This window comes from Pelodiscus sinensis, chromosome 2 (assembly GCF_049634645.1).
Source record: "Pelodiscus sinensis isolate JC-2024 chromosome 2, ASM4963464v1, whole genome shotgun sequence".
In the NCBI taxonomy this organism is placed as follows: domain Eukaryota; kingdom Metazoa; phylum Chordata; order Testudines; family Trionychidae; genus Pelodiscus; species Pelodiscus sinensis.
In genome coordinates, this window is record NC_134712.1 from 35,113,220 (window position 1) to 35,242,692 (window position 129,473).

Sequence of the window (129,473 nt, forward strand, 5' to 3'; positions counted from 1 at the left end):
GCAGCCAGGTGGGGCCCTGCCCATGCTCCATCCCCCTCAGACCCATGTCTGCCTACTTCAGTTCCCTTCCCACTCTTCTGGGGCTGATGTGCAAAAGGCCTGGGGCTGTGGGGATCCTGAGGCTGGGGGTGCTCTGGCCACCTGCCTGCCCAGTGCTGCACAGTGGGGCTGGTGGCCATGGGGAGGGCTGGACTCTGGTAGAGGGAGGAGGATGGGAGGAGTGGGGTCTCAGGCAGCAAGAGAGGGCATAAGGGTTAGCCTCACCCAGTGGTGTGTTCACTTGCTGCTCTTAGTGCTTATAACAAATTAGCCAAGTAATAATGGTATGGCTGAATAGAAATTGTGGGGCAATTTATATAATAAATGCAAATGTCAAAACAAGGACAATCATCACCTTTTCCCTTTCATTGTATGTTGTGTTTCTCATCGCTACCCTTTTCTGCAATTGGTCACAAACTAAACCTTCATAGGGGTTTTGTACAATGCAATGCCTGGTATGCGGGGAGAACTACTGGAATATAAATTAATGTTAAATATACACAACTTACTCTCTGGTTGAAGAGAGCAAGGTTTTCTTTTTACAAATTTTGTTTTATTCCTGATGTTTCTTAAAATACCAGTTATGTCAATGGTTTCCGTTCTTACAGAAAGACTAACAGATATATTTGGGCATAAGCATATGCCCAAATACATCTGTTAGTCTAGAAGGTGCCGCAGGACTTCTCATTGTTTTTGTAGATACAGTCTAACACAGCTACCCCTCTGAGAGCTCATCTAGACTACAGGGAACGGTTGAAAAGATATGCAAATTCCCACGGAATTTGTATATCTTCTGATTGCATTTTCAAAAGCAGAGCTTTCGAAAGTGAAAGTAGTTAAGATGCGGCTTTTTCGGTGAACTCCCTCTTTGTCGAAAAGCCACATAAGCCTCCTCTTTTGAGGAGGAGCGGCTTTTTGACGAAAGGGGGGTTCCTCCAAAAAGCCGTGTCTTAACTACTTTCACTTTCGAAAGTGCAATTGGAAGAAGATACAGGAATTTGCATATCTTCTTGTGACCATTCTCTGTAATCTAGATGAGTCCTGAGATGACACATGTATGTGTGTATGTAACATGTGTGTGGTATAATAGTCACTTGATGTTTTTGAATTAAAACTTTGAAAAACAACATGTTTTACTTTCAGGTATTTAAGTATGAAAAATAGGGTATCAGTTTTTCCAACCCCTCTCCCCCCAAAAAGTTAACTATTTGTCTACAGCAAAAAGTTTTAAAATGTTGACTAATATTTTGTTGGCTTGTAGAGTTCAGTATGCAGTTATGATTAATTACTATCTGTACTGTGGTAACACTTTGGAGACAAAGATGCCATTGTGTTCAATGTTGTAACTTGGATCAGATGTCTGGGAATGGGTGTGCAGTGTAAGAACCTGAATAGAATAACTTCCTTATGAATGGAAGTGCATACAGGATGGCAAATCTCCTCAGTAGAGGAGGAGGATTATATATTAAACTAAGAATGGTTTTAATTTGGTGAATTCCTTATTTAGGAGTTATGTTTAGCTTATTTAACTTTTATAGTATTACAAATAGTGCATATGGTTTCTTTTGTAACTGGATTCTGCTGTACTTGTACTGGCCATTGTAAGTTGGCTATGAAGAGGGTTTTTTGAAGAGAACTAAATTTTTTTCCTATGACATGCCTGCATTGAATACCATAATGGTTTTCATGTAAAATACATTTGATACAAAGGTGAGCTATATACTGCTAATGTAAATCCCTGTAAGGCCATGTGAAAAACTGAAATCAGAGCTTTGCAATTTTGTCTTGAAGAAACCCTTTAACTTCAGATAGTGTGTCCTACTGTGGCTAGTGCTGTGTGTTTACATTTCCTACCAAGTCAGAGTTCGATTCTGTACCACTGAAATCAATGAGAGTTTTGTCATTGACTTTAGTAGGCACAAATTAGTCAGACATACTAATACTGTACGTTATTCTCCAAACTTTGTCTTGAGGAGAGAGTAACTTTTTGAACCACACATTAAGCAATTAACATCACCTTAATGTGTTTGTCAAATGCTGAATCAAATAAATAGATATCTTGTACATGCAGAAAGGTAGTAGTTCTAATACCCTTGTAAAATCTCCATCGCACCTCCCCCAGCTACTTTTTCAGGCTTCTACAAGTTAGATGTAATGTTCTCTGTATTACAATTTACAAGCAAGTTCCTTACTCCAAAGATGACAAACTGTCATGTGGATGGTACATAAGAGAGAAATAGTTTACTAATCAGTTCCTAGATTAGTATTTACACAGTGTGAGAGAAACGTTTCTTGGGAAGCTGATCTGAGGATATGCATCTACATAAAAAGATCACAGCTGGCATATTTCACAAGCCATAACTCAAAATGTTAAAATAAAAGCTTAGACCGTTCCTAAATTTGATTAACTTAATATTCTCTCATGGACTCTACATGATTTCAAAGGACCCAAGAATTGTGTGTCCTGAATACTGTACAGATGTGGTCACCTCATCTCAAAAAAGATATATTGGCATTGGAAAAGGTTCAGAAAAGGGCAACAAAAATTATTAGGGGTTTGAAACCAGTCCCATATGAAGAGAGATGAAAAAGACTTGGACTTTTCAGCTTAGAAAAGAGACTAAAGGGGATATGATAGAGGTCTATAAAATCATGACTGGTATGGAAAAAGTGAATAAGGAAAAGTAATTTCTTATTCCCACAATAAAAGAACTAGCTGTCACCAAATTAAATTAATAGGCAGCAGGTTTAAAATAAACAAAAGGCAGTTTTTCTTTGCTCAGCGCACAGGCCACCTTGTGGAACTCCTTGCGAGAGGATGTGGTGAAGGGTAAAACTTTAACAGGGTTCAAAAAAGAGCTAGATAGATTCATGGAGGTTAGGTCCATCAATAGCTATTAGCCAGGATGAGTAGGAATGGTGTCCTTAGCCTCTGTTTCTCTGGAGGGGGATGATGGGAGGGATTACGTGAGGATTACCAGTTGTGATCCCTCCCTCTGGTATTGGTCACTGTTGGCAGATAGGATACTGGGCTAGATGGACCTTTGTTCTGATCCAGTATGGCCATTCTTATGTCCTTCCACAACCCAGTGGGATCCCAGTTGAAACTATGGGCTCCGGAAGAGGGGAGAGCTGGGGAGGGGAGACACTGAAATTGTGAAATAAATGCAAAAAAGTTAATTATTAAAATGATTTGGTTAAAATTTGTATATTGAGTTAGCTTAATGTTTAGTGAATTGAAAGAGAGATACACAGTCACATTTAAACGTACTAACGGATTATATTTTATTGTTGATGTATTTGTTATGAAATGAAAATAGAACTAGAATGAAGGAATTCCTTTGGACTTTGCTCCTAGTGTGTTGTTTTGTTTGTTTAAAAGTGTCCTGCACCGATCTTCCTTTAACACCTGCTTCCTAGTCAACACTAATAAAAAATACATTTAAAAATCTTGGTCATAGATTTGTGACCAAAGTGATTAGCGATTTTGGACATTCCAGTTATTTAATACCCAACTAGAACTATTTCAGAAGGTGGGCATTCTTTTGAAATTGTAGCTCCTTTAACATGTCTCAAGCTGGTTACCTAGAATTGTTGATCACTTTTGATAATCTTGATTGTGTATGTTCGTCATAAACAAACCTACAGATGTCCCATTTAGCTTCTGTTCTGCTCTCCAATGCTTTGTGTTTGCTTATGTTGTATTATGAAAGAAAATATTTACTTTCTTTTTGTAGGGTGGCTGATGGCGAAACCCTGATTCCTGACAGGAACCTCTATGCACTGATGATGAGTGATCGCTCATTGCCGAGTATGATCATCTTCCATGGAAGTTGTGGACGCTCAGGTGGCTGATAAGGCCGATCCTTGGACCACAAGTTCTGTTAGTGAGGACAGATGTTTCCAGGTTTAGCAGGAAGCTGCTGACCATGCCTGGAAATCAGTCTCCTCTTCCTTCTGTGCCTCTTCTCCTCCTCAGCTTGTCAGCAGACTGTGACGTATTGGGGGGTACCTTGCTGGTTGCTATGCGGGGCAGTGGGCTGTGGGTGACCCCCACTGGCTGCTGTCTGTAGCACGGCCCAGCAGGGCAGGGGATGAGTCATTATGCAAAGGGGGCTCCAAACCTGTCTGACCAGCTATCTCCCAGGGTGTGGAGCAATGGGAAGAAGGCGGAGTGGAGCCCTGGCTGGGGGCAGGGCTGGAAGTGAGTGAGTTAGTTTCTGTCTGGGAGCATGGAGGAGACAGCCTAGGGAAAGGGGCTGGAATTTAGGGGCCCAGTCTCCCCCATCTCAAGGGGGGGCTGAGGCATCCTAGGCCTGCCCTGTAACCAGATTACATCTGTGCTGTGCTGTATCCTGGAGAAGCAATAAACTCCCTCTATTCTACTAGCTGGTGGAGTCTGTATGTGCCATTACGGGGTTGCAGGAGACGGGAAAACCCCAACACGCCGTCACACAGACAATTTCAAAATGCAGGGAGCCATTGCGTAAGACTTCTCCATTTTGAGTGATCCTGGATGAATGTCTCCCAAGTGTCAACATCAATGTTGCACTTCTTTAAGTTATCCTTTAGCAAGTCCTTATAACACTTCCGTTGTCCTCCCATGTTACAGTATTCTTTCAGCTGAGAAAACAGGGCCTGTTTTGGGAGGCAATGGTCTGACACCTGAACAACGTGACGAGTCCAGTGAAGTTGCTGACGGATGATCATTGCCTTGATACTGGTGGGTCTTTACCTCTTCCAGAGCACTAATGTTAGTGAACCTGCCTTCCCATTTGATCTTCAAGATCTTGCAGAGGCAGTATTGGTGATATCTCTCAAGGACTTTCAAGTGATATCTCTAGGTTGTGTAGGTTTCAGACCCAAACCCTGTGCCATAAACGGGAAAGGGCTGCACTGGCACAGCTCAGACAATGCTGGATTTCTATATCAGTATCTGCCTTGGATGAAAGACAACTTCCAAGGCAAAGAAAATGATCGACATTCTCCAGTGCCTCTGTTGATTTTAATAGATGGGGCATATGGTACCTCATTGGAGAGGGCTGATGGAGCACTTTGGTATTCTTGATGTTGAAGGTGAGACCAAGACATGCATAAGCATCAGCAAACACATTCAAGATAATTTGAAGGTCTCTCAGAATGGGCAAAAACCGCATTGTCATCAGCGTACTTAAGTTCCAATATAAATCTTACTCTTAGCTTTCAGCCTGCTGAGCCTAAACCGCTTTCCATCCATTCTGTAGATGATTTCAACACCAGCTGGGAGCTTCCCAGCAATTAAGTAAAAAATGACGGCAATAAAGACTGCGAACGTGGTTGTGGCAATGATACAGCCCTGTTTGACTCCTGTTTGTATTTGAAAGGTTCACTTTGGGAGCCAGTGCTGCACAGAATAGTCGCTTTCATGTTGTCATGAAGCAACTTTAGGACATTGGATGTCCTGATAAATACATCAGTCTTCGAAAATACAGTCAAAAGGGCACAGCAATTCATTGAGTAAAAGGTTTTAGTTAGATCAACAAAAGCCATATACAGTGGTCAGTTTTGTTCCTGACACTTTTCTTGCAGCTGCTGTGCAATGAAGATCATATCCGCAGTTCCACAACATGGTCAGTAGCCACTCTGTGACCCTGGTAAAACTACTTCTGACAGGGGCAGAAGATGTGTTGCAAAGACCTGTGCCAGAACTTTGCCTGCAGCAGCAAGGAGAGAGAGAGAGAATAGTTTCCACAGTCTGCTTTATCCCCTTTCTTAAAGAGGGTAACAACCAAGGCATCCCTCATTCCATGGGTATCTCCTCCTTTATCCAAATTTTAAGGATAAGCAGGCTAAACTGCCAAATTAACTCTGGTCCACCATCTTTAAAGATTTAAAGCCCATCTGGTCCTTCTGCCTTGCTGTTCTTTTCTGTTTGATGGCATTGTATGCCTCATGCAAATTGGGAGGGCTTTGAGCTTATCCCTAGAAGGTCATTGGGGTGCATCTACACTGCACCTTTAGCTCGAAATAAGCTAAGCAATTTGAGCTACACAAATTGCATAGCTTATTGAATTAATTTTGAAATCACTTATTTTGAAATTTGGTACTCTCTACACAGTGCGAAATTTCAAAATAGAGCACTATTCTAAAACATCCCTTAATCCTTGTGGCAAGCAATTTCGAAATGACAGGCATTCTGTCAAGATGTGAAAAACGCTATTTCAGAATACCGAAAGTATCCCGGATTGGCACCACTGTCTAGGTGCACCTTAAGGGATTTGCTTTAGAACTTCATCTGCAACCATGGAGTTACAATTAAGATTTTCAAACTGTTCTTTCCAGCGAAAATTAATGCCTTTTTGTCCTTCAAAAGTGTAGTTCAATCCTTAGCATGAAGGGGGTTCATCCTATGATAAGCTTGCCCATAAACAGCCTTTATAGCATTAACGAAGCCACATGTATTATGGGTGTCCATGAAATATTGGAGTTCTTTCACATTTCAGTCCACCATTTGGTCTTGAGTTCTCTGGTTTTATGGTGGACTTCCACCCTGGCCTTAGCTTCTCTCTTTGTATTGAAATGTATATCGTTCTGCCAAGCACAAAATGCCATTCTCTTCTCATTGAGGAGTTGTTCAATTTCAACATCATTCTCATCAAACCAATCCTGATGCTTTCTGATGTGGTAGCCTATAGTTTCCTCAAAGCTATTGATGATTACTGCTTTCAGCTGGCTCCATTGCTCCTTAACTTCTTCCAGAAATTCTGATGGAAGCTTTTATTCTAAGACTGCTTGGAAGTGGTCATGCTTAATGGGGTCCTTCAGATCTTGAACCTTCAGCTTGCGCCTGATCTGCTTCTTTTGTAGCCTCCTTTGGGGGCAATCTTAATTTTCATTGTGGATTGAATGAGGCAATGATCAGTCCAGCAGTTATCAGCACTGTGATCTCAAGCATGAACTACAATATAGTTGAGAAGATGCCAGTGCTTTGCACGTGGGTGTGTCCAAAATGTTTTGAACTTGTTCTTTTGTCAAAAAACGGTGTTTGTGATGATAAATTCATGTTCAGCACATTTGGTCAGGAGCAGGATTCCATTTGAGTTGCTTTTGACAACTCCTTCTTTCCTGATTGTTCCTTTCCACAGTTCTGAGTCTCATCCAACACGTGCATTGAAATCCCTCTGAAGAATATTATCTTCTTAAAGGGTCTCCGATAAAATAGTTTGCAGCAGAGAGTAAGTAATCTTCCTTTACATCCTCCTCAGCATCCATTGTTGGTGTATAGGTGCTCACAATAGTTACCTGTTGGTTTTTGGTGAGCCTTAATCAGAGCATCATAAACTGCTCATTGATGCCAACTGGCAGCTCACCTTATGAGCTTGAGACACCTTATGAGCTTGTTCTTTATATTAAAGCCTATTCCATACAATCCAGGTTCATCTAAAGATTTTTCCTCCCAAAAATAGGTGTATGCTCCTTTTTCCTCTCACCTGTCCTTTATCAGCTCTTCTAGTTTTGGACAAGGCAGCAATATCAATGTTAAACTGATTCAGTTCATTAAATGATAGCTATATGTCACTCTGGTTGGTCACTGCCTGAGTTATCCATCAGGGTACATACATTCCAGGTTCCAAAGTTGAAAAGTTTCTACATTTTCGGCTACTGGGGTGGTGATCCTGCTGGTGGATGCAGCTATCCAGCCAAGAGAAAAAGAGGCAAGACTATTTTTAGGGCACTTTTCCTAGCCTTCTCCCCATATAGGATGACCAGAGTGGGTCCTAAAGAGGCCTGCTCAACGATGGGTGCAGCTGCCAAGATGCTTGACCTGCCTCAGTCCTTGAGCAAGATGATTGAATCACACACCCACCACCTATGTGTCTGTCTATCTGACTAGGAATTTCCAGATCTCATTGTCCTCTTCTTGTCACCACTCGCCGATTGCCACCAGACTTTTGACTTGTGCAGGTGTTTCCCCAAAAACTGGAAGATACCTGTGCAGGATTTCTTTTAAAGTGGGGATACTGGTACACAACAGTCACAACACTCTCCTTGACATATAGAGGGCTTGAAACCAATGGCATGGACATGATGATTGGGGATCCTCTAACTGCTGCAGACTTCATCTACCTTCACAGTTGTTGTAACATTACACAACAGTTTCACCTCCATTGTGCAGTTATCCTCTATCTGCTCTGCCATTGAGGACTTCTTGGATCACACTTTGTCTGGAACCTCAGCCTTGACCATTCTGCCATGCATGACCCTAAGGGAGTACGTGACTCCAGGCAGTGTTGTTCTCGGGGGTCACTGGAACACACAAGCTCCTCTACCACTATGAGATGATCCATGGAGAGGTAACTCTCTTAACACTACTGCAATATAAATAGGTATGTGTATTTCCTTACATTAAATGTTTCCTTTTAAGCTCTTTTAAGAACTCAGGATTGAACATGAATAATGGCCACAATCTATTCAAGAGGCAGAGTAAATGTCTCTTCAAGAGTTTCTGTGTTTCGTGACATCCACAAAAGACATTTTCTCAAGGACAGACATAACAAACAGTACCTGAAATTTATTTTTAATGGATGCAATCAGATTTGTCAAAGAAAGAAAACAATAAAACTGCTATTACCTGGCTATCATAAAACAAAGTAATAAATATTTGTGCTTGCCCTCTTGCTCTCTCTCTCTCTCTCTCTCTCTCCCTACCTTCTTCTCCCCCTCTTACTTTGCCTTTCCAAAGACAAGCTTCTTTTTAAAAAAAAAAATTGCAATCACAGTTCTCTTCTTTGGGTGCAAATCTTAAAAAAAAAAAAACAAATTAAATGGTGTGCACCAAGCAAATATAACCAAATATTATAAGTGATTAATTATTTTCTTTATTTGATAAATAAGATTTTTTTTTCATATAGAGTAACTGAGTCATTAAGTAACATGCTTTTGTAACTTACTTACCAAACTTAGGGCTTTTCTATCCTGGTGGAATGAGCTCAAATTATAACACAAATATTGCCCCTAAGTTGAGTCCTAGCTACACACAAAGCCCAATAAATAGAGCATGATAGTGGTAGTTTTAACCCACATTGATTGTTCCACTAGTTCAGAGATGGGCAACCAGGAAAGGTGGGTGGGCCATGTGAGTGGCCCTCCTTCACCTCTGTGGGTTGCAGCAGCCCAGGCCCACTGGAGCTTTACCTGTGGCCCATGGACCAGCTGGCTGCCCCTCCCCCACGCATCTCGCACCCCGGGGTACCAGAGCCCAGCACTTTCTACTCCTTCCACCTCCCAGCACTTTTGGTGCATGCAAATAACTTGATTCATGCTCTGTCCCTGCTCCTCACACTTCCTCCCAGAGTTGGAATGCTATGAACAGCTGATTTGCAGGGTTCCAGCTCTGGGAGGAAGAGAGAGCCGGAGGAGCAGGGATGGAGTGTGTATCAGGCTGTTTGCAGTTCCTCCAAAAGTGCTGGGAGGGAGAGGAGAAGTGAGAAGTGTAGGCCTCTGGTACTTTGGTGCACGAGAGATGTGTGGGAGAGAGGGGCAGCCAGGGAGTATGTCAGCTGCAGGTGGAGTCCTATTGGGCTGCATGTGGCCCTCAGGCCACAGGTTGCGCACTACTGCACTAGTTGGTATAGGGTAGTGCTCAAGTGTTGTTTCACAGTGTGGCCACTCTCTCATGATCTAAATTAACACAATAAAAGAGATTACTTGAGTGCAGATCAATCACTTTAACACTGCAGAGCAGCCATGCCCTTAGAGCAGTGGTTCTCAAATTTCTTGGCCTCTGGCCCATCCCACTCAATACAGACCTTTCCATGGACCACTAGCCAACCACCCGTGATGACAAAATGGATACAGGAGGGGGGTAGGGGCTTGGCCGGAAAGTTGGGTGCAGGAGTGGGCTGAGAGTTGGGGGTCTGGATTAGGGATATAAAATCCCATCTAACAAAAATGTACTCTCTAAGGTGCTGTGAGACCATTTGTTGTTTTTTTTTTAAAGGTTTTTTTTTTTTGTTAAACAATGTTTAATTGGTTAACCAATTCAAGAGGGTGCCAGGCCCACTGCAGACAGGGGCTGCTCCAGCCAGGCTGGAGCAACCTCTGCCCATGGCGGGTCCTGTAGGACAGAAGTAGCCCCCTGCCCACGGCAAGCAGGGAGCTGCTCCAGCTCCCACCAGTTAACTGGCTAATCATTCACATTCTTAGTCTGGGTGGGAAGTAGGATGCAGGTGCGGGCTGGGGCTGGGGGGTGGGGTCCTGGCTGGGAGGTAGGGTGTGTAGCTAGGACTCAACTTAGGGGCAATACTTGTGTTATAATTTGAGCTCATTCTACCAGGGTAGAAAAGCCGTAAGTTTGTTACTATGTATATGTTGTTTATTTCTAAGTCAGCAAAAATAAGACAGTAAATTAAAAAAAAGAACAAAATTAAAAAGTTTCTTCTGTAAGCTTCTACGTCCGTTGTCAATTTTGTGTCCTGTTGCTTCTGGTGTTGAATGCGTTTCAGTCCAGTGTTTCATCTGGCCTGCTCCAGACATCATCACGGTACTGATATACTATGATCTACTAACTGATCTACTAATATCCATGGATACTGGGATCAGTTAGTAGATCGTAGTACAACGCTTGCCGTATAACCTCAATGCTTTCAGTATAACATACCTATAATCCTATTTACTGTTTGAAGATTTTGCTGAAACCTTTTCACAATTGATTGTTGGAATATATACAAAATAGGAAACAATCATAAAAAAGTTAACTTTTTGGCAGCTAAATTGGCGCCCTCCTAGCGTGGCACCTGGGAGCAACTGCCCCCCCTCCACGCCACTGTTAATTGCAGAAAATCAGTAATGCAAAATTCCACCTTCTAGCCAACCAATATTTGTTTCTCCACCCTCACGTTACTTCATCTAATTTATTCTCCACTTAACGCTTTCTTTCAGAAGGAGACAAGTATTGTACGTGAAAGGAACTAGCGATACGGCCAAGAATGACCTTGGGTGGGTCACAGCATATTATGTAATGCTGGGAAGAAGGATCAAGGAATTTGAAGTGCAAGTGGTGCTCTTGTCCATCCTTTTGGTTGAAGGAAAAGGTCTGGGTAGGGATTGTCAAATTGAGGAAGTAAATGCGTGGTTGCGCAGATGGTTTCAGAGAGAGGGCTTTGGTTTCTTCGACCATGGGACTGTGTTCCAGGTACAAGGATTGTTAGGAAGAGATGTGATCCACCTAACCAAAAGAGGAAAGAGCATCTTTGCGGGCAGGCTTGCAAACCTAGTGAGGAGGGCTTTAAACTAGGTTCATTGGAGGATTGTGACCAAAGCCCTGAGGTAAGTGAGGAAGTTGGACACTGGGAAGAATCACAAGGAGGAACGAGCAACAAAGGATGACCCCTGATTCAGATGGAGAAGGTAAAGCGATCAACTGGTTATCTAAGGTGTTTGTACACCAATGCAAGAAGCCTGGGAAACAAACAGGAAGAATTAGAAGCCCTGGCCCAGTCAAAGAACTATGATTTGATTGGAATAACGGAGACTTGGTGGGATGACTCGCATGACTGGAGCACTGTCATGGAAGGGTGTAAACTGTTCAGGAAGAACAGCCGGGGGAGAAAAGGAGGAGGAGTTGCATTGTATGTAAGAGAGCGGTATGATTGCTCAGAGCTCCAGTATTTAGAGGGAGAAAAGACTATTGAGAGTCTATGGGTTAAGTTTAGAGGTGGAAGCTACAGGGGTGATGTTGTGGTTAGTGTCTGCTATAGACCACCAGATCAGGTGGATGAGGTAGACAAGGCTTTCTTTGGACAACTGAGAGAAGCTTCCAGATCACAGGCCCTGGGTCTCATGGGGGAATTTAATCACCCTGACATCTGTTAGGAGACCAATACAGCAGTACACAGACAATCCAGAACGTTTTTGGAGAATGTTGGGGATAAGTTCTTGGTACAAGTGCTGAAGGAACCAAGCAGAGGTCATGTGCAGCTTGACCTGTTGCTCACAAACAGGGAGGAACTAGTAAGGGAAGTAGAAGTGGGTGACAACCTGGGAAGCAATGATAATGAGATGGTAGCTTTCAAGATCCTGACCAAAGGAAGAAAGGAGAGTAGCAAAATACACACCCTGACTCCCTCAGGGCATGTCTACACTTGCACCCTAGTTCGAACTAGGCATTCGAAATAGTCAGTGAAGCAGGGATTTAATATCCCGCGCTTCATTAGTATGATCTCACCAGCATGTTACTCTGATCAACAGCTGTTTCGAAAGTGAAGGTGCGCACCAGGACGCGTTAGTTCGAACCAAACCCCTTGGTTCAAACTAACGTTACTCCTCAAAAAAAATTATCTTTGGAAACTCGTGGAGATTGGGAGAGAACCCAGATGACTGGAAAAAGGCAAATGTAGTGCTCTTCCAAACTCCTTTGGTTCAAACTAACATTACTCCTCAAAAAATGAGGAGTAACATTAGTTTGAACCAAGGGGTTTGGTTTGAACTAACGTGTCCCGGTGCGCACCTTCACTTTCGAAACAGCTGTTGATCGGAGTAACACGCCGGCGAGATCATGCTAATGAAGCGCGGGATATTTAAATCCCCGCTTCATTGACTATTTCAAATGCCTACATTTGTATCCCTAGTTCGAACTAGAGTGCAAGTGTAGACATATCCTCAGAGAACTGATGGGCACGATTCCCTGGGATGCTTACATGAAGGGGAAAGAGTCAAGGAGAGCTGGCAGTATTTTAAAGAAGCCTTATTAAAGGCACAGGAAGAAACCATTCCAATGCGCAGCAAGAAAAGCAAATATGGTAGGCGACCAGATTGGTTTTCCGGAGACATCCTTGGTAAGCTTAAACACAAAAAGGAAGCTTACAAGAAGTGAAAACTTGGACAGATGACTAGGGAGGAGTATAAATATATTGCTCGAGAATGCAGGGGAGTTATCAGGAAGGCAAAAGCACAATTGGAATTGCAGCTAGCAAGGGATGTGAAGGATAACGAGAGGTTTCTATAGGCATGTTAGCAATAAGAGGATGATCAGAGAGAGTGTGGGGCCCTTCCTGGATGAGGGAGGTAACCAAGTAACAGATGATGTGGGAAAAGCTGAAGTACTCAATGCTTTCTTTGCCGCTGTCTTCACGGACAAGGTCAGCTCCCAGACAAATGCACTAGGCAGTGTAGTACGGGAAGGGGGTGGACAGCCCTTGGTGGGGAAAGAAGAAGTTAGGAACTATTTAGAAAATCTAAACATACACAAATCCATGGGCCCGGATTTAATGCATCTGAAGGTACTGTGGGAGTCGGCAAATGTCATTGCAGAGACTTTGGCCATTATCTTTGGTGATCGAGAGAGAACCCAGATGATTGGAAAAAGGCAAATGTAGTGCCCATCTTTAAAAAAGGGAAGAAGGACAATCCAGGGAACTATAGACCAGTCAGCCTTACCTCAGTCCCTGGAAAAATCATGAAGGTGATTCTCAAGGAATCCATTTTGAAACATTTGGAAGAGGGGAAAGTGATCAGGAATAGTCAACATGGATTCATGAAGGGCAAGTCGTGCCTGACCAATCTGATTAGCTTCTATGATGAGGTAACTGGCTGTGTGGGTATGGGAAAGTCAGTGGATGTGATATACCTTGACTTGAGCAAAGCTTTTGATACGGTCTCTCACAATATTCTTGAAAGCAAGTTAAGGGAATATGGATTGGATTCATGGACTGTAAGATGGATAGAAAGCTGGCTAGACTGTCAGGCCCAATGGGTAGTGATCAAAGGCTCGATGTCAGGTTGGCAGTCGGTTTCTAGCGGAGTGCCCTAAGGATCTGTTCTTGGACCGGTTTTGTTCGACATCTTTATTAATGACCTGGATGAGGACATGGATTGCACCCTCAGCAAGTATGCAGATGACATTAAGCTAGGGGGAGAGGTAGATACGCAGGAGGGCAGGGATAGGGTCCAGAGTGACCTGGACAGATTTAGAGGATTGGGCCAAAAGAAATCTGATGAGGTTCAACAAGGACAAGTGTAGAGTCCTGCACTTGGGACGGAAGAATCCCAAGAATTGTTACAGGCTGGGGACTGAATGGCTAAGTAGCAGTTCTACAGAAAAGAATCTGGGGAATTCAGTGGATGAGAAGCTTGATATGAGTCAACAGTGTGGCCTTGTAGCCAAGAAGGCTAATGGCATATTAGGGTGCATTAGGAGGAGCATTACCAGCAGATCCAAAGAAGTGATTATTCCCCTTTATTAAGCTCTGGTGTGGCCACATCTGGAATAATTGTGTCCAGTTTTGGGCCCCCCACTATAGAAAGAATGTGGATGCATTCGAGAGGGTCCAGCAGAGGGTGACCAAAATGATTAGGGGGCTGGAGTACATGACCTCTGAGGAGAGACTGAGGGATTTGGGTTTGTTTAGTCTGCAGAAGAGAAGAGTGTGGGGGGATTTTATAGAAGCCTTCAACTTCCTGAAGGGAGGTTCCAAAGAGGATGGAAAAAGGCTGTTCACAGTAGTGATGGATGGAAGAACAAGGAGCAATGGTCTCAAGTTACAGTGGGGGAGGTCTAGGTTGGATATTAGGAAAAATTATTTCACTAGGAGGGTGGTGAAGTACTGGAATGGGTTATCTAGGGGGGTGGTGGAATCTCCATCCCTAGAGGATTTTAAGTATCGGCTTGACAAAGCCCTGGCTGGGTTGATTTCGTTGGGATTGGTCCTGCCTTGGGCAGGGGGCTGGACTTGATGACCTCCTGAGGTCTCTTCCAGCTCTATAATTCTATGATTCTGAAGGAAATGAATATGAAAAACACACAGAGGCATGAAGCAAAACAAGAACTGGCAATGCACAGTCTGTAAGAGTGAACCAAATTATTCAGTGGGAACATTAAGGGCTTGAACCTTTACACATGAGACTAATTATATGAGTAAAGGTTGTAGGATTTGACCCTTAGTTTTTATTCACTTTGGCAGTAAGCTGTGCTCTTTATTGCAGCCATTGAATTTATTTTAAAATAACATTTTCTACCCCACTGTCAGAACCATCTACTGAACATTAGTTTTCCAAAACCTGAGAAACAGCTATAAATGTCAGAAGAAATTCTAAACTGATCTTCAAATCACTTTTCTTGCTATACTATTTATTTTCTATAGTGTGGCTACTTTTTAGCCACTAAGAATCTAATCCTGCAGACCCTCAATTAAGTGGGAGAATTACCAAAATTATAATTATTGTATATCTTTGTATGGCGCCCAAAAGTTGTCAAAAATATGTACTAGATGCCTAGTTAACTGTAATGGGAGCAGGACTGCGTTCAACATTCCAAACTGCATGTACAGATGGCTACTTCTGCTGTATGTTTGGTCTCCCACTGAGTGTATTACAGGCCTTATTTGATAGAATGATACATTAAATATTGTTTTATCTTCATTTTCAGAAAGAGCTATGGGGAAATACACCCATTAGCAATAATCCAAATATGATCCCCTCCTGGCTTTTTTAAACTAACAAGCTGATAATCTAAATAATTATCATACCTACAAATAATTAGAACAACGAAGCTTCCAATACTTTAAAAATGTAAATCTGAGTTGAACTGACTTATAAGAGAATTACGTAATTAAATCTCAGGGCCAAAACCTGCTCCCTGGTCTCATCTAAGCAGTGCTTTTTATTGAAATGGGACCAATAAGGACAGAAGTTGGTTCTGTATTAAGAGTCCACCTTTGGACTAAAATGGAACAGGCTGACTGCAAATGAAGGCACCCTGGGGTAACAGGGAAAGAGCCTAAGCTTGATGCTAGCAACAGCACAGGCATAAAAGTACATTTTGTTCCACTATTAAACAAGGGGATGTGGGATCTAATAGTGTTTCCTTCTGTAGCCCTTCCGTTTTCTATTCAGGATCAAACTGTCCATAGCTATAATTGTTCTGTCCAGCCCTCACAAGCCAGGGACACTTAATCAAGATCCGCAAAATCTACTCTTAGTTTCAAAGAAACATTCTTTTGTAGTCTACATATCTATTGACCTTTGAGTCAAAGCACACAAAAGCTTCTTGTCCCAGCTATTGTGGAAGCAGTTTTTCAGAAGTTGACAATATAATGAATGGTGCATGTCACTACAGAAATCCAGAGCCCTCTTATTTTCACCTTTTTTGAATTTTTTAAATTAATGCATCTGAGAATGGAAATACTGGCTCGTGAACAGAAAAGTTGAAACAATTATGTTTAAATTGCCTTGACACGAATGAATAATGGTTTACTAGACTATGGTCCTGGCTGGATAGGGCCATATTGTGTAGTACCGTCAGCTCAGGAGTACAATGCTTAGCTACACCAATATGGTCGTACATGGAAACCCATTGCCAATGTGTGACTGTCAAATCTTTTAGAACACACATGGATAGCAGCTCCCACTAATGCACACTGGGACCTCATCACCAAAATATCCTGAAAAAGTTGACAAATCTCATCTACAGCATTTGTGACTTTCTAATTTAAACTTGATTTGGATTTGTTTTTCACATGTCATCAGGTGTATTTGCATGGGCTGATAAGCAAAATCCACGCCATTTACTTATTTAAAAAAAATAAAAATAGGAAATCTTAACAATAAATTCTTCAATTTTTTAATGATATAGTACTTAGCACTTATACTACATTTTCATCCATACATTTGAAATAATCTTATTTGCACCGTAAAGTTATTACGTCCTTTGTCTAGCTTGTTCCTCGCCACTTCCTCCCGATTTTTGTGTTTGTCTAACTGTGAATTTCTTTGTCGACTAGTGTCCCCCTGGGTGCTCCACTACAAGTGTCGGGGTCGTCCTGGCACTGCAGCTTGGAGAGTTTTCCTAGCTGTAGTCCCCGCCAGACCGCGCAAGCGCAGATGCCGACTCGTGCCGTTCACGTCTTTTCTGTGGAGCGCAGTCCGGCCTGCCAGTTCCTTCTAACTGTCCACGGCTGCAGATGGAATCCGGACGAGCTCTTCCTCCATTCTGAAGAGAGAGAGAGAAAAATTTTAAGTAGAAAGTTCTGTTTTTTTCGTCTCAGTTTAGCCCCTTCCCAGTAGTTCTAGTTCCAGTTTGTTCTCCCCCCCCCAAAAAAAAAGTTTTCTTCTGTGTATAGTTATACACAATTCACCGCTTTTTGACAACAACAACAACAAAAAAGGAGAGAGGAAGAAGGACTTAGGTTTGGTAGTGGTGCCATCATGCCCGGTTCCCCTGCGTTTAAAAAGTGCATGTCATACCGGGACACCATGCCAGCGTCAGACGGCCACTCCCACTGCATTAAGTGCCTTGGGGAGGGTCATATTCCCCAAAAGTGCACGCAATGCTCTAAATTAACTGCCTGCGCGAGGTGGGACAGGGAGATGCAGCTAAAGATGCTTCTCTTCAACAAGGCATTGCAGCCGCCCACCACAGAGCACTCGATGGACGAGGCGCCTGTGGCGCATAGGTCCCATGACAAGCGGACCCCTGTCCCTGCCAGGCGTGTCAGTGCGGGAGATGCACTGAACACGTCGGGATTGCTGCCTAAGCATGCCACGGCTTAGGCACCCAAAGGCCACAGTACATCCGCGCCTAGCCCTGCGATTCCATCCGACCTGGCACCGCGACCCAAATCGGCACCGGTGACAGCACCAAGAGAGCCTCATGCCGTTCCGAGAGCAACCCCCTCGGCACTGACAGTCTCGGTGCTGAAGCGAGCGGCATCACCACATCATTCGCGCCCGGCGCCGATGTTCTCAGCACCAATCCCAGCGTCTTTGGCAGGGCCGACATCATCCGTGCCGGCACCACTAATGCCACCTTGGCACCGAGAGAGGTCGGAACCGAGATCCCTCACCTCAGCTCCGACTAGCCCTGTGCGTTCAGCTCCACCTCCTGCGCATGCCTCTACAATGCCTACTAAGGTGCAGCGCAAGTCTAGGCACATATGCATACCAACACCAAGTCCTGAGGTGGTTGTTTTTTCTCCTAAGCCTTCTCCACCTTCCTACTGCTCAAAGTGTTCATGTCTGTGACTTCATGTTTCACCTCCATGACGTTATCAGAGATCCCCCGTGTCGATCATGCTCACCTCATCGTTACTACCGATCCCACTGCCCTCATTCACCTTCACACTACACAGTGCGGTCAAGATCACCGAGGTCACCAACGTCACGATATTCTTGCCACTACAGGAGTGCACTCCTCTCCAAGGCACTGCCCTCAAACATATAACCATCACAGCCGGCACTACACTTACTACTATCGTGAACGTCCACGCTCACGTAGTGCGATATATTCTGCATCTGGATCACTGAGACCCAGGCAATCCCAGTCTCCACAGCACCTGACCCATGACATCCCACCTCCTAGACAGGCTCCTCCGACACCCACAGGTGATGCACCCTCTACTTCGAGCCAGGAAGTAGGAAAGGGAAAGGGAAAGGGATGATAATCTTCCCTCCCACCGTGAGCAACAGCATATGGTCTACCCCACTGATCAGTCGTCGTCCTCACCGGACGATGCAGTATTCCAGGGTCACTCCTTCCTGCAGATGATTACAAACAGTTACAAGAGCTGTTCAAAAAGGTAGCCCAATCCCAGGAACTGCACACCACGGACATGCCACAGAAACAGTACCGTCTGTTAAAAAGTCTACAACCATCCCAGAAATCCAAGCTAGCGCCCCCCCTTCAACGAGGCCATCTTGGAAATTGCCAATGACATCTTGCAAACTCCATCCTCTGTGCCACCGACAAACAGACATACTGATAAGAAATACTGTGTAGCTCCTAGGGACACTGAATTCTTATTCACGCACCCTCAGCCCAACTCCGTCGTTATGGATGCTGCTCAACAAAGATCAAAGACAGCACAGGGTAGAGCAGCAACAACTGATAAGGAGGCAAAGTGCTTGGATTTGTTGAACAGAAAAGTCTATTCCTCTGCCACGGAAACCCTCAGGATGGCAAACTACATGGCTCTCCTCACCAATCATGATTTTGATAATTATACTAAACTGGATGCTCTCCTGGAATTTCTACCTGAGACTAAAAGGCAAATTTTGAAGGCAGTAGTGCAAGAGGGCTACACAGCAGCCCATACAGCACTGCAAATTGCCCTAGATATTGCCAACACTGCCTCTCGACCCACAGCGACATTGGTGGTCATGCGGCGCGCTTCCTGGCTCCACCTGGCATCAGTACCGAAGGACCTCCAACTAAAAGTAGAGGACCTACGTTTCGACCGTCAATCGCTGTTCGCTCAGAACACCAATCAGGTCTTCCATTCCGGCAAAGACTCACACTGAGGACGCTTGGAATGTATACGCCACCATACAGGCACAAGGGATTTGGTCTTACAATAAGCAGAGACCTTTCTCATATGCTGCACCCTGCTTCAGACCATATGATCAGCCGAGGCAGAGACAGTGTACACAGAGACGCTGCCAACAACCAGGCAAAGTGTCTAACCAACAGCACCCTCGGCAGCAGGTTTGACGTGTCGATCGAGGGACTGCGTGCTATTCCCCTTACAGAGGCTCCACACAACACAACCACGTTATTCCATCACCAGTTGAGACCGTACCACCTCCGTTGGTTCGAGGTAACCACAGAGCGTTGGGTCAGATAAATCGTCACATCCGGTTTCACCATTCCATTCTCTACCCAGCCCCCTCCTTTCCTTCCTACCCCGTCCCTCTTCAGGGACCCAGCTCATGAACCTCTTTTGTACCAAGAGGTCACACGTCTCCTTACCATCAGGGCATTGGAGACAGTGCTGAAGCAGTTCAGAGGGAAAGGCTTCTATTCCCGGTACTTCCTCACCCAAAAGAAGTCTGGTGGGTGGAGGCCTATCCTGGATTTCCGCAGACTCAACCGCTACCTTTGAAAACAAAAATTCAAGATGGTCACGTTAGCCCCTATCATTCCAGCTCTGAATGAATGGGATTGGTTCGCGTCCCTTGATCTGCAGGATGCTTATTTCCACATAACTGTGCACTCAGCTCACAGGAGGTTCCTCTGTTTCACATTGGGTGAAGACTATTACCAGTACAAAGTGCTACCTTTTGGCCTCTCGGCAGCACCGAGAGCATTTTCCAAAACCCTAGCAGTCATAGCCACCTACCTCCGACGCCTCGGCGTCACCATCTTTCCTTATTTGGACGACTGCCTGCTGAAGGTCCTTTCTGCAGACAAAGCTAAGGCAGCAGTCAACACGTCCAGGGTCATGTTCAAAGCCCTAGGGCTCATTATCAGTCTCCTGAAGTCTTCTATGGCGCCTTCCCAGTCTCGAGTTCATCAGGGTGAGGCTGGATTCCATAGCCGCTACAGCGAATCTGTCCCTGGACAGGTTCCATACCATCTAAGACCTCGGGAACACTTTACTTGCTGCTCCCAAAACACCCATACTTACCTGCCTGAAACTGCTGGGTCACATGGCGGCCACCACTTATGTGGTGCCCCACGTGAGACTCCATCTGAGGTGCCTTCAACATTGGTTACTCACCATATACACACCGGGCAACCAGAACACACGCAATTCTGTGGTTGTCCCAAAGCACATGAAAGACTCCTTACTGTGGCAGCTCAACCTGAAGAATATCCTATCGGGCATCCCCTTTCACACCCTGAAACCAGCTGCACAAATCACCACAGATGCATCCCTAATTGGTTGGGGAGCTCATATGCATTACTATCCTGCTCAGGGGCTTTGGACACATCAGGAGTCCCTATTGCACATAAACGTTCTGGAGCTGCAAGCTGTGTCCAACGCCTGCAAACACTTCCTGCATGTAATACGAGGCATCAAAGTGCAAATTCTCACCGACAACATTTGCACTGTCTACTCCATCAATCGGCAGGGTGATGCCAGATCCCAATCCCTCTGTGCCGAATCCATCCACTTATGGAATTGGGCTGTCCAGCATGGAATCACACTCACTGCTGCTTACCTCCCTGGCAGGAACAATACTATTGCCGATGCATTCAGCAGGGCCTTTCCCCTGCAGCACAAGTGGGAATTGCTCGACGAAGTAGTCTGCAACCTCTTCAAGCATTGTGGGTATCCCACCATAGAACTTTTCACCATTCGGGTCAACAGGAAGTGCCGCCGCTATTGTTCAAGAGCAGGAATAGACACAGCTTCCCTGGGGGATGCCTTCCTTATCGACTGTGGACCTCATGACTTACTCTACACCTTTCTCCCCATCCCACTCATTCGATGGGAGCTGGAGAAAATAGTTACAGATGGGGCAACAGTGATAATGATAGCCAGATCTGTCGGGGCCAGAATACTATCTCAGCTAACAGAGATGTCAGCTTCTGCGGTTACACAACTTACTGTCGCAACGGCACGGGTAGCTCCTTCATCCTCACATTGACCATTTGGATGTCACGGTTTGGCTCCTAGCTGGCTCCAGGGCCCAGAAACGACTTGCTCTCAGGCAGTGAAAGACGTCCTCATACATAGTAGATACCAGACCACCCAAAAGACCTACCTTCACAAATGGTGTCGATTTCAGTCCTGATGTGAGGTAAGGGCTGTCGATCCTCTAGCAATATCGGTACAGCAGATACTGGACTGTGTTCTACAATTGAAGACCGGAGGACTAGCGAGCTCCTCGCTTAAGGTCCACCTGGCAGTGATTTCTGCCTTTCGTCCGCCCATTGATGGTTGGTCAATCTTCGCTAACCCACTGACCAAAAGATTCCTAAAGGGTATCGCAAACTTGTATCCCCCTCACAAACCTCCCCTGGAACAGTGGGACCTAGGTCTAGTCCTGGACACTCTGACTCGTCCTCCCTTCAAACCATTTGCGACATGTTATCTACACACACTCACGATGAAAGTGACGTTCTTGCTTGCCATCATCTCCGCACGGTGCGTGAATGAACTGGCAGCACTCTCTGCTGATCCCCCATATATGTTATTCACCAAGCGGGGGGTAATACTGCGCATTCACTCTGCCTTCCTGCCAAAGGTCAACTCTCCGCTTCACATAAACTAACCTATAACCTTACCTACCTTTTACCCTAAACCGCTCTCCAACATGGAGGAGATGCGCTTACATACGCTAGACATCAGAAGAGCGCTTGCTTTTTATCTGGAAAGAATGCACCCCTTTTGAAAGTCGCAGCGTCTTCTATTATCCATAGTGGACCGTTCTAAGGGCCAGCAACTTTCTGCACAGTGCATTTCCACTCTTATTGTATCCTGCATCACTTGCTATTATTCCTTGCGTAATAAAACGTTACCTCATAAACCAAGGGCACATTCTACTAAAGGGATTGCAACCTTCACGGCTTTCCTGAAAGGTGTACCACTGCAAGACATATGCCGTGCGGCTACCTGGTCCTCCACCTTGACCTTCGCCAGGCATTATGCCCCCGCAAGCATGCTAACAACCGATGCTGCGATGGCCCAGGCAGTCCTATCACAATGCAGAGACCTTGATTCCAAAGCACATCATTTACATCGGACCACTGCTTTGTATTCACCTGTAGTGGAGTACCCACGGGGACACTACTCGACGAAGAAGGAAGGGTTACTCACCTGTACAGTAACGTCTGTTCTTCGAGATGTGTGTCCCCGTGGGTGCTCCACAACCCGCCCTCCTCTCTGCTTCGGAACTGTTCTCTTTGTCTTTCAGATGGTTCCGGCTAGGAGGAACTGGTGGGCCGGACCGCACTCCACAGAAAGGGCGCGAGGCGGCATCTGCGCATGCACAGTCCGGCGGGGGCTACTGCTAAGGAAAACTCTCCAACCTGCGGCACCGGGATGAGCCCAACACCTGTCGTGGAGCACCCACGGGGACACACATCTCGAAGAACAGACATTACTGCACAGGTGAGTAACTCTTCCTTTTCTAGTTTTGTTTCATGAACCTTCATTTCTATCTCTCTGGTTTTTTCAGTTAGCGGAGTCACTAGTTAGGGTTGCCAACCCTCCAGAATTATTCTGGAATCTCCAGGAATTCAAAAATAATCTTTAATTAAAGATTGTCTCATGCAGGGTTGGATTAACTCTCCTGTGTGCTATTAGATCTTGTGGGGCCTCTGCATACAAGTCTTTTTTCCTAATTTAAAACAAAATGATCACAATTATGACATTAAACACTAAACTTGCCTTGGGTGCAGGAGGGGATTCTGACCTGGGGCAGAGGGTTGGGGAGCAGGAGGGAGTGCCAGGTGCAGGCTCTGGCTGGGAGGTGCTTACCATAGATGGCTTCTGGCTGGCAGTGCAGCAGGGCTCTGTCAGGTTGCCTGCATGCTGTGGCTCCATGTTGCTCCCAGAAGTGGCAGCTACTGGCACGGCTCTCAGACAGCATGTTTTCCTGTGCTGCCCATGCCAGCAAGTTCTACTGCCAGCCAATAGGAGCTGCAGGGACAGTGCTGAGGATGGGGACAGTGTGCAGAGCCACCTCCATCCTGTCCACAGCCGCAGAGCCTTGCCAACAACTGGCCGCTTCCAGGAGTGGCCTGGGGCTGGTGCATGCAGACAGACTGCCTGAGCCCTGCTGGATTTTAGCAACCCAGAAATCACAATAAACTGGCAGAGGCTCCAGGGTCAACTAGTCGATTGCAGTCACCATGAACACTCACCTTGCTCTCTGGGACTATGTCTAGACTACGGAGTTTGGTATCCCGCAAAAACCCCACCGTGTCCAAGTAACGCGTTTGCTCTTCTGCTTTTTTTCGTGGAGCCCCTGTATACCTTGTTTCATGAGGCATAAGGGCTCTGCCAAAAGAGGAGGCTTTTCCACTATTTGGCCCTGTCTAGATGGGGAAAAGCCTCTTCCGGGGGGGTGGAGGGGAAGCGGAGCGCATTTTGCGTAGCTTTTTCCACAAAAACGCCTCAGTCTAGACCTAGCCTGGGGCTCCTCACCACCCTATCCTGCTGGGCCAGATCTCCTGGTCTCCCTCAGACAAGTCACAGATCTGAGATCACCCCCCTATCCCCAAGAGCAATGCAGGCACTGAATCACTTAGCTCTGAGGGGAATGGTGTTCAAAAGCTCTGCATTCTGGAAAGCCCCAAATGGGTTCCAAACCCCAAATAGATCTGTCTTTCACTGTGTGAGTTTCACACGTTGAAAGCTCATTCAGGTAAACCCCCTTTTATAATAAGAGGAGGATGTACACACTGATTGCTCCCCCAGGTAGCAATTATTTGGTTGATAGTAAATAAAAGTAATTTTATTAAGTATAAACAGTAGGACTTAAGTGGTTGCAAGTGAACACTGACAGAGCAAAGTAAATTACAAATTTAAAATAAAATGCATAGCTAGTTCTAATACACTAAAGCTTATTGCAAACTTACTCTAAAACTGTTCTTATTCTGGGCAAGCCTTCAAGCCAAGGAAGATCTTTTACTCTTACCTGAGTTGTTGGCTCCCTTCTTGGGTATGTCACACCAGCCAAAGACAAATGGACAGATAGCTTCACATTGTTTTATAGATTCCACTTTGGGTAGGAACCTGTTGTTCTCTCTCTCACCTTCCATGGAAAATTACCTGGTCAAACTGGTATCCCCCTACCAGCTGGGGTGGTCACGTCTTCCTGAGACCAACCCCTGCTTAGACTTAAAGGACAAACGAGGCTGTTCTCAAGTCGTTAAGTTGCTCACCCAGTCATTAAGGTGTCCATGCATTGGAAACAACCATGATGGCTTTCATTTGCACATTTAAAACCATAAAGCTTTCCATACTCCATATTCCTAACTTTACATACACAAGTGATACACCAAAACAAGATCTACAGATACAGCAGATTGTGGTATTAAAATTGATAGGATACATGATGTATTTTGTCCAAAGCATCTCTGAGTTATGCATATTTGTTTATATAAGACAATTTCATATAGCATGGCAGGAGACCATCACAAGTGGGTTGGCTAGCTCCCAGTGTCTGATGGGAGAATAAGGACCCTGAGACTTAGTCCCCAGGAACAACAGAGATACGCCAATGCTCCAGCTCAACTTGACTAACTGGGCAGGCTGGCTCAGGAAACCAGGGATCTTGTGCTCTGTGAGAGCTGGAATTGCCTGGGTCAGGCAGAGTAGGTCCAAACTGAGCTGGAAAGCAGCAATGTGCCTGCCAGAGACAAAAGCCAGAGAAGCAACCCAGAGAGCAGGCCTGTTCTGAGAGGAGAATTATAGCAACCAGAACCAGAAGAGCCAGAAAGAGCAGCCATTGGGCCGAGGTAGAACTGCGCTGGAGCAGTCCACAGTGGATGCAGAGAACAGCTGTGGAGAGTGAGAGTGGGCAGCAGGTCCAGCACAGGGAGACAACACCAACCAGAAGGCTTTGCTGTTCAGACTTGGAGGGGAATCATAACCCTGATAAGAGAGGGAGAGGGAGGAGCTGATTCCTGTCACCTACAACCTGAAGGCATGTGGCCATCACCAGAGCAAGTGTCTGACCCCAAGCATCCCTGCCGCACAGCCAGGGTGTAAGGAGATGGCCTGGAATATGTGAGGAACAGATTATAAACTGCCCTTACGCTCCAGAGACAGCTGTTTGTCATGGCCCCATGCCAAAGAGCAGGGCAAGGTGTTTTCCTTTACCCATTCCCATTTTCAAAGACTAGCTATAGACACAGAAAGTGATAAAGCTTCTTTCAAAAGGTTGCACAAACTTTTAAAATGGCAAGTGTTAGGCAATCTTTACATCGATGAGTATGGGGGAGCTGACAGCCACATGCTCTATAATAGAATATCTGATATAAGCTACTTACAATATAGGGATTCTTATGGATTGACATTAAATTGTGACAGTATATATGTGTATTCCTTTTTTATAAGTGAATGTAGGGCTCCACGGAAACAAGCAGAGACTTGGTCTTTGGAAAAAAGAACTTACAACCCTGAGCTTGCAGAGAGTATGTGGGTGGACTATCGCAGCTGTGCGGCATTTCACTGATTGCAACAATCCACCTGTGTGCTGTCAGTTGTGCTGTCAAAAGGCTCCAATCTTGCAAACAGCCTCCAAGTCAATCGGGCTGCTCACATTTTCCCATGAATATTTCCAGAATTGGGCAGGTCCCAGATTCCGCCATGACAGAACAAGTGAGGAATGTAAGAGAGAGGTGGGAAGGAAGGAAGGAAGGACCAGAATTCCAGAAGTAAGATCACATGGTTATTCAGTGAGCCACATGCGAAATTTGGTGGTTCTGTTAAATTAGATTGTGTAAAAACTCAGATGTGACATGACAGAAAAGGGCTGTTAGAGAGGATTTGTGTGATCTCTATCTCAAAAGGCTCTGGCTGCGTAAAACTGTGTGACCACTCCATATTATATAATGGGTTCTAAAATAGTTATTAATGAACATGCACACTAGTCTCTTTCCTGCAATAAATAACTGGGCTGTTTGGGGAGTAAGAGGCTGTTCATTACATAAAATAATGGACTGAACCATAAATATTTAAAAATAAAGCTTGTTCCATGTCTCTCTTATTTGACATTTTCTAAATTAAGTTTTTAATGCGGATGAGGAAACCTCAAAATGTCATGGATTGGGGTTTAGTTCAGACTTCAAGTGTGTAGCTGAAGATTCTCCAAAGCATTCAAATCTCTTGTGCTTGTAGCATGTGCCTTTTTTATTTAAAAAAAAAAAGATCTAGAATAGTTCAGAAGTATAGTATGGAATACTAAGGGTCGCATTCTTTTTTTAGTTATATGACATGTGACTCTGTTGTAATTCCACTGAAAACATTCATGTAACAATGAATAGAATTTGACTATATCTTCCAGTGGTGGTAGTGCAATGTTTTGGCAGGATGCTGTAGAATAGGGTAGCAATTTTTTCAATCAGTCGCCTAATTACAGATGGGTTTGGTAGCCTGTTAATAAAACTTCCCAACATCCTGTTTTCAGTCGCTTATTACATTGCCAAATTTCAACAACTTGGACTAACATTTTCCATTCTTGGTGTCTACCTCAGGCTGATTTTTTTTATTTATTTTAATTCAGCCCAAATGGTTCAGCTGTTTCCTAGAACAAGGCTAAGGGAGAATATATTATTTTGCTCATGTTACATTCAGGTGACCTTTTCTTTGAGAGGCTATGGTGCCAACATGCTTTGGAGCATAGACATGAAAGTTAGCAGAGATGATTTCTTTGTCATGAATATGACACAAAGAGCCCTTGATGACAACTGGCACAGGGCATAAGGAGTGCTCAGGGGCTGATGTCTGCATAATATTTAGCCAAAAAGTTAGCATGCAAGATCTCTGCTGAGAGACCATAGCCTGCTGGTTGGTCATCATAAACCATTGCAAAATCTATGTCAGGGTATTATTTTTAAAGTTATGTATCTGTACTGAAAATTGTGCTTTTAAGGTATGTAAGACAAGACACCAGAAGGTAATAACTGTTTAAGTGTTGGTAGGAAATACTATCTCCCTGGCGGACCATTGTGTATCTGTAACAGGGCAGCTGCCCTGTACTGGCCCTTTAAGAGCCAAACCCCAGCCTGGAGCAGGCCCTGGGAGTTCAGCCCAGCTGGGTGGTGTTGGCCAATTAAGGCCCAGCTGGGAGCCATAAAAGGGAAGGGCTGCTTCAGAGAAGGCAGTGTGAGCCTGGCTGCCGAGGGAGCAGGATGCTCCCTGGAGCTAGGGCAGGGCTAGAGAGTCAGGCTGGGCCAGGGCGCTCGGACAGCCAACCGGCCAGCCTGCTAGGCCTGCGGCAAGGCCTGCTGGAGAGACACCAACCCCCGGAAGGGGGGGCTCAGAGCGAGTGACTTGGGCACTGCCGGAGGGCAGTGTGGCGAAGAGAACGACGTGACCGGAGGAGTCCAGAGGGGAAACACCACGTGAGCGGAGGCCCGGGCGGGCGGAATGGACTGATTCCGGGGACAGACGACGGACCCCCGCTACGCTGGTGAGTGGCCCCCTCACAGTATCTTACAATTTAAATCTATTTGCAGATGGCGCCATCCGCTAACTAAGATTATGTAGTCTACAAGAGTTCATGAAATATACAGGAAGGAACTCACAACAGTCCTATTTATGAAGATCAAAAATTATTTTGCTATATCAGGAGAATGCAAGGAAACACACAATATCCTTCACTAGGGGACCGGGATGGATTAACTTTTTGTGGGTCTGGCTCCACACACATGCATGGGCCCCTCTGGGGCAATGGAATAGGCATGGGGAGGTCAGTTCTTGGTGCAAGTCAGGGGAAAAGGGAAATGGCACGGCATGTCTGTACCCAGTACAAGGGCCCTGTTTACAAACCAGCAGTGCCCAGGTGCACTCTAGTCCAGCCAGCCCTGAACTGCCAGCATACTCCTCCCTTGTAGAGATGGATCTATGGCTACGTGTAGACTGCAGGCTTCTTTCAGAAGAAGCTTTCCCAGAAGAGATCTTCCGAAACAATTTCTTTCGAAAGAGATTGTCCACACAGCCAAAGTGCGTCGAGGATCTTCTTTTTTGAAAGAGAGCATCAACACTGAATCGACGCTCTCTCACATGTAAGCTGTGATTACTGTGGACGGAGTGGCCACCAGGGCACCTGTGCATTTTCCTCTTTCCTTTTCTTGCAAAATAACTCCCTCTTCCCCATCCACACACTTTTTTCCGAAAGAGCTCTCTCAGAAAAAGGCTTCTTCCTTGTAGAAAGAGGTTTACCAATGTCAGAGAAACCCCTCTGTTCTTTTGATTTTTTTTTTTCCCTCTCAAAAGAACGCCATTGCAGTGTGGACTAAATGAAGGTTTTTTTTTGAAAAACAGCTGTTTTTCTGAAAAAACTCTGTAGTGTAGACATAGCCTATGTCACACCACACAGCTGCCCCAGTCAGCCTCCCCCCTTCTACACAAATGCAGTGTCCTGAGCACCACTACCACCCCTGCCCAGCACCACCCCCCACCCTTAGTCCCACCACAGCTGGCCAGTACTACACAAAGACCCTCCTACTGCCCAGCATCCCAACATGCACAAATCTCCCCCACCCCCATTGTTATGCCCCTTTCCCCATAGCTCCACCACCACAACTACAGCTAGGGTTAACAGACGACTTCAAAAAAACAGCAGACACACTTGATCTCAGATGGGGCAGGGGGGAGCAGGGCTGGCCGGGAGGAGATCGGTGGGAGTGGGGCTGGCTGGGGAAATGGCTGGTGGGAAGCAGGGCTGGCCAGGAGAGAGTTGGGGGAGTTGGGCTGGCCAGGGGAGATCGGGGGCAGGAACCAGCCAGTGGGAAGCAGGGCTGGCCGGGAGGAGGTCGGGGGGAGTAGGGCTGGCTGGGGGAGATCGGGGGTGGGGGGGGGAACCTGGCCAGCAGGAAGCAGGGCTGGCCAGGAGATGGTCTGGGGGAGCTGGGCTGGCCAGGGGGAAACCATCCGGCAGGGAGTGGGGCTGGCCGGGAGGGAACCAGCTGGGGGGGGAGGGGGGGAACGGGGTTGGCCTGGGCACACGCAGATCCCAGGGTGCTTCCCATCCTGTGCATGGTCCAGGCAGGGAGCATGGGCAACTCCGGCCCTGGGGATTCCATCCAGCCCCGCCCCCACCCCTCTCCTCTCTACTGCATAGTTGCATACTGCCTTGCTGGTAGACACGATCACACAGTGTGAGCATGTCTACTAGCCAGGCAGTACGCATCTACATACTGATACTCATAATAATAAAACTTACTTAATTAGAAATTACCGGACATATATTTTTTCAATTTGTTTCATGGACAGAAAGCTCAAATACCGGACTGTCCAGTTCAAAACCGGACACCTGGCAACCCTAACTACAGCACCTCACACCAGAGACAAAAATAAGCCAGTGTGCCTTGGCATACTGCTCCAGCAAGAACAAGCCAGCTGGCTGGAGCACTTGGCTGGGCTCCTGGGGCTTTCCTGCAGGCTGCCGCACTAAGCAGCAGGCAGCCAGGCAGGTTAAAGAGGCTGGCTGGAAGCTCCCCCCACCCCACTGGTTCAGGACAGCCTCAACCCCGAGCTCCCCATGGGCAACAGGAAGGGCATGGGGGGGTGATGAAGTCCCCTATCTACTAACATTCATTCTGGGATGCTGCTTGTTGTTGTTCCCCTCCCAGTCACTCCCAGGAAGAAAGCTCACAACTCGCCCCATTCTTCTCCCTCCTGTCTGGTGAGGGCAGAGTGAGCGACCCAAGCTGTGCACTTTCCTCTTGCTCCCTGGCAGTGGCGGAGAGGGGAACAGCAAGCTGTGTCCTGGCAGGAATCTTAGGCTGTGTCTAGACTGGCAAGTTTTGCTGCAAAAGCAGTTGCTTTTGCGGAAAAACTTCCCAGCTGTCTACACTGGCCACTTGAATTTCCGCAAGAACACTGACTTCCTACTGTCTGAAATCAGTGCTTCTTGCGGAAATACTATGCTGCTCCCGTTCAGGCAAAAGTCCCTTTTGCGCAAAGCTTTTGTGCAAAAGGGCCAGTGTAGACAGCTCGGATTTGTTTTCTGCAAAAAAAGCCCCGATTGCGAAAATGGCCATGGGGTTTTTTTTGCGCAAAAGCGCGTCTAGATTGGCACGGACGCTTTTCCGCAAAAAGTGCTTTTGCGGAAAAAGCGTCCGTGCCAATCTAGATGCTCTTTTCCGCAAATGCTTTTAACAGAAAACTTTTCCGTTAAAAGCATTTGCGGAAAATCATGCCAGTCTAGACGTAGCCTTGGAGATCAGGGGGTGGCTTCTGCCACCCCTGCCCTCCCTAAATCGTGTCCTTGCTCCCCCACACTCCCTCTACACACACATACCCCAACCTCTGCCCTGGGCCCCTCCTCACTCTCTCAACCCTGAGTCCTGCATCCCCCCTCACACATGCCCTGCCCTTAGCCCCCATGTCCCAAACTCCTTCCCTGACTCCTGCATCCACCCACTCCCCATCTTATGCTTTGAGTCCCCCACATTTCACCCCACACTTGCATTTCCTATAGATCAGGGGTGGGCAATAATTTTTGATGGGGGTGATCACTTCAAGAATTTGGAAAGTGGGCATGGGCTGCACTCCTCCATGATATTAATGGAGGAAGTGCGGGGTCTGGGAGGAAGATTGGGTGCAGAAGGAGACTTGGGGTAAGGGAGGGAGTTTGGCTGAAGGAGGCACTTGTGACCTGGGGCACTGGACTGGGATGCAGGGGGTTGAATTGTGACCCAGGGCAGGGAATTGGGGTACAGGAGGGGTGCAGGGATTTGGGTTGTGAGCTAGCGGAGTGGGGGGCTGTGATCTGGGGCAGGGGATTGGGAGATGGAAGGGCACAGAGCAGAGTGGAATTGGAGTCCCCAGCAACCGAGTTACCAGGGTGTGGCACCTCCTCACCAGGCACAGGATTGAGGCAGGCAGGGGCAAAGAACCCCTTTATGCCGCCAGGCTCACGCGCTGTGGTGGGCTTGGCACTTGCTGCGTCAGTATCAGGTGATATCGTTGCTCTGTCAGGCTCTCCAAGCTGCGGTGGCAATAACCACCCTCCTGCAGGAGAGGGCACCCGGGAGAGACCTGAGCCCAATTGCTCAGCACCAGGCATTGCCTCCGTGGGCTCGGCAGCCTGAAGCTCAATGTCACCTGCAGCTGGGCCACTGGAAAGGGCTGGGGGTGCCCAGTGAGGATAAGGTCCTGGGCAGTAGTCTGAGGAAGGGGAGGAGGAGCTGGGAGCATTGCAATGGACTCAGCAGCCAGAGCAAGAACCACTGGCAAGGAGTCAGGAGTCAGAGCCAGGCCTTCAGTCTCCTTGAAGATGACCTGAAAGCCCCCACCTGCCAAGAGGGGAGCCTCCTCATTCACCATCAAGGTGAGGTCCCCCTTGGTACCAGTGGAGGGAAGAGATGACAAAAGGCAGCAGGGGGTTCCTTCCAAGGGCTCTTCCATAAGAGACTTCAGGAAGGGGCAGAGCATTGCCCCTCTCTGCCACTAGAACCACCTCAGCCAGGTTGACTTGCTGGACTGTCCCAGCAGCAGCCCCACTAAATGCCTTACAGGAGGCCTCCTCCCCCTCCTTGAGAAGAAGGAGCTGGGCCTGTGACTTACGTTTGCCATGCTTACCCCCTGTTACCAGTACCAGCCCTGCGTAGGGTCACCAGTTTTGGTTGGAGGCATTCCTGGAGATTTCATCACATGACAATCTCAATAAAAGATTAATTTTTAATTCCTCGAGACTCTGGGCCAAACCTGGAAGGTTGGCAACCCTGGCCCTAAGTGGTGGTGTTAGTGCCGGCCAAGGGGGACAAGAATGAGGGGATTGGAGAAGCAGAGATGGGGCAACAGAGAAAGTGTTCTCTCTCCCTCCTACGATGGGCCCACTCCTGTGTTTCCAGAAGTTACGATAACCCCCTCCTCTCTCAACCTCACCTATCGGCAGCAGGATCTGTCCACTTGTCTGGGTGTGATGGTGGGACCACCATCCTGGCACCAAAGTGGGACTGTTGGTTGGCACAGGAGGAAAGAGGAGGAGAAGGAATGAGATAGGAAGAGTTGCTAGCAGTAGCAAGGCCAATGCCCACCCATGACTCAGGGGCACGTGGCATCCCCCCTTGCCAGGCCAAAGAGCAGTCCCTTTGGCAGTGACCTGAAACCTGGCAAAAGAATCATGGAGCCTTCCCTGACCTGGGTGGGAGATAGGGCTCCATAAGGAACCCCTTCAACTTCCTCCCACTACTCACTGCTGCTGGCAGCTGAATGGTGCCTTGCCAGTAGAATGAGAGACTGTAACAGGGAATGCTTCCTTGCAACCCAGTGAGTGAGGGCTGAGGTTGGAGACCAGTTTCCCAAGGTAGAGAAGAGAAGCAGAATGGCAACACTGGGGAGGATCAGGGTGGGTGGGGACTGCTAAGGACTCGGATTCTCAGATTCGCATATGCTCAGATCTTCTAGAGGACAAAGAGCCCTCCCCTCACCCCAAAATGCCTTTGCCCACTAACTCCTGCACAGCAGCCTCTGATGCCAGAAAGAAGACAACCTTCTGGAACATCTTGCTGGCTGCAGTGATGGCCAAGGGCCATGTCATCTGGATGTGGAGTATGACATGTGGCAAGGCAGCCCCCAGGAGGCAATGCCAGGCCTTCTGGTCATGGTGGGGAAGGAGCCCCAGCCACATGGATGTTAAAAGGGGATGTGGTGGCAGATGGCAACGAGAAGGGCCACAGCCATTTGGATGTATGCCTTGGGGGCTGAAGAGCGAGTGCTTGCAGAGTGCGGGGAGAGGTGCCAGGGCTGATGGTGTGGTCATGGCAGTAGCAGCTACTTCTACCCAGCAAGGTCATTTTTGCTCATTGAAGAGACTCGGTGGTAGTAGGAGTTTTGGCAGCAAAGTCCCCACCTGTGCCTGTGTGGGCAGTAATGTAACACCGACAGTGTAACACCAACAGATGGATCCAAACCGGGGGCCTCTGGAGCAAAGTGCCCGAGCCTCTATGCAGTTTTAGCTATAAAAGCCAGATGGGCTTTCAGCTAAGGCTGAGGAGGAAACTCATTCTCTCTCTCTTTGTACGTGGCCTCAGTGCCACTACATGGGACAGTGAACCACACCTAGCAGGTGTGTGGGTTGCAGCGGCTGTGGAATTGGTAGCTGTAATGGCAGATGGGAGGAAAAGCCAAGAGAGGGCAACAGTGGTGGTCAGAATTCCTTTCCCTCAGTCTCTTCCCATCTCCCCACGGATGAAGCCACTGGAGCGGAAGCCTCACACGTGGCTGGGTCAGGATCCATCACTGAGGGTAAGTGACCAGAACAACCACCAGCGCTGAGAGACACAGTAAAGGGCTGGAATAGGAAGAACAGAAGCTTCTTGCTCCTCCCTACTGTGTGTCGGGGGGGGGGGGGGATAGTGTTGTTAGAAACGGGTGGGGGGATTACAGAAATGAATGAAGGTGCAAGTCAGAACAGTCTGGCGCCAACTGGCTTCTCCAGCCGCATCGGCAGTGAGGTGCAGTAAGAATGATGGGAACTGCGAATGGGGAAATCAAACAAAATGGAGAGGAATCACAAGTGCAGCGAGTAACAAAGGGCATGAGGCAGATGGTGCTGGGCAGAGCAGGGAGCAAGGAGCAAAGGGTGGGGCCCAGGCACAGCAGGGGATGTAGTACCAAATAGCAGTCAGGCCCCGGCAGGGCAGGAGAGACACACTAGCCATGCAATCAAAACTAATTTGATTAATTTCCTCACATAACCAAGTTTTCTTCCTAAAAATACTGCTTTTGGGGTGCAAGCCTGTACGACACAAATGAGGTGTGTTATAGACACACTGACATAGCCTTACACAGAGGAGTGCTGCCTGGCAATGTCATATTACGCAGCCTCTGAGCTTGATGTGGCAAATTCCCATTACCATAATGTTGTTGCACTGTGGACAAAATAAAGTAGACACACCCTGTTTGAGAGTATAATTAAGGTTTGAATTGAAATTGCTCAGAGATGTTGTTTTGGGTGATAAAATGTCAGTCTCTTTTAAGAGATTAATATAATGGCAATGCATTTCCCACACAAGGAGCCTAATTCTGATCTCCTTTACACCGGAGTAATACAGAAGAAAGTCCACTGAGTTACACTGGTGCAAATGAGAGGAGAATCAGATTGCAGATCCCTCACATGGATTAACATTTGTATTGGTCAGAACTGTAATGTAAGGATTTGCAGTCCTTTGTCAGTCTTATTCCACTGATGCTTTCAAACCAAAGCAAGTGCCTGTGGACTTTTCCTTCCTTTCAGCTCTTACCATTCTATAATCTCTTATCCTTGGGAAAAAGTTGGACTAATCCATAGGGTTACAGGAAAGTGTCCCAAGGAGGATATGCAGGCTTCAGGTCTCTCTGTAGTTGGAGGGTAAGACAAAGAGCTGGCTCATTCTAGCTTGTGAGGGGAGAGGCTGCCACTTGCTAAAACCAGCCTTAGCTGTCAGGTAGCAGCAATACCAGCCATCTCCAGCTCTTCTTCCTCCTCCTCCCCTGCTGTTCCCCTCTAGCTACACAGTGAGGAGGAGGTAGAAAGAGGGAAGCAAAGAGAAGTGGTGGGAGGAGCAGGCAGAGAAATGCTGTGGAGGTGGGACTGCAAAATGTGCAGGGTAGGTAGAAAAAGAGAGAGATGAGGAAATGGGAATAGGAGTCAAAAAGAAGAGCTTCAGTGGGAGAAAGGACAGATCCAAAAAGAACTTGGAGGAAGGGGGCAGAGAATAAAACTCACTCAGAGAAGAGGCAGAGAAAGGAGAAGTTAATAAACAGGGATTAGTACAGCCATTTTCACTCTTTCAGTGCAGTGCCTAGAAAGAGAAATGAGGTGAAGAAAGATAATGGAGTAAATGCCCGTTGCCTGTAAGAGCTTCGTTGACAGGACCCAGGCAGTTCTGAATATCCTGCCCTCTCTTGTACATGAGAAGAAAGCCATGTACAGCAGGGAAACAAGGACAGAAAGTCGAGGGCTCAACCACCCTTGGGAGTCCCCTTTTCTACTTTCATGGGAATCCCAGTCAAACACTTTTAGAACTTGAGTATTGAGTCCTTTGCGAAGAGATCAAGGAAGTTCTTTGAGGCTCTTCACTAGAATGTGCCATGCTCCAAATAGACACAATTATGGCCTGGTCCTATATTCTGTCCATACTTCTGAGGTTCCTCTTGTCTGTGACTTCAAATTGCCCTTAACAATTGGCAGAATGTTTGATTGTAATCTTACCGTCTTCCTCCCCCAGGTTTCTGCAAAGGGAGCAAATACAACACCTCTGCTGAAAATTTCTGAAACAAATTCTTAAAATTTATATCCTCTCATTTGTAAGTCAGCTCAGCCGTAGGGCTAGGTTTATGGAAGGACACTTGGACCAGTTGATATCTTGCTGTACTTGGTGGTTATTATTTCATCCAGGGAGATCTCAAACTTGCAGACATTAATAGCAACTCTACCCTATATTTTCAAAGGAGAAGATGGTACACAAGCCTTATCCTAGATTTCTAACAAAGATTATGGGTCTGCTTCTGGTCACATGTACACTCATATAAATCAGGAGTAATTCCACTGAATTACTCTGTCTTAAAAGCAGTTGTGAAATCAGATCAAATCAATAAAATTTGCCTGTATTTTTTAAAACCCTATTGTCCTCCAAAGGAAGTCCTATTTTACATTCTTGCTGTTAAGGAAGCTCAGCTACCTTTCTTGCTAGTCCATCATGGCTGCTGCCACACTGTGCCTGAGAAGTGTATCTGTCTTTGATAACATACAAAGGCAAACGCTTTGCATTAAGAGTTAGGTTGACACAAGGCAGCTTGTGCTGACCTCATTATGCAAGTGTCTACATTAAAATTTTACTCCTACTGATGTAACTGACCTGCTACACTTACTTAATAACTCCACCTTCACAAGAAGCATAGAGCAAATTTCAAAGTAGTTAGGTTGATGTATGTTAGTGTAGACACTGTGTTGGTTACGTCCACTGTCATTGGCTTCAGCAGCCATTCCACAATGCCCCACGCTGACGGTGCAGTCAGTACAAGTTCTCCTGGTGAAGTCATGCACTGAGACATGCAAAAGCAATTTCATTACTGCTGTATCTGAATGTTGACATGACTTAGACACACATTATTTTGTACTGTAGTCATGCCCTTCTCAGCAATACTGATCCACCCTCTCCCTTATATTTCAGAATTCAAGCTCTAAAAGACTTCAGGAAGCAGAGAGGATTTTAGGGGTGGTTAGAACTGAACTTAGGGCCTCACTCCATTGGGCATAAGAAAAGTATACTGCTCTCTATTTACATGGGCCAGCACTTTGTTCCTAACATGTTGTTAATGCATTTGGAGAACAAGTGTCACTCTAGAAGGTTGCCTCATTTTCTCGATATTCCAGTTGGTTTTCCTCTATTAATTTGAGTAATTCTTCTTCGGTATACTTTTGCTGCCAAGAACCATGTCCGTGGTCGTTTGAAGAGTTTCACAAAACATTTGCCTTTAGCCATTTTTAAAGAAGATGCTGCTCAGCATCATACATGACAATTCCACCCTCAGATCTAGATGGCAGATCTCAACTTTGAAATTCTCCTCTTAGTACATATGTAGAACTAATTCCCCATTGACTTCATTGAGCATTCTGTGCATGGACGGGGCATGAAATCTGCCATCCAACTCTGAAAAATGATTTTTCCTTTGCTATACTATTGCCAAATAGCATGTTTGGAGTTTTTATACTGACATTTTCCATTACAAGGCTGGTAGTTGCTATCTGTCTCTTCCCCTGCACCACACTGTGGCCACCTCTTCTGTTCTAGCAAGAAAGGTTTTGAGAGACTTTGATGTAGTGTGATGTATTTAATGATTTATCCTCTTCTACAAACTCTGCATCAAAAGGCTACAGTCAGAGTCTCCAGGGTTGTACTTCACCTTGAAATGTACCAACATCTAGAATTCTAAAACCTGTATATAGATCTTATGTCGTCTTGCTGTGGCACTCTGGAACATGATCCAATATTAATTCTGATAAATTAAGATTTCCCCAAGTTCTAATGCAGCCCCTTCAAGCATCAGAGCAGTGGCCCTTTCACCCTTCACACTTCCATATTAAATATTCCTTTCTTGGATGGGCCTCTGGAAATCAGAGGCTTCCTAAGGTTGTGCTGTTACAAAAGAACTAGGCTTGACATAACCTGGACATAACCAAGAGTCCTTCTATAACCATACTCATCCATCATTAGTGGAAAATGCAAATTCACCCAGGATGCCATTTTCCCTAAGGCCAGCCCTTGAGCGAGGCGGGGAGGGCTGTTTCTAGGTTACTATAAGTTATGACTATGTGTTTTGCTTTGAGTAATTTATAAAAGATTAGTTGCGAGTGTGCATTGTTAGAAGTAAGTTGGCCTTTGTCTGCGTAAAGCAGACAAATAGCTGCACAGCAGCAGCAGCTTTGTACAGATTCATTAAAATAAAAGAGTGTGGATAACTGACCCTGGGTCTGTGTCTTACTGTTGTGACTAAGAGTTGCTTTGCTGGTAAGTAAAATTATGAGGGGAAGCAGGGCCAGCCTTTGGGGTGGACTGTGAGGCCCCCTGCTTGGGGCAACCCTTCAAAGGAGGTATTGTGAGCTGGATTTGGGTTCCCACCTGACCTGCAAGAGCAGCTGGGCTGACAGAGGCATCAGGCAGGCAGGTGAGCAGCAGTGGTGTAGGTGGGGAGACCTGAGCTGCAGGGGGCAACTGGACGATCAGCCAGGTGACCCCTTCAGAGCAGCGGTGCCCCTCCTCCCCCTGCTCCAGATGTGCAGCCACTGTTGTTCCTGTCCCACTCTCCTTTTTTCTGGTGCAGTGGGGTGGAAGCTGATGTCAGGGTGACCCCTTCCCAACCCTTCTGAAGTGGGGAGATGGGATGTGGGGGATCTGTGTGTGCTGCTGCATCTCTGGGGCTAGAGCTGCTTTGAGTTGCTTGAGTCTGCAGGCTCCTGACTTTGAGTGCTCTCTTAAAGAGACAGCACACTCATATAGTCAGGCGCTCATGCACTCTCTCTCCCCCGCTCTCCCCACAACACCAGAGCTCCCTGCAGTCAGGTCACTTCCCCACCTGGGCTCTTCCCCTTTCCTTGTGCACTCCTGGACCGGGGCTGCTTGGGGCAGCAGTGCAGTGCAGGAGAGAGCAGCAATGCCAGCTGCTTTGTGCATGCAGGTGGGTCAGTTTCCTCATGTGGGTGCTTGAGGGAGGTGCAGAGGGTAGGAGTGAAGGGGGCACGGTGCAGGGTTTAGGGGCATGGGAGGGAGGTGCAAGGATTAGGGGCAGAGGGGGTACAGAGTTGTATCCCCCAGTGATTTAATACCTGACATTACCTGGAAGACAGAGATTAGTTGCTACTAGAGGGTTGGTTTCAGATAACCTTGGGTAACAGAACATGCACAGGACTTGATCCTATGCTCATTGACGTTAATGGCAAATCTCCCATTTACTTTAATGGTACACAATCAGGGCCTTAGAACAACCACCTCCTTAATGCATTGAGCAAATTTCCATTTTGGCTCATTTTAATTACAGGGGAGGAGTTCCATGAAAACATCGATCAGCTTAGCTCTCAGGTTTAAAGATCAGCTCGGGCTATTTGAGCATGAGCAGAAAATGGCAAATCCTCATTTTATAACTGTGTGGATAACGGATCAGAGCAATGCTCATGGGATGATATGTGTAAGGCAAAACATTTTTCCAGCAAAATGATTTTGTTGCTTTGTAATAGGTTATTTGCATGTTGTTGTTTAAAATAGGAGTAATCGACTGGTATGCATACTCTGTATGGTTTTTGTCAAATCACAAACTTCTGTAGTTGCTTTCAGATACTGGGACTTGATGAATTTTATAATCTTAAATGCATTTGAAATTCAGCAGTTGTTTTACAGTTCCCACATTGACTAGCCTGTTCTCTGTGACTTCCATGGCTTATATGCTCTATTTAATAATGAATGATAGAAAACAGCTGTATCTCCCACCCAGCTTTTTGTGACCCAGGTTGCTGGAGCTCCTTCAGTCACAGCAGCAAGACAAAAATGTTCAAACCTGGGTGCCTAAAGCCCGGCTTCTACATACATGTGTAGGCACCTGAATAAAAGTGGCCCCATTGTCAGATGTACTGAGCGCCTGTCTTCAGTGGGATTTCCCTGGTACTCAGCACCTCTGCTAACAAGACTTCTTTTATTTGGGTGCCTAAAAATGTATGTGGGAGCCAGACTTTAGGTACCCAGGCTTGAACATTTTAGCATTTACCTTTATAGCAAGATACCCATGCTTGACCCACAAAGCCATTGGTCATGTAACTCTCCTCAGTACTGACTGGGCTTCTAGAGCCAGAGTCTCAGCTGGTAAGTGAACATCGCTCCACCAATGGTGTAGCCCCGCTGAAGTCAATGAAACGGTGTCAATTCACATCCTCTGCACACCTAGATTCTTAAAGATTTTTAGGCATCTATCAATCATTTAGGCACCAGGGACATTTCCAAACCCATTGCCAAGCTGCCACCTAACCCTGCAGTCCCCATGGCACCTACATTTCACTGTCAGCATTTGTAAAGCAGTCAAAGCACTGATTCTGCCCCACAGTATGTGAGCTACTCAGAGCCCTAGCTCAAGCTCAGCTCCAAAACAGGATCCTCAAATGAGGCAGAGGAATGCCTCTCTCATCAATGGGGGTTTGATCCTTTAGGCATGCTCTGAGTGCTCCTAATGCTTGATACCCAATTGAGCCTGCAGCAAGAGGGCTGAAGCAGGTTACAAAGGGGTGGTGATGGTGGGGCAGCATAGTATCTTCAAAAAAGATAGCTGAGGGCATAGGGAAACGAGTAAGGATGAGAGAGTTATCGAAACAAAATACAGGACTATGTAGCACTTTACAGACTAACAAGATGGTTTATTAGATGATGGTCTGTATCTGTGCAAGTTTCTTCATATGGTTGATGGATTTCCATTCCAAACGGCTAAATGTTAGTCTTGTTAGTCTTTAAAGTGCTACATAGTCCTGTATTTTGTTTCAAGTACACCAGACTAACACGGCTACATTTCTATCAGAGTTATCGAGTGTGAGTAGGAAAAAGAAAGATCATTTCAGCGGTTAGTGCATGAGCTAGCTAGATAGCTGGCCTTCTTTAAGTGTCTAATTCCAGGAGAAGATTTGCAGCTAAGGATTTGAAGTGGAGGGAAGTGTCTTTCTCTGACCAGTCATCCCAGTGCACCAAGTCAACTGCTTAGGCGCCTAAGCCCCACCCCACTTCCTGCCCCACTCCTCAGCATTTCACTCCTAGCTTGCTTAGGTGGCTACCCACTCTGCTGGCTGAAAATCCCTTTCTTAGGTGCCAGCTCTCCCTACACATTGTGAAGGGTGCCTAACTCAAGGATGAAAATTCACTGGGTGGCAATTGATATTTTTAGGGCAAATTCAGCAGTAATGTACATTCCCATTTAACAGTGGAGCTAAACAGATAAAAAAGTCAGCATAGAATTCTGGACTATTTTGACAGATCACAAAAACTCAAAAAAATGGGATTTCATGCACCTTTGCAAATGAAGCCATGACTATTTACCCTCTTGAGAACATGGGACCTCTCCAGGGAAAAGTTTCATAATCTGAGGCACTTCACATCCCCCTGACATCAAGGCACTGTACAAGCAAATGTTGCATGGCCAATTCAGTAAAGGAGAGACAGATATTCTGGCAAGTCACAGTGAGCAATTGATTCACCCATTCTGAATGGGACAAGTTCTTCAGACCCTTGCACATGCATGCCTGCAACTGCATCACCGGTGCTATAGATTCCTTAGGCTCCTAAGAAGTGGGACGTTTGCCACACAGAGCTGCGAGGTTCCTCCATATCTGATGTTTCCTTATATAATAGTTTCCTACCTTCCACCAGCATGAAGGGGAACATCCAGCCCTCTATTCTTCTCCTTACTATGTAGCTTTATCTTCACAAATACATATAGGTTGAACCTTTCTAATTCAGCACCCTCGGGACCTGACTGGTGCCAAATCAGAGAATTTGCTGAACCACGGGAGGTCAATATTGTCTAGCAGTGTTACCAACACTTACCCTGCTTACTGGGCTTTGAGAAGACATTTGGGGTAAATTAGAGCTAAATAACAGCACTGGACACTGAGGCTTCATCTATGCTACAGCCTTCTTCCACAAAAGCGTATGCAAATGAAGCGTGGAGTAGAATATCACTGCTTCATTTGCATAATTAATTAGCAACCATTTTTGCACAAAAGCCTCTTGTGCAAAAACGGCTGCTAATTAATTATGCAGATGAAGTGCATCGCTCTCCTACTCCGCATTTCATTTGCATAAGCTTTTGCGGAAGAAGGTTGCAGTATAGACGTAGCCTGAGAGCCAGGACTGGTGGCTGTAAACAAGCTTTATAGGAACGCAGGAAACTTGGCCACACCCATCATAAGTGGACATCCGGCTAGCTTAAATCATGCCAGACCACGAATGTTGCCAGACCGGAGAATGCCAAACTAGAAAGATTCAACCTGTACACATTTTCTCCCAATTCCCCCTCTCCGCCCTGAAAAAGAAGCAAATTTCAAGCTCATCACAGAATCAGCCTTTCCTTTTTCCTCTCCAGAAAAGGAATTTGTGACATTGCACCCCATATTCTTTATGGAAATATGTTCATGAATATTAATACCTAACTAAAAAATGCTTTATTTAAAATATTGCATGTAACAGATCTTTGGAAAGCTTATAGTCCACTGAATGTGTACATTTTGTTTGCATGCATGTACCATTTCTGTATCTGAATTAGGAATATTGACTGTAGATTTATTATCAATGTGTTCATAGTGGGAAAAGCCTATTTCTAGCCCAGGAACAACAATTAAGAAGCCAGACACAGAGCTAATAGCTCATTAGCAAGAGACAATTAAGTAGGGGAGAACTGTCTCCCTGCAGATGTGCTACAAAGACATGTGTCCATGTCACCGGATGCTGGAATCCATCTTGAATTTTGTACTTTGACACAGAGGTATTAGGGAATCGAACAAAGGCTTCCCACCTTACAAATGTTGCAAAGCCAAGGGATGTTAACAATGAGGGTCTTCAACTGGTGTTACAGACTGCCTCCCCACTCTGAGGCTATGTCTAGACTGCAAGCCTCTTTCGAAAGAGAGCGTGTAGACTGCACGCGGAACTTTCGAAAAAGCAAGCCACTTTTTCGAAAGAAAGCACCCAGTGAGTCTGGATGCTCTCTTTCTAAAAAGCCTGTTTGCTTTCAAGAATGCCTTTTTTCGAAAGAGCACTTTCAAAAGAAGGCGTTCTTCCTCGTGGAATTAGGTTTACCGCCGTCGAAAGAAAAGCCGCATTCTTTCGATTTAATTTCGAAAGAACGCGGCTGCAGTCTAGACGCAGGTGAAGTTTTTTCGAAAAAAGGCTACTTTTTTCGAAAAAACCCCTGAGTCTGGACACAGCCTGAGAGAATACAGGAAATAGCAGGAAACAAAAGGACTGTACTGACTGAGGTGGAGAACTGCTGGCCCAAGGTCAGAAAAGACAGCTCTGGCCTGAGGAGGACTTTACCAGTAATAAGAATGGGGATGAAAAATTATGATTTGTAACAAGTTCTCATAAAGCATAAGGCTTAGCTGGCACGATTTGTTTATTTTGCTTAGTAACTTACTTTGATCTGTCTGTTATTAGTTGCAAACACTTAAACCCTCCTTTTTATACTTAACAAAATCACTTTTGTTTATTAATAAATCCATTGTAAGTAATTGTTACCTGGGGATGGGGGACATCAGCTGTGCATTTCTATCTTTCACTTAAAAAGAGGGTGAACAAGTTATGAGCTTGCTCTGTATAAACTTTAGATAGAGTAAGATGGATTTATCTGGGGTTCTGGTCCCATTGGGGCTCTGGACCTGGGTGCTGTGTCAATTCCTTTTGAATGAGCCTTCCCATAGCTGAGCTGCTCTGTGTCTGTTGCTGTGTGATGGGCTATGACCCTAATTCTGTGCCATCACTGGAGGAGACCAGAGCTTGTGGCTCAGCAGACCAGGGTGGTGGGACGTCCCTGAGTACAGGTAGGTGAGCTCGATATTTTCAGCACATCAAATGACAGTCTCTAAGGGATCACTGTGACTGAGCCTGCCACAGGAATTTTTGTTGTAACTCAAGCACTCTAACTGAGTTTAGGGCATGGATGAGGGTGAGCTGGCTGAAGAGTTGGCAATTCTCAGGCTAATTAAGGATGTATCAGATTGGTTTAGCTTTGGGAGAGGTTGAAAGTCCTTTCTGACATGACTGTGACATCTGCTCCTGAGCCAGTTTAAAGTCAGTAGTCTTTCCATTAATATTCAGTTTTATTCTCCAAGCAGGCTCGGTCTCATTACATTTGACAGATCCCAGAACCAAGGGCTCATGGTTGTTTACAAGTATGAGTCAACTTTACAAACTGCAAAAAGTCCATATTTTGCACATTAGTTACACCTTGTATCTTTGGCTGAACGTATATCCCTTCGGTCAAGCTCGTGGTGTTTCACCAACTGAGATTGCTTAGTTCTTTGAACAGCTGTGAAAAGGATAAAGTCTATTTTTAATTGTAGTAGCTGCAAAAGATTTTTATCTGCAAGCTGGATATATTCATGTTTTGCATTTCCAAAACTCAGTTTTTTGATAATGCAAGCAAAGCTCTGATAAAATGTTCTCCATTTTCTCTTGGTTCCTAAATTCTTTGGTGAAAACATGGTCTTTCATAAACCATGTTTCTCTGAGATATAAAATATGTATCTAACATAGCCAGAATGCTTTCAGAGTAATTTTTATTATTGTCTTCAGTAAAGCCAGAGGATTTAAAGGTATGCTCTGCCTGCATTCCCATAGCACAAATTAAAGAGCTTACCCGAATGTCTCCAGTTTCCTTGTGGAGTGTGTTTACAATTTGAAATGTTGCAAAATTTTGTCTCCAGTTTGTCGTCCTGCAGGTCTATAAAAACTGTAGCTCTATGGGCCATTGAGAAGTGGCATATTGATGAGATCCTGCAGCCTTTGTTGCCCCTCTCTCTTCCAAATTTTGTTGCTACTTTCTGTTTCTGTTCTTCTCTGGGGCTGCGTCTAGACTGGCAAGTTTTTACGCAAAAGCAACTGCTTTTGCGAAAAACTTGCCAGCTGTCTACACTGGCCACTTGATTTTCGCAAAAGCACTGACATTCTACTGTCCGAAATCAGTGCTTCTTGCGCAAATGCTTTGCCGTTCCCATTGGGGCAAAAGCCCTTTTCCGGAAATGTTTTTGCGCAATCGGGCCAGCGTAGACAGCTAAAAACTGTTTTGCGCAAAAAAGCCCGATGGCGAAAATGGCGATCGGCACTTTCTTGTGCAAAACCACGTCTAGATTGGCACGGACGCTTTTCCTCAAAGTGCTTTTGCAGGAAAGCGTCCGTGCCAATCTAGACGCTCTTTTCTGCGAATGCTTTTAACGGAAAAACTTTTCCGTTAAAAGCATTTGCGGAAAATCATGCCAGTCTAGACGTAGCCTGGCAGTTTGGTTGTCTTACTTCTGATGCCATGTGATATATCCCTTGCAAAGGAGCGGCTGGGCTTCTGCTAGCAGGTCAGACTCTTGTACCAGATATGAATGGGCAACAGCACTTCCTTTTCAGAGAGAGATACAAGAATTGTGCCTTCCATAAGATCCTTTAATGTACTGTCCAACTCTAGCTATTACATACAGTGCCGCCTAGTGGCTTAACATTTACATTCCACTACTAGAGGTAACAGTGTTCTGGCCGGAGAGCCACAGCACACTTCAGTCATAACCCTTCCAGTGTGTTGAGGGCCTAAAGAAATCAAACAAACAATTCAAAACAGAGCCATCCAACAAACCATCAGAGGGACACCACTCTTCTAGTCAGGATTCATCTCCAAACAGTCTAGGCTTCTACCAATCCCCCAGAGTCCAGTCATCCCTTCTACCAAGGGTTTATCCAGGCTAAAAGCTATTTCAGCCTCAGGGCTTATCTGACATCAAGAGAAGCAGAACTTGGCTCTCCTTCGTGGTCCACCCTGCACTGTGCTAGGTCTCCTCCTTTTAATTCCCCTCTCCACACCTGACATTGATCACAGGTGTAAGGGGGTGGGGTTGAATGGGTCCAAAGGCTCTGTCACCCTCACCTTGTCAGCGTGGAGAGTATCTGTTCCTGCATACTAGGCTGTCTTTACTTTCTACACTGCAGAAATGGGATTTCTTCAGTATTGTTCAAAATACTGTTATGAACTGTTATGCACAAGTAACAAGGAGAAGCAGGTTCGACCTTTGGGTCTCATTTTATAAGACTCTTTATGCACGTTATCCTTGCTCTGAGGAGCCAAAAAGATGGATACTTTATGTTGGACCCACCCTCTGACTCCTTAAGGCTAGCAATATTGAAAATCCTAGAGTGGGACATAACTCTGCAATTGCAACGGGCAACCCTGGAGTGATAGGCCCAGACATTCCACTACACAGGCCCTTCTGTAATCATTTACCGTAAGGCACAGTAGGTGTCAGCTGCTCCCATTTGATCTGGTAGCGTTTTTCACTAACGTTGCACTGTGTAAATGACTACACATAGTGCAGGGCAGTAACAAACTTAGCCTTTGTTGCCTTGGCTAGGTCTCCAGTACTGCTTTCCTCTAGAAATCAGGGAGCTCTTTTTACACAATGTACATCATTTCACTAGTAGGAAGACTTGAATGTATTTTGTCTTTCCATCAACAAAGAACGAACATCCATTTAGTCTAAACATTACTTAGTTTAAATAAAACAAATATATGTAAAGGCCCTATGAGCTAGCACAGTGTATGTGAGAGACTCACTGTAGCAGCAGCCATGTTGAACTAACTCCCTGGGAACATCTGTGCAGACAGGCTGGGGCACCATTCTACTCTTAGAGCACAGCATGGCTAAAGCCGAAATAAGCTACGCAACCTGAGCTACGTCAATTGCATAGTTTATGTCAAAATAGCTTATTTTGGCTTTTGGCGCTGTCTACACAGCAGGAAGTCCAAGAAGGACCAGTTGCCTTTGTGGTAACACCTTGTGAAAACTGCCTAGGATGCTGATTAAACACTCAGAGGAAGTAAAGAAATTAGGTAACCTTGGAGAAGTTGGGAACCCTATTTCCTCTGACAACAGACCCCTCACCTCCAGGGGTGGCTTCAACCTGGCAAAGGTTCAGGCACATCTTCAGCAGGGAAATCAGTATAGAGAAGCTCTGTCACTTATATCCCGTGGGGACAGGGGCGAGGAGTGAAGGCTAGAGGGGATGGGGGAGAGGAGAACATTTCTTTCTAGTGCTTTCAATCTAGAACAAGCACTAAATTCACTTTAAATAATGCCTGTTTGTTTTAAAACAAGAGAATTTAGCACAGGAGATGTCAGCGTAATTGAATAACAATGCACAAGGCAAGCCCTGCCAGCACGAACTGAACGGGTTAATTTATTCTTTGTATTTCTGTCACTAACCAGCCTGTCTAAGATACTCGTCCTTCCCATATTGAGGCGCTTGCAGGCTGCTTTAGAAACAGCTGAGCCAATGGCACCTGGTGGGTCACAGTGAATCCAGATGAAAGGGAAACACCTGGCGGACATGCCTTTACAAGTTCCCCATCCCTTTTATAGAAGGTGAACACATTTCTTTACAGATATGTCTCTGCGGGGGCACTTTAGAGGGGCTTTTGACCAGTTTAAAATGTGTCAGAAGGAGAAAATCTCCAGCCATTATTTCCTTTCACTGTATTCCAAGGTGGAAGATGGTACAGCTCTGATCATGAGTTAGCAGTTTCTGGGTTTTGCTGTTAATCTGTGTAACACAGACTACTCCTATGTGGCTGTATACGGCACTAAAACCCCACAACTTATTAATATCAGCAGCATCCTGCTTGTTTTCTCCAGGGGCCATTTCCAACAGTGCTAAGGAAAGAAATGCAGAATTCCCTTTACCCCTTTTAAACAGAGCACAGTGCACAAAACGCATTAATATCCTTTCCTTAACAAGAGTCTTTTTTCCCTTTGAGGGAAACATGAATTCCAAAATAAGGCAGGAATCATCAGACATAATCTGTTTCCAGCACATAAAGAAACGACTTACAGCCATTTCCAATTTGAAAACAAACAAATAAATGTGGAAGGGCAAATCAATCCTGTGGTGGAACACCATGCTGAAACCACTGGAGTAAAATGTGTCTGTCTTGTCCCCTATGCGTCATTTGGAAGTTCTATTGTACAAAACTAGCAACGCTGCCAGTGGAAAGGTCTAGCAGGATGGTCGCTATGTGGGATTTTACTTCAACACTGTTCACTAAGCAAGGTTTGTTGCCATGGTAACAAGCAAATCACATGACATCCATGCTGCACAGTCTGAAATGTAAGAAAACTTGAAGATGCAGCAAGGTTCAGCGTAGAATGTGTTAAAGCTCATTTGAGCCATTCAAAAGCCAATAGATTTCTGGTATTTATTAGCTTTTATTTGCTAGGCCTAATTTTTCCACTGAGATTCTGCTCTCATTTTTTATCTTCTTCTCTCTGGTATGAAACATCCAGAATGCAGGAGGCCCAGTTTAGCAACAGTTTGGGCTATGTTATAAAGCTTCACCGTCAATCCAGGGTGAGAGAATATAACATTTTTGTCAAGCAATTGAACAATCTCTGATAGAGACAGGCATGAACTAGGAAATCTTATTGCAATGATATGACTTTGATCCTTCATATGCTTGCACATTGCAGTAGCAGCGGAGGATGGCAGGTGTGTGGGAGAAGGGAACACTGATGTAACTCTCTCCCATTCTCACAAGAAAGCTGTGAGCAATCTTAAATTACTTAACCGCTGGGTTGATGAGTTTCAAACTGCTGTTAAATTATAAGTAATAGTTCCCCTCCCCTCCCCGAAATTACATTCTGAAGACATGTTTCCAAAAATATGTGAATTGTGCGTTCTGTGTGATGAGGTCCCGCCTGCAGCCAATAATTGTCTAACTGGTCTCTGACCACTCCAGGATCCAAACTGGTGCTAGGACAGTGGTGCTTTATCAGGTTTTTTAAATATGTGAATGCTTCTTAACTAGAGCTCATTGAAAATGTCATGAAATTCACAATTGCAATGAAATTCTGTCACTGAAATTTGAAATTTAGATGAAATAGACACAATTTTTGCACAAGTTACATCACATTTTTCAACCAGCTCTATCAAAACCCAGCAATGAAGGGAAGGGGCAACTTGTCGGGGGAGACCAGCAATGAAGGGGTTCTCTCTGCATTCTTCATAATCTGGGTGTTTTCTCCAGAAATGGTGTTATTTGGATGCTCATGTGCAAAGTTCACATGTGTCTATCTATATATATGGTATATCTATTGGGGGTGTTCTTTAATTGTAATCAGATTGTTTCTCTGATTGGGCTCTGTCATGATTATGAGGGTTAGCCAGCAGCCTGGGGATTAAGGGGTTAACTACACCTAGCCAGGTGGAGTGACCAGTAGGAATGTAGGAGGGAATTTCAACCTGGGACAAAGAAATTGGGGTTTTTCCTTTGTCCTTTTGTCTCTCTGAGTGAGTTCTCTGCAGCTACAGAGAGGGACAAGCATGTCTCTCTCTCTCCAAGACACCATTCTTCATTTTCTGTAAGTAGGATAAAGTTTAGGCAGTTTCGTTAGGTTTTATTGTTTTAAGGATGGGGTATGGGATCTGAGATCTGGCACTGTTTAAAAGATGTTTTGGCTTTTCTTTGTAACTAAGTTCTAGGCCCATGGAGTTTCTCCATGAGTATATTTTGTTACCTTCCTATCTAGTCATTATACCTGCAACAGGAATATTGTGCAATAATCAAATTTCTTTCCTTTCTTTTTGTTAACCTGGCATTGGTTAATAGTGTGCCCTGATTTTTATTTTAGGGGTAAGATTTCCCAAATGATCTTTCCCCTGGTTTCTTTAGCAACATTTGGGTGGTGGCAGCGGAAGTTTTATTCCCAAGATCTAGGTTTTTAAGATTTTGGGGGAAGCTTTATACCAAAGCCTGGTAGATAAGGCTTTGGGGTACACTTGCTGGCCCCCACTTCTGCATTTATCATGCCAGAGTGGGGAAGGAGCCATGACAGGCTCCATAGAGAGTCTTTTGGTTTTTTAAGTCACCACTTTAGAGCTGAAATGCGTAGACCTGCTCTGGGCAGTGTTTTTGTGCAAAATACAGCCCAGCCTGCACTAGCAGTGAGGTTCCTTCATTGAGAGCTGAAATCTCAGAGAGCTGGAACCTCAAGAGACCAACATGCAGAGATCACAGTGGCAGGTGGCAGCAAAAGGTGATTTATGAGTTTTAAGATATGTTCTCTTATCTATCACTTTTCTAATGGTTCTTAAGAGCCCATTCGCTTTTTTGACTGCCCCTTCACATTGTGTGGTTGTTTTCAGAAAACTCTCCACAATATTTCCAAGATCTCGTTCTTAAGTCGTAAAAGCTAATTTAAACCCCATCATTTATATGTAGAGTTGAGACTGATCAATGCAAATGAGTGCACCTTGGAAAGCATACGGCCCACCTTCACTCTCACTGTCTCACCCTCATTGGCCCTGATGCCCCTCCTGTAAATATGAACATCCTCCCTCCTACCCCCGCCCCATCCTTAATTTCAGTTCCTGAGGAAAACACTGCCAGTAAAAACAAGCAGTGTGGCCAACAGCCTTGCCGGGCCCTTGGGCAAAGTAGGGGAAGGCCCTGTCCTGTGTCCTCATGTGGAAGGGGCGGGGCTGGGGCTAGGCAGCCCTCCCCATGGCAGCCCTCAGTGCTGTCCATAGTGCTGCACAGCGCTCCGGCACTGATTTAAAGGACCTGGGGTTCCAACTGCTGCCGCAGTAGCAGTGGTGGTGGCCGGGAGCTCCAGGTCCTTTTGTATTGCCAGACCCAGGGGCGATTGTCCCCTTTGCTCTCCCCACCTCATCGGTAGGCTTCAGAACAGAGTATGTCTGATGTGGGTGGGGCCAGCAGTACAACATGTAGAGAGCCTGCCAGGATCGATCATAACATTGGAGAGGAGGAGGATTGTTGTGGCAGAGGTTTGGATGGACTGGAGGTGGGTGTTAGAACAGGGAGGAGGTGGCTGTGGTAGTAAAGACATGAAATAAATGCCTGGCTCTAGACAAATATCTTGATGTTGGGAAGAAATAGGAAGGTAGATTTTTGAAATGATCTATAGAGAGAACTAGCAGGATTTATTGATTATAAAGGAGGAAAAAGGGAGTGAAATGTGATATCTAGGATGCAAACCTAGTTGAGAGCATGGCAGAATTGTTGATCATAATGAGAAAAGGAGGGGAGGGAGGAAAAAGTGAATTTAACTTCTGCTGTGTTGAGTTTGAACTGGTGGCAGGACTGAGGAGATGTCAGAAGAGGCAGGTGTAGGCAGATTTGTGTTCTTTCTGCTAAGGTTCAGAATTGGTGTTTTTATTTATTTGAAACCTTTTAGGTCGGGGTGGGCAATAAAATGGGAGTGATTCATCAGGGTTAGCCCCCAGTGGGCCGCTGCCACTATAGTTACCTACACCTCTACAGGTGGGCAATTCCATCTCCCATTGGCTGGGAACAGTGACTAACAGGGCCAACGGGAGCTGTGATTCCCCTGTACCTGTGGAGGCACAGGTAAATATGGCAGGGTGGGGGCCCAGTAAGGGCTAACCCTGGCACTCTAGATCTGGCACAATGGCCAGTATATACCCATCCCCATTTTAGATATTCCTTCATTGTCACTACTTATGGCTGAGACTTCAAAATGCTGAGCACTCACAATACCTGGCTGATGTTTACTGGCAGCCCTTGGTTTAATTTCACCACTTTTTATATTGCTTTTGTGGAAGATTTTCAAGAAGTCCAGGCCAAAAATATTGGAACAGATAGACTTCTATATTTTTTGTCTTGTCTCCATAATTATAATGCTCATTTTTATTAAACTGAGTTAATTTAACATTATAAATTCCATGTATAACTTCAGACACACTCGGGGATGCATCAGTCCAAGTTCTTTCTGCCAAACAATCCAACTGCAAAGAATACTAATAAAGCTTATTGAAATGTGGATGAGGTACGAACATGCAATCACTCTGGTGCAGAATTTGTATGCTCAGAATTCCAAAAAAGCATTTAGAAGGGAAGTGTTTATTATACCATATCCATGGCTGAATCCATGTGGATGCTACAGTCTCAGCTAAACATCATTACTTAAACTGTAAGCTTTTTGAGACAGGGACCATCTTTTCTGGGGGGCAAGGAAGAGTGTCTAGTATTTCGGAGCTCTGATCCCTTGTTGAAGCTGCTAGGCTCTGCAGCATTACAACGCATAACACTGTCCTTGCAGTTTGGGGAACAAACCTTGGGTTGTTCAGCTGAGAAAACAAAGCACTACAGCACTTCAGCTAAATTGCCAATTGTTACCACTAGAATTATGTGATTTCCCATTCATATGCTAGCCATAAACATGTATTTATGTAAATGTATGCATTGTGCATAAATAAACCTTATGACCTTAACATATTCTACTATATATTTGACAAAGTGATTGTCTGTGAGCTAACAAGACTATCCATTTGTTCAAGAACTCCTCTTAAACAGTAAGAGCTAGGACCACCAAATTTGGTAGGCAGCTTCCTCTTCTCCTAACTTAAAGCAAGGTCAAGATTTAGTTTTATGGGGAGAGGGAGTTAAGCCTCTCCTACCCCGATGCATACGGGGATGTATAAAACCATACAGAAAAGAGACAGAATCACCAGGCTGGTGAAAGGGGCTGGTTGGAGGCATGCCTCCCACACCTGGACTGCTCCTGGACTCTCCCACCCCGCAGGAGTCCTTTAGGGAAGGCAGGTGGGGGAGTTACAGCTCCCCTCCCCATTCGTACAGGAACATTGCTGACTGTTCCCCTTTGTGAGGGAATGAGGGGGAAAGTGAAGTTTGCTCCATTCCTTCATTTGTCTGGGGAATGCAAGGGGCAAATTAACCTGGACCTGGACCTGCCCCAGCCAAGGGACATGCACCTCTCCCCAGCTGTGCCTACTGGACTGGCCATGGAGAGGCGCTTCTCACCTAGCCCCAAGCTGCTGTGGTCAGAGAGGGCTAAGGTAGTCCTCTCTTCTCAGGGCAGCCTACATACTGACCCCCTCATCCGCAGCCCACCCCAAAGCAATGAGTTAAATGAGGGGGAAAAACTGAGTTAATGCTGTGTAAATCTTTAGTATTACATAAAAGCAAAATGAGCTGTCTGGCCACAGCACACCCAGAGATCTTAGTGAAGAAGAAAACAGTTCTGAGCTCCAACCAGCTCTCCATCATCTCATCTATCTCCATGCTCCAAGGGAAAGCCTTGAATTTGCATGATGCAATGCACTCCCCCATTTGGATAAAAACATGTGTCTTTGCACTGTATTTTGCAAAATCTTTTGGAATTTAACAGAAAATTACCGCCTCTCTGTGGGCTTTTGAACTATCCCATAGAAATGAGTGAAGCATGATATCCCTGCCACAGAATTCTTCTGTGGGTTAGTTTTAAAAACCTATAGCAAGGACATTATTCTCTATTCAATTCTGCAGGATTTTAGAGTAATTTTATATCCCCTTATTACATCTCTGTAGTATCCTATTGGTTTAATTGCTATTGCTCTACACAAACTTTCCATACAAGTAAAAAATCGTATAGCATTTTTCGCAGGAGTAGGTAGTAGGTATGATATCCTAACCAAATTCCAGCTGGAATTATTTTTCAAAATTTATTTTTTCTGCTTAAACTCTCTTTACTGTTTCAGTTGAATATAGCCTTTTGCAGTGCTTCTTGTCCAGTGTTGCTGTATGCTAGTTGAAGGTTGCTGCCTTCCTTTTTAGAAGTGGCCGCATGTCACTGATAGGTGCAGGGATCTGAATATGTGGTGTGAAAAGTACGTTAAGTGATTTCATCCAAAGATGACAAAGTATCCATCAGCTCTGTCTTTAAACACTGGAGTGGTCAAATAGTATTTGGATTCTTTGGCAGACCATCAAGCAAAACACCTCTCCCTATCCTCTCTCGCTACTGAGATCTGGCATTTCAACTGAGGGAGACACCCTGTCAGGACAGGCTAAGTGCAGTCCTGCTGTCCCTTACTCAAATAATAAGGATAACAACAATTCGTTACCCCAGCATTCAAGTGATCTGTAACCCCCACATCAGCCAAAACTGATCACTTGGGCAACACAGTGATGTAACTAGTTGACAGTTGGGTGGGTGCTGGGGAAATTCGGAGGAGAGGTGTAAGAAATCGCTGCTTACTGGCAAGCTTCTCTGTAGTGTATTCTCTCTTACTTCTTCATTCCATTTGCCCTGTTCACATGCCAATCTCCATCCGTTCCTTTATGCTGTCCATTATACCTGGCAAACGTCCCTTTACTCAGCCATGACCCTTGTCTCTTCAGTAAAAATAAACAAAAAAAAACTCCACAGAATTGTAATTCTCCTTAAATATATATCTAAAATCATAGACTGATAGAAAAATGCTAAACATTATCATAAGAAATTATCCCTCTGAGCACAGCTCTCCTAAGGGACTGCAAGTTCTTGCTGTCTTCTTGTTTTTATATCCTGCCCTGCGTTATTGTCTCCTCTGGCTGTTCTAATCTTACTTAGACCCTGATCTTGCAGTCATGGATGGATCTATGTGGTGTGTCATTGGAATTCCAAATGGCCATAACACTTTGCCCTCATGCATTTCATTGCAGGATCCGGATTCCATATTGTACACTCTTCAATATACACCCAGGGCTAGTCTGAGAGGTGCCCCACAGAAAGTGAACCAAAGGGAATGAGGGCAAAAATGACTGTGTGCCATCTAGATTGTGAGCTGCTATGGAGGGTAGCTGCATGCACTACCAAAGAGCAGCATCCCCACCAGGGGCAGATGACCGTTTTGCGGGGCCCAGGGCAGCATAATCTTGCGGGGCCGCCCCTTTGCCACGGCGCATGCGTGGTGACGCAACGCGCATGCGCGGTGGCGCCACGGCGCATGCGCGGGGCTTTTTGAAGCGCGGGGCCCGGGGCAGCCACCCCACTCGCCCTGCCGTATATCCGCCCCTGATCCCCACAGCTACCTGTGATCTTCTCTGCCACGTGAATCCGTTGCAATGCATGATCTGACCCCTCCTGTCCCGAGAACATTCTTACACTGGGGCTGGGACAGGGAGCAGGAGGAGGGCAGCATAAGTCTCTTAGGGTGTGTCTAGACTACAGGGTTTTGTCAACAAAAGTGGAATAAACCACTTTTTAGTCCAAAAGTGGACTAAACCAAGTTGATAAAACTATACCTGCATCTATACTACCGCCGAGTTCTGTCAACATAATGTCGACAGAACTCGGCAGTTTTGTCGACGGCAGTAAACCTCATTCTACGAGGAATAACGTGTTCTGTCGACAGGAGGCGTTATTGCATGTACTGTCCTTTGTGTCTACACTCTCATGTCGACAAAGCGGCTTGCTTTGTCAATAGAAATGGATGTAGCCTAGATGCTCTTTGTCAACAGAAGCTTTGTCGACAGTATCTGTCGACAAAAGCCTGTAATCTAGACGTACCCTTATTGTCAAGGGAGGATTTGACCACTGGTTTCACTCAGTAAAGGCTACTGAGAGGAAGGGGCAGGTGAGGTTAAACTTGCCAGGCCCTGTAATTGAAAGTAACTGCTTAAATGAAAGCTTGTGCCAGTATTAAATTCCTCTTTCCCCTTTTTGGCCACAGTGCTGGGAGTGATGCTGACACTACCTGGGCACTGCCAGAACCCAGAGATGAGAGCTTCACAGCATCTGTAGAGCACCAGTAATGGATTTGGCAGCATGAACTGTGCTCCCTCTATCATGGAAGGACTGAAGGGGAAAGGGGAGTTCACTATTGGATTATCCCTTATTGAGAGGGCAAGGAAAGAGGACATACAGGGGAATGGAAAGACATGGATCTATGAAACAAAGGGACCCTGGATTTTCTAATGTTTCCTGTACCTAGAACTTCGCTTGGCAGCTTCTGAACCTCAGACATGATATATGGGCTTTGATATCACTTACACCCAAAGAAAAGAGTGTAAGTCCACTGACTTCGTTGAGTTAGTCCTAATTTGATAACGATGTAATTAGAGGAGACTCAGGCACTACTCGCATCATTCTTGTCTGCAGTTGGCCATTTAGTCTTCCTCATTTCTCAGCCTGCTCAGTGAAGCTGTGTAAAGTATTTTTAAAAAAATATTTACAAGCATGGATGCGTGCACAGCTATCCTGAACGGCTATGACACTATTGATGGAGCTCAGCAGGAGATGGAGGTCCATTTTTCCATGAGTCACTTTAATATTGACAGATTTTTATATACACAGTATTGAAAGTACATTCATTTGTGGACACTAATGAGATTCTTGTATATAGCAGCAGTGTCTTCTGTGGCAGATGGCATTGGGTTAGATTTGGATTTGTTCTTGTGTTGCTGGTTTGTATTTAAAATGTGCTAACTCATGTACAGCATGATTATGTTTATGGAAGGTACAGTCAAAGACCTTTGGAAGTAAATAGCATCAACATTTATTAAGCAGTGCTTTTGCTTCATCTACAAGCCAAAGCCACACATTCTAAGAAGCTTGAAAAAACTATTCTCCCCAACTCCTCCTCCTTGACAAATTTCACACTAAAATAACAAGAAAAAAAAACTTGAGAAAACATTGATTTTCTTTCCTGATTAAAATAAACCGGCTCTTGCTATAGTTTGCAACTTCCTTCTCTGAAAATCGGTATCACAGATGATGGCAGCACTAGGAATGTAAGTAACTAGTCAAGTCAGTATTTGACTACTTGCTTCTCCCCTGCCTTGCTCCCTCTGTATCAGAGGCAGCAAGGGGGTGGGGGAAGCAGGAGCCAGTACTGGGGGGAGCTGGCTTAAAAGCCAGTTCTCCCCAGCACGGTCTCCACAGTGTGGGGAAGGGAGGGTCAGGGGAGGCAGAGGCGCAGCGGTCTGGGACCTGACGGGAGTTGGGACTGCTCAATCCCAGCTCATAGCGGGTCCTGGACCTAACCCCTTTGTGGCTCCTTATTTAAGATGCAGAAGCACAGTGGTCCAAGATCCAGCTTGCACTGGGACTGCTCAGTCCTGGCACATGCCTGGTTTGGGACCTACCCCTGCCGTGGCTCTGCAGTTTAAATGTAGTAGGAGCCAAGCTGCCTGCATGCCCGGCTCCTACTACATTTAAATTGCAGAGCTGCAGCAGGGCCCCTTATCGACTAATCATGTAGTCGGGACAAACTGTATTGACTACACGATTAGTCAGTTACCTATTTCTTATCATCCTTAGGTAGCACTGCTGTGGGATGAGGAATAATTGGTTAACTTGTGCTCACTCTGTTGGTCTCATTGCATTGGCAGCCAAAGCATAAGAAATCCAAGAGTGCAGGACCTACATAAAGCTGAGCTTTTAAATGTCATACATGGAGTGATAATTTGTGATTTTTAAAGAAGGTTCCACAGTTCTACAGAAGCCCATTTAAAAGTACTGTGTGAAATGGGCATGCACACAATGTTGCTTTGATCCCATAAAAGGAAATCTTCAGCTAATGCACACCAAAGCAGGCTAGTCCACTATGTGGTAGGGATGTTAAGTAACGGTTAATTAGCTAATTGAGTAGTCGATGGAATTTCCATGGACTAGTCGATTAGTTGAAGGGGGGGGGTACTTGCTACTGCTGCTGCAGCTCTGCGTTTTAAATGTAGTAACAGCTGCTGGGCTCTTACTACAATTAAAGTGCAGAGCCACAGCAGGGTTAGTTCCCGGGGCTGGCTTGAGCTGGGACTGTTCAGTCCCGGCTCATGCCAGTTCTGGGCCCACTGCGGCTGTTCCTCCTCTGCCCTCCAGCCCCTGCACTGTGGGGATGGTGCTGGGGGGAAATGGCTCTTAAGCCAGCTCCCTCCAGCACCGGCTCCTGCTTCCCCCTTTGCTGCCTCTAATATAGAGGCGGGGGGGGGGGGGAATGGGGGATGGGGAGAGGAGAGGAGAGAAGCGAATAGTCACTCAACTAGTTGCTTACACCCCTACTATGTGGCACACAGAAGTGCTCCTTACTAGTACTTACTGGTACTCAGTTCAGACTTCAATAAAGTAGCAGAAAAGAAGTGTGGTTAACGGCTCAAAATCTGAATGGATCTCCTTATGAGAAATTATTGGAAATCCCTATCCGAGCCTATGGTGATAAGTGGCAGAATTAAGCTGTCATTCAATACGCATACTGTGGTAATGCTAAGAGTATATCCAGGTTGTGCTAGACACTGTCCTGATATATAGTAAGTGACGGTGACTGCCCAAAATAGCTTCCAGTAGCATGGACAATATGACTCAATAAGGACATCTGGTCCCATTTGACAGATACATTCCAAAGTATTAAGAAGAGATTTGTTACCTGCCGTTAAGAGCAAACAGCTGGGAATTATACATGAATTAAGAAGGGGAGTGAAATGGAGGTTCTAATTACATTCTACACTGAGACTCTCAGCTGCTGGATAGTATTCAGAACAACTTGATCCTTCTCCCACTGAAACCAGTAGCAAAATTTCCATTCACTTACATGATACAGGGCTATGTCTATAACTAATTAGCTTGAGATAGATCATTCCCTCTGCTTCTGTCAGCAGAGGGTACCCAGATGCCAGAGTGTCTCCTCAGACAACATGGAAGAAGGGCAGCTGTGACTCTGTGGCACTGTCATAAGCTTGCATACAAAAGACCATATGTTAGGTGTGTTGTGCCAACAAGCTTTCTGTGCACAGAGATGGCAGGAGCAGTCAAGGGATGACTGTGCTCTCCAGATTTCCCACACCCAACCACGTAGGCCACCCCCAAACCAAGTTCTACAGACCACATTACTGCATTATTAGTGTGTTTACCATTGAAGTCTGACAATGGATTCAATGCACAGTGAATCTCACTACCCCACCCTGATAAAAGTTGAAGGTAGTAGCTAATAAAGGAGCCCCCTATGGCTCCATGGGAAGAGATTCCCATCATTGGCCATAGCTCTATACAGATCTTGGAAAACTGGAGAGTTCAGAAAAATCACATCTCAGACCCATTCCCAAGGGAGAAAACTCTCACGACGGGATACTGAGCTTCCTGTCTTCTCTGAGCTGCTATTCTCCCCTATGGTTCACAGGTGCAGTATCTGTCTAGGCAACGTTCGGTTTGTGATTGATTGATTGATTGTGCTGTGTCATTCTTCCCTTATTTGCATTCCTGCAAAGGAAGCTAACAATTTTGGGGTAAGTATGTGACTTGTTTTCTTCTGTAGCTGTCTTTACAGGTACATTCATAAAAGGGTCTCAGCTTTTATGACAGCTTCTATTTAGCTGCTTGAAACAGCGTTTGCACCATCTGAGATGCTTATGACACGCCTACCTGAATAGAAGCTTTCAACAACACATCACCATAAATGTACTGAAAGAACAACCCCAGTTAAAACTGGGCTTGTGTTTTGTAAGTGGGGGAATGGTCCTGCTATTGAGGGGAACTTTCCTGGCTTCTACGCTACCCTGGTGAAATGGGCCAGTGAAAGGATCTGAGGCCCTTCTCCCACTTCCTTTACTGACAGGCCTCCCTGACCTCAGGGGCTCCCCTTCCACTCCCCTGTGTGGCAGAGTAAGCCAACAAGGCTGGGCCCAGCATTCCTGGGTGCTCAACCTCTAACCTTGTTGTGGTCACCTAGGGCAGGGGCTAGGGTGTCCCCACTCCGGGGTGCTCTGGTGTCACTGGATGTTTCCCTGACCTACAGCTCAAAGCAAATATAATTTATTAAACAGCAATCCATTTTTTTTTAAACAAAAGACTAAGGAAAAATGGAAACCACACCACTCCGCTCTGGCATGGAGACCCCACACACAGTGTCTCTGGAACATAAACACAGTTCCCAGTCTGTTCCTTGTAGCTCCCAGGCATCCTTCTCAGGCCCTGGCTCAGCTGCAGGGATGCTGTAGGTTGGACATTTACTCTGGGTGGCAGAACTCTTCTGCCCAGTGTCAACCCCTCCCCAGTCTGGCCTGCAAGGCCTCTTGGCTGGTGGAGCCCTGCCCCTCCCCTCTCCCCCAGCCTCTACCCTGGGTCCCCCTACTCTCCACTCCTGCTCACCACACCAGCTCCAGCATGCTCCAGCTCTAGCCCCAGCTCCACTCTGCTATGCTGCCTCCAGCTCCTGGGTTGCTTCTGTGGCTGCAGCCCAGCTCCCAGCATGGATCAGCTGCTGGGCTGGGCCTCTGGCTGGCATGGCTCTCCTCCCAGCTCCGCTCAGGCACCTGCTATCTCCTTAGCTCATCACCACTCCATCCTAGCCAAGCAAATCCAGCTCACGTGGAGGATGGGACACGCTCCAGCCTCCTTACTCCCTCATTTGCCTGCCCACGCTGTCAATCAGGCTGACCTAGAGCTCTGCTCTCTTCCCATTGTTTCTGGGAGCCGTCAGGTTCAGGATCCTGATTTCTCATAGACCCTTCCTCTCCCTTTTAATACTGGGAGCTAACCAACCAAAAACCCTCACTGAGTTTTAGTAAGGGGCCAATAGTTCCATTAATTATTAATGACGCTTGTAACAGGCAAGCTCTTGGTCCCATATCATAGAGGCTGCAGATTAAGAAACACTGCATCTCTCAGTGGCTATTCTAATTTCAACAAAGGTGACCCCTTTAATTGCATCGCCTCCACAGCAGGCTCTGAATTCACATCTAAAGATTGCTCTGTCTCTATTACAAAGCTAGATTGCAGCCCTGCTGCCCTGAAATAGTCAAGAAGAGAGAAAGGCATTATTCGCATCACATACTCTTCATCTGAATTAATGTGTAATTTTGCAGAGTAAAGGGGAAGCAATAAATATAACCTACACAACCTGTTATGCTGAACTGCTCATTACATATTGCATGCCAGTAGATGCCAGGTATCCCCTCTCTTTTCCAGTGCAATGATCTATGCGCTGCACATTAAATGCTTATTTCTCTACTGGGAAAACAGGCTGGTTGACTGATTCATCATAGGTCAGATTCCTTATTTTCTTCTGATGTTTTTATTATTGATTTGAAGATGAGATCTCTGAAACCTGATCTAGCACTATGATGCCAGAGCAACTGTATGCAGTTATTAATTCATATTTGTATTTCAGTAGTATTCACTAGTGCCAGTGAGGATCAGGGCCCTTGTGCCAGGTGATGTACAAACCCATAGGACAATATATTTACACTCTAACAAAATATTAAGGCATTTCTAATGCAAACTCCAGTTTTACATCTTCCTGTTAAAGATTGTTCAAAACTCCAAGATTTATGAGATATTTTGAAAGGATCCTTCCCTACCGGAACTATTCATAGTGGAAGCATATTCTTTTCAGACAAAGCTGTTCTGCTTCAGGACACTCACAGAGCCCAAGGGAGAGAAGATGCTGTTTTGTTTTGTGTTTTGCATTAATTTTTAATGTTTAAAGTGAGGTTAGTGCTGGGATGAGAACCAGTGCTGAAACTGTTCGGAGTAGTATTAGCATAGGGAACATTGTTATAAAATGTGCTTTTTAACTTCACTTTACTTCATCAGATAGAGTGAAGAAGCCCCGTCTGCTGAAACAGACAGACTCTGCAGCTTGGCAAAGGAGCTTTCAAAGATGACTTCTCTTTTGTAAAATGATCTAGAATTTATTCCGCCAGAGAAATTAGGTGGATTTTACTGGGTAAATCGCAGTTGCTTGTTTAAAACTCCAGTCTTTATAAAACAACCTTCCTCCAAATTCTTAATTACTACTATATACCAGTAATGGACAAACTTGGCTAGGAGTGGGTCGCAAGGGTGGCCATCCCCAACTCAGTGGTCTGCAAAATTGCTGTAACCAAGGCAGTCTCCCTGGATAGGATAGCATTGCTAACTGCACTTGCGTACCCAGAATTTGCAGGGTATACAGACTGAACTGTAGCAGCACTTTGATTGGACACTCTCACAGTCAATGTTGTGTGCAATCAGCATACACCTCATCATTTCACATGCCCTTGCTTTACATGTCACTTTAGTAATATTGGTTGGGAAAAAAAACCTAAGTGGACGGAAACCAGCACAATCTAGAAACCCTGCACATGGGCAACAGTGAATAAAATGTCTTGAGGGCCACATATAGAATGTCAATGGGCTGCAGGTTGCCCATCACTGTTGTACACAGTGCAGTTGTTCCTATAGTATCCTGGGACAAACATAGCTACAAGGTGGGTGAAATAATACCTTTAGTGGACCAACTTCTGTTGGTGAGACGTCTTGGTTTTCGTGGAAGGACTGAGAGGAAAAGGTCAATTTATTATTGGATTATCACTTATTGAGAGGGACAGGAAAGAGGACATACAGGGAAAGGGAAAAAATATGGGTCTATGAAGCAAAGAGACCCTAGAATTTCTAATGCTTCCTCTGCTTAGAGCTTCTCTTGGCAACTCTAAATCTCAGATAGGATATATGGGTTTCAATGGGTCACTTTTCCAGATAGGATATATGGGATTTGATGGGTCACTTTTCCATGTGTATAGGTCCATTGACTTCTCTGAATTAGTCCTGATTTGAAAACGGTGAAATTAGAGAAGACTCAAGCCATAAAGAGCTCTTTTTCAAATCTTGGAAAGTTACTTCCCATTGTCACAGCAAAATGTAATATGGAACAAATTGTTCAGCATAAGTAATTTGTACATATTGTAAGAGACCATTCAAATTAGAGTGACCAATTAACTTGCACTCATGATGGGCTTTACCCTGATTACTGGGGCATTTAGTGCACCAGATGCAGTGCACCACGTTACGACCTCCCTCCCTCCCCACGACACATCTTTCAAGACCCATGGAACCCTTCTACATGCCTATCAAGTATGGTGTGCCGACTCCACCCAATAACTATGTGGGTGAAGCCAGACAATCACTATGCTTGCAAATGAACTCACCCAGGAAACTGATAAGACAAAAACACCCCACCATCTATGGGTAAACACTTTTTGCACAACTACCTCTCTATATCCCAGCTGTCAGTCTTCATTCTCCAAGAAAACCTACACAGCACTGTCAACTGACAAGCCTGGGAGCTTACATTCATTTCTTGATTATTACAGTTCAGGCCATGATTTTTCATGTCTAAACAATAAATTCAGTGTTTCAATCTGTAGCCCACTAGCCCCTCTTTTTTGTGTGCTACTACTGCAGAGGTGTTAAGGGGCCACTCTACTCTGAATGGTCCCTTATGACATGTGCTCGATACTTACGGTAAACAATCTGTTCCACCTTGCATTTTGCTATATCTTTCCCAGACCTGAGGAAAGGCTCTGTGTGGCTCAAAAGTTCGCTTCTCTCTGCACCGAAGTTGGGCCAATGAAGATATTACCTCACCCACCTTATCTCTGTAAAAAACTCCTAACTTTCATTTTCATACAGATAGCAAATAAAGGGGCTGCAGCTGGGATAAAAATGCATGATTCATATTCCCAGGGACCTTATAGCACCTTATGTCCAATATATTAATTTTACAGTTTTTTCATCAGACTGTTTGGTGCTTCCTTGGTAGTAAAGCAAGATTAAGGAAAAGCCTGGTTGTGGTAGAAGATAGCACATGCAGAACAGCACAGAGTCTCCTGAGGAACTATGCAGCTGCTCAGCAAAATCTTTGCACTCTACTTTCTCTGCAAGAATAACCACCCACTGCCCAGATAGTTCCTTTAGCTGCAGATTCAACAGAATTCAAGTAAACCCTGTATCAGATCAACAAACTGCACTTTCTGTATAATATGCTTGTGTAGATTCTTAACGAGCAAAGCCCAAGTGTGAAATGTATATTGTAAAAACAGCCTTTGGCCTTTGAATCTGCCATGTGGAACCCAATCTAAACAAAATCTGAGTCAGACTGTTTACTTATCCAGGTCATAACTGATAGAATATAATCAGAATGTCAATATATCGAGTTACATTGCCAAGGGCCTGAGTCCTCACTCTTACAAAATCAGGCTGACATGAATTCAAGTAAATGAGTTTGTGACAGGGCACTATTAATTAGTAGCACCCTGATCTAGGTGCCGACTCCATAGGTGCTCCAGGGCTGGAGCATCCACAAGGAAAAATTAGAGAGGGGAGCACACACTGGCGCCACGCTCCCCCTTCTCCCATGGCATCTTTCACGTGCCTGAGGCCTGGCGCTTACCTACTCCTCCCCATCCCTTGTAGGGCTTCTGCAGTGCTGTGAACAGAACATTCTAGTTCTGGGAGCAAGAGTGGGGGAGGGCTGGAGAAGGTAGGGAAAAGATGGAGCGGGGCTGTAGTAGGGATAGGGCCTAGAACGGAGAGGGGGTGTTGAGCACCCCCCAGCAAGAAGAAAAGTCAGTGCCTGTGCTCTGATCACTGATGTTGCTGCAGCTTGAAGAAGGCTGCAGGCTCAGCTCTGAGCCAGTAGACACTTTCTGTTGGGTGATTGTGAGTCCCTGGGTAGTAATCAGCATGTTCCCTCTAATTTTTTTCCCATCTGTGTGTGGAATAAATGTTATGTGCACCAAGGCACATGCAGATGTGCACCACCAGTAGAAATACATGCTGCCAGCAGTGGACACTCTGTTAATCAGCTGGGCGGGAACTGATACTCATCTGGGTGGCTGCCCAGGAACACAGCTTACAGGGAACACTGGTAACCAGTGGGCTAATGGTATAATTGGGAAGATATAAGTGGAAGGAACAGGAAGTAATGGGGGAAATTCAGAGGGTGAGCCTGGGCTGAGGAGTCACAGCTGTGGGGAAGCCTGCATTATATTGTGATGTTTTTTAAGGAAAGAATAAATACACTCAGGCTGTGTCTACACTTGCGCGAAAGCGGCCGCTCTTGCGCAAAAACTTGCTGCCTGTCTACACTGGCCGCGTGTTCTTGCGCAAGTAAACTGATGTTCTAATGTATGAAATCAGGGCTTCTTGCGCCAGAGCTCTGATGCTCCTGCTCAGGAATAAGCCCTTTTGTGCAACTGTTCTTGCGCAAGAGGCCAGTGTAGACAGGTAACATGAATTTCTTGCGCAAGAAAGCCCTATGGTTAAAATGGCCACCAGAGCTTTCTTGCTCAAGAGAGCATCTACACTGGCATGAATGCTCTTGCGCAAAAGCACATGCCAGTGTAGACGCTCTCTTCTGGAAGAGTTTTTGCAGAAGAACTCTTCTGCAAAAGAGTTTTTGCGTGAGAACGCACCAGTGTAGATGTAGTCTCATAGTCACTGCTATGGAAAAAAATGAGTAGGTGCTTAGGCATCTACTGGCAGCTAACCTCCTCACCCCAGCAACTCTTACCTGCAAGTGGCCCCATTGGTCAACTCCTCCCTCTCACTCCCAGCACCTCTAAACACAAAGGCTACGTCTACACTGGCCCCTTTTCCGGAAGGGGCATGTAAATTTCACTAGTCGTCGTAGGGAAATCCGCGGGGGATTTAAACATCCCCCGCGGCATTTAAATAAAAATGTCCGCCGCTTTTTTCCGGCTTTTAAAAAAGCCGGAAAAGAGCGTCTAGACTGGCCCCGATCCTCTGGAAAAAGTGCCCTTTTCCGGAGGCTCTTATTCCTACTTATTCCTTCAAAGTAGGAATAAGACCCTCCGGAAAAGGGCACTTTTTCTGGAGGATCGGGGCCAGTCTAGACGCTCTTTTCCGGCTTTTTTAAAAGCCGGAAAAAAGCGGCGGACATTTTTATTTAAATGCCGCGGGGGATGTTTAAATCCCCCGCGGATTTCCCTACGACGACTAGTGAAATTTACATGCCCCTTCCGGAAAAGGGGCCAGTGTAGACGTAGCCAAATTGAAATGTAATGAAACTCTCCTTAAAATTCAAAACAGATAACTGACTTGATTAGATTCAGAATCTCCTATGCCTAGTGGCACATATGGGAATCTGTTTTCCCTACTGCTATCTGGCCAGAGCAAGATGTTCAACTCCATCCTAAGTGGTCTCTGTGATAGCAGTATCTTCCTTGATCAACCAGTGCCTATGGGTGTATTTATTCCTGACCTACCTGTGATAGGTTCTCCATGCCTTCTTTTCCCTGAAGGCTAAATCCAGTTGAAGACATCCCTTGTGTTTCTGCCATGGGGTAGCCTAATGATATGGCCAAACTACTGCAGCTGTCTCCATCTAATTACGGAGTCTGCAGCTTGCTGACCCATGTGTCGCAACACTTTTGCATTGGTCACATGATCGCTCCTAAATTTCCAAGATTCTTTTTAGACCATGCGGGTGGAATGCACCCGCCTGTGTGCTTCCACGAGTTCTGGCAGTAACAGCTGATGTGGATGATGGAGGAAGCAGCAGGCATGGTGGTGGCTGAGCTGGGCTGGCAGTCATGAGATCTGGCAGTAACAGCAGATGTAAATGATGGCGGAAGCAGCGGGCAGGGTGATGACAGAGCTGAGCAGTTGGCAGTATCAGAGGGATAACAGAGGCCTCAGGTGCTGTGAGCAGCATCCCAGGTGCCTGTTCGTCACTAGTAGGGCTGGTGGAGAAGGCTCATAGGGAGCTGAGTTTCAGGGCTGCACTGAGGAGAGATGTGGATGGGGACTTGGAGCAGAGGAAAGAGAGGGTTGGGTGAACCAGAGTGGATATAGAAACAGAGGATGAAGGAGTGGGATTGGAGAAGGTGGATCAACTGGATAAACATAGGACAATTTCTCTGATTGGGGAACAAGAGTCTCCCAAGCAAATGGGGATGATTACTTTAAAAAAAAGACTCAGGAAGACAGGGCTAACACAGACAGTTCTACTGCCCAGGACAGTTGCGAAGGTCTGTGTGGTATGGACACAGCAACAGAGGAAGGAATTGCCTGAATCTTCAGAGGATTTGAGGCCCCTTGGGCAAAACAGGACAATAACAACGTAGGGGTTGTAATGAGATGCTGTGTTTGCCACTACTAAGTGGAATGTTGTGGGGTTGGTGGTGTTTTAGAGAGAGGCCCTGAAGCAATTGAGAGAAAAGGGTGGTGGTCAACAAGTCAGGAGGCTGAATTTGGGAGGTGGGATGGGACAGAAAGGTTGGAAAGAGAAGTAGGAGTAAATGAACAACTAATTGGAGATGGGCAGTGTAGCAGGGCAGCTGCCCTGTACTGGCCCTTTAAGAGCCAAACCCCAGCCTGGAGCAGGCCCGGGGAGTTCAGGCCCGGGGAGTTCAGCCCAGCTGGGCGGCGTTGGCCTATTAAGGCCCAGCTGGGAGCTATAAAAGGGAAGGGCTGCTTCAGCAAAGGTAGTGTGAGCCTGGCTGCCGAGGGAACAGGATGCTCCCTGGAGCTAGGGCAGGGCTAGAGAGCCAGGCTGGGCCAGGGTGCTCGGACAGCCAACCGACCAGCCTTCTAGGCCTGCAGGAGAGACACCACCCCCCAGAAGGGGGGCTCGGAGCGAGTGACTTGGGCACTGCCGGAGGGCAGTGTGGCGAAGAGAGCAACGCGACTGGAAGATTCCAGAGGGGAAACGCCACGTGAGCGGAGGCCTGTGCGGGCGGAATGGACTGATTCCGAGGGGACAGACGACGGACCCCTGCTACGGTGGTGAGTGACCCCCTCACAGGCAGGGAGGTACATGGTCCATTTGCAATACATTTCCTTAACATCAGAGAGAGTTCTTAGTAGCAGATCTAATATGGAAAGGCATGGGGAGCTTGTACCTATGGGACTCCTAGCAGCAGGGTCAAGAGAAGTCAACCTCTACTCTCATAACAACTCTTGGCTGGAGTTTATGAAGCACTATGGGACAGTTTGAGGTAAAGGGGGGTTGGCAACATGTGGAGGCTGTTTCTTTAACTGCTCTAGACATAAAGAAAGTAAAAGTTCTTTTTAGAAACAGCACATCCATTGATGAAGATATTGAATAGCACCAGACCCAACACTGATCCCTGTGGAAACCACTCATTGTGCCCTTCCAGTGAACCATTGATAAATGTTGTGATAACTACGTGGGTAGTCCTACATCAGTGGGTTATAGATGTGGGTCTGAGGAATACTTTGCAGACAGTTGCTCTGAGATGTAGTGTTTCAAATGTTGGGAATATGGCTACAGGGCAGCTGTGTGCCACAGAAGGGACAGATGTTCCCACTGCAGAGTTGGGGAGCATAGAAGGGCGTATTTGGAGAGTCCTACTAGGATGGGATCCTGTTTCAGAAGCAGGACCATCTGGGGCTCAGTGTCTAGAGTTGGCTGCCTCAGTTGTACTTGGGGGGGGGGGGGATTTGAGGTGTAGCGCTCCAGACTGCTGGGGAAGATAATGAGGGCTGCAGGAACATGGGGAGGGAAGATTGTGGCTTGGCAAAGGAGATCAGTTTGGAGCAGGGATAATGAAAGTCCCATGGGAGCAGGGAGGTGTAGGAGGAGCAAAACTCCAGTGTGTCCTTAAAAGTGGAGAGGGAAAAAAGGCAGAAGGAAGTATCTGTAGGGAGAGGTGGGGAGGAGTAGGAGAGTTCAGTGATGGATCAGCCGCAAAAGGAGTGGAGCCTGATGGGTACCAGGGGGAATGTTTTTCCGGCAGAGCCCCAGCAGCAGCACCAGATGGCTTATGGGTAGGAAGGGGCTTCTTCTCCTTGGCTGCCCTCTGGGCTGTCTCTCTGCACCTTTCCCTGTCTTACTCCCCTCACAGTGTTGTCTCTGTCTCGCCAGCATCAGGCAATGCCATCTGACTGGCTGCACTGGCAGAGGTGGAACTCTTCGGTACAGCGGAAGCAGGAAGGCTGGAGGAGGAGACAATAGGTGGAGTTAAAAGAAGTGCTTATATCAGCAAGACAGGCTGCAGTGTCTCAGAGCAGTCATGCTTTATTATGGGAAAGATCACCTCAGTCCTAGCCTTGACCACACCCTCTCCTCAGTCAGGGACTCAGGAGGTAATAGGGGAGGGGCAGAAGCATCTGACTCAGAAGTCAGTGGTAAAAGGGGAAGAGACCATCAGGAGCCTTAGTGCTGTAGTTAAAAACAACAGTGAAGGGGAAACAGTTGTTGCTAGAGTAAGAGTGTACAAAAGCTGGCACCAGATTTTTCTCCCATAAAAATGAAAAGGAAGGCTAGGGACATGTTGGGGCTTAGACATACAGAAGGGAGATGTATCACAGACCCTGGGGAAATGCTGGATGTGATCCAGGTTTATTATGCCAAATTACTTGGGCCCAGGGAGAAGAGCAAAAACAGCAGACATCTGTACACAGGGATAAGGAGAGTGCGGGTAACTTTCTTGAATTCTGTGGCAGTCTCTACCGCAAGTTCCAGTAGAAGAAGCAGAAGGTTTGTGCACCCCTGTGCAGTGTCAGGAAGGTTTTTGAAGCAATTCAAGCTTTAAAGAAAAGCGTATCCCCAAGTAGAGATGGGCAACAAGTGAATTGTACCAACCATGGCCAGTGGTTTTTTAGCCAGGTGTGTAATCTGGCGCTAGGTAGGAGGGAGTTGAAGAGATGGCTTAAGGAGGGCTTCTTGATCCTGCTGAGGAAAGGTGGGGGTAGTAGGTTGCAGAGGGAGAATAGGTTGTGATTAGAAAACTGGAGACCTTGCCCTGCTGAATTCAGGTTATAAGATTTTAGTAAAGGTGTTCCTGATGCACCATGGTAAGGTGGCTCTAACACTGATCCATCTGGCTCAGGCCAGTGCAATCTAGCATAGGCTGCTAGCAGATCCATGGTGCAACCTTGAGGGGTGTTTGAGACAGGGCAGCAGGACACTGGTCAGGTTTTGTGCATTCCCTGGATCAACATCAGGCCTTTGATAGAATACTACATCAGCTTCTGTAGGATGTGCTACAGAACTATGGGATCCTGAGTTGTCTTCACCTCTTGGCTGCCGATGCTGTACATGGGGTACTAAGCTACCCTTTGGTTAATGGCTGGCTAGAGCAGAAAGCATGTCATGGAGATCTGGGGTCAGGCAGGGCTGTCCTGTGAGCCATCCAGCATGTTCTGATCTGTTTGTCTCTGCTCAAGGGGAAGTGACTGATATTTTTAAGCCATGAGTAAGTACTGCTGGTGAACAACTCTGTCAGAAGTGATCAAAGAGCTGAGCGTAGGTTCCTGACAAATCAGGATGAGGTACATAAGGAAACCATTTATATTATGTGTGTCTCCATGCTGTGTTGTGCTGTCTTGTTCCATTTATTTATTTATCAGGAGAAAACACTACAAAAGCTTAAAGTACAGACAGCTGTGCTAATTAGCTAGGAGAATCCATCCTTTGCTTCCTGCTAGAGCTTGTAGTGATGGAAGTTCCGAGCTCAAATATACCAACTGGGTAAATGACAGCTTCAGCAAGCAGCATTAAGCAATTACATCAACACTCCTGCTATGGTGGAGAAAGCATATACTATAGGGGACTTCTTATTGTGTTACATTAGCTCTAGAAAGCTGAAAGCTGTGGAGATGTCTGATATTTGGAAATACACCATTCATTGGTGGCAGGCTTCAGATACCATCCACATTATTCCCTCCCATAACGGACATCAAACTTACTGGGACAAGTTCTCCCCCTTTCAGGTAGGGCTACAAGTTACCCCAGTCCTAGGGCCTCACTGAAGTTGCAGTGAAGCAGGGAATCAAACTGATGGGCCCAGATCCACAAAGGGACTTGGACATTGGACACCTACATTTTAGGTACCTAGAATAGCACTAGAATAACAGGGGGTCTCGCAAAGCTTGATTTAGGCTCCCTATACAATGCAAGGGGAGAGTGCCTAAAAATGGGATCCACAAAGCCATTGTACTAGGCTAGTCTCCACCTAGGCTAACCAATGGGACATGCCAATGAAAAGGGTGTATCCTAAGCCCCATTTCTGTCTCAAAATAGATGCCTAAGCCTGAGCTGCAGGAAGGCACCTGTCTCTGCTTATGATCCATAATCAGCAATGGCTCTCCTGGAGTCAGGCAGTTTAGGTGCCCAAGGTGTTTCTTGCAAGAGATGCTGGAGAAGGCAATGGTGGCACTATCTACTGTCTTGTGACCTTTCACCCAGTGATTAGGGTGGTGCTCTAGGATGTGGGAGGTACAGGTTCAACTCCCCACTCTGCCTGATGGTGAGAGAGAATTTGAACAGGAGTGGCCATCTCTAATCACTGCACTATGGGATGCTTTAATGTAAGCTCTGTCAACCTCTCCTGTTGAAGCTGGTACGCTTTGGCTAATACTAAGTCATTGCCCCAGAGAAGAAGTAAGAGGGAGTCTAGAGTCCAGTGGTTGGAGCTTCCATCTCGGGGGTTAGATTTTAACAGGAGTCTCCCACCTCACAGGCACAGATTAAAATTGAGCCTGGCTGCCTCCCTCCCAGGTGAATGCTCTAACTGGACTAAAAGTTGTAAAGGAAGTGACACCACCTCCTCCTCTGTCCAGATTTTGAATGGGACCAGATCCAGTAGGCTTGTTCAGTGCACACCTCCTGGACGGGGTCCCACAGACAATATAGACCAGGGAATGCCTGTCTGTCTCTGCTTTGTGGATTACATTGGAGCTTAGGTGAGAGACAGGCCTAGAGTGAGATGGTATACTGCTGATGGAGGCAGAAACACAGATCTTTAGGGAGCTTTTATCTTGAAAATTTAGGAACCAAGTGAATTCAGGCACTTAGGCTATGTCTAGACCATGGAGTTTTTCTGGGATACAGGAGATATCCCAGACAATCTCCACCACGTCCAGGGAACGCATCTGCTCTTCCAACAGTTTTTGCAGAAGAACAGACACGCTCTTTCAGAAGCCCTGTCTTCCTCATGCCACGAAGAAGAAGGGGTCTTCTGAAAGAGAAGGTTTTTCCAAAACTTGGCCCAATGTAGACAGGCCAAATTTCAGAAAAGCCTCTTCTGACAAAACTATTGGAAAAAGGCATGCAAATTGTGGAGTGCAATTTGTGTAGCTTTTTCCGATAAAAAGCGGCAGTGTAGACATAGCCTTTGAGGGTTAGGCAGCAGCCAAGCAGGGGTTTTATGGGTCATAGTAGCAATTACATCTGAGGAGCCTAAATCTCTTTGTGGATCTGAGTCAAGATGCTTGCTTACTTCTGATCTGTAACAAAAGGGAAGACTCCTAGCTTCCTGGGTGGCAGCTCTCCTCCTGAGGCTGGCTTTGGCATCTATTTTCCTCAGCTGAGCCAATGAGGGAAGCAACAGCATCACCTCCACATATGATAAATGGGTTGGATGAAGTGGGATGCCAGCCCTGAAACAGAGGAGGAGATGCGTGGCTGTATGAATTGCACCCACTTGCCTTAGCGTGAAGTGGGTCCCCTAACAGTATGGGAGTGCTTGTTTCTGGCACTTTCCAGTCCTTGTTAGAAACATACATGTGATTGCAGTTGGAGTACCAGCATTGCAACCCTGACCAGACTTTTCGTTAATTGCTCTGGGGCTTACGTGGGAGATAGGCATCTGGACAAGAGCAAGGCTGTACTGGGTCTGCCCAGAGGCACCAAGGGAACTTCCTGCAAAAATTTGGATGCTGAGAAAGTTTAGGCTCTTACTGTCACAGTGGGAGGTTGTAGACTGCAGTGAAGCCTAAAATTAGGACTTAGATGCCTATCTTTGTGAATCTGGGCCTCAGCCACTTCCAAAGGCAGGTTATTGTACACTTAGTCTTGCCCACACCATCTGCTGTCGTTCACTATTTTTGCAGCTAGTTTTACTAACTGAGAATCAAAGATTCCCACCTTGCAATGCTATTCTTCTTACGGGAGGCCGTTTACCAAGCAGCAGGCTGAAAGCTAGCTAGCTGACATGTTTCATCACTGTTGCTTTTCCTCCATCTTTGCTGCAGGCAGATTTCTGACTGGCAACTCACTTGTTCTTTCACACTTGCTGTCCCCACCCATTAATCTTTGCAGCAAGCAGCTATGAGCTAAGTTCCTTTCCGTGGCCCTGGCTTTCATAGCAACTTCAAGAAACTATTTAGGTCAGTTGCAAAATGCTTGTTTCTGGCACTTTCCAGTCCTTGTGAGACGCATAAAAGTGTGATTGCAGTTGGAGTACCAGACACCAGCCCGCAGCCCTGCTTCCAATATCTAGCCATGTGACCTTTTTCACTAAAATCTTTCTTCCAAGTGCAAGTGGAAGTTCACTAGAATGCTAGAACTCCTTTGTGATAAAGCAGCTTGGAAAGGTGCTCGTGGACATCCCAGCTTATTTCTCAGTGGTATGTGTGGTGGGTTTCCTCCAGGATGCCACTTGGAACTGGGGTTCCACCGAGCTCTGACTCACCAGTCTGGGCTCCCTCACACGGTGCTGCTGTGAAATACTGCAGACTCGCTCCCAGTACTATGCTTCTACCAGCATTCACACAGATAGGGACACACCCAGCTGCAGTTGCATGCAAGCTTTGGCCCGCCACAGCATGAACCATCAATAGACAGGCTACAGCCAGAATAACCACCAGTTTCCCAGACTAGGACCTCAGAGTAGTACTATCCTGCCCTGGTCAAAACTCCGACTAGTATGAATTTACTATCCAGTTTGCCTCACCCTCACTGTAGAGAAGAAATGCAATAGCCTTTGCTCCTTGAGCTAAGATCTCTGAGCACTTCATTCAAACTCACTGGTATAGCTAAAGTAAGAATAAGTTAGGTTAAGTGATTATAAGCGATAACAAACAGATCAAACCAGATTGTTTAGTAAAGAAAGAAAAATGCAAACTAAGCTTAACATACTAGAAGGATAGGATTCGAATTAACGCTCTCACCTTGACTGATGACACAAGCAGGTTTACAGATACTCAAGCTACAACTTGCAGCTGCTTTGGAAGCCTGGGTATTCCAGGCTGCATACACAGGCTAGAAATCTCTTCCAGCCCTTCCTCAAGCTCATTCTTATGTTCCTTGGGTGTTTCCAGGTGTTTCCTTGTGTGGGGAGTGAAGAACAACCAATGATGTCAATCCCTGCCTTAAATAGTTTTAGCATATGGTGGGAACCTTTTGCTTCAAACAAGGTTCCAGACTAGTTTGTAGAAAAATACATCCCAAAATGGAGTCCAAAGTCATGTGGTCTGGTCACATGCCCTTGTATGCCTTGCTGAGTCATCGCCATTACTTACAGGCTCTCTGGAAGGCTTACCAGGTGGGGAATAAGTTTCTTCTAAGCCTCTCGCAGATGGCTATTTAGATTGGAAAACTTTGCCTAGGGGGTTTTACCCAGGTGTAACTACATTTAAACTATTGATACATAGTTGTGATGGGGCACATGCCATGTCCCTCCAGATTTGGCCCCTTGAATCTTAGCTGAATCAGGGACACTTCAGTCTGATACTATCCCCATATTCTTTATTCATGACTAGTTTCCCCCCACCAGTTTCAGCTATACACAGGCTTTACAAATGGTTGGCTTGTCACAGACCTGGCTAGCATAAGACGAGGAAGCATCTTCCTACTGCCCCTGCCTCCCTTTTTTTCTCACTTCCTTCCAACCTTACAGCTCCTGCTAATGAGACTGGCATGTGCTAGAACTTACCAGGAAAACGTAGTGCTGTTCACCAAGCCCCAATCCATTCTCACAGACTGGGGCTGGAGTGGCAGGAGCTGACTATTGTGGCAGGGAATAATCCTTAGTCAATATTCATAACTTCAAATACAAGTATGATACATACATACAAATAAGATAATCCTATTCAGCAAATCATTGTTCCAATGACACTTTACATGACCAGTCTTGTACAAAATGCAGCATAATTACGCTATAATCATATAACAATATCACTATGAAGAATATGAGTGCAGTGTTACAGTATGTACCTATGTTCATAACAGAAAATGGCCTAGATACAACCCAAGTTTACCATGGCATAAAGCAAGGTGCAAGAACCCCAGCAAAGGGAAAGTCTGTCAGGGGAGGAAGTTGCGCTTATACAGTGTCACAGCTACCCTCTGCTTGGGAGAGTGTTGGGATTCAGTCCATCTCAGGAGATAGGCATCCCAGTCTATAGGGGACATGGCTGCATATTTGTTAGCAGCCTCTACCAACAGAGTTCCCGTGAAATCCCAGCCATAGCCAGCTTAATTTCCATCTCTACCAGCAATCACAAGAGAGGGGCAGCAGCAGTGCTACCAGCTGACCATTGGGATGACTCCTTCTTGTGGCACAGAATTGAACTGGCACAAGAGGTGTAAATGACCCAGCTTAATGAGTCTGGTATAATATATACCAATCAGACAGCCAAAAAAGGGAGGGACGGGTTCCCACACATTTCAGACAAAGCTGCTGGGGGCATAGGAGTCAAATAAGAAAAATACTCTAGGATCTGATTCCACTTTATAACCATCAAAATGAGCAGAGTTAGTGTTATCCTGGGGTCCTGACCCCAATCATTTATTTCAGTGATGTACTATAGTGAAGCACTATAAGCCTTCATTCAAAACGTTTCCCACCATAACTTTTGCAGTGGCACTTGGCCTCAGCCATCGTCCTTAGTTATTAACTCTTGTTCAGTTGGTTATTTTTATAACTGTTTGCCTGGATCCAATACAGGCATTAGTTACTATAGGTACTTGGAACAATGAGGTGGAACATCACACAAATTATGGGTGTCTTAGTTTTTTATTCAGTGCTGTACATAAACACCATGAAAGATACTAAGAGTTACAAAATCTCATAGGCAGCTTGTGTCTGTGGAGTGGGGAAAGGGTGCAGGGAGGGCCATCTAGAGGGAGGGGGTCCCTCCCTCTAGGAGCACTCCATTTAGCAATTGAAACTTTGGTGGGGGTGCTGGGGAGCACTACTACGAGTCACCTATGCTCACAGCTAGGACACTGTGATTATACCCTCCCTGTAATGGGGTCTACAAAGTCCATATTGAACTCACAGGGGCTAAAGGACAATACTGGGCCCAAGTGGCCTGCCTCTCTGGGCCTGCCAAGCAGGCTCTGACAGGAGGAGTGGGTTAAAAGTTGTTCAGAAGCCCAGGCCAAGAATGTTTCACAGGCTGAAGGAGAGAACGAGTCTTTCTCTGGGGAGCAAGAGAGAAGGCTGGGTCTGAGAGGGGACTACAGAGCAGATAAGAACCCCGAGGCAGTGTCTTCTGCCACAGTTTCCTTTGAGAACTTTCAGGGCCCTGGTCATTTGGACTTTCTGGTAAGCTATTGTCTGTTTGCTCTTTAGTGGCCATGCCCTGAACTAAAGGTAGGAAGTAGCTCAGAGTAGACCTAGACTTCCTGAGGGAGGTACCTGCTGGTGTTACTTACCACAGGGTGCTTAGCTGAAACCTGCCACAGAAGGAAGCGAGGACCTGAGTCCCCTTACCATACTCCGCTTAAAGTAAAGACCCATATGTGAGTAGAGCCCCAAACACTCCGGCTGTGTCTACACTGGCATGAATTTCCGAAAATGCTTAAAACGGAATACTATTCCGTTTTCAGTTTTTCCGGAAAAGGAGCGTCTACATTGACAGGCTGCTTTTCCGGAAAAGCCCTTTTTCCAGAAAAGCGTCTGTGGCCAATGTAGATGCGCTTTTCCGGAAAAGACTACTGGGCTGTCTACAGTGGCCCTTTTCCAGAACAGTGTACCGGAATAAGGACGTATGCCCGAGTGGGAGCAGAATAGTTTTTCCAGAATAGCGGTTGATTTTGTACAGTAGAGTGTTGTTGTTTTTTCCGGAAATTCAAGGGCCAGTGTAGACAGCTCGCAGCTTATTCCGGAAAAGCGGCTGATTTTTCCGGAATAAGTGGCCCAGTGTAGACACAGCCTCCCAGCGTAGAGTAAAGAACCGGGCACCTCTACTGCCCCTGAGAAAAACATAAAGGGCCAGGGTACAGGCCCTCCAATTATCCCATCATGCTGCCTATGACAAAAAATGTAGTTGGGCCACTTCGGCCCAACATCATGGAGCAACAAATTCTAAATTCAAGGCTTGTCCCACTGCGGTTATCATAGTGCTTTCACAACCCCTCTTCATTCTGCATTGCCTTTCTGACCGTGTCATATCAGCTGCTCCTTTCCTGGAGTGTATCAATCTGTGGCAGCCTGCCAGCTCCTGGGCAGAACATGATGGCAGAGCTCTGAGCAAGAGCCTTGGGGGTAAGGACACAAGACCAATCCTGATACTGAGCTCTGCCTTGATATATGGTCCTATGGGGGGGGGGGGGGGGTCCTGGGGCAGCTGGAAGCATGGGAGGGGGGAAATCAGGGAAATGGTGCTAGCGGGACTTGGGCAAAGGAGAAGCCCTGGGGCAGCAGGAGGAAAAGGAGCTAGGGATGTCATGGTTGGATCCAGACAGAGGAAAAGCCCTTGGGCAGCAGGAAGCAGGGGTGAGGGAAGTGGTGCTGCTGAGTCAAGACCGTAACAGGGAGCTGCTATGCATTTCCTGTCTTAGGGGTGAAAAAAAGGTGAGGGGAGTCTCCATCTGAGCAATGAGGCAGAGAAGTACATTAGCCATGGACTTTTCAACCTGAAATTCTCTCTCTCTCTCTCTCTCTCACACACACACACACACACACACACACACACACACACACACACACACACACACACACACACACACACACACACACACACACACACACACACACACACACACACACACACACACACACACACACACACACACACACACACACACTGCCAGAAGAATAGAGGGGAGTTAAAAGAACCCCAAAACATGGCTTGAGATAAAAACAAACCAAACCCTCATGATTTTGAGGGTCTGATCAAGACTTTTGACTTCTTGAGGTTGGCAATGCTGCACCTGCCTCTCATTCATGTCTAGAGAGCCTAGGCACCTAACGCAGACTTGTGGTTGCAAAGTTCTGTGATACTCTAGGAACCTAGAAGTTAGGCATTGCAATGCCTATGTTCTCTTCTGGGATACGGGCCCATGTCTCTGGGTGATTCATAAGTGCTACTGGAACTCAACTGACTCATTAAATAGCTCAAGTGAAGACAGCATATGGGCAAAATGCAGACTGTGCTGACAAGGACAGAAACTCCCAGAGAAGCATTATGAATTCAGGATCTTGTGAAATCTTGAAGGACTCTTAAAAAATCTGGCCCTTTGTGCCTCAACTCCCCATCAGTAAAACAGAGTTAATAATGCTTCCCTACTTCATTGTGGTGGTGTGAGAATAAACTGTGAGATGCTCACATTCTACAGTAATAAATAAAAACTAAAATAATGTAAAGGCTTCCATAAATGCAGCAATATTTCACTTAACTGGGGGATTAAGTGGCTGTATGTAATTTATATATATTGTATATAAACTGCTTGGATAGTACTCATTGAAACAAAAATTCAGCAACAAACCAGTGATATGATATATAACGCTAAGGATGACACTTCTACAGACTGGAAAATTAACACTGGGTATATCCTAGTCTGCAGTTCTCAGATCGCGTTATTTCAGACATTCTAAAACAATCTTCTTTAAAGTAATAGAAAGGAGTCATTAGTTGCAATGGACCCTGGCTTCCATAAGGGCTATGTAATAGGGACAGACATTGATTTTAACATTTTTATTAGCATAACCATGTTTAGATGTTCCCTTTATTGCTTGGACATGAGTAAGTTAGAAAGTAATTACTGCATTCCCAGCACAGAACAGATTTCTCTGGTAAGTGCCATTTGACAAAGGCTTCTATTGCCAGTTCCCAAAGATTAATGAAAGCCTTACAGAAATGAACTCCGACAAGCTTAGGGAAGTGAAGGGATTCAGATTTATACATAATTTGTGAATAAAAGTCAAACACAGAAAAGGCTCTTCAGAGAACTATTTCATCCCCAATACTATCATTAAAGTTAAAGCTTATTATTCACTCTGCTAATCACCAAGATTTAAAGGTAGAAGGTTCCATTCTTGATGAGGAACAGTAGCAGAGTAGATTGCAAATATCTAGGCTTCTCAAAGAATTCACATTTGAACCCTTATTATCTAATCACCCAAAGAGCCTGACATTTAAAACAATTGTATTCAGCCCTTTAACTAAATTTGCAGGAGTTTCAAGAGGCTATAGAAACACGGCATAGGAAATGAGTGTTCTGCAGTAAATGTGAGGAAATTGGACTCTTTTCTCTTGGATTCTATTATCCTAGGAAGGGTAAAATTCTGTGACCTGGTCAGAGGGTTGAGCCAGGAGGGCAGGCGGAGCATGACCAGAGTAGCTATGTAGACAGCCTGTTTCACCACATACAGCTGTGAGGGTCACACCAGTGCAGAGTACCCCCTGAAATAAGGGCTTTTAAGGTGCACTGGGGCTGATTGGCTTTTGTGAAGATAGTATTTATACAGCTCCCCAATACCATCACGGGGGTGGTGAGAAGGGTGAACAGGCCATTTGCAACCATCACGGGGGTGGTGAGAAGGGTGAACAGGCCATTTGCAACCTTCACTGTCAGCAAAAAATGAGAAGTCTTGTGGAAGTATCCTGAAATAGCTATTCCGCATCTACTGAGGCAGCCCATTATTTCAAAATAGATTTTTAAATAATGGATGGCTTATTCCGATGTCCCGGTAACCCTGGTTCCAGGTTACGGGGCACTTTGGAACAGCGAGTTATTTCGAAATTTAGTGCTGTGTAGACAGCACCAAATTATGAAATAAGCTATTTTGAAATAAGCTATGCAATTTGCATAGCACGAATTGCATAGCTTATTTTGAGTTAAGGGTGCTGTGTAGATATGCACCCTAACAGATTTATTAGGGCATAAGCTTTTGTGGGTAAAACCCACTTCATCAGATGAATTGGAGTGGAAATTACAGAGGCAGGGGGTCTGCAATTCATCTAATGAAGTGGGTTTGACCCATGAAGGCAGTTAGTTTCTGAGGTGCCGCAGGACTCTTAGTGGGGTTTTTTGTTGTTGTTTTGGTTTTTTTTGCAGATACTGGTTAACACGGCTACCCCTCTGAGACTAACTGTATTAGGTCTCATATATGGTAGCCATGTAGTACCAAGAAACAGATCTCAGATCTGGACTGGGTGAACACTGAGGCATGGCAATCATAGGACACTAGAACTGGAAGGGACCTCGAGAGGTCATCGAGTCCAGTCCCCTGCCCTTCCAGTAGGACCAAGCTCTATCTGGACCAGAGGTGGGCAATAATTTTTTGCCAGGGGCCACTTCAGAAATTTCTGAAGTGGCCCCGGGCTGAACCAAAAGGAGTGTGGTCTTGAGCAGAAGGGTCAGGGGCCAGGATACTTCTGGGTTTCCCATCTCCAAACCATAATTGGTCTGGGGGTAAAGGGAGCACCTTTGCCCTCTCCCCCCCCCAGGTTACCCCTCGGTGCCCATGTCCTTGGCTGGGAGGAAATTTCCCACGCTCCCCCGCCCAAAGCCCTAATTGGATTTCTCCTGCCCTGCCAGGAGTGCATGGAGCTTTTAAGCTCCGTGCGCTGCTCACAAGGCGGGGACAGAGCGGAAGAAACTTTGTGCACTCTCCTTGCCCCCAGGCTATGATTGGCCTTGGGGCAGAGGAGTGCACAAAGCCTCCTTCCACCATGCCAGGAGTGCCTGGTGTTTCTAAGCGCTGTGTGCTCCTGACAGGGCAAAGGAAACTTTGTGCACTTCCCTCACCCTCAGGCCCTAATTGGCCTGGGGGCGGGGAAGCGGCAGGGCCTCCACGGGCCAGATCCACCCACTTGGATCCAGCCTGCAGAGGCCCTTTTGCCCACTCCTGGTCTAGACCATCCCTAACAGATGTCTGTCTAACCTGCTCTTAAATATCTCCACTATCTCATGTTGTCTGCTGTGTATCAAAGCAATACATGCTATTACTTGAACTGTATAAAATATGGGACAAGAAATGGCCTTATCCTTAAATGTGTGTTGTCTCCATAATGCACAGTATCTGTTTCTTCCTAAAAGATAATATAGGCACTGATACACATTGTAAAGGCCCTGGCCTCCGGGGACTGAACTGGTTTTGATAAACATTCAAATCAGATTCTGAATGTCTTAAAATTTCCTCACCATCGCTATATAATCTAAGGCCAGTTTACCACATGGTTTCTATGTGATGCCTATGCAGGCTGGTGCTGGTTTCATGGATGTTCCAAACAGTTTGACTGTGATAATGCTGGTGATAACATGATTTTAGTTTATTCTTCCCCTAGTATTAGGGTCTAGAAAGAAAACACCTTATTCTTTGAAGACCAAGACCAAATACAGTACTCAGTATATTTGGGTTACTGTTGTGTAAGCCTCTCCTTTCCTCTGAGGCTCTGCACACATAAAACTAGCTCAGGCCGCGAGAAACCAAGACTTAGAAGCAAAACAAGGATTTCCTTCATAGCAGTTCTGACAACTGCCATCTGGGATGCCTAGTCTTTCTCTGATATAGTTCACATGACCCAGACACAACCTTCTTGCTATGTAACCTCTACTGACAAATCTATAGATCAAAAGTGTAAAGTTCTCCTGAAGTAAATAAATAAATAAATCTGACATCACTTACTGAATTGGGCAAAAAGGAGTAGCTTTGTTTTTGCATTCAGATGTACTCATGGTGATCTCTTCCCTAAGGGGATAAATAACTTCTGATTGCCAGGCAGTGGTTGTGTAAAATGCCTCAAATCCGTGTCTCATAATGGAACACCACTCACGGCATCACATCTGTACAGCCAACAGCTGTAGAACACCAGCACTCAGCATACACGGGACACTCCTGGGGTGTGTTTTCACATTATCTTTCTTACATTGGGTTTTCAAGCATCAGTTTATCATTGTGACATTGTAAGGTGCTAAACCTTCAGCAGTTTAATACTCTGGTAGAGGTTTTACATCATCGTATATCAGATTCACGATTTAACCTTTGGAAGTGTTATTTCACTCTTTGTACGTTGGTTATTTCACATCTGTAAAGATAAGTTTTCCACCTTCCATAACAAGCAGCTCATCTGTTGGCACGATTTGAAATGAGCATTTTAGAAAGCTAAAAGGTTGATTAAAATCTGTCATTCAATATATGAACACAAAAATAAGTGTGAACATAATCTGTATTTAGAACAGGTTAAATACCATTGATGGCTCAATTTTGCCACCGTTACTCAGTGAGTAGTTTTACTCCACAAATAGCCTTCTTAATTTCAGTAGGATTATTCATGGGGGCAGAAGGGGAGAATAGGGTTCTAAATGATTTGTTCAATTAATTTTGTGATTTTAAAATATATATTAACTTATTTGCCCAGTTTATAGAACTTGTCAAATGAATTATGCATATTCATAAAATATTACACATTTTATGATTTTTTTGCCAATACAAATATCCTTAATTTGTCATATTTCATACAGCCTTTTTATACAATTTTGGTTGAAACATAATTCACAACAGAATCTAAATCAACATGTTAGGCCTAGAAAGGGTTCTAGCTAGCTGTTATATTTTGGAATACTGATATTAGGATCTGTTTGTCTAATATCCCTGAGTAGAACAGAGGTAAGGTTGTGCTAAATATAATAAAGGCTAATATACCAGAATAGGAAAATACTTAGGTCTGCAGTTACTCAATATGGTTGAATACAATATATTTTTGCAGTTGGTAAATCAAGACCTTCCTCCATATTTGTGTCCCATTCTAGTTTCTCTTACACACACATCTTATCCTAAAGTGTTCCTGAAAGTCTTGGGGGTAGATGAGTGTAAGTAGCAATGCTGGTATGTCCATTTCTCTTTAAATATAGCTGACCATCATACAGTATCTACGTGCCTATATGAAGCATCAGGAATAGAACTTAAGACTTTCTCCAAAGTAAAGATAAAGAAAATACAGTAGCTCAGCCAATATATGGAATTGTGTTACATAAACAGAAGTACAGGCAGTCCCCGACTTACTCGGATCCGACTTATGTCGGATCCGCACTTACAAACGGGGCTTTTCTTGCCCCGGAGCTCACGGGCGGCGGGTCGCCACCCGTGTCCTCCGGGGTGAGAAAAGCTTCTCCCGGTCTCCCTGGTCTGCTGGGGGGGGGGGGTCCAGCAAACCCGCTGGACTCCCCCTAGCAGACCAGGGACACCAGAGCATGGGCGGTTTTGCTCGTTTGCCCGGGAGCAAAGCGGCCCAGGCGGCGGCTTTGCTCTGGTGTCCCTGGTCTGCTTGGGGGGGTCCAGCGGCTTTGCTCTCTGTCTCCCTGGTCTGCAGGGAGACGGGGAGCAAAGCCTTGGAGCACGCCCGCTGCGGGCGTGCTCCGCAGCTTTGCTCCCTGTCTCCCTGGTCTGACCAGCAGACCAGGGAGATGGGGAGCAAAGCCTCGGCGCACGCCAGCAGTGGGACAGCCGCGGCGCGCCTGGACTGTCCCGCTGCCCGCGTGCTCTGCGGCTTTGCTCGGCGTCTCCCAGGTCAGCAGACCAGGGAGACGGAGCAAAGCCGTGGAGGACTTGGGCGGTCCCACCACCCCCGTCTCCCTGGTCTGCTGGGGGGGGTACAGTTAGTGCTCCCCCAGCAGACCAGGCTTTTCTTGCCTACCCCTGGGGTAGAACAGCTGGGGGCTGCTGGGTTGGTCCCACAGCGCTGCTCCGGACCAACCCAGCAGCTCTGCCCCAGGCGTCCTGATTCAGCCGCTGCTGGTCAGTTTCAGCAGCGGCTGAATCAGGACGCCTGGGGCAGAGCAGCTGGGGTGCTGCTGGGTTGCTCCAGTAGCGCCAAGGAGCCGCGCTACTGGAGCAACCCAGCAGCACCCCAGCTGCTCTGCCCCAGGCCCCAAGTCAGCCGCTGCTGAAACTGACCAGCGGCTGACTACAGGAAGCCCGAGACAGAGTTGCTCTGCCCCAGACTTCCTGGAATCAGCTGCTGATCAGTTTCAGCAGCAGCTGACTTGGGGACGTCTGGGTTTCTTAAGTTGAATCTGTACGTAAGTCAGAACTGGCATCCAGATTCCGACTTACATACAGATTCAACTTAAGAACAAACCTACAGTCCCTATCTTGTACGTAACCTGGGGACTGCCTGTACTGTAATCCATCCAACAAAGAGTAGTGGTTCACATATACACAAGCCAGTAAGTCAGGATGCATGGAGATCCTATAGCAAGATAAAGGTGTTCTCCTGTTGAATAGAGGCCTGCTGTTTCCACCTGCATGACAGGAACACTAAGGATTCAGCTGTGCCAAACACATCAATGGGTGTAATCAGCTGAATTTAATGTGAGAGATTTTCTGTTTGGCATAAACTACCTGAGGAAAATGGAAATAATTTCATCTGCCAGAGATACATCTGGATGAAGGGGACTGGACAACAGAGGCTATGGGTCTCCCTGTGACCCCTTAGGTTCTGAGTTTACCCACCAGTTTGACAGCTTTGGTCTGATCCAGACCTTCCCTGAGCCAGATTTCTTGTGGAAAGAACTCTTACATTTTGTTAGGCACCTAATGGAAGGGGGAAATTCTAAGTATATGTGTGGTGTAAATGCTAAGGTATCTCAGCACGACATAGGTGCCTGTCAGATTTTTAACCAGCAAGTGGTCAACAACTAAAATAGAGGGTCATGAGACAGCCCCTGAGAATGTGGAAACATGTTTCTTTGATAAAAATTTTCCTTAACTATAACTATAGTTCCACCCTTACAAGAAACAATGCCTTACTTCATAAGTAGTCCCACTGATGTGCATGGGATTAGTTGTAGATTAACATACTAGTCAATCTGAGAAGGATGGAACATTGGGTTTAAGGTTGTGAAGCTATTAAGAAGAATGTCATATTTTGAATGCAAGAGTGATGGATTTAGAAGATCTAGAATCTCTTATGAGAGAGTGGCCAGCTAATGCACATGAGGGAATTTTTTTTTTTACCATCCTTGAAATGAAGCTTAAGCAATCCACCATTGAAATCAATGAGATAATTGCAGCCTCAGGTCCAGGCCTCAGAATGCTGTGTAAATTTGTTGCTCTTACGCATTCTGAAATATCATCCTTAATGGAGATGGGCCCAAATTGCTAGTTTGGTTGTGTAATCTGGGGTTTCAGTTTCCCCAGTTATAGGGATAAGGGCTACCTGAAACATCCAGATAATGTTCATATTTAAATTCCTCTTCTGAGGATCTTCAACCTCTTTGCAAATATGGCTACATCTAGACTGCATTGCTTTTCCGGGACACCAGAGGTATCCCAGAAAAGCAACGCCGTGTCCAAGGAACATGTCCGCTTTTTCGAAGAAAAATAAACTAAAAAAGCGGACGTGCTCTTTCGCCATCCCTGTAAACCTCATTCTATGAGGAATAAGGGATGTTTTGAAAGAGCACTTTTTCCTGAAATTTGGTGCCATGTAGACACACCAAATTTCAGAAAAGCCTCTTTCGAAAGTCAATCAGAAAAATAAACACAATTTGCAGTATGCATGACAATGTAGACCTAGCTTATTAGTGATCCAACATTTGTGCATAATACACTTGGCAAAAGAAGCCCCCACCTTGAGAATCTTCCTGAATAGGAAGCAAAGATGAGGCCCATCCATAACTGTTTTCCTGAACAAAAATTGCTGCTTGTACGTTTCTTGTAAACCTTATAAAAGTAAATAGCACACAGAAGCCATCCATTTCTTTCTCACAGTAGGAAATACCTTTGCACAAGACTGAGTAATAGCAAGTGTCACAGCAAGACTGGCTTCCACAACCACAGAAGCTTAGTTTTCTAGTTGCTGATGGTGAGGCAGCTGGTCTGATTATGTTGCACTCATAACAAAGACGGTATAAATTAAGCTGCCATGTGAGTCAAGAATGAATCCCACACACAGAGATATGTAATACCTTTTATTTAACATTGTGCACTGGATGTATTCATAATACTGAAATTCACCATGCTGCAGAGAAGGAAAGATATATTGTGGCACTTCTTTTAACAATAAAGATATTCTTTTGGGTTATGGTTCTTGGAGCAGATGTATATTACTTTAAAGACATGCACTGCAGTATTTTTCTTCAATATTCTAGGTTTTTTTTAAACATTTAATACCCACATGAGGTCAGTCATTGGCATAGGCACCAACTTTCATTATTCTAGGTGGGTGCTCCACCCCGGCTCTGCCCCCATCTCTTCCCCCAAGCCTCCAACTTCACTCTGCCTCTGCTCTGCCCAGTCCCTGAACATGCCTCACCCTCGCTCTGCCTCTTCCCACCACTCCGCTCCCTCTCCCCACGGCCCCACCCACCCTCCACCTCTTCCTGCCCCTGTTCCATACCCTCCCCTCAGCCTCCCACCTGCCGCTGAACAGCTAATCAGTGGGGGGGGGGGGGGTCACTGAACAACTGACTGCAGGTGGCAGGTAAAAGTTGAGCACCCGCTATTTTTTTTTTCAATGGGTGCTTCTGCTCCAGAGCATCCACAGTCAGTGAATACAGTCATTGGAGAGGGTAACAACACCCACTTTTTACTAATGGTACCCTAATAAGTTAAGTTGAATGCTACTTATGATACTTCAGCAAAGTGCTGACTTGCCGATGAATATGGAGGTTTGGATTGGAAGGCCACTATTATATCTCATTGATTCTGGCAGAGGCCAGCTAGCATCAGTGGATAATGCATGTCTAGCCTAAAGCATCACTTACATGGTCGTTTTTTGGAGTCACCTGATTCAAGAGGGATTTTAAAAAACACATACGCACAGAAAGTTCAATTTATCTAGCTTCCAAATGGCCATGTCCTGCTTCAGGAGTACCCAGGCTATAATATTGCTCAATTCTAGATCTATAAAAATACAGGTGAGACAGATCAATGCAATGTATGCCCAGAATACACCCCAATATACAACTTCAGTGTCATTCTGTGATTTTGCTCTGGTTACTGCAAACCAATTCTTCATTTGAAGAACAATGGCCCTGGTCATCCAACCCATTGAAACCACCACAGAGGGGTGTCAGCGAGGAAGAGGTACCAGGAAACCTGACAAGGATAATTGGGAGTGTGGGGGTGAAGAGGACTTCAGACTGTTCCCTCTCGGACTGGGGTTTGCCCTCCTTTGGAATGGGCAGCAATTTCTCCTACCTCATCCAGCACAGTCCATGAATCTTGAGGGAACCACAGGAGGGGTTGGCCTCTTCATCCAGATGCCTCTCTCTGCACCAGCTCTTCCATAGGAATTGCTAATTTCCCCCCAGCCAGAGCTGCCCTTTGGAGGTTTCCCCCATGGGAAGATGCCGGGGAAGATTTAGTGCAATCCCAGACTTGTCAACACTGATCACTTCACCACTGGAGCTGTGGGGAGCTCCCCACCTGTGTCCTTGGTCTCCCCATCTCCAGACACAAGGAATTCTGCAAGGTTGGAGCGTAGGAGGGAAGGTTCCAGTTTTGTCTGACTTATGCCCACAGAGGAAAGGGGATCTGTATATAGGGAACTGCCCGTTCCCCTCATATTGAGCAGATGAGCTGACTCCCTGGATTCAGGATGCTTGTCTGGATCTAAGTTAGAGAGATGGGTCCAAGCTGAGAGGTTTGGCTGGATTTAGCCCTATCCATTATCACAGTTTCTTTCATATAAATCGACTGACCCTGTTAAACAAGTCTTTTCAGAAAACTCCTGTCTCTAACCAGACAGAGGCAGCTACATGAATTCTGCTCATTTTAATGAGGTGTTGACTTGGGAGACTACTTGGGATTATTTAAGTGCTAACATTAAGCAAAGCAGCTGAAGAAATAAAAATAAACACAAGTTAAATAACTGTAACCAGTCCACCAGGCCGTGCTAGCAGCAGTCATTAGCAGATGAACATTATACTGCACTTGGAAGTAGAATTTACTGAGTCACATTCTCTGTTCCACCACAGGCACCGCCTCAACTGCCTGCTTATCCACTTCTCCGCAAGTGGACTTGATTTTCCTCCATGCCCTCCCGACCTAAGTCACTAAGCCACCACCCTTTTATTCTTCAAATCCCTCCTCAAAACCCCTTGTATGTACTATGATTCCTACAGGAAATCAACAGCTGATAATGGCTAAGTGGGAGGCCAGTGGGGATGGTGTATCTTTAAAAACACCACTTTTTAAATTATTTTGAATCAGCAGGTTGTGCAATAATTAACCCGTGCAACTATGTGATCTTATTGCTCTTGCTTGGGATTTTCTAAAGAGCCAAGGGGAGTTATCACCCACTCCCACTGAATTTTGCTGTAACTCCTTTGAGAATCCCAGTTGTTACTTTCCTGTCTCATCCTCCTTCCCTTCTATTGTTGCTCTCACTTGTTCTGTCTTGTCTTAAATTATATTGTAAGCTCTAGGGATCTGGCCCCACCCAGATGTTTTGTACCGTCAGAGTGAGCTGGTCGCTTGAGGGAGTTTGGGTCATAGCTCTCTCTATGTGCCTGTTTCCGCCTTGTAGCACAGGGCTGAGGCAGCCCAGGTACGTCTCTGATTAGAGGCATCGTGTGTCTGGGATGAAATGAGTATAGGCCAGATAGAAAAGAAACTGGCTTCTGTCAGTCTGAAAATCTTGGGGTCAGAGGACAAGCTGACAGGAAGGAGATTCTCCAAGGGCTGTAAGAGTGTTTGAGCCAGGCAAGTGCCTGTGCTGAAAGACCAGCAGAGAGGGAGGAAGGAGATGAGCTTCCTTCTTAAATGTTTGACGTAAGTGAAATACTTACACCTGCATATAGTGCAGATCTAACCATGAGTCCTGCAGACAGTTCAGGACAAGCCATACCTTCTAATCTCTGCTAGAACTGTGTGATTCACTCGTAGGGTTGCCAGGTATCCAGTATTGACCTGGACAATCTGGTATTTTTGCCTCTTGTCCAGTAAAAAAATTCAGAAAATACTGGACACCTAAAAGTCCAGTATTTTCTGATTTTTTTTTTTTTTTTTTTTTTTTTCCCCCCCCCAGCCAGGAGGCGAAAATCCTGGGTGCTTACCTAGTTCCGCAGGGGAGCTATCTGGCCGGGAACAGGAATACAAGGTGGCAGACGGCTGCTGGCAGCCTGTTAGGGCCCAAAAAACCTCAAAAGCATTTCTTAAAGGGGCCGCATTGGTTTTAAAATTTTTTTAGCTTAACAACTCTCGGGGTCCTGTTTTTTTTTTTTTTTTTCCTCAACTTGGGTCTCCCCTTTTTTCTCAACAGATTTTTTTTTTTTTGGAGGGGGAGGGTGTTAGGTATTTTTGGTTAAACCATCTGGCAACCCTATTAACTCTCCCTTTTTAAACTGGATTTCCTTGTGATAGCACCCTTGTGCACCAACCATTATCATTCCTAGGCCCTGTTGTGTTCAGCCACAGATTCATCTCAGGATCTGTAACCACTAGGAGATATAGTGACTAAGAACAGCTTCTCCAACCCAAAGTATTATTTATTTACACCAATGGGAACATAGCTGTGACAGGCTGAATCACAGAGATCCCCTTGAAACTCACACAGCGTGCTGATCAGACCACTGAGAGCCCAACTACCTGCCTCTGGGGTGTCCCACCACTCTCTCCTGCTGGGCCAGAAGCTCCGGTCTCCTCCACCAAAGGCACAGAGTTGGGGTAATGGCCCTCCATCAGAGTAACACAGATGCTGATAACAGCTTTGGGAGGGCTCAGTTACAGTGACTTGACAGCACCCAGAAGCAAGCCTTCAAAAGGGATCAAAACTGAAATGAATCCATTTTATTCTGTATAAAAGTTTTACACAGAGAAAGTTCAGAGTTTGACAAAGAAAACCATGAAAGAGAGAGATGCACAGCTGTCATTTTACTCCAGGTAACAATTACTTACACTGATCTTTTCTCTGGCCCGTCTCTAACACCTTCTTGTGTATCTTCTTAAGGTGGGGAGGCAGTTTCAAAAGCTGGCTGAAGACTATCATTGATTGCTTCCAATCCCTTAAATAGAATTTCTCCACGGTGGGAAGTCTTTGTTCCATTCTCCTCATCCCAATGGAAAAATACCAAATTCAAGATGGATTCCTGCACCAAGTGATCTGGCTATGTCTTGACAGGACCAACCATAATACAGGCTTACAGGAAAAACAAGACTATTTACAGATCATTGTCTTGAGCACTGGACTTTTAAGTTCCTTAAGTATCACTAATGGCTGTCACGAGAAGTCTTAGAATTAATAAAACTGGTTTATACCGCATATTGACATCAGATACAAGACTGATAAATGCATACACATAGAATATACACATTCAGGGTTCACAGACCAGGGCTAAGACCACCAGGGATACCAATGTTTGTAATTTTTGAGGGGCTACAGAAAAGTAGAACTGTGCTAAATCTGTTCCAAAGGACAGAAAGAACCTTGCTAAGCAGGAGCTTGACTTTCAGATCTCTATGAGAGTAAGAGGGATGAGGGAAGATTACTGTGGCCAGAAGGCTGTAGGCCACAGGTGGGCAAATACCAGCCCCTGGGCTGGATCCCAGTTAGTTCCTGGTGAGAAGGTGCAGCTATATTTACCTGCGCCTCCGCAGGTAAGGGTGTTTGCAGCTCTCATTGGCCACAGATCACCATTCTCAGCCAATGGGAGCTATAAGAAGCAGTGTCCTGCTCCACACTGCTTTCCAGCAGCTCCCATTTGGCTGGGAACGGTGACCCACAGCCAACAGGAGCTGCAATAATATACCTGAGGAGATGCAGGTAAATATAGTGGTGGCAACCAGCCTAGATAGTCAACCCAGTCTTGACTGCTGCTGGCTTCACCTAGCAGAAGGGTTACACTACGCTCTCTCTTATCCCACACATCTGTCTCTGAGCTTGAAGGGTCATTTTGCTCCCTAGCAGTCACTATCTCCTTCTGCCCCCTCTAGTATTAGGACTGAGGGTTTTAACTTCTCCAAAGTGTGATGTTTCTTCTTCACTCCTTTGAATCTCCTGCCACCCCCTACCCCTCCACCCCCACTCCGAGCCATGCTGTTGATCAGAGCAGAGTGGAGGTAAAATCTCAATGGTATTGACACTTGTATTGTTATGTATCAGTGACTGATTGTCAGAAGTCACTGGTCTGGATTCCTGCGATGTGCAAAACTACTGAAGACTGCCTTACTCTAGTTACCCTTCAGCAAGCAACAGACTAACCAGACAAACAACAGTCACTCCCAATATTCATTACAATAATAAAGATTCATTACAATAATACAGAGGGAGTCATACTTTGACTCGCTCAGAGAACGGATGGGCAGAATCCCCTGGGATGCTAACATGAAGGGGAAAGGAATCCAGGAGAGCTGGCTGTATTTTAAAGAAGCCTTACTGAAGGCACAGAAACAAACCATCCCGATGCACAGTAAGAAAAGCAAATATGGTAGGTGATCAGATTGGCTTACCAGGGAAATCCTTGGTGAGCTTAAACACAAAAAGGAAGCTTATATGAAGTGGAAACTTGGACAGATGACTAGGGAGGAGTATACATAAATTGCTCAAGAATGTAGGGGAGTAATCAGGAAGGCGAAAGCACAATTGGAATTGCAGCTAGCAAGGGATGTGAAGGGTAACAAGAACGGTTTCTAGAGGCATGTTAGCAGTAAGAGGGTGATCAGATACGGTGTTGGGGCCCTTCCTGTATGAGGGAGGTAACCTAGTGACAGATGATGTGGGAAAAGCTGAAGTACTCAATGCTTTTTTGCCTCTGTCTTCACAGACAAGGTCAGCTCCCAGACTACTGCACTAGGCAATGCAGTATGGGAAGGAGGTGGGCAGACCTTGGTGGAGAAAAAACAGGTTAAGAACTATTTAGAAAAGCTATCAGAGGGGTAGCCATGTTAGTCTGAATCTGCAAAAGTGGTAAGGAGTCCTGTGGCACCTTATAGACTAACTGAAGTGTTGGAGCATAAGCTTTCGTGGGCAAAGACCCACTGCATCAGATGCATGTACTGACAAAGTGAGTCTCTGCCCACGAAAGCTTATGCTCCAACACTTCAGTTAGTCTATAAGGTGCCACAGGACTCCTTGCCACTTTTTTAGAGAGGCTAGATACACAAATCCATGGGTCCGGATTTAATGCATCTGAGGGTACTAAGGGAGTTGGCAAATGTCATTGCAGAGCCTTTGGCCATTATCTTTGAAAATTTGTGAAGATCGGGAGAGATCCTGGATGATTGGAAAAAGACAAATGTAGTGCCCCTCTTTAAAAAAAAGGGAAGAAGGACCATCCAGGAAACTACAGCCTTACCTCGGTCCCCAGAAAAATCATGGAGAGGATCCTCAAGGAATCCGTTCTGAAGCACTTGGAAGAGGGGAAAGTGATCAGGAATAGCCAACATGGATTCACGAAGGGCAAGTCATACCTGACCAATCTGATTAGCTTCTATAATGAGGGTAACTGGTTCTGTGGATATGGGGAAGTTAGTGGATGTGATATACCTTGACTTTAGCAAAGCTTTTGCTACGGTCTCTCACAATATTCTTGACAGCAAGTTAAGGAAATATGGATTGGATAAATGGACTGTAAGTTAGATAGAAAACTGACTAGATTGTCAGGCCGAATGGGTAGTGATCAATGGCTCGATGTCAGGTTGGCGGTCGGTTTCAAATGGAGTGCCCCAACGATTGCTTCTAGGGCCGGTTTTATTCAACATCTTCATTAATGACCTGGATGCAGGGCTGGCTCTAGGCACCAGCAAATCAGGCAGGTGCTTGGGGCAGCACTTTGCCAGGGGTTGCATTTCAGGGAAGCAGCCAGCACCACCCCTGGCAACGCCTAGCCCCAGCCCACTGATTTTAAAGGGCCGTGGCCCAGGAAATGCCGCAGCTGCTCAGCCAGCTGGCACCAATGCGCGCCCGGAGCCTGCTAGCCGCCCCTGTCTCCTCTCCTGCTCCTCCCTGGTGGTTGCTAAACAGCCGGCGCCGCCCCTGGCAATGCTTAGCCCTGCCCCGGCGATTTTAAAGTGCCACGGCCTGGGAAACGCCACAGCTACGCAGCCAGCTGGCACCAAAGTGCACCCGGAGCCTGCTGGCCACCCATCTCCTCTCCTACTCCTCCCCTCCCTGGAGGTCACTAAGCAGCCGGCGCCACCCACGGCAATGACCAGCCCCGCCCTGTCAATTTTAAGGGACCGCGGGAGACACCGCAGCTGTGCAGCCAGCACTGCCACCATGTGCGCCCGGCCCCAGAGCCTGCTGGCCAGCCCTGTCTCCTGAGTCCTGTTCCTGCCCAGCGGCCGCTACCTTCTCCAAGAGCCTCTCCATTCCAAGCAGAGGCTCCGCTCCACCAGACCCACAGCTTGGACTCGGCCATCAGCCACCCCTCTACCTACATCGTGTGGAAATCCCAGGTAGGACACCCCTTCCTGCCTAGGATTGCCAGGTGTCCAGTATTTAAGGTTGCCATGTGTCCGGTATTTACCTGGACAGTCCAGCATTGTCGCCTCCTGTCCAGTAAAAAAATTCAGAGAATACTAGTCACCCGAGATGTCCGGTATTTTCTGATTTTTTTTTTTTTCCCCAGCCAGGAGGCAAAAATGCTGGACACCTGGAAACCTTACAAACACTCAGCGCCCGGCCTCTCCCCTCTCTCCCGAGATTACACCCGAGACCTCCGACCCCAGCCCCCATGCTTACCTGGTTCTGCAAGGCTGCCAGCACAAAATGGCTGCTGGCCAAAAGACCTAGGGAAAGCAATGCTTCGCCTGGGTCTTAGTGCTCAACTTCTCCCCTGTTCCTATCCCTGCACTCACTTTTAAAGGGGACATGCTGGTTTTTTTGGCTTAAGTGTTGGAGTGCTTTTTTTAATTTTGTCTCCCCCCCGCCCCCTCTTTTTTCCTTCAACAGAATTTTTTTCCCAGTGGTTTTTTTTTTTTTTTTGTGATGGTGGTGGGGGGAGTGGCGGCCAAAAAATTTTTGGCTTGGGGCAGCAAAAAATTTAGAGCCAGCTCTGCCTGGATGAGGGGATAGATTGCACCATCAGCAAATTTTCAGATGACACTAAGCTAGGGGGAGAGGTAAATACACTGGAGGGCAGGGATAGGGTCCCGAGTGACCTAGACAGCTTAGAGGATTGGGCCAAAAGAAATCTGATGAGGTTCAACAAGGACAAGTGAAGAGTCCTTCACTTGGGATGGAAGAATCCAAAGCATTGATACAGGCTAGGGACCAACTGGCAAGATAGCAGTTCAGCAAATGGACCTGGGGATTACAGCGGATGAGAAGCTGGATATGAGTCAACAGTGTGCCCTTGTAGCCAAGAAGGCTAATGGCATATTAGGGTGCTTTAGGAGGAGCATTACCAGCAGATCCAGAGAAGTGATTATTCCCCTTTATTCGGCACTAGTGAGGCCACATCTGGAATAATGCATCCAGTTCTGGGCCCCCAGCCAACAGAAAGGATATGAACACATTGGAGAGGGTCCAGTGGAGGGCAACCAAAATGATTAGGGGGCTGGAGCACATGACCTGTGAGGAGAGGCTGGTGGATTTGGGCTTATTTAGTTTGCAGAAGAGAAGAGTGAGGGGGGATTTGATAGCAGCCTTCAACTTCCTAAAGGGAGATTCCAAAGAGGATGGAGAGAGGCTGTTCTCAGTAGTAACAGATGGCAGACCAAGGAGCAATGGTATCAAGTTACAGTGGGGGAGGTCTAGGTTGGATATAAGGAAAAACTATTTCACTAGGAGAGTGGTGTAGCACTGGGATGGGTTATCTAGGGAGGTGGTGGAATCTCCATCCCTAGAGGTTTTAAGTTCTGGTTTGACAAAGCCCTGGCTGGGTTGATTTAGTTGGGGTTGTCCCGCTGTGGGCAAGGAGCTGGGCTCAATGACTTCCTGAGGTCTCTTCCAGCCCTATGGTTCTGATTCTATGAGATCTCTCCACGATCTTCATACAAAACATCTGACAGAAGCCCAAATTATGGACCAAGCTCTGCTGCTCTCACTGACTTGTGAGAAGACCATAGAGAGATCTATATTAATATTCTATATTATTGTAATGAATATGGTCTTGAATAGAATCTTGCCCTTGAAGAATTGAGCTTTTTGAAAAAAAATCAATGTAGTTTTGTTTGAGGGACTGCCACAATTAACTAATACTCATGGCAACATTTCCTAAATTGTTACTGACTTGTGGTCCCTTAAATCCATGGTTGGGGTCCTAAACAAACACATGCTGTTTTTCAGAAGTAGCCAATGTTCTCATTGATTTAGGCAAAAAATCAGGGAGTCAATCACCTCTAAAAATCAGACAGCTTTCATGGAAGTGCCCAACTTTAGGCACCTACTTTTGGAAAATTTGGGCTTATACCTCATAGACCCTGAACTGCTTGTTAACAAATTAAAATATAACAATGTGAACAAAACAGCATGATTAATGTGATTTATACTGAACACAGGATTACCTGTTATTACAGAACACATCACATGATATCAAAACCATGCTATGCCTTTACTTCCCGGTTTTTAACCAAGACCATCCTCAACTAATCACCATCTTAAGGCCCAGTGCTGCCTGTCTGAAGCCTTAGCATGAGGCATGTCTGGCTATGGGATCAGGACCTATTTTAGGAATGCCATATTTGCCATGTTTTTTGAGGGTTGGGGGAGAATTAATATGAAACACCCTCAATTAATCACTGACCTGATTTAGTAGCTGCACCTTCACTATAGAAACTGCTAGCAGAGTGAATAGTGAAATATAATAGAATCTGACTTCATTTTAAGATGACCTAGATCTAAACCCACAGGGAGCTGTAACTATATTTGACAGAATCTGTGCTTCTAAACTGAACTATGTGAATCCTTCTCTCAGCCTTTTATATCATTGCAAACCCAAATCTCAGCCCAGGTTTCCTGAATGCTTCACAAAGCTTTTGGGTAGACCAAGGCTAATTTTCAGGTGAAGCTGGGCTGACTTGCACCATGAATAGCTTTCCTCTGGATGCAGGGGAAGGATTTATAGTTTCAACCTTAAATTGGGAGAAATGCTGCATTTTCCCAGTTTTGGATCAAAGCCCTTTGTAGCTCTATGGTTCTGGCTGAGTTTTACTCTTGATTTTTTTTCCAGCAAACACTCATAGTCACTGATCCAAAAGGTAGGAGCAAGTATATTTATTATGATTTACAGTTAGTATATTAGAAAGATTTCCCCAGCAAAAAAGTCCCATTTTTAAGGCCGCAGCAGATCCTATCTAAGCTTATCATCTCCTCAGTTCTAATTACATCATATCTGTAGACACACAGGACAAAACAGCCATTATTACAATATATTTCTATGGGAGCAGTTACGCCAGGGGTAGGGAACCTTTTTGGGATCAGGGCCAGAGGCTCTGGGGAGTCGGCAGGAGAACTGGACCGCCAGTGTAGGCTCCCCAATGCTGGGAGAGGCTTTATGCCTCAAAGGCCAGAGCAAGGCAACCTAGGGGCCACATTCGACCCCTGGGCCTTAGGTTTCCCCAGCCCAGAATTATACAAATTATGCAGTATTGTATCTTCAAAGCAGATACACCTGGTTCAGTTTGCACTTTGGTAGCCTGTAGACCAGGAAATCACAAGGGCACGTTCCAAACTGATGCCTGAGCTCATATGCTGTGTTTTGCACTAACAAGGCTCTGTGCAGTAAAAGGTGCCAACCAATGTTCCTTCTAATCTTTTCCATTCATGTGTGGACTTTTCCATGTGTGGAATAATTTTAATGTGCACCAAGCCACATGCGTATGTACACCACCAGCAGAGACCCAAAACTTAGCTTGGGCACTCTGCTAATCAGTTGAACAGCATTTGAATCTCTCCTTAGTGGCTACATAAGCACACAGCTTACAGGGAACACTGGTGCCAACCCTGGGATGATATTCCTTCTGCACCATCTCCAGCGCCATGAAGTTAGAAGTCAGGTTCATAGCCTTTTCTGAGATGAGCAGAAACATAAAAGTCAACATCCTGGACCATGTTTCTTTCTTCATTAAAACAGGTTCTAATGGGAGCTCTGAGAGCATAAAGCTTGCTGTACTTGCTTACAGAGTCACTGTACTACCATCTTCTAATTCTTAAACACTCTGAAATATTTGGGGTGTGAAAGGCAATAACACATCAAGTTATACTCATGTTGTATTGTAGAATCTCTGCCCTCTTTGTCTCAGGCAGTAAAACAACAATAGTTCTAAATTCAGAGTCATGAAACTGACTCACACCAACTAATGAAAAACAGGCAAAGATCCTATGCAAAAATGTATTAGATTCCAAAAGCAATTTAAGGCTTACTAGGTTTCTTGCATTACATTAAAGCTATTGCTCCCAAAATGTTAATGATTTTATACCTCCCCCACACCACCTGTAAGTTCATTACTGCCAGTCTGCAGTATTTGCAATGGACTCTGTATTCTTTAGATTGCAATTGCTCAGACTTTATCCTGGCTTTTCTCACCTAGGGTACAGGAACAATATTAAAGCCTTACAAGGTGGGCATGTCTACACCGCAGGGCAAAAGCCAAATTAAGCTACGCAACTTGATCTACATCAATTGAGTCGCTTAAGTCGAAATAGCTTAATTTGGCTTTTGGCGCTGTCTACACAGCAGGAAGTTGAAGGAAGAACACTCTTCCTTCGACTTCATGAGGAGCAAGGGAAATGAGGGTTATAGGAGTCAGAGTAAGAACTCCTCCACCTCAACATTATTTTGAAATAATGTCAGTTATTCCAAAATAATACTGTTGTGTAGACATAGCCTCAGTGTTGTCTGAGCATGAAAGCTGTTCTGGAATAAGATAAGATGTGAATTTAAAGAGGATTGGTTATTCTGGAATTGTTTCGTGTCCCCTGTGCTGAAGACTTATCTAACTTAGGTCAACACACTGTGCTCTGGTGATCCTGGTCCAATGGAACTGCCCCCAGCTGTTCTAACTAGTGTCCCTTCTGGAAGGGGCAGGAAGAATGAGGGGAAACACCTGAGGCTGTGGACTGCTCTCTCAAACACTAAGCATTTTGAGATCCTCCATATGCAAGACAAATCATAAAAAATCAGAGTTGAAGCATTCTGGGATATTCCATGTTCAGTTAAAGATTCCAGTTTTGCTGAATTCTAAATAAAAATTCTGCCACAAGCAAGGAATAGTCCATATTGTCTTTTCCTTTTGTGTGGATGCTTATCAGGCCTGGTTCCTTATGCCAAGATCACACTGCTCCCATGTCGCCCCAGGGATCAGAGAAACATAAAGGTGTTTTGTTCTTTTGGTTCCCATGGACAGCCTGTCTATACAGCGCCAAATTTCAAAATAAAGTGCTATTACGAAACATCCCTTACTCCTCATAAAATGAGGTTTAGAGGGAGACTCCGGTATCCTGAAATAGAGCTGCAGTGTAGATGTAGACGTAGGGAATACATGAGTGCCTTTCTTCTTCTTTCTCTGCTGCCCCTCTCAGCACTGAGGGCCCTTTCTCCTGTCTGCCCACTCACTCACACAGTCTTAAGGTCCCTTCCTCCTCCTCCTCCTCCTCTTCGCAGTAATGGCCATGTTCTTTGCTGCTCTGGATGGGTGATAGACAGTTTTTTCTGTAAGGTGAGTGCTTGAGCAGCCACCCAGGAGAGATTCAAATGCTACTCAGCTGATTAGCAGAGTGCCCACAGTTGGCAGCCTATGTTTCCACTGGTGCTGCACATCCATACATGCCTCAGTGCACATAACAAAATTTATTCCACGTGCGGATGGAAAAACGGGGACACTGGTGGTATGACTGTCATAGGACTGAGGCTCATGATAGTGAAGAGCCAGGCATAAGATACACATATCTGTCTATGCTGTGACTGACATGCTCACATCAACCAAATACTTCTTAGGTTGATGGCTGAGTAAAGCATCCTCTTCTCAAGTCACCAGGGTAGAAGAAATATGAAATTAAAGTATCAGTTAGCTTAAGTTGATTAAGAAAACGCATGTTAAAAAGAAAGGTCCTGATTAGCAAGTGTCAGGAAGGCTTGAAAATAATGAGTTATAAGGACAGCAGGACTGGAGGAGGGAGGATGTATGGGTCAAACAAATAACTAGTAAAATAAAGAGATGTTTTAAAAAGAAGGCCCCAATAGAAGGGGGTTATTGTAGATGGTTTTAAAGAAGACAAAGAGAATCTATCTTAGAAGGAGCCAGAATGAACCTTTGCACCTCACATACCAGTGCTATCTCAAAAATTAGGTACAATTATCTCAAAAAAACACAGGTACAAAGGAATAACTGCTGGTCAGCATGAAGGAGGGGAGGGATAGGGAGGAAAGACCTTGGGGAGAAAAGAGGTTGTAACTCTTATCTGCATTAAGACAGGAAAGAAGGGTGAACTATCTCCTATTGTTTTTAGTTGGAGTCATTAATTGCCAATGAAATCACTTGTTTGTTAAAGCTTATAAAAGAGTAAACTTAAAGGGCTCATTGCTAATACCTGCCTGACCTCACTGGAGCCAACCAAGATGGGTCTAAGGGTCCCTGGGTTTAGCCCATTTATGCATGCCTTGATCAGATGCTTATACATGCTGGTTACGTCTACACTGGCATGATTTTCCGAAAATGCTTTTAACGGAAAAGTTTTCCGTTAAAAGCATTTTCGGAAAAGCGCGTCTAGATTGGCAGGATGCTTTTCTGCAAAAGCACTTTTTGCAGAAAAGCGTCCGTGGCCAATCTAGATGCCCTTTTCTGCAAAAAAGCCCCGATCGCCATTTTCGTGATCGGGGCTTTTTTGCGGAAAACAGTACTGTGCTGTCTACACTGGCCCTTTTGCGCAAAAGTCTTTCGGAAAAAGACTTTTGCCCGAACGGGAGCAGCATAGTATTTCCGGAAAAGCACTGATGATTTTACATGAGATCGTCAGTGCTTTTCCGGAAATTCAAGCGGCCAGTGTAGACAGCTGGCAAGGTTTTCCGGAAAAGCTGCTGATTTTCCGGAAAAACTTGCCAGTCTAGACACAGCCGTTTTGTTACCATTTGGCTGTAGTAAATTGCTTGTTGATTAGGCTTTCAGGCATGTTTAGAACAATTGTACAAATTCTATTTGGCCTCTGGATTTAATAAATTAAATTATGGTGAAATTATTGTCATAGTAACACCCTACACAAACAATGATAATTCCTACACTAGGGTGACCACAAACTGACCACTCCTATGCGTGATAGGAGGAATAAAGGAGCAAACCATGACCCCAGGCCAAATCATTCCCTTCTATGAGATCAGTCAATACTATCGAATAGGAGACCTTACTGTCCTGGAGAGAGAGAGAGTGCAGATGCTCTTTCTTTGCTGTGCGGGCTCTCTGTAGCCAGTTCACAGCTTCACAGTACAGCAACCACCATCTGGCGGACAGCAAGCAGGACGAGTCAGCTGGGGGAGGAAGCTGGGAAGCGGGGGTGGGAGGCCAAGAAGCCTAGGTACTCCCTATGTCACCAATATCCACTCTGGCCCCCAGTCTTCATGGTCAACCACAGCTCTCAGACTGGGGAGCTCCCAGATCCATATTTTGTGCGTTCAAGGAACCCCTCCCAGCCCAAGAACCATATCTGTGGATCCATGGCTCCTGCCTGAAACCATCAATGAAAGTGATCAGTGAAGGAGATAAATGACTATTGTTGACATAATGGCAGCCATATATTCTCATTTTCTTGCACACATATTCTCTTGCTCACACATCTTCAAGATGCTGAAGTGTATAAATAGTGTGAAGTGTGAAATAAGACTGATTACTTTCTGGTAAGCTAAGGATAGTTACTTGTTGGGGCAACATAATTATAATGTCAATTTCTGCAAACTACCACAGGGACAAAGTGCTTGGAAAACAATGAGGACGTTACATGTTCCAACTGTAGGTTTTTTAAATAATTTTTTGCAAAATAATATACATCATAAATTCTGTGTGTAAGAATTGATGGTCAGACTTTATAAAAGAGCAAATCCCTCAGAATAATTTGAGCATGCTGAAATACACAAATAGCAAACATCTTGAGATATTACATTGTGGCATCCAGAAGATTGGTTAGTTGTTGATTTATCTTATACCATGCAAAATATTAGTTTATATAGTAAGAAAATATTTGTATAAGCTACTGTACGTGAAGAATAGAGGGACAGGCATTTAGGGTATGTCTAGACTACATGGCTCCAGGTCGACAAAGGCTTCCCTTGTCGACTGCGCTGCATCTAGACTGCCGCGCTGTACCAGATCAGCTGATCGTTGGCACAGTGTGGCGGCCATTTTTATTTTAATGAAGCAGGGATTATTTAAATCCCCATTTCATTGACTATGTCGGGTAAACTACTCTACATGGCTCCGTTGACAGAGCCATGTAGTCTAGTACCCTTACATAAATTCACAGAACTGCAATGGAGGAGTTTTTCCATACAAGCAAAAATGTCTGTTTTCACCAGTGGGCAGCTGCTGCCCAAAATAGAGAATGGGGATGGGAATTAGAGAGACTTCAAACCCCACCACCACCCCCCAAATATCTCATTCCATAACTTAGATCATTTCTGTTCTCAAAGATAAAATCAACTATACAGTGGAGGTACTTTCCCCTGCTTCAACAGTTCCCTCCTCTGGAAGACAAAGCCTTGCTCCCCTACTTCTGAAAGAACAGGCAATGCCCCACCACTCTGCTACTTGTTTTCCCCCACCCTTGTCAAATCACCCAGTTCCCCTGGGTCACAGGTCCCTATATGCTGTGTCAGCTTTCCCCAGTGCTCCGCTTGAGGTGGATCCTTTCCTGGCGAGTGTTTGTGCCTGCACTGCACTCACGCTTTGGGACTATCCTGACTCCCTACTCCCACCCCAGAGCTCTGGGGAAGCAGCCTGTAAGCATGAGCATCTCTAAGCCCCTGCTCCATACTTGCAGAGGAGAAAGGAGGAATTTTAGGGTCAGATATCTGCCAGTCCCACCTGCCTCTGACTGCAGCACTTCATAGGCTTACCTACAGTAGGAGTAGCAGAAGCTCCCTAAAGAGGTGGGAGGAGGCACTGGTGCCCAAACCATGGCCCTGCCTCTGTGCCACCCCTTCCCCTGAGATTCTGCCCCATACCACCCCTTCTTTCCGAGCCCCTGCCCTTGCACTGCTCATTCCCCCTGAGGGTCTTCCCCACTTCTCCCAAAGACCTTGTCCTTGGCTCACTCCTCTCCTCCTCACCACTGCTGCTTGCCCAAAGTGATGGGGCCAGGGCCCCAGACTTTTCCTATTACACTCCCCTCCCCCGCAGCCTATAGTTGAGTTTTTTTCCAGTAACCAATTGCTGATTCACCTAAGGTAGCTAGCAGGCTCCTACAGTTTAGTCTGGACACTCCCTAAACATCTCTTGCAGGAGACAAACATTTATGCAGAGGCAGACTGGCCCGGCGGGACACCGGGAATTTCCCGGCGGGCCGTCCTCTGAAGGGCCAGCCAAAGGGCCAGCTGGAGGCTGCTGGAGGAGGAGGAGGATTGTGACTGGGCGCCGCAGCCCCACACTTTAAATTCCCCGGCACCATGCGCCGGCCATGTATGGGGAACGGTGGGGCCAAACGCCGCACAACAGGTGAGAGGGGAGACGCCCGGGCATGGCATGATGTCACAGCCCAGGATTTTATAAGTGCTCAGCCCAGAGTTGCACCATGCAGCCCAGCTCGAGGCCCGGCATGTGGTCTGGAGTCCTGGAAACAGCTGGGGCCCAATCACAGACTCCAGCCCTGCAAACTGGAAGGCAGAAGGTAGGTGGGGAGGGGGGGAATATAAGGAGATGGGATGGGGGAGGAAGGGGCTTGTGCTGAGGGGAGGGGGGCAGGTCAGGAGAAGAAACGGAAAGGCACCAAGGGACAGGGTGCAGGAGAGACAAATGCCAGGGGGCCAAGTGGAGACAATGAGGAAAAGGGCAGGAGGGGAGGTGTCAGTGGGAGCGAGGACAGGATGATGCTGGAAGAGGATAAGGGCATTGGGGATTGGAGGGGGAGGTGCTGGGATAAGGCTTGAAAGAAGGGGTGGGCATGAGGAAGGTGGGGATGGAGCAAGTCATGTGTGAGGGCACAGGGTGGGGGGGCAGAGGAGAGGTGGGCATCAGGGAAAAAGAGGGGAAAGGGGGTAGGGGCAGTGAGGGAAGGGAGAGGCACCAGGAAGGTGCAGGGCTAAGGGAAGGCGCAGGTGCCAGGAGATTCTGGGGGTGAAGCAGAAGGGCAGATACCTGCAGGGGAGGGACCAGCTCCAGAGGAGAGAGGCAGGGCAGGTGTGTAGAGGGAGGTGTTAGGAGAGGGGATGAGGAGGGGTCGCTCACACGATCAGAGTGGGGCTACTGGAGGAGTGGGCACGGGGGGAGAGAAGGGCTGGTGGAGGGGGGCAGGTCTCAGGAGGGCTGAGGGCAGTGAGAAGGGCAGGAGTCTGAGTCAGGACAGCAGAGGAGGGTGACAGGTTGGGGGGGGGGGGCAACAGGCACCAGGGGAGCTGATGGAGCAAGGGGAGGAGACAGGGCAGCAGAAGGAAAAGGTAGAGGTTTATAAGATATTATTAATAAACTTGGGTGCCACAGTGGCACATCCAAACAAGCCACGTGAACTCAGTACTGGTGCACAACACAAAATTCATTCTATTCATGGGAGGAAACTCTGAGAGGGAACATTTCCCCCACCCTCTCTGCCCCCGAGTTAATGTCACACACATTGGGCTAATGCAATTGCAGGATAGTTGCATGAGGGGTGTTTGGTGGGGGCCAAACTAAATCCCTCTAAGGACTTTTCCCACCATCCTCCTACCAATAAGGGTCACATGACACCTTTTACTTCTGGTCATGTGTCCATCTTGCCCCGAGAGTGTTACCTCCAGAGGCCTGGCTAATGGGAGTTGGGGGCGTGGTTAATGGGGTCAGGAGTGTGGCTAATGGGGTCAAAGAGTACATTTTTAAAAAATTCTTTGATGTGAAAAAGTGGGCTGTTCTCAACCCATTTCCTGGGCCTATTTTGATTGCTAGTCCGCTCCTGCATTCATGGTTTACTTATGCTGAGCATGAGGGCTGCGATTTCACCAAGAAAAAAGGTTGTAATTTTAACATGTTAGCTTATCCAGGTAAACCCTAGGCTTCCCCGCTAGAGGTTACCATGAGTATCTAAACATGTGCTAAAACTACAAACTCCTTTGTCTTCACTAGGACTAACACAGGTTAATCATCATGGCTTAGTTTAACCCAACTTAAAAATATACTTTTTTCCTAGTAAAGGCTCATTTTTAGGCTATGCAAAAAGTGCATTTGTTTTGGTTTTCCATTGAAATAGCCCTTTCAGTGTAAAACCCAAGTGAAGACAAAGCGAAGTAGTTAATACCTCAGGATAGCTAATAAAACTACCAGGGGTCAACCCAGACTAGCTACATCAAAGTAAAAATTACCTGTGTCTTGTCTCTACTAGGATTTTATATCTGGGTGACTAATTCAGTGTTTAAAAATAAGCTATACTTTTGCAGTGAAGACATAGCCCTAGTGTAAGTCCGGCAGCTTTAAACATTGTGATATTTTCTCCATTGAGCTCCACTCAGTGAATAAGCACCGCCAGCATCCTTTCAATCTTCCAAAAACACATTCAGTCTGCACCTCCAGAGCCAGTGGGGAAATCTTCTCTGGTACTGTCAAGATGGTCAGCGTACAGCTTCACAAGCCGGGGTAAGCTGGGGTCCCCCAGACTCACTACTGAAATTTCAATATGATCAGTGGTGATCTGCTGTTTGGAAAAGAATGTCTTTGCTTGCAGCTTTCTGTGCTCTTAAAGATGAAGAGCATCATGCACCTCCCTGGGCGAGACAATACAGGCAGTCCCCGGGTTACGTACAAGATAGGGACTGTAGGTTTGTTCTTAAGTTGAATCTGTATGTAAGTCGGAACTGGCATCAGCCGCTGCTGAAACTGATCGGTTTCAACAGCGGCTGAATCTGGATGCCAGTTCTGACTTACATACGGATTCAACTTAAGAAACCCAGGCGTCCCCAAGTCAGCTGCTGCTGAAACTGATCAGCGGCTGATTCCAGGAAGCCCGGGGCAGAGCAACTCTGCCTCGGGCTTCCTGTAGTCAGCCCCTGGTCAGTTTCAGCAGCGGCTGACTTGGGGCCTGGGGCAGAGCAGCTGGGGTGCTGCTGGGTTGCTCCAGTAGCACTGCTCCTCGGCGCTACTGGAGCAACCCAGCAGCACCCCAGCTGCTCTGCCCCAGGCGTCCTGATTCAGCCGCTGCTGAAACTGACCAGCAGCAGCTGAATCAGGATGCCTGGGGCAGAGCAGCTGGGGTGCTGCCGGGTTGGTACACTAGCTGCACCCCCCCCCCTCCCAGCAGACCAGGGAGACACGGGTGGCAGGACCGCCCGCGTCCTCCAGGGCTGTCCCGCTGCGGGCGTGCTCCAAGGCTTTGCTCTGCGTCTCCCTGGTCTGCACGTGCTCCAAGGCTTTGCTCCCCGTCTCCCTGCAGACCAGAGAGACACACAGCAAAGCCGAGGAGCACACCCGCAGCAGGACAGCCCGGGCGCACCTGGGCTGTCCCGCTGCGGGCGTGCTCCAAGGCTTTGCTCCGCGTCTCCCTGGTCTGCTGGGGGGGGAGCAGCTTTTCTCGCCCTGGAGGACGGGGGCGGCGGGACTGCAGCGCATCTGGGCGTCCCCCCCAGCAGACCAAGGAGATGTGGAGCAGCTTTTCTCGCCCTGGAGGACGGGGGCGGCGGGACTGCAGCGCATCTGGGCGTCCCGTAAGTCGGATCCGCGTAACTCGGGGACTGCCTGTATAGGTATTGGCAAAGCATCGCTGGTGATCCACCAACATTTGTATAGCCATGGAAAAATAGCTCCTTCTGTTGCTGTATTCTGTGGCAAGGTGGGCTAGTGCCAAAGTAGGGATATGGCACGCAATCCATTGCTCCATCATAGTTAGGAAACCCCATAGCCACAAATTTACCCACTATGTCCTGCGCATTGCCATGCCTCACATCCTGCATAGCAGGACACAATTACTGGCCTTGCACCCTTGTATGATAAACAGTCCTCAGACAATGGACGTTCCAACTCCTGAATGATTTCTCACTGAACATTAGGAATCCAACATTGCAGGCTTCTGAAGTGTGATTGAAAATCATTTCTCAATAATTGGTGCAGCTCTCATTCAGTTGTTCCTGTGTTGGAAGTAAGCTCATTACAGAGCTCCAGGAATGTGGCCTTTCACATTCAAAAGTTCTGCAGGCCCTGCCCTTCATCCCAAACCTGCATTATAGTGTGATCCCATCAGCCAGTGCTCGTTTCTCGAGTCCCAAAGCAGCGCTCCACTGTCTGCAGTTGCTCCATGTATGCCACCGGCAACCTTCAATTATTTTATTACTGTGTCCCAGAACAACCTGTCTTCAAATAAATCATCATGCCTCCCCAATTGTTACAATTCTTCCTCCAGGTCCACAGATACTGGAGAGTCGTCCATCCTGTGTTTGCAACCTCAGTGAGAATAGTGCATTGCTGTGCAGGCTCTGTGCTTCTGTAAAATGGCTGACAGCAAAAAGGGCTGTGTGGGTTTGTAGGATTTAAACAAAAGAAAAGTGTGAAAATTAGAGGACATGGATGGAATAGAGAAAATTGCATACTGAGAACTTGATCCCTCTCCCCTAGAGATCTTTAGGGAAAACCACTCGTGTCCCACAACACATTGCAACAACTTCCCAGAAGGCTTTATGCTGGATGATGGCATGTGACACATTGGCATATATATGCACGGTGCACTGCATTTTATATTGCCAGAAGAACTCCTAGGGAGTTCGTGCAGCACCAGTGCAAGCAGCCAAGTATGATACTCTACGAGTACTACGATACTCTAGGCAACTTTATGCCAACCTAACATGCATTGACCAAAGTTTGTAGTGTACACGTTAGCTTATCCAGGTAAACCCTAGGCTCCTCCACTAGAGTTTACCATGAGTACCTACCGTGCTAAAATTACATACTCCTTTGTGTTAATTAAACTGCGTTAATCCTAGTTAACATGGCTTAGTTTAACCAAGTGGAATAAATGTAAAGCTCCACACCCCACAGAGGAAACAAGCAGCACAGCTATAACAGCAAGTATGGGGGCGGGTGATGCAGCTAAATAGTCACACTCACTGTGTTCTAATGAATTTATTTTCATTTACCTCATTCCTTTCCTTCTACTTTTTCATCTTACCAACATTAGAGCCACAGGAGACAAAGTAAGTGACTGGCTCAGGCACAGGCATGGACTTTCCAGTGTGCCAGAGAATGCTCAATCGCTGGCTGTGCCCCAGGCCTCATCCCACTCCACCACTTCTCCCAAGGCCACACCTCCATTCCACTCTTCCTGCCGCTGTGCTGCCCCCACTCTGCCTCTTCCCACCGCTGCTCCAGCTGATAGTAGAGGCTGGTGGCATGGGGAGAAAGAAGGAGGCACTGACTGGCAGGGTTGTTAGCAGGATGGAGATGCTGAAGGGGGAGGGGGTACCTGATAGGAGAGCTGTTGGTGGGTGCTCGGCACCCACCATTTTTTCCTCATGGGTGCTCTAGCCCCAGAGCACCCACAGAGTTGGCACCTATCGGCTCAGAGAAGCTGGGAGGGGAGAAGTCCATAAGTAGATCTTTGGTTTAAAACATGGCCTGCAATGATTGGTATCCATTACATACCTGTATATTAGAAAACAAAGTAGGAAAGTGTGCATGCTAAGGCATCAACAAGTCACTTTGAACGCCATTTAACAAAGGGACTCACTATGCACTTGAAACACTGTGGGAATTTGTCCCCTTTGTTGACTCTGAACTGGAAGGTCTGTAGGCAAAGCACTATTAGGAATTAGAGTCTATTAAAAGAGAAGAACTATATCAATACTCCACATCAGCCATCAATTATTTTCTATAGACAGATAAAGGGTTTCCTGATTGGCTATCTATGACATGCATACTTTTCATTTGTGGGAGGTACTGTGTTCTACTGAAGTGACCACAGGATAGAAGCCAGAAGCTTCTGAGTTGTAACTGCCCTTCTGACACTGACTTGTTCTGTAGCCTCAAGCAAATCACTTGACATCTTTGTCAGTTTCCCCTTCTCTAAAATAGATTTATCAATAGTACCTACTATACAAGAGTGCAATAAGAAATGGTTAATGTTTGTATAGTGGGGCTTTGAAGATGTCAAACATTATTATCTATGGTAATCAGTATCTCTGGTCTGCCTCCATAGTGAGCAAACTCAAATATAGCTGCTAGCAGAATGTTGTGTATTTCTGCACAAAATGGAACATAAATCTTGTTTTCCGCCCTCAAGTTTCCTGTCCAATATTTGTTGCTTCACAAAATGAAGCATTTAGTAATACAAAACACATTTCTATCCTACTTTATTTCATTTTCAAACAGTATTCTATGTAAAAAAGTGAAGAAACATGACTGAATCTTAATTTTTAAACAAATCACTTAAGTTACATTCTCCTGGGATCATCTATAGCAAAATGTAATAAGTTTCTCAATATGTGACCTAATTATAATTGTCCTTTTAAGTTTTGTTTCCCATAAGAGCGAAATGTCTGTGGTTAAAAATAACATTTGAAATTGTTCCAAGTTTCAATACAACTTTTTCAATATCATTCAAATTTACCATCTATTTAAATTTGTTTTAATAATTCCTCCTAACTTACAGAAGGCATTAGTTTTATTCTAGCACACATCTCCTACAAATGGTTTGAGCAGATAAACTAGAGGAGCTAAACAAAATGAAACTACAGCCGGTCCCCGAGTTACGAACGAGTTATGGACCAAACACTTGGCAGTAACTCGAAGTGTTTGTAACTCAGATCCCATTGAGTTACATGGTGACCACGCTGTTCGTAAGCGCAGATCGCTTTCATAACTCGGAGACCACATTTACGACCGCTTTGGTCGTAAGTACGGATGGTCGTAAGTGGAGGTAGTTGTAAGTCGGAGACCTACTGTACATTACATTTACAGGCCATCCTCGCTATAAGTCCAAGATACATTCCAAAAAACTTGGACTTATAGCGAAACAACTTAAAGCGGGGTTTTTTTCCCGCAGCTGACTTCCATTTAAGCAAATTGGGGGGAGTGTTTCGTATGACTTATAGCGGGGAATGGGAGGACTTATAACTCATCAGTTCCTACAAATGTCAATGACTTTAGTGTGGAACGGATATATACCAGGGCGACTTATAGTGGAGACGCCCTGTATTTATGTTGTGTGATCAGGAAGATACAGTCACTATTCCAGTAGCAGATATAGATGTCCTCAGGGAGGAATGTAGGCTCTGTAGTTGAGTGGATATTGGGATCTGGGTTCTATTCAACAAGTTTTTTCTGTATTACATGATATGTCTTCACTACAGGCCAGATCGACAGGGCAGCAATCGAACTAGAAGGTATCAATTTATCACATCTAGTATGGATGAGATAAATTGACCACTCATCACTCTCCCATTGACTGCAGCACTCCATTAGAGGCACAGGGGGAATCAACAGGAGAACATCTCCTGTTGACCCACAGCAGTGAAGACATTGTGGTAAATAAATCTAAGTACGTTGACTTTAGCTACACTATTCACATAGCTGAGGTTGGGTAACTTAGATAGATCTCGCCCTATAGTGTAGACCTGCACATTGCACACTTACTACCTTTGAGCCAGACCCTCGTTGAAAGCTAATGGGAATTAGGCTCCTATATACTTTTGAGGATCTGGTCTTTATGTCACAGTTTCTCCATCTGTAGCTGAATGATAATAATACATGACTAAGTCACAGCGATGCTAAATTCATTGCTGTTTACCAAGTGCTTTTAGATCAGATGGAACATGTCTGAGAAATATTCAATCTATTATTCCTGGTTATGTTCGGATCTTAGTGAAAACAATAACTTAACTTTTGCATACTGCCCTTTCCTTCTATGCAACCTAACTGAAAGGAAACACAGTTTTCAATATGGGTTACTAAATAGGATGCTGATCAGGCCTTCACTATGGATATGTTAGTTTTATGCATCCACAGGCCAATATGAGAAGATAAACAGGAGGACATCTCACCAAGTATCTGAAAATCACTCTGTCGCTGTAGGAATCCTCCTGTTACTGTGGAAATCTCAACACTTCATTCTGAAGCCTTGTAAGCGGCACAACATAGCCACCTTCACGGATGCTGAGTAAATGCCATTTACTGTATATGGTTCACTAATCTATGAGGTGTGGGGAGGGAGGATATAATCCCGCTTTAAATCTGAACAACAAACCCAATGTATAATTGCCTAGTTGTGCTGCTGGGATGGTCTGAATGACAAAATGTCACAGTACATAAAGGGAAAAATAGATCTAAGTAAGTCTTAAAGTAGTTTCAAAGACATGCCATGCCTGCCATTGCCTGACCAGGGGATTTCACTACTTTGTAATGCAAGCTAAAGGGGAGAGCAGCTTGTTTCAATGTATTTCTAAGGTGACTGTTTCCTCTGAGTGGGGCAGAGAGGTGCTTTTCAATATGAGAGAGCAGATCCAAAGTGGATACCCAGGTAACATGCTCTGATTTGACCAGTTAGAAAGTGTCGAATGACTGTAGCAACTCATTGTGGGATTCATCAGGCATGGATCTAGAGCAGTGACACAGTAGAGTTTGAGCTACGCCGGACCTCACTCTGGCAAATGTGTTTTAAATATCCTAGAAGGAAAATAACAATAAAAGCATGAGATATATAGTAATGTGTTAAAAATCATGAATTAGATGCCCCAAACTCATGAGACTTGCTTTAAAATTGTTACTTTAAAAAATGCCTTTACGGTTTGATTATTTTCCCTCTGTCTTTTAATCGGAGGGTTGGGGGGAGAGGATTCATGTACACAAGTTTTTCTCCAGAGTAGCAAAGACTAGAAACTGGCCTTGTATAATGAAAGCTGGGAGTCTCATGTAACTGCAGGAGATTAACCTTTAAGAAAAAACACCAAATATCATGAGCAGACCCACTGACGGGGAGAAGAAGGGGGTATGTGTAGGTATAAAGGGGACAATTTCCCTGGGGGCCCAGTGATTCAAAAGGGCCTGTAGCTTCCAGACACCATTACAGCAGAAATGGCAGCATCCAAAGCCAGAGCCCCACACAATGCATGCCAAGCATTACTGAAGGGCTGGCTGGAGGAAGCCAGCCCCCAGTCCCACTCTTTCTGCCTGAGGCTCTGCCCCTTCCAGGGGTTGGAGCGGCCTCCTCTTTGCCAGGGGCTGGCAAGGTCTGTTGGCCATCTTGATCATGAGTGTCACAATACCATTAAAACAGTTAGGCTTCACATGAGGGATAGCAAATTCCTTGCTGTTGTGGAGGCAGAAAAAAGGGAAGCAGGGAATTTGTGTGCAGCCATCTTAGGATACGTCTTATTACAGCTCTCGTATTGTCAAGAGTCAGAATTAGCCTGTCTCTTGCTCTCTTGCTAACAAGACTAAGGGTATGTCCACACTAGCCCCCTAGTTTGAACTAGAGAGGCTAATGAGGGCTACCGAAATTGGTAATGAAGCACGGGATTTAAATATCCCGTGCTCGATTAGCATATTCCCGGCTGGTCGCCATTTTGGAAACTGACTAGCCCAAAGTAACTGCCCGTGTCTACACGCGGCAGAGGAGCAGGATTCCAAGATAAACCCTTTAGTTCAAATTAACTGTTACTCCTCATGGAATGAGGTTTAACAGTTAATTCGACCTAAGGGGTTTATCTCGGAATCTCACTTCTCTGCCGCGTGTACACGCGGGCAGTTGCTTTGGGCTAGTCAGTTTCCAAAATGGCAACCAGATGGGAATATGCTAATCAAGCATTGGATATTTAAATCCCGCGCTTCATTAGCAATTTTGGTCGCCCTCATTAGTCTCCCTAGTTCAAACTAGGGGGCTAGTGTAGACGTACCCTTACTCTTGTTAGTAAGAGAGCAAGAGACAGGCTAATTCTGACTCTTGACAATGCGAGAGCTGTAATAAGACGCTGCCTTTGCCTCTTGCCTCCATATGGAGATAAGGATAGAATGCTGACTCTGGCAGGGACCTTGAGATAAGAAGCATCTGGGTAGAACTAAAATAATTGTTAGCCATTGGTGTTTGTAATGGGAAGAGACTAATTGTTTATTGTTATTATATGTAACGGACAGTATTTAAACTGCTTCATACTTGCGTGTATTCGATGATCTGCCTCGGGGGGGAGGGCGGTGTCTCTGCCTCCCCCCACACTCCGTCCAAATCAGGCTTCCCTTGCAATATTGCTCGAATAAACTGCCTCTGGCTACTTGTTGCTTACAAACATAGAGTGAAGGCTTGTTTTCTTCCATACTGTGAAGAAGTCAAAATGGACATGAGTTGGGGGAGGAAGGAGGAAAAACTGAAGAGGAAAAGATAAGCTCTGCTTACAGGGAAATTCAGTTACTTTATTTTGAGACCAAGACTTAGCTGATTGGAAGTCATTTAAATTGTGACAGGGAAATTCCCATGTGAAATAATATACATGGAATGTAACTTTTTTCTTCAGTTTGTCAGTGTTTGACTTTGGATAAAATATGGAACTTAACTTGTCTACCTTCCACCCAGATACCTGTTAAAGATCCCTCAGCATTTTAAAAAAATTGTTAAAGATAACTCCAAAGATTCTAGACAGCATCTTCTTTCAGTAAAACTTTTGCAAATACCCAAGGGGCTGTGTATGCTGTTCTGGAGCACATAATGCTCACTCTGTTTGTATTTCAATGCACTATCAATTTCAGCTACTATCTGTTTATTGTTCAGGTTGAATCTCTCTAGTCCACCACTCTTTGGTCTGGCAACATCTGTCATCCGGCATGATTTTAGTTAGCTAGATATCCACTCATCATGCATATGGCCAAGTTTCCCACGGTCTCATAAAGTTTGTTTACAGCTACCAGGCCTGGTTCTCATTGTTCTGTGCTATTATTTAACTTTAATTTAACTCTAAATGTCTTCTAAAAGCCCAATAAGCAGTGGAAGTGTTGGTAATGCCATTAGACAATATTGACCTCCTGTGGTTCAGCAAATTTTATGGTTCGGCACCGGTCATAACCCGAGGGTGCCGGACTAGAGAGGTTCAACCTATAATATACTTTAGAATACCATATAACAAGCTTTAGAATACCAAAGTGTTCCTACAGCTCCTCTTGGCTGGAAATGGCAAACTGGAGCCTATGGGAACTGCAAGTTTCCCTGGCTATGGACCTATTAGGTCTTCCCTCATAGGGCACTCATAGGTCATGTTTTCTAGACCTTTAATCATTTATGTTGCTCTTCTCTGGATATTTTCCAATTTCTCCACCTCTTTCTTGAAATGTGGTGCCTAGAACTGGACACAATATTCCAAGGCTACGTCTACACTGGCCCCTTCTTCGGAAGAGGCATGCTAATTTAGAACTTTGGAATAGGGAAATCCACGGGGGATTTAAATATCCCCCGCGGGATTTAAGTAAACATGGCCGCCGCTTTTTTTCCGCCTTGGGGAAAAGCCGGAAAAGAGCGTCCAGACTGGCGCGATCCTCCGGAATAAAGCCCTATTCCGGAGGATCTCTTATTCCTACTTGAATTCCTATTCCTTGAAAATAGGAATAAGAGATCCTCCAGAATAGGGCTTTATTCCGGAGGATCGCGCCAGTCTGGACGCTCTTTTCCGGCTTTTCCCCAAGCCGGAAAAAAAGCGGCGGCCATGTTTATTTAAATCCCGCGGGGGATATTTAAATCCCCCGCGGATGTCCCTATTCCAAAGTTCTAAATTAGCATGCCTCTTCCGAAGAAGGGGCCAGTGTAGACGTAGCCCAACAGAGGCCTAATCAGCACAGAGCAGAGTGGAAGAATGACTTCTCATGTCTTGCTCACAACACTCCTATTAATGCATCTCAGAATCATGTTTGGATTTTTTTGCAACCATGTCATACTGTTGATTCATATTTAGCTTGTGGTCTATTATGACCCCTAAATCCTTTTAGCAGTACTCCTTCCTAGACAATCACTTCTCATTCTGTATGTGTGTAACTGATTGTTCTTTTCTAAGTGGAGTACTTTGCCTTTGTCCTTATTAAACTTCATCCTGTTTACCTCAGACCATTTCTCCAGTTCGTGCAGATGATTTTGAATTTTGACCCTATCCTCCAAAGCACTTGCAACCCCTCCCAGCTTGGTATCATCTGCAGACTTAATAATCGTACTCTCTAGGCCATCATCTAAATCATTGATGAAGATATTGAACAGAACCGGCCTCAAAACAGATCCCTGTGGAACCTCACTTGTTATGCCCTTCCGGCATGATTGTGAATCATCAATAATTACTCTGTGAGAATGGTTATCCAGCAAGTTATGCACCCACCTTATAGTAGCTCCATCTAGGTTGTATTTCCCTACTGTACTGATAAGAAGGTCATGCGAGACCGTGTCAAATACTTTACTAAATTCTAAGTATACCATGTCCACCGTGCCTCTTTTATCCACAAGATTCATTATCCTATCAAAGAAAGGATATGTCTACACTACAGTGCTAATTCGAACTAACTTAATTCGAATTAGTTAATTCGAACTAAGCTAATTCGAACTAGTGCATCTAGACTAAAAAATTAGTTCGAATTAGCGTTTTGCTAATTTGAACTAGCATGTCCACACTGAGTGGACCCTGAACTGAGGTTAAGGATGGCCGGAAGCAGTGACGGCAGGGCATCAGATTAGGACTTAGAGTGTGGAGCTGCTGCCTCAGGCTAGCCGAGGGCTGTGCTTAAAGGGACCTGACCCCCACCCCGGACAGACAGTTCTCAGGGGTTTCCCGCTTGCAAAGCAGTCCTGGCTTGGAGTGCCCTGAGTGCCCACACTCAGCACATCACAGCACTCGGCCATCAGCCCGGCTGCACTTGCCGCAGGCTGCCATCGGGGGCGGGGGAGGGGAGGGTCAATCAAGGGGCTTCAGGAGAGCTTCCACCCCGAGAAGCCCACAGAGCCACCCCAGTCCTCCCCATCGGGGGCTAGTACCCCATTCCTCCCTAACCTCCTTCCATTTACCCCTCCCTAGCCCCCCTTCCTGATGTACAAAATATAGAAACTCTCTTTATTGAACAAAACTCAGGGAGACTGGGAAAAGGAGGTGGGAGAGGGGAAGAGAGAGGGTGGGAGAGGGGAGGGCAACTACAATATCAGGGGTTTGGAACAGGTCCCATATGAAGAGAGGTGAAAGAGACTGGGACTTCTCAGCTTAGAAAAGAGGAGACTGAGGGGGGATATGATAGAGGTCTATAAAAGCATGAGTGGTGTGGAGAGGGTGCATAAAGAAAAGTTCTTCATTAGTTCCCATAATAGAAGGACTAGAGGACACCAAATGAAATGAATGGGTAGCAGGCTTCAAACTAATAACAGAAAGTTCTTCTTCACAAAGCAAATAGTCAACCTGTGGAACTCCTTGCTGCAGGAGGCTGTGAAGGCGAGAACTAGAACAGAGTTTAAAGAGAAGTGATATAAAGTCATGGAGGTTGGGTCCATGGAGTGCTATTAGCCAGGGGGTAGAAATGGTGTTCCTGGCCTCTGTTTGTGGAAGGCTGGAGATGGATGGCACGAGACAAATGGCTTGGTCATTGTCTTCGGTCCATCCCCTCCAGGGTCCCTAGTGCTGGCCACTGTTGACAGACAGGCTACTGGGCTAGATGGACCTTTGGTCTGACCCAGTACGGCCATTCTAAGCTCAGGGCTCAGGGTCAGGGGTCTCAGTGGACCATCTTGATTTTCATGCACACCTGCTCCCGGGTGGCCAGGCTGGCAGCTATCCTGCCCTAGACGGCCACTTTCCTGTGCCTAGTGCGGAGGTCGTGGATGAGGTCCATGATCTCCGCACTAGACCAGGCGGGCGCCCGCCTCTTGCGGACCCGGGCAGGCTCCCTGGAGCCTCCAGCCTGGTCCCGGGAAGAGGCGGAGGGCTGGGTGGCAGCAGGTGGCTGGCTCAAGCCATGCCAGGTGCAGGGTCTGCTGGCTGGGTGCTGGAAGGCTTGTACCTGGCACGGGCACCGTAGCCAGCTCACGCCCCTTTAAGAGCTCCGGGGCCAGGAGGGGGGCAGACGAGTTTCCGTGGTGGTGCCCAGAGTGGCCACCAAGGAAAGCTGGGGAGGGCTAGCCTCCCACTAGTTCGAATTAAGTGGCTACACAGCCCTTAATTCGAACTAGCTAATTCGAACTAGGCGTTAGTCCTCGTAAAATGAGGTTTACCTAGTTCGAATTAAGCGCTCTGCTAGTTCGAATTAAGTACAAAGTTAATTCGAACTAACGTCTGTTAGTTCAAATTAACTTTGTAGTGTAGACATACCCACAGCTATCAAATTGGGTTGACATGATCTGTTTTTTACAAATCCATGCTGGCTGTTACCTATCACCTTATTTTCTTCCAGATGTTTGCAGATGAATTCCTTAATTACTTGCTCCATTGTTAGCCAAAGGCACACTAACTGTATTAATTTAGGGCCTAATCTGATTTGATGAAACCATGCCTTTGGTTCAGAAGTGGGTTCTCCCCGGAGCCTGCCGTATCTATCACCGGTGAATTTTTAGTCTCTTAATAATCACAGACACAGTGGTGAAGTTAATCAATATATTGTAAAGCAGAACAGATAGAATAATACAAACGATTCAACAATAATCAATCCCAACCCCGCTCCCACTGATATATATAGATATAGATATAGATATAGATATAGATAGACAGAACAGATATAACCACGAATTAACAGCTGGATACTATACTGGCTCAGAGGTCCAATGATCTGGAACCGGAGCTCAGGACCTACTACCTTGTGGTTCAGGTAGCTGAGAGGGTGGAACACTGAGGCATCCCTGGTGGTATTTTGGACAGTTCAGTCTTTTAGAGAAGCATGCACCTTTGCGACACAGTTCAAGGCTGAAGCCCGACAGGACTGGCAGCATTCAGGTCCGATATAGTGGGACAGGTAGCTACTGATTCACAAAATTGGGCCCATGGATCAGAGCACCCTGGCGGCAGCAGGAGAACAACAGGTCTAGAAAAGTGGAGATGATCCTGGCCTTTGCCACAGTATCCCGGTCCAGTGTGCCTCTCTTCCTTGTTGGATCAGGAAACTGCCGACCCGATCCTCTCACAGGTCAGGTGTTTTAAAGGTTCAAAGGCGGGAAACTTGCTGGAGTGTTGTGTGCACCATGCAGAGTGACGTGTGCAAACAGTTCGTACCCAGTGCAGATTTCAGTACCTGGTGCACAGGATTGGTGCCGTGCTCAGAACTTTAGTGCTGGGTGTATAGGGTCTTTTGGTGCTGGGTGCATAGAGTCTTTTGGCGGCAACTGACCCCATCAATCACATGGGTTCCATTTTGAAATCTCCTCCTCCATTTTGGTTCAACATTACCACACTAACACCATTATCTTCCCTATCACAGAAGTTAAACTGACCGGTCTGTAGTTTCCTGGGTTGTTCTTATTTCCCTTTTTATAGATGGGCACTGTATTTGCCCTTTTCCAGTCTCCTGACTTCCATGATTTTATATATATATACACACATATATATATATATATATATACACACACACACACACACACACACTAATATATAGTACACACAAATGTTTTTTGTTTTTTTCTCTGTCTGGGACAATTCCTAGTCCCCTGTGAGAAGCTCAAGTGAATGAGCTTTAAACAAGGATTTCTTCACACAGGAGTCAGGGGAATGGAATCCTGCCCCTTGGCAAGTTTTAGGCTGCTCCACAGCTATTTCTGTAGCCTACATACTGTAATGGTGGCTGCTGCTCTGTAGCCTACATACTGTAGTGGTGGCTGCTCTCTCTACAGTGGTACAGTGGTAGACACACACCAACTAATGAAACTCCACTCCTGCCCCATCCCTTGTACACAAAGACAGCAACCACAGACCATTGCAGTGAGGCACATGGTGGGTGGGGGTATGTGTGTGTGTAATTTTCCCACATTACCTCTTTGCAATCTACAGAAGAAGAGTGATCCATCATTTTGTGGAATCTGCAGGCCTGCTGAATGGAGTCAGAATTTGCTCATCTCTCTGCATTTGTGACCATTTAGATGCTGAATCCAGTCTTATCCTCCTCCTTTTCTTTGCATTCAAAGCAGACATGTTCTGTAATATATTGTCATATATATGGCTGAGGCCATGAGCAGACAATGAACGAAGAGAATTAAAGTGATGATTGTCTGCAAGCTACACAATCAATGTACTAGAAGAGAATGTCTATCTTCCAGTTGCAGCAACTTTGCGACCTCAGTAAAAAACTTGCCACAAACTATTAATCACAATCAGGTGTTATATTTTAAAATGGATACATGTATTTTTGTTCGCATTACATTACGAAGATCTACTTAACGGTTGAGTATACCTCAGTATTGAATGTGGAATATCAGAGTTCAAAGTGGTACTGGGAATAATAGGGCCAGGGCCAGGGCTGTATAAAGTGACATCAGTGAAACCAACCCACTCAGCCAGCCAAAGAGAAATGCTGGCATTCAGCAAAAATAAATACTGTTGGGTAAAGCAGCTGACAAAGGCAGGAAAAAGATAAAACATCATTACAGTATTACAGATGAGGCTGTATAAAATGTTCACCTGTCCTAACTCAGAACAAGATGAAAGTTCAATATCACTGTAATGCCACCCTTCCAACATCCCCTTTAAGTGTTAGATTTTTAATATCTGCTTCGGTGTTGCAGGAGGAATGGAACCCCTCCCTGCAGCACTTAAAATATAAACTCCTGAATACTATGAAAGAAAGAGAGTTGCTCTAAAAGAAAGGAAATCATTTTCCTCCTATTTCTTACTTCGTAGATCTGTTAATTCTCCTGATGCTTTCCAATATCTCCTAATAAATCCGTTTGGCCAAATTCTTCTTAGCTGTGGGGGTTCAACCCTACTCAAGTCTTTGTTCCAATTCCTATGCCTTCCTATACTGACCCTCAAAAACACATCACATCCACTTTCTGAAATCTGTTCCTCTTCCAATTCTGAGTTTATTACAAGGCCATACCCTTCTGCTTTTCAAAGGATTAAGACTGAACTGTTGAACAGATCATCAACATTCCTCCACAGCCACCATGGTATCTAAAATTGTAGGGACATTTTGGCTAACTGTACTGTATCAGAGGCAGCAGGAACCTGTATGAGTGGGGAGCTGGCTTGAAAGCCGGCTCCTGATGCATATCAGCTCCCAGGGAGCCAACTGCTGCCCCGCGCTGTTGCCTTTGATACAGTACGCAACACTCACCAAGAGCATGTGCACAATTCACATCATGTGAATGCAAGGTGGCCATTTGCTGAAAACTGGGCACATAAAGTTCTCGGGGAATATTGCATTGTTCTTCTCTTCATTTCTGTGCAGTGTGCATCCTGAGATTCTTTTCTGTCTGAATTGTGGGAAGCCAAGTGGATACTGTTTTTTTTTTTTCTTCTTTTTTTAAATCTTGTGTTTCTGCTGTCTCCACCCAATACTTCATTTCTGGGCAGGCTCATGCCATTTCAAATTGCTATCTGCCAGTATGGCCTCTGAATTCTCCACACCACTATAGTGAGAAAGGTGTATATGCACAGGCTTAGCTGTATTACAGCAATCAAAGTTAGAAAACTTCAGCACTGGATTTCTTCTGCTGAGCATAGGGTCTGAGGAGAGAGTTAGCATAGCCAGATAATCCTGTTGTGACTGTGCTAATGCTTGAGATGATGGATCAGCACATCTAGCAATCTTCGAGATACCATTGATTTCCTGAGGAAACTACAGAACATCAATAATCTTCCTGAAAACACCATCCTGGCCGCCATGGATGTAGAAGCTCTTTATACCAACATTCCACATGAAGACGGATTATAGGCTATCAGAACACCATCCTTGATGATTCCACTCCACACCTAGTTACAAAGCTCTGTGACTTTGTTTCCAAATCGGAAGTAGTTGTGGGTGAGGACAATTTGTATCTTCAAGTCAGCGGTACAGCCATGAGCACCTGCATGGCCCCACAATATGCCAATGTATTTATGGCTGACCTTGAACAGCATTTCCTCAGTTCTCACCCTCTAGCGCCCTTAGTCTGCTTACACTACATTGATGACATCTTCATTATATGGACCCATGGGAAATAGACCCTTGAAGAATTTCACAAGAATTTCAACAACTTCCACCTCACCATCAACCTCAGCCTGGATCAGTCCATCGAGAGATCCACTTCCTTGACACTACAGTACAATTACATAACTGACACATTTCCACCACCTTATACCAGAAACATAGTGACCGCTACATGTACCTTCATGCCTCTAACTTCCATCCCAGACACATTTCTCAATCTATTGTTTACAGCCAAGCCCTAAAATACAGCCGCATTTGTTCCAATCCCAGAGACAGAGACAAACACCTACAAGGATCTATATAGAGCATTCTTAAAACTGAAATACTCACCCAGAGAAGTGAAAAAACAGATCAATAGAGCCAAAAGAGTACCCAGACATGAACTACTTCAAGACAGGCCAAGAAGAGAAAACAACAGAATTCCACTTGTCATCACCTACAGACCACAACTTAAACCCCTCCAATGCATTATTAACAATCTACAATCTATCCTGGAAAATGACCCCTCACTCTCACAGGCCTTGGGGGGAAAGGACAATCCTCGCCTACAGACAACCCCCTAACCTCAAACAAATTATTTCCAGTAACCACACAGCACACCTCCATCATAATCATCCAGGAACCCACCCCTGCAATCAGCCCTGGTGCCAACTCTGCCCACACATCTACACAAGCTATTTCATCACTGGACCCAACCACATCAGCCACTATTTCAGAGGCTCATTTAACCGCACAACCACTAATGTGATCTATGCCAGCAATGCCTCTCTGCCATTATATTGACCAACTGGACAGTCTCTATGGGAAAGAATTAATGGACACAAATCAGATATCTGAAAAGGCAACACACCTGCTGGAGTACACTTTAACCTGCCCGGGCACTCATTAATGTATCTCAGAGTCACCGTGTTGTTTCAGGCCAATTCCACAAGCCAAATACACAGAGAAGCGTTGGAACTTAACTTCATTTACAAGTTGGGACCCATCTCCAAGGTATGAATAAAGACATCACTTGGCTAGCACACTACCGTCTACATCCTAATAACTTAACCAACCAAACAATGGGTACTTCAGAACAATTTGCACCTTCTCTATCAGCTTCATGTAACATTAACACTATAATTCACTACTATTTTTTCCCTTCCTTCTCCCTCCTCCCCTGTTTATTTTGGAACTGGACTTTTAATACTCAGTTCATCTGAAGAAGTGGGTTGTACCCACGAAAGCTCATGATATCAACTACATGTTTTGTTAGTCTTTAAGGTGCTGCTAGACAATTCATTGTTTTTTAAATTTTTCCAGTTACAGACTAACTCAGTTATCCCCTGAAGCTTTTGTGTATCTACAGTTTCATAAGCTAAGGCAAAGAACGTAGGGTCCCCTAGAAAAACAAAGTAGGATAGTTACTCCATTTATGACAATGTCATTTGGTGGGAATGACAACCTATCCATAAAGGTAGGCTTCTTCCCAAAGGAAAATCTTTGCATCATGAGTCATTCCATACAGCATATCTTGGGATCCATACATTGGCCCCTGTGATCCACAAGAGACTGCATTAAGAGTGGAGTAGCACCCTCTGAGCAGGGCAAACTGCAGCATGAGTCTCATCAATGGCCCCAGCAGAGTTTGGAAAGCTAATTCTCTCAAAACAAGCAATTACTTCTGGAACATTGTTTTTACCCACCTCCACTGGGTAAATCAAACATCTGATTGCCTCAGAAACCTCCACTACCACCACATTATCTACAGTTGACTTTCCAACACTAGACTGGTTAGCAACAGACCTGTAGCTGTTTGGGGCATCCAGCTTTCAAACTATGATAGTAACCTCCTTCCAGAATGATGTGGCTGTCCTTGTACAAGTGTCATGACACCAGAGGGGCAGGGAATGCTGCTTAGAAGGCTCCCCCTCAAAAAAATCTAGCTTTCTTCATGCAAAAGTTCTGGAGCTGCTGCTGGTCATCTCAGGTATGCATGATGAGGTGACCCTGCCAATCTGTGCTTATGGTCCTGCTTCAGAAGCAAGGGTCTGCACAGGGCACATCAGCAGCTATACCAAGAGTCAAGAGCAGCAGCCTCCAGTCTGAGTCTTCCATCTTTGTATTATCCCTCTCCTGCTGTGTCAGGGTCAATTAAATGCCACTGAAATGTCCACCAGCACCTCGTGGAAGCTCTGTTTCTTTCCTGAAATGGGAGCAAAATCCCAGGCAAAAGAAGTTCTTCAAGCAGTTGCTCCATGTTGCTGGCTCTGGTTGCAGGGAGTATGCAGACCAAAATGATGGCTCAGCAGGATGTGCTGGCAGGCTGACACAAGTTTCTGGAACATGCAAGGTGGAAAGTCACGTTTTCCCACACCCACCACACACAAAGGGCTAGACCAGCTACATTTCAGGTGGCTGCAATGCAGTCTGTGATATGGTTGACCGGATTCCTCCATGTTGCAGTCTGGATGCTGGAGTCCTGACATGGAGCCCAGGTCCAAATATTCTTAACCCAGATCACCAATAAGTGTGGACATAAGCTCAAAATGTTCATACCCAGGGTCTATGAACCCTGGACTTACATTGCAGCAAGTTCCTGGGGCAAAGAGGGAAACTGCCTCAGGGCCAGGCAATTCAAAAGGGCCCAGGGCTCCCAACTGCCACTGCAAAAGTAGTGCCCAGAGCCTGAGCTCTTAAAATCAACACTGGAGTGCCACATTCCTTGCTCCAGGCAGCACTGAGGGCTGCAGGGGGGCAGGGTGTCGCTGCAGTTCAGGTATTACTGAAGGCTGACTGCCCCTGGCCCTGCCCGTTTTGACTGAGGCCCTATCCCTTCCAGGAGCATGGAACTATTCCCCCTCCTTTCCCAGAGGCCCAGCGAGGCTGTCGGCTTCCTTGCATTCCAATGTACACAAACCCAAAGCCACCAGGACTAGAGGTGAAATCCTGGCTCCACTGAAGTCAATTGGAGCCTTGCCACTGATTTCACATAGAGTTTTCTTTTCCATTTCTTTTTTAAAAGGGGATCAAAACTAAGTTATGTGGAAGAAGAGTTTGGTCATTGTTCAAGTGGCACTGATGTAACCTCAAACTATATACAGTAAAACTCCGGTGGTCCGGCATCCAGTGGTCCAGTACACCTGATGGTCTGGCACCAACTGCAACCCGGAAGTGCTCCGGCAGCTGCTTCAAGTTGTTAGAGTAATTGATTAACTGCGGCTGGATCCACAGCCGACACGCAGTTAATGTAACTTTCCTCTCTACTGCCGGGAGGGGGGGGCAGGGGAAGGTAGGGGTTGGTGGAAGATGGGGAGGGGGAGAAGGAGGGGGCGAGGGTGTGCCAAAGCAGCCGCATTCAGGACGTTCTGGTCAGTTACAGTCACTCCGGCTGGATCCACAGCCGACACACAGTTAATGTAATTTTCCTCTCTACTGCCGGGAGGGGAGGGGGCATGGGAAGGTAGGGGTCGGTGGAGTAGAGAGGAAAATTACATTAACTGTGTGTCAGCTGTGGATCCAGCCGGAGTGACTGTAACTGACCAGAACGTCCTGAATGCGGCTGCCTGCCTGTCACCGCCTCTCCTCTTCCACCGCTCGCAGGCTCTGCCTCCCTGCAGCAGGAGGGAGGGTTTGGCACACCCCCGCCCCCTCCCCCGCTTGCCCTCCGACGAGACCCGCCCCTGCCAGAGTACCTCCTGATAGTCCGGCATTTCTGATAATCCGGCACCACCTGGGTCCCAAGGGTGCCAGATTATCGGAAGTCTACTGTAATTTGCACCCAGATACTAAATTAATAGACTGCTATTTGGAGGCTAGATGACTCTAGAGCAAGTACTACAAAGCAAAAAAATCATCATGAAACAGAACTGCTTTTTATTAAACATATAGGCTACGTCTAAACTGGCATGATTTTCCGCAAATGCTTTTAACAGAAAAGTTTTCCGTTAAAAGCATTTCCGGAAAAGAGCGTCTAGATTGGCACGGACACTTTTCTGCAAAAGCGCTTTTTGTGGAAAAGCGTCCATGACAATCTAGACGCGCTTTTGCGCAAGAAAGCCCCGATTGCCATTTTTGCCATTGGGGCTTTTTTGCGCAAAACAGTTTTCAGCTGTCTACACTGGTCCTTTTGCGCAAAAGCATTTCTGGAAAAGGGCTTTTTTCCGAACGGGAGCAGCATAGTTTTTCCGCAAGAACACTGACAATCTTACATGAGATTGTCAGTGTTCTTGTGGAAATTTTCTGCTTTTGCGGAAAAACTTGCCAGTCTAGACGCAGCCATAGTGTAGAACTGAGTTTGGAAATGTTTACGATCATTTATAATGTTGATTGATTCCCCTCCCTCCGATACATCAAATTTCCATTTATAGGCGGTCTTCAATGAATTAGGATTTCTATACCAAACACCTATTTAATAAGAGTGTATACAAGCACATATGATCTATCTGGCTGTGATAATTCTGTGATAAATAGATTGCATAGGCACATGAAAAATACATTACACCATTTCATGCAGTTTATCCCATAAATATATTTATAGCTCTTACCACCAACACATCTCACTGGGACTGAATCTAGCCTGCCAACCCTCTCTCCTCAAGAAGCTTCAGAGAACTGCCATTTTATCCTTTTTTTTTTAAACTGTAAAAAAAAAAAAAGTTTTCCTTCTCTCTCTCCCAAAAGAGTAGTTTTCCTTCCCCAAGTTATACCCACCTAAAATATTTAAAACTACAAGAAGAATCTTTCTAATTCACACCAGTAACTGGGAAGGAAACCTGCTGATAATGTCTAAATCTGTAAAGGATCCAACACAATCAAATAGCGAAGCTAATGTATTTATTTTGACAATTGCAGTGCAGTGTTAATTATTTATGGTAGCATTTTCTAATGTACTAGTAAATGCTTTGTCGTGTTTTTTGTAAAAATAATGAGACTTCACTCCAGCACTACTTTTGTGCGCCTATGATAAAATGTGCAGATTAATCCATGTGAAGATTGTCAAGTTACTATTAGTTCTATTTTGTAGCACCAAAGTAGTGGTGAGCCTTCGTGATATAAGTAGCGAAACACTTCTTGACTTCATCACAAAAGAATGATCTTACATAAAAAAAAGTCTACATTTCAGCCCAAACTTGACATTTTCATCTTTGTGAGAAAAAATGCTCTTATTGTTTTGCCTCCCCCCCACTAAAAGACATTCCCTTTGGAATTCTAAATGTGTGAGGCATGCTGCTTAGCTGACATTAATAGCCATGTGTTCAAAGGACGGCACAACAGGTGTGTCCACAAAAAAAGCATGTGCACTTGCTCCAGCAAAACCTCCCATATGCACATGTAAATGGATAACTCCTACAATGAGTGGGACATTACTTACAAATGCTAGTTTTTGCATGTGCAATGAGTGCACATTTTCATGAACTCAGAGTTCAACCTCCCATTTCCTTGCTTAGAAGAAACAACTGAAAGAGGAGCAGAAAATGGAAGAGAAAAATTCTAATGAATACAGTATTTAAATTGTAAGATAGTATCTGTTTTAAAACCCTATGAAAAAATTTAGAGCTGTAAAATACATAATTAAAAAATAATATACCATATGCATGAGAATTTCCCCAAATTAGGCTATCCCCAGCATGTAACACACAAAACAGAATTTTTCTCCAAAGATAATACAGTTTTAAGTTACAGGTGGTGAAAGGACCATTAAATTCAATTAGTTTTCAAGGCCTTAGAACATAAAAAGTAGTTCGATAATTTACAACTTCCCAAACTTCATGAAATTCACCATTCTCTAATTCCAATATAGACATGATAGGTTTTGATCACCTAGCACAAAGAAAGGGAAGTGCAGGCGCTTTGCTCTTTGTTACTCTGTCAATAAAGCAACAGAGCATATCAGAGTTCAAAGGACACAGCTGTCTGGAGGTCAAAGGTTCAGGAAGTAGAGGGGCGCTGCAGCACCCCCAGGTTTTGCATCCAGCTTCCCTGTGCCCAGGAGCCAGCCCCACTGCCAGCTTCTGCAGCCCCAAGTTCCAGCCTCTTAGCAGCCCCACAAGGTCCTGCCAGCCTCACTGGCCTCAGAGTCCCATGACCTGCTGGCCCTCTCACAGGCTCTACTGCTGTCCCCAATTGTGCTCCAGCCTGGGGCAGTTAGGGTTGCCAAGTTTCCGGGACTGGTCAGACCAGACTCCACTTGCAGCAATGGAATTTGGTCTGTCCAGTCCAGGAGAGTTGGCAACTTGATTTCAGCAGATCTAAAGGGGGGGAAAGGGGGAGGGAGGTCTGTAGCTCAGCACCTCCACTCCAAAACTAGTTCCAGCACTACTGCTGGAGGTGTAAATCATATCCCAGCAGCCAGAGAACCAGAATGCACGCTTGGCAGACTCACAAATCAATGAGGGGCCTGCCATGAGGAGGAAGAGTTAGGACCCAAAGTGAAAAGTGCAGAATTTATAGGCATGGAGTAAGGCCATGCATAAGTAGAACCAAACTACAGGAATTGGGATATGTCTGGAGCAGGATAGTAAGAAAAGCGTAGCATACGTAGTTTGGTTGGGTGGCAGAAGAAGCAAGGGATGGTAATGGTGTGCTTCAACACTGTGCATGCACCTGCTTTCTTTCTGGAAGCTGTCTGAATATTGCTATATCTTTGGAGTTCTTCTTCATGTACTTAGAGCTTATCTACACAGCAAATTAGTGCACAGCAAGACACAGTGTGAACTTACAGCACACCAGCTTAAAGCACAGTTTGCTAAACGATACTCTGGAACTTTCCCTGTGTATAAGTGTCCACATGGCGAGATTGCACATGATAAACTGGTGCACTGTAGATTAACACCTAGGCTTGCTGCACTCAAACGCTAAGCGGCTACACTGCAAGCTTTTTCTGGAAGAGAAAATGAAAATGGAGCGCTCATTTGCATATGTTGCACTCTCATTTGCATTTTCTCTTCCGATCCTTTTTGTGAAAGAGGTTTGTGTGCAAAAAAGCTCTGTGTAGATGGCACCTTTTTGCACAAAGCCCCCCTTTTGCGAAAGAGCCCTTCTTCCTCATTTTTTGAGGCTCGGAGGGGAGGGGAGAGGAGGAGAGCACAAAGGAACAGGACCTGGGTTGTCACAGGGGTTTCTTTAACTCTCTTCTCCTGGGAAAAATGTGTGTGCATATGTAACCCACACACCTAGTGTGGTTACTAAGCAATGCAGTGGCACCTCGACCACAGCAACAGTTAAGACCAAGAGACCTCTACAGCATAGGCTAGGAAGCAAATGGCTTTTAGTTCAGTGGGTAGAGTTCCTATACTCAACTCCTGAGGGCCCCGGTTCAAATCCAGCCAGTGGTGATCACACATGTTTGCATTGCTGCTGACATACTAGCTGACTGGTATTTAAATAAGTGAAACTGGTGATATTATATAGTATTATTTTGACAAATAACCTCTAATGCCTTGTTGGCAGCAGCACTGTCTTCTTCATAGCTTAGCCCTCCTGCCAAGTCACATTAAAGTTCTCCTCTTTTCTGGGGTATCCCAGGCAGCCTGCTCCCCACTGCTTGGTCTATGCCAACCCCCAGTGGATATTAGAGAAAGCCTGGCCCACTCTATACACCTCTTTTCACTCCAGAGAATCTCAACCCTGCAGCTCTAGGTTTTTACTCTCCCAGCGCTTACTGTTCCTTTCCTGGATTACTTCCTACTCTCCCATTACAAGGGGGAAAAGTAGGAAGCTATATCAGCGAGTGCAACTGCAGATCTCTTTCCTCAGCCTGCCAACTTCCACTCTTGATAGATCCTGCCCAACTTCCCCCTCCTAGCTGGACTGCATCTAGAATTAAGCCATAGCATGCCCTATGTTTCCTTCAGGTGTAGTCTAAGGTTAATTGGCGCTAATTTACCCACTTCTGGCCTTTTGTGGGGCAGACTTCCTTACCACAAGAAGCTAATAATCGATCATGCCTTTGTATTACCGCCTGGATGGAAGGGATCAGAAAACAATGACTGTGGACAGCACTAAGAGAGTTTGCCTCTACATTGCCATTCAGGTCTAGCACACATCCTCCATGGACTGAGTTCAGTACACTCTAACAAGCACTCTTTGCTTGAGTGTTAACCATAGGTGTAGTTGATCATCCAAAGCCACATTCTCATTGGCCATTTGAACATTTCTGATATTGAATGGCTGTAATGCACTACTGACTTCAATACTAAATCACACAATCAAAATCCCTACTCCCATTATGTTCTATGGATTGGAACGGGGTTGGAATATTTTTGGCAGGGAAAGAACAAAGGATAGGCTGCCCTGTGGAGAAAAAGGGGTGAAGAGAGGTTGTTTGGGTCAGAGAAAAGAATGAGTGGCAGAAGGGAGAAAAAATGAGTTTTAAACTTCTGTTGCTCTTCAAGCCTGTTGGGTTTTTTAACATTTCAGCAGTTAAATGGCCCTGAGAGCATTGTTCAGCTCACAGTCAGGAAAGGCTCAATATGCCAAATTTCATTTGTATATGACTCAAAAGTGGCTGCTGGCCTACAAACTGGTATCAAACAGCAGCTGAGTTTCAATACTTAAAGAAGCATGGGCAGTGTGTAATGAAGGCAAGAAAGGCATTGACTATCCAAACAGACATAGGTGTCCCTGCTCACACTCTGCCCCAGGTCATTGCCTCTCCTACCTTCTTGTGGCAGGCTGTTTTTGGCCTGGCGCTGGCGGCCAGAGGGGGAGGGGGAGAATAGGTAGCCAAGGGCAAGAAGACTGGGACCATGCTGCATTAGTCTTGGCAGGGGCCAGCCAGTGGCCACAATGAGGAGGGTGTGGGAAACACACAAGTGGCTTCAAGAATGGGGGCTCCAGTGAGCACAGAAGGGGGAAGGCTGAGGGGCTAACCTCTCCAAGACAGCCATTCAAACACCATCCACATAAGGATGTATGTGAGCAGATCAAACAAAAACACCCACAAACCAAGAGAGTGAGATTAAAAGGGATTGAAAAAAATATATTTAAAATTAGAAATATTCAAAAAAATAGTTATAGGTACGTAGTGTTCTCCACCACTAGTTTTTCTTATGGCCCTATGAAAAAGGTCCTAATAAAGAATGTCATATACATTCAAAAACGGTTTTAAAAATAAAGTAAAATAGCAATAAATTATGCCACAAGTGTCCATGCGTCACTCGCTAGCGCAGAACTTTTTCAACAATAAGGGGGAAAGGAAATTAAGAAAGGAAAAAATTAGGGCACATATTTAGGATACATTTCATGACAGTTCGATTTAGCTATGGAACAGACTCCCAAAAGGAGTGGAGAAAGCCCCATCACTAGGGACATTTTAAATGTGACTGAATAAATTTTCAGAAAAAGTGCTGTAGGGAATAATCCTTAATTATAAAGGAAATGGAGGGGATGTCCTATTTATGTGATTATGGACGCTGGGTGTTTGATGTAATATTTTGAGGGTCCAGCTTGTCTTTTCTGATTGTTACACCATGCTCCAACTTTAGCAGTACACAACTGGGATCACTGTAATTTTCCAAATATTACTGAGTGGGTTCTTTAGATATTATGTCAGTGCATAGGAACTGCCAGATTGGATCAGACCTCAGGTCCACCTATTCTAGTATATTCTCTTTGCCAGTGACCTGGGCAGATGCCCCTCATTTTCAGTTTCATTCTAATAGCTAGAGATTGGCTTAAATCCTGAAGCATGAGCTTTAATAGTCCGTCCAAACTTTCTTAGCATTAGCTATTATAACTCCAGATATTCTTGTTATCCATGTAAATGTCTGATTCCTATTTTAATCTTACTAAATTCTAGGCCTCAAAGTCTTTCATGGCAATGAATTCCACCATGTAATTAGGAATTGTATGAAAGAGTGTTTATCAGTTTTGAAATTCCTACCTTTTCTTTTAATTGAAAACATATTCTTGTATTATGACACGGAGAACCCAATACATCTTCTTTAGGTTATTCAGTGTATATATTTTTAATATGTTCCCTCTGATTAATTTCTTTTCTGAGGTAAACAATTCCAATCTTTTCCATTTCTCTTCATGTGAGAATTTTCCAGGTCCCTAATTATTCTCATCACCCTTCTCTGAACCTTCTGCGATATTAGCAGACAAGGTGCTCTGAAACTTCTGTGATATTAGAAAATGACTCTTGCCAAAGTTTCCATTGAACATGGACAGATACTTAGCTGGAAACAATCTGGCTGGTGTATTAAGTTGTTAAAATACGTA

At 45.6% G+C, this 129,473-nt stretch overlaps 1 long non-coding RNA gene across 1 annotated transcript; it reads right to left on the reverse strand.

The window, feature by feature from the left end:
- Positions 1–16,867: 16,867 nt before the first annotated feature.
- Positions 16,868–73,380, reverse strand: LOC142826974 (uncharacterized). The gene is made up of 3 exons (XR_012901285.1): positions 73,117–73,380; positions 19,760–19,886; positions 16,868–17,005 (listed from the first exon to the last, which is right to left on the reverse strand). It is a non-coding gene; the product is annotated as an uncharacterized LOC142826974 (long non-coding RNA).
- Between the last annotated feature and the right edge of the window lie 56,093 nt (positions 73,381–129,473).